The sequence below is a fragment of the Salvelinus namaycush genome, chromosome 20, assembly GCF_016432855.1.
Source record: "Salvelinus namaycush isolate Seneca chromosome 20, SaNama_1.0, whole genome shotgun sequence".
Lineage (NCBI taxonomy): Eukaryota > Metazoa > Chordata > Actinopteri > Salmoniformes > Salmonidae > Salvelinus > Salvelinus namaycush.
The window spans coordinates 8,406,065-8,511,661 of record NC_052326.1 but is presented as its reverse complement, the minus strand read 5'-3'; the positions used below and the strand labels follow the sequence as shown (position 1 = coordinate 8,511,661).

Below are 105,597 nucleotides of genomic sequence, written 5' to 3'. Positions count from 1 at the left end.
GACACGATTGCCCAGCAATGGCGTGCCATCCATCTTAGTAAATGGAATGAGACAAAGAACACACTGGGCTTCTGGAGTGACATTTGGAAGCTCAGGGATGCAGCTGATATCAACCCGTTTCAAGAACTTGCCATAGCTGCTGTGTCTGTTGTCCTTGCCACACTCGAATGCTGAAGTCGAGAGAGTATTCAGCCAGATGTGTGGTAAAAAGCAAACTTAGAAATCGTATGTCCTTGCAGACCCTTAACTCCACCCTGTACATTCGATATGGACTGAAGCTGTCTGGTGAGGCTTACTATGAGCACCAGCTGCCTGATAATGCTTTTTGGCACATCAGCTGCTTACTCATTTAAGTCAGCTCCCTCAGTTGCTGAACCTGCCATAGAGAGCCTTGACCAAAATGACGATGACACACTCTTCCTGTGAGCCAGCACAGCCTGTGTGTGTGTGGAGGGGGGTCTGGGAAAAAGAAACAATTGACCTGAATTAGGGCCAGACTAGTTACCATAATTCTCACATTGCCATTGACAGTTTTTTTTCTATTGTCTCTTTTTGGTCCATTTAGATTAATGTAGATTGTATACAAAAAAATGTATGGTTAAAAATGTTCATGTTTTACTGTGACTTGTTGTAGGCTCCTAAATGGACCATAAGGTTAAAAACCAAACAAATTAAGAAAACAAAAAAACAAAATACTAAGGAACTCCGCCAGAGGGTCACTTTTGCCAGTCCTAGCCCGGATAAAGGAGGAGGGTTGGAATTGTGACATAAAAAAAACAAGAATGACAGAAGAAAGTTCATTTGTAGTTCTAAACATATTTAGGGTGTTTTTTACTCACTTTTTGTTTCTCCCACAACGTTATTCCTCTCTCCTACAGTGTCCATCACAATTAAATGCACATTGCAAATTAGACATTTAGCGACTTTTAAGACAGCCAATAGCTACTTTCCTTACTGAGGAGTTGGCAACACTGCAAGACAGAACAACGATAGAGGTTCAACTCGTGATGTTAAATTGCAGGCACAGACGCTCCGATTTCAAAACAATTTAGGGCACAGTTGAAAAATGAACGTGCTGCCTATACAATGGACTAATTAGACAAATAAAAGCAGTACTTTTCAATGCGTGAGATATAAGAGGTGTGCCATGAGAGCGTGACAAGATGGTCAAATGCTTGTGTCTCACAGCCAATGCATGAGAGTTGGCAACTCTGAATAAAAATATGTTACCTGATAGCGGTTTGTCTGAAGGAGATCAAGATGTCACCAGCTGTCTACTACATCAGATACAGATAACGTGATTGGCAGATGTGATCAGCAGAGTACCATGGATAGTACATGAGTTTGCAGTTTAGTACTCGGTGGCGTTTTCCCTGTCCAGCTAGCGAATATAAAAGTTAGTATTTCGATTTTTTAAAATATATATAATTGACATTGCTAACAAACGGAAATGTGTTCAGAATAAATAAATATACACAATATGTAAAAACCATCTCCTCCCTGGAAGAGATTGATCATATCGAAAACTAAAGCAGATAGCACCTATTTACAAAACATTGCTTTTTTGTGTCAGTAATTCAAAATTCAAAAAGGCACTCGCACATCTGAGCAATCTTTTTGCAGGTGTATGGTAACAGCTGAACGAGATGAAGGAAAAGGGAAACCGCACACTGCTCTTGATAGTATCACTGATCATTAATAAGCTTACGTATCGGCCTCATGGCCTTCGTCAGAGCTTTTGAGTTAAAAAAAATAAATAATTAGCACCCTTATGTAAACCTAGCCCCACCCACATCCGTTCCACGCATCGAAAGGGGTTGGAGGCAAAGGAAAAACAAATAAGTGCTACCAAATATAACAATATACATTGCATAAATATTCGAATAAAGTGTGTAAATAAGACGTATTAAACACGTCTGTAAAACCACAATGAGGACATAGACCTACCGAGCAAGTTTTCATTAATCATTGGGTACATCATACGAAAAACATCAGAGTAATCTTAAATAGGGGCATAATTCATGTTCAAATTCACAACATAACATACATAGGCATTTCATCATTAAGACCTTTAAGAAATAATGTCTGGAGGGTGAAAATCCCAAAACATTCTCTTTTACTCAGAGTATTATTAACGTCACTTCCCCTGTCTGATATCTTAACTTTCTCTACGCCACAAAATATAAAGGTAGAAATGTCATGCTTTAGGTCATTAAAATGTACTGCGACTGGATAATCCCTGTCGTTTCTCCTGATTGAACTTTTATGTTCACTAATTCTCTCTTTGAGAGAACGAGAGGTTTTACCTACATAGCACAGCCCACATGGGCATTTAATCATGTAGATAACATGGGTGGTGGAACACGTAATAATGTAATTTATTTGGAACCGTTTTCCTGTGTGTGGGTGGCAGAAATATTCACACTTCATCATATTGTTGCACTGTGCGCATCCTCGGCATCTATAGCTACCATTTGGAAGAGGACGTAAGGCTATTCGCCACAATGTCTGGATGAAGCTCATCATTTGGCATTGGGGGACAAACGAGATGAACTGCTACAAAAAAAGACCCGCTAAAGCTAAAGAACAGTCCGTAATGTTCACAACCACATATACTTTGAACTCCCGAAAAGTGGGGGATGCGGTCAAGAAACACTGGCATATTTTACCATCGGACCCAGCTTTGCCGGCTGAATAAAAAAATACACCACTTATTGTGTATAGAAGAGGTCGCAATTTACGAGGTAAATTGGTTCATGCCAACTGCCAGCCACAAAAGAAAATCAGCCAGGCTCTTTTACGCCCTCTTCCAAATGGTAGCTCATATAAATGCAGAGGATGCGCACAATGTAACAATATGAAGTGTAAATATTTCTGCCAGCCACATACAGGAAAACGGTTCCAAATAAATTACATTATTACGTGTTCCACCACCCATGTTATTTACATTATTAAATGTCCATGTGGGCTGTGCTATGTAGGTAAAACCTCTCGTTCTCTCAAACAGAGAATCAGTGAACATAAATATTCAAATCATGAGAAACGACAGGGATTATCCAGTCGCAGTACATTTTAATGACCCTTCAGCGGCCACCCCCGCCCCGTGCTCTCCCCGGCAAGATGCCGCCGTAGGCGGCTGCCAATGTCGCCCGTACCTCTATGTTTAATATAACACACATACATTAATTATTAATTTCGGTTGCCTATCCTGACGTGAAGTTTGTTCTATAGAAAGTATTTGACTCTGATGTGTGCCACATAAGTATTTGACTCTAGCCACAAAATTAAGGAAATTAGAAGGGGGGGAGAATTCTGGTAGGAGGGAGATTTTCGGCACCTGTTATGCAACATATTGGATGCCACCCGTCGTTAACCCCAAAGAAGAAGAAGAAGAAGAAGAAGAACTCACACTCCAGTACAGTAGGTGGCGCTGTATGCAAATTTGAAGAAGCAGCATCTTTAACGTTAACTGGTAGCCAAAAACAAATTATATCAGTCGACATGATGACAAGTTGATTTTGTGACTGATCCAGGTTTAGTATTTTTACAACATATTTTGTAGCTAGTTAGCAATATATTTTCATGTTGCATCGCTGTCTAGATAGGTGCTGTAGACATGACTTGGCCTTCTAACGTTAGCTAGCCAGAGTAAAGGCAAAAACTGCTAATACAGATCAAATATTTGCTGCTAGCTGGGCAAAGAGCTGGAATAGCCAGCCGCTAGCTAGCTCACCACATTCATTATCTTTCACTCTGCCTTATTTAGTTAGCTAGCAGAGTAATGTGTATAGCTAACTAGTTATAAAAGCTACACTCGTATTTTGTTTGGCCAGCTGTCAGCAATCTAACGTTATCTAGCAAAACATCGACCAAATGCAGCTAGCTATATTAGCTAGCTGTGTAGCTAATGTTGATCATGTCAATAGTTATACCTAGCTAACTTTGGCTAGATAGATTGGTACTAGCTGCTGGCTAGGTGGGGTCATTTATGCCAGCCTTAGCAAAACGTTTTGATTGTTGTTCATTGCCACTCCGTGACTCATTAGAGAAACTCATTGACCATAGTTGATGCAGGTGAAGTGTCTCAACGACACAATTGAAACCATTTAACAACACCGCAGAACTGCACCGCTGTATTGAAATGAAAGTGATGAACTGCCAGTGAATCATATGATATGAATGTATCTTTTTACTTTCATTTCTTCCTCCTGACTCAGGTTGCAGATTTAGAGACGTTGGGACAGGGAGGAGAGGAGATGGGGGGATTGTGTAGGCCACTCCAGGCCTCTATGGTCTGGCTGGCCGTTCTCCTTCTGCTGCTGGGGGAGACGGTGAACACAGCCCAGGAGTTTGACCCCTACAGAGTCCTGGGGCTCACCAAGAGCGCCAGTCAAGCAGAGGTCAAGAAGGTGTACAAGAGGCTGGTCAGAGAATGGTGAGTTGGAAACACCCTGCTACTTTTTGTCTATCATACTATGAATAGGTTTGGGTAACGTGTGCGTGTGGTGCCTCTTAAGGATGGATGTGTGTTTGTCTCTAGTAATGTCTGTCAATAGGGTAGGGAGAACTTACCAGACCAATTGTCGGTCTGCCTAGTAGGGGCCATTAGCTTGCTTTCTGTCGGCACAGAGTATTATAGGGACCACTAAGTACTTTTGGCCGGCAGATGCACGACAATTCTACACAGACCTTTTTTACAAGCAGCGTGTGTGCGCCTAAGTTGGAAAAATGTATGCGCACACGAAGAAATGTAGGAACACAATGAAAAATATTGAAGGTAATAAAGCTGGAATCCTTAATTTTTCTAGGCACACTATTGTTCCTAAATTAAAATTCCAGGTCACACAGCAAAATATTTCGGCGCATATGCGACTAAAATGGTCGCACTGTAGAGCCCTGTCTTTCTTTCTCTTGAAATATAACATTTACATAAGTATTCAGACCCTTTAATCAGTACTTTTGTTGAATGACCTTTGGCAGCGATTACAGCCGTCTTGGGTTCAGTCTTCTTGGGTATGACGCTACAAGTTTGGCAAACCTGTATTTGGGGAGTTTCTTCCATTCTTCTCTGCAGATCCTCTCAAGCTCTGTCAGCTTGGATGGGGAGCGTCGCTGCACAGTTATTTTCGCGTCTCTCCAGAGATATTCGATCTGGTTCAAGTCTGGGCTCTGGCTGGGCCACTCAAGGACTGTTGGAGACTTGTCCCGAAGCCACTCCTGCATTGTCTTGGCTGTGTGCTTAGGGTCATTGTCCTGTTGGAAGGTCAACCTTCACCCCATTCTGAGGTTATGAGCACTCTGGAGCAGGTTTTCATCAAGGATGTCTCTTCCGTTCATCTTGCCCTCAATCCTGACCAGTCTCCCAGTTCCTGCCGTTGAAAAACATACCCACAGCATGATCCTACTACCACCATACTTCACCTTAGGGATGGTATTGGCATATTGATGAGCGGTGCCTGGTTTCCCCCAGACATGACACTTGGCATTCAGGCAGAGAGTTCAGTCTTGATTTCATCAGACCAGGGAATCTTGTTTCTCATGGTCTAGGAGTCCTTTAGGTGTCTTTTGGAAAACACCAAGCGGGCTGTCATGTGCCTTTTACTGAGGAGTGGCTACCATCTGGCTACTCTACCATAAAGGCCTGATTGGTGGAGTGCTGCAGAGATGGTTGTCCTTCTGGAAGTTTCTTCCATTTCCACAGAGGAACGCTGGAGCTCTGTCAGAGTGACGATCGGGTTCTTGGTCACCTCCCTTCTCTTCCGATTGCTCAGTTTGACCAGGCAGCCAGCTCTAGAAAGAGTCTTGGTGGTTACAAACTTCTTCCATTTAAGAATGATATAGGCCACTGTGTTCTTGGGGACCTCCAATGATGCAGACATTTTTTGGTACCCTTCTACAGATCTGTTCCTCGACACAATTCTGTCTGGGAGCTCTATTGACAATTCCTTCAAACTCTTGGGTTGGTTTCTGCTCTGACATGCACTGTCAACTGCGGGACCTTATATAGACAGGTATGTGCCTTTCCAAATCATGTCCAATCAATTTAATTTACCACAGTTGGACTCCAATCAAGTTGTAGGAACATGTTAAGGAGCATCAATGGAAACAGGATGCACCTGATATCAATTTCGAGTCTCATAGCAAAGGGTCTGAATTCTTATGTACATTTTTTTTGTTTTCACCTTTTATTTGGGCTAGTTGAGAACAAGTTCTCATTTACAACTGCTACCTGGCCAAAAAGCAAAGCAGTGTGACAAACAACACAGAGTTACACATGGAATAAACAAGCGTGCAGTCAATAACACAATAGGGAAAAAAGTGTGCAAATGGTGTGAGGAGGTAAGGCAATAAATAGGCCATAGTAGCAAAGTAATTACAATTTAGTAAATTAACACAAGTGATAGATGAGCAAGTAGAAATACTGGTGTGCAAAAGAGCAGAAAAGTAAATAAAAACTATATGGGGATGATGTAGGTAGATTGGGTGGGCTATTTACAGATGGGCTATGTACAGCTGCAGCGATCGGTTAGCTGCTCAGATAGCTGATGTTTAAAGTCAGTGAGGGAAATATAAGTCTCCAGCTTCAGCAATTTTTGCAATCCAATTTGTAAGTCGCTCTGGATAAGAGCGTCTGCTAAATGACTTAAATGTAAATGTAAAATTCGTTCCAGTCATTGGCAACAGAGAACTGGAAGGAAAGGCGGCCAAAGAGGTGTTGGTTTTGGGGGTGACCAGTGAGATATACCTGCTGGAGAGCGTGCTACGGGTGGGTGTTGTTATCGCGACCAGTGAGCTGAGATAAGGTGGAGCTTTACCTAGCATAGACTTATAGATGACCTGGAGCCAGCGGGTCTGGCGACGAATATGTAGCGAGGGCCAGCCGACTAGAGCATACAGGTCACAGTGGTGAGTGGTATAAGGGGCTTTGGTGACAAAACGGATGGCACTATGATAGACTGCACCCAGTTTGCTGAGTAGAGTATTGGAAGCTATTTTGTAAATGACATCGCCGAGGATCGGTATGATAGTCAGTTTTACGACGGTATGTTTGGCGGCGTGAGTGCAGGAGGCTTTTTTGCGAAATAGGAAGCCGATTCTAGATTTAATTTTGGATTGGAGATGTTTAATATGAGTCTGGAAGGCGAGTTTACAGTCTAGCCAGACACCTAGGTATTTGTAGTTGTCCACATATTCTAAGTCAGAACGTCCAGAGTAGTGATGCTAGTCGGGTGGGCGGGTGCGGGCAGCGAATGGTTGAAGAGCATGCATTTGGTTTTACTAGCGTTTAAGAGCAGTTGGAGGCCACGGAAGGAGTGTTGTATGGTATTGAAGCTCGTTTGGAGGTTTGTTAACACAGTGTCCAAAGAAGGGCCAGATGTATACAGAATGGTGTCATCTGCGTAGAGGTGGATCAGGGAATCACCAGCAGCAAGAGCGATATTGTTGATATATATACAGAGAAAAGAGTCGGCCTGAGAATTGAACCCTGTGTTACCCCCACAGACTGCCAGAGGTCCGGACAACAGGCCCTCTGATTTGACACACTGAACTCTGTCTGAGAAGTAGTTGGTGAACCAGGCGAGGCAGTCATTTGAGAAACCAAGGCTGTTGAGTCTGCCGATAAGAATACGGTGATTGACAGAGTTGAAAGCCTTGGCCAGGTCGATGAAGACGGCTGCGCAGTACTATATTTTATCGATGGCGGTTGTGATATCGTTTAGTACCTTGAGCGTGGCTGAGGTGCACCTGTGACCAGCTCGAAAACCGGATTGCACAGCGGAGAAGGTACGGTGGGATTCGAAATGGTCAGTGATCTGTTGATTATCTTGGCTTTCGAAGACTTTAGAAAGGCAGGGCAGGATGGATATAGTTCTATAACAGTTTGGGTCTAGATTGTCACCCCCTTTGAAGAGGGGGATGACCGCGTCAGCTTTACGATCTTTAGGGATCTCGGACGATATGAGAGGTTGAACACTGGTAATAGGGGGTGCAACAATGGCGGCGGATAATTTTAGAAAGAGAGGGTCCAGATTGTCTAGCCCAGCTGATTTGTACGGGTCCAGGTTTTGCAGATCTTTCAGGACATCTGCTATCTGGATTTGGGTGAAGGAGAAGCTGGGGAGGCTTGGGCAAGTAGCTGCAGGGGGTGCGGAGCTGTTGGCCCGGGGTTGGGGTAGCCAGGAGGAAAGCATGGCCAGCCGTAGAGAAATGCTTATTGAAATTCTCGATTATCGTGGATTTATCGGTGGTGACAGTGTTACCTAGCCTCAGTGCAGTGGGCAGCTGGGAGGAGGTGCTCTTATTCTCCATGGACTTTAGTGTCCCAAAACGTTTTGGAGTTAGAGCTACAGGATGCAAATTTCTGTTTGAAAAAGCTAGCCTTTGCTTTCCTGACTGACTGCGTGTATTGGTTCCTGACTTCCCTGAAAAGTTGCATATCGATTCTAGTGCAGTCCGTCACAGGATGTTTTTGTGCTGGTCGAGGGCAGTCAGGTCTGAAGTGAACCAAGGGCTATATCTGTTCTTAGTTCTACATTTTTTGAACGGGACATGCTTATTTAAGATGGTGAGGGAATTACATTTAAAGAACGACCAGGCATCCTCGACTGAAGGGATGAGGTCAATATCCTTCCAGGATACCCGGGCCAGGTCGATTAGAAAGGCCTGCTCGCAGAAGTGTTTTAGGGAGGGTTTGGCAGTGATGAGGGCTGGTTGTTTGACCACGGACCCATAGCGGATGCATGCAATGAGGCAGTGATCGCTGAGACCCTGATTTGAAAACAGCAGAAGTGTATTTGGAGGACAATTTGGTCAGGATAATATTTATGAGGGTGCCCATGTTTACGGATTTAGGGTTGTACCTGGTGGGTTCCTTGATCATTTGTGTGAGATTTGAGGGCATCTAGTTTAGATTGTAGGACTGCCGGGGTGTTAAGCATATCCCAGTTTAGGTCACCTAGCAGAACGAACTCTGAAGATAGATGGGGGGCAATCAATTCACATATGGTGTCCAGGGCACATCTGGGAGCTGAGGGGGGTCTATAACAGGCGACAGTGAAAGACTTATTTCTGGAGAGATTAATTTTTTTAATTAGAAGCTCGAACTGTTTGGGCATAGACCTGGAAAGTATGACAGAACTTTGCAGGCTATCTCTGGAGTAGATTGCAACTCCCCCTTTGGCAGTTCTATCTTGACGGAAAACGTTGTAGTTGGGTATGGAAATCTCTGATTTTTTTGGTGGCCTTTCTAAGCCAGGATTCAGACACAGCAAGGACATAAGGTATTTATGTTTTTTTATTTTTAATGCATTTGCCAAATTGTAAACTTTTTTTTTGCTTTTTCATTATGGGGAATTGTGTGTAGATTGAGATTTTTTAAAAATCTAATACATTTCAGAATAAGGCTGTAATGTAACAACGTGGGAAAAGTGAAAGGGTCTGAATACTTTCCGAATGCACTGTATATACAGTACCAGTGAAAGTTTGGACACACCTATTCATTCAAGAGTTTTTCTTTATTTTGACTATTTCCGACATTGTATAATAATAGTGAAGACATCAAAACTATGAAATAACACATATGGAATCATGTAGTAACCAAAAAACGGTTAAATTAATCAAAATATATTTTAGATTTTACGTTCTTCAAAGTAGCCACCCTTTGCCTTACATTTACATTTAAGTCATTTAACAGACGCTCTTATCCAGAGCGACTTACAAATTGGTGCATTCACCTTATGATATCCAGTGGAACAACCACTTTACAATAGTGCATCTAAATCTTTTAAGGGGGGGGGGGGGGGGGGGGTTAGGAGGATTACTTTATCCTATCCTAGGTATTCCTTAAAGAGGTGGGGTTTCAGGTGTCTCCGGAAGGTGGTGATTGACTCCGCTGACCTGGCGTCGTGAGGGAGTTTGTTCCACCATTGGGGTGCCAGAGCAGCGAACAGTTTTGACTGGGCTGAGCGGGAACTGTACTTCCTCAGAGGTAGGGAGGCGAGCAGGCCAGAGGTGGATGAACGCAGTGCCCTTGTTTGGGTGTAGGGCCTGATCAGAGCCTGAAGGTACGGAGGTGCCGTTCCCCTCACAGCTCCGTAGGCAAGCACCATGGTCTTGTAGCGGATGCGAGCTTCAACTGGAAGCCAGTGGAGAGAGCGGAGGAGCGGGGTGACGTGAGAGAACTTGGGAAGGTTGAACACCAGACGGGCTGCGGCGTTCTGGATGAGTTGTAGGGGTTTAATGGCACAGGCAGGGAGCCCAGCCAACAGCGAGTTGCAGTAATCCAGACGAGAGATGACAAGTGCCTGGATTAGGACCTGCGCCGCTTCCTGTGTGAGGCAGGGTCGTACTCTGCGAATGTTGTAGTGCATGAACCTACAGGAACGGGTCACCGCCTTGATGTTAGTTGAGAACGACAGGGTGTTGTCCAGGATCACGCCAAGGTTCTTAGCACTCTGGGAGGAGGACACAATGGAGTTGTCAACCGTGATGGCGAGATCATGGAACGGGCAGTCCTTCCCCGGGAGGAAGAGCAGCTCCGTCTTGCCGAGGTTCAGCTTGAGGTGGTGATCCGTCATCCACACTGATATGTCTGCCAGACATGCAGAGATGCGATTCGCCACCTGGTTATCAGAAGGGGGAAAGGAGAAGATTAATTGTGTGTCGTCTGCATAGCAATGATAGGAGAGACCATGTGAGGATATGACAGAGCCAAGTGACTTGGTGTATAGCGAGAATAGGAGAGGGCCTAGAACAGAGCCCTGGGGGACACCAGTGGTGAGAGCACGTGGTGCGGAGACAGATTCTCGCCACGCCACCTGGTAGGAGCGACCTGTCAGGTAGGACGCAATCCAAGCGTGGGCCGCGCCGGAGATGCCCAACTCGGAGAGGGTGGAGAGGAGGATCTGATGGTTCACAGTATCAAAGGCAGCCGATAGGTCTAGAAGGATGAGAGCAGAGGAGAGAGAGTTAGCTTTAGCAGTGCGGAGCGCCTCCGTGACACAGAGAAGAGCCTTGATGACAGCTTTGCACACTGTTGGCATTCTCTCAACCAGCTTCACCTGGAATGCTTTTCCAACAGTCTTGAAGGAGTTCACACATATGCTGAGCACTTGTTGGCTTCTTTTCCTAACCTCTGCAGTCTAACTCATCCCAAACCATCTCAATTGGGTTGAGGTCGGGTGATTGTGGTGGTCGGGTCATCTGATGCAGCACTCCATCACTCTCCTTCTTGGTCAAATATCCCTTACACAGCCTGGAGGTGTGTTCTTGGGAAAAAAAACAAATTATATCCCACTAAGCGCAAACCAGATGGGATGGCGTATCGCTGCAGAATGCTGTGGTAGCCATGCTGGTTAACTTCACTAGGGTAGGAGGCAGCATTCGGAATTTTGGATGAAATGCATGCCCAAATTAAACTGCCTGCTTCTCGGGCCAAGAAGATATGATATGCATATAACTGGTAGATTTGGATAGAAAACACTCTAAAGTTTCCAAAACGGTAAAAATAGTGTCTGTGAGTATAACAGAACTGATTTGGCATGCGAAAACCTGAGAAAAATCCATTCAAGAAGTAGTTTTTTTTGTTGGTTTTGTAGTTTTCTATTCAATGCCATTACAGTATCCATTGACTTAGGACTCAAATTGCAGTTTCTATGCCTTCCACTAGATCTCAACAGTCTTTAGAAATTGTTTCAGGCTTGTATTCTGAAAAATTATGAAGTAAGAGCAGTCGGAATGAGTGGACCCTAAAGTGTCACAGAGCTTTTTCATGCGTGAGACCGAGAGAGTGCCTTTCTTGTTTACCTTTTAAATTTACGACGTTATTGTCCGGTTGAAATATTACCGATTTATTTAGGCTAAAAACAACCTGAGGTTTGAATGTAAACATCGTTTGACATGTTTCTATGAACTTTACGGATACAATTTGGATTTTTTTTGTCTTCCTGTTTTGACTGCGTTTGAGCCTGTGGATTACTGAAGAAAATGCGCGAACAAAACTGAAGTTTTTGGATATAAAGAGACTTTATCGAACAAAAGGAACATTTATTGAGTAAATGAATATCTGCTGAGTGCAACCATATGAAGATCATCAAAGGTAAGGGATTAATTTTATCTCTATTTCCGACTTTTGTAACTGTTCTACTTGGCTGGCTACTGTTTGTAATGATTTGTCTAGTGGGCTATGTTCTCAAATAATCGTATGGTATGCTTTCGCCGTAAAGCATTTTTTAAATCTGACACCGTGGTTGGATTCACAAGAAGTTCATCTTTAAACCTATGTAAAATATGTTTTGTTTTCTGAATTTTTATAATGAGTATTTCTGTATTTGAATTTGGCGCCCAGCAGTTTCACTGGCTGTTGAAGAGGTGGGACGCTACCGTCTCACGTGCCCAAGACTGGTTAAGTGTGCCTTGAATTCTAAATAAATCACTGACAGTGTCACTAGAAAATCACCATCGCACCTCCTCCTCCATGCTTCACGGTGGGAACTACACATGCGGCAATCATCCGTTCAGCTAATGTGCATCTCACAAAGACATGGAGGTTGGAACCAAAAATTTGGACACATCAGACCAAAGGAGAGATTTCCACTGGTCTAATGTCCATTGCTCTTGTTTCTTGGCCCAAGCAAGTCTCTTCTTATTGGTGTCCTTTAGTAGTGGTTTCTTTGCAGCAATTTGACCATGAAGGCCTGATTCACGCAGTCTCTTCTGAACAGTTGTTGAGATGTGTCTGTTACTTGAACTCTGAAGTATTTATTTGGGCTGTAATTTCTGAGGCTGGTAACTATACTGAACTTATCCTCTGCAGCAGAGGTAACTCCTTTTCTTTCCTGTGGCAGTCCTCATGAGAGTCAGTTTCATCATAGTGCTTGATGGTTTTTGCGAATGCACTTTAAAAAACGTTCAATGTTCTTGAAGTGTTCCTGGTTGACTGATCTTCATGTCTTAAGGTAATGGACTGTCATTTCTCTTTGCTTATTTGAGCTGTTCTTGCCGTTGTATGGACTTGGTATTTTACCAAATAGGGCTATCTTCTGTATACTACCCTTACTTTGTCACAGCACAACTGATTGGCTCAAACACATTAGGAAGGAAAGAAATTCCACAAATTAATTTAACAAGGCACACCTGTTAATTAAAATGCATTCCAGATGACTACCTCATGAAGCTGGTTGAGAGAATGCCAAGAGTGTGCAAAGCTGTCAAGGCAATGGGTGTTTTACTTTGAAGAATCTCAAATATAAAATATTTTAATTCGTTTAACACTTTTTTGCTTACTACATGATTCTATATGTGTTATTTCATAGTTTTGATGTCTTCACTATTATTATACAATGTCGAAAATAGTAAAATAAACACTTGAATGAGTAGATGTGTTCGAAATCCACTGGTATGGGCGTTTTTAAGTGTCCCTCTGCTATATGTGTCTCTTTGCTCTGTGTTCAAGGCACCCAGACAAGAACAATGATCCTGGGGCTGAAGATATGTTCATCAAGATCACTAAATCTTATGAGGTAAACTAGTTTCACTTACCAGACACACATGCAGGCAAAAATCTTAAATGTTTAGATTCATGTTTATTCAACTAACATGGCTACATCGCATGCACTGGGTGTGTGCACTACAGATTTTGACACAGCGCAAATCTAACACCTGGCTCAACTAATCAAGAGCTTGACGATTCTGGTGCTGAATTGTTGTGTAAATGCTGGGCTTGTACAAAAGCCTGCACATCCTGACCCTGTGGGTCTCCCAAGGATCTGAATTGTATTTAAACTCTACAGTCAGGAGGAGGAGAGGAGTTCATAGTAAAGTTTGATTGGATCCCCTCCCTCAGATCCTGGGGAATGTGGAGCGTCGTGCTAACTATGACCGCTACGGTCAGATGGAGGAGAACAAGCATGGTCAGCACCAGCAGGGCTTCAACCGACACTTCCACAGCAGCTTCCATTTCGACGAGTCGTTCTTCAATTTCCCTAGGTCAGTGCAAAGGAAAAGCTACCACGCAACTCATTTGCCAATCATAGCATGTTGTCCCGTGTCCCTTGCATTGACTGTGATATGTGTTGGTTTTACATACCTTAATTGCACTGTCGCTCCGGGTAAGAGCATCTGCTGAGTGATCAATACGTAAATATATTCCCACTTTGACGGGTCCCTGAATTGATTGGTCCCTGAGGCCATTTTGAAAGATACAGTATCAAAGCCTCCTTTATTTTTCTGTCTAGGGTAACCCTGACGAAGGCTACATGCTAAAAACGCATTGGGTTTAGTAGTAAAGAAGCATCTTTAATCAACTTCCATTGTCCTCCCAAGAGTGGCTAAATCTTCTCTTCCCCCAGGTCAGGCCGGGACTTCTCAGACAGCAAGTACCTGCTCGACCACGCAGGGTTCAACAGCAAGGTGCTGCCCGACAGCTTCAAGCGGCCCTACCTGATCAAGATCACCTCCGAGTGGTGCTTCGCCTGCGTTCACATCGAGCCCGTCTGGAGGGAGACGGTACAGGAGCTAGAGCCACTGGGTACGAAGTCGGCTGACTTCCAGGAAGTCCATGGCTGTGTCCCAAATGGCACCGTATTCCCTATATACTGCACTACTTTTGACCAGGTACAATAGGGCTATGGTCATAAGTAGTGGACTCTGTAGGAAATGGGTGCCACTAAGAATCCGTTGGGGTCGAATCCTGATTTGAAGATTGTTAAATTCATTCACTGATGTGTGGTTTGTGACATAGGTGGAGAAACTAACCGTTGACAAGAGAACAACAGGGGAAATGGGCTCAAACCTATTAGTCAGTGGTGACTCAAATGAATCAAAACATACAGTACATTGTAATCCGTTTAATACAGCTGTCTCTTTGCTTCCCTCTACTGTCCACTGGTATGTAACAACCTAACGAATGATCTCCATCACTCAGGTGTGGGTATCGGCATTGTTGACATTGGTTACGAGCGTCACCTAGCCAACCAGCTGGGTGTCCATCGCACGCCATCCATCCTGGGTGTGGTCAATGGTAGAGTGACCGTGTTCCACTACTCCGTGGTCAGAGAACACCTGCGACAGTTTGTAGAAGACCTGCTGCCTCAGAGGCTGGTGGAAAAGGTAGGCCTGCTGTTAACAATATTGCAACGTATCCAGTATGATTTCTAGTAATAATAATGGGTGCTAGCGAGCGTGCTAGGTATCAACAGCCAATCCAGTAGAGACTGGAAGCTATAGTAGGCTTTGATTGGTCAATCTTGATGCGATATCGCTGAGAATTCAGCTTTCCCCAACTTTGGGCCCTATTCACACACTCTCTCACCCATGTTCGGATCTCCCAACAGTCTCCTGCCCATTTCACTTCCCTCCATTGAAAATGAATGGCTTTCGGTGTTTTATTGCCACCTGTCCTGTTCAGTTAATCCGCATCATTATAATAAATAGTCAGGAACACCTCAGACAGTTTGTAGTGGACCTGCTGCCTCCGAGGCAAACACAGGTCCAAAATAATAGCTTGTAGGGCAACTCCGCCACTTTTCAACCTCACTCATTATCTTCAGCACCAAACCAATGTCTACGTATATGTTTCTATGATCTGTGTTAAAAGAGAAGGTCCTAAAAAATGCTTCTCTGTGACATCACAGGGTAAGGTTAAAAGTAAGGAATATTTTCAGAACCTGCAATGAGTTTTTCTAGTAAGAGGGATGTTTTTTTCCTTGCTCCCCACGTCACTGTGAATCTCATAGTGTTTGAAAATAATTATTTGAATGTAACTTTTGATGTCATCGAGTAACTTTTTAACATTTTTTTTCTACAAAGCACATACACTACCGTTCAAAAGTTTGGGGTCACTTAGAAATGTTGTTTTTGAAAGAAAAGCTAAAAAAAATTGTCCATTTAAAATGGCATAAAATTGATCAGAAATACAGTGTAGACATTGTTAATGCTGTAAATGACTATTGTAGCTGGAAACGGCTGATTTATAAAGAAAAATGGAATGGAATAGGTGTACATAGAAAGCCAGCATCCCGGAGTCGCCTCTTCACTCTTGACGTTGAGACTGGTGTTTTGCGGGTACTATTTAATGAAGCTGCCAGTTGAGGACTTGTGAGGTGTCCGTTTCTCAATTAGTCACTCTAATGTACTTGTCCTCTTGCTCAGTTGTGCACCGGGGTCTCCCACTCCTCTTTCTATTCTGGTTAGAGCCAGTTTGCGCTGTTCTGTGAAGGGAGTAGTACACAGCGTTGTACGAGATCTTCAGTTTTTTGGCAATTTCTCGCATGGAATAGCCTTCATTTCTCAGAACAAGAATAGACTGACAAGTTTCAGAAGAAAGTGCTTTGTTTCTGGCCATTTTTGAGCCTGTAATCGAACCCACAAATGCTGATGCTCCAGATACTCAACTAGTCTAAGGAAGGCCAGTGTTAATGCTTCTTTAATCAGCACTGCAGTTTTCAGCTGTGCTAACATAGCTGACGGTTTTCTAATGGTCAATTAGCCTTTTATAATAAACTTGGATTGGCTAACACAATGTGCCATTGGAACACAAAAGTGATGGTTGCTGATAATGGACCTCTGTATGCCTATGTAGATATTCCATATATCAGCCGTTTCCAGCTACAGTAGTCATTTACAACATTAACAATATCTACACTGTATTTCTGATCAATTTGATGTTATTTTAATGGACAAAATTGTATTTTCTTTCAAAAACAAGGACATTTCTACGTGACACCCAAACTTTTGAACGGTAGTGTATATGTGCCATCTTGACATATGTAGACACTGCATTGGTGCTGGAGGTGATGAATATGAGGTTGAAAAGTGGCGCAGTTGCTCTTTAATAAGCTACAGTGCTTTTCATTCCAAAGTGATGCAAAGGGATATGTGAATACTTTACTCATATATTGTGTATAATTGCTGCAATTACGCAGTATCTGTAATACGTATTGTAGGTTTCCTTTTTTGCACTGCATGTCATAAAATACAGTGCATTATCAAAGTATTCAGACCCTTTGACTTTTTCCACAATTTGTTACGTTACAGCCTTATTCTAAAATGGATTAAATCGTTTTTTCCCCCTTCGTCAATCTACACACAATACACGATAATGACAAAGTTAAAACAGGTTTTTAGACATTTTTCTAAATGTATTAAACATTTAAAACTGATATGACATTTACATAAGTATTCAGACCCTTTACTCAGTACTTTGTTGAAGCACCTTTGGCAGCGATTACAGCCTCAAGGCTTCTTGGGTATAACGCTACAGGCTTGGCACACCTGTATTTGGGGAGTTTCTCCCAATTTTCTCTGCAGATCCTCTCAAGGTCTGTTAGGTTGGATGGGGAGCGTTGCTGCACAGCTATTTTCAGGTCTCTCCAGAGATGTTCGATCGGGTTCAAGTCCGGGCTCTGGCTGGGCCACTCAAGGACATTCAGAGACTTGTCCCGAAGCCACTCCTGCGTTGTCTTGGCTGTGTGCGTAGGGTCGTTGTCCTGTTGGAAGGTGAACTTTTGCTCCAATCTGAGGTTCTGAGCGTTCTGGAACAGGTTTTCATCAAGGATGTTTGTACTTTGCTCTGTTCTTTCCCTCGATTCTGACTAGTCTCACAGTCCCTGACTCTGGAAAAACATCCCCACAGTATGATGCTGACACCACTGTGCTTCACCGTAGGGATGGTGCCAGGTTTCCTCAAGACGTGACGCTTGGCATCTTGTTTCTGATGGTCTGCGAGTCTTTAGGTGCCTTTTAGCAAACTCTAAGCGGGCTGTCATGTGCCTTTTACTGAGGAGTGGCTTCTGTCTGGCCATTCTACCATAAAGGCCTGATTGGTGGAGTGCTGCAGAGATGGTTGTCCTTCTTGAAGGTTCTCACATCTCCACAGAGGAACCTTGGAGCTCTGTCAGAGTCACCTCCCTTCTCCCCTGATTGCTCAGTTTGGCCGTGTGGCCAGCTCTAGGAAGAGTCTTGGTGGTGCCAAACTTCTTCCATTTAAGAATGATGGAGGCCAATGTGTTCCTGTGGACCGTCAATGCTGCAGAAATGTTTTGGTACCCTTCCCCAGATCTGTGCCTCGACATAGTCCTGTCTCGGAGCTCTACGGACAATTCCTTCGACCTCATGGCTTAGTTTTTGCTCAGACATGGACTGCCAACTGTGGGACCTTATATAGACAGGTCTGTGCCTTTTGCAAATCATGTCCAGTCAATTGAATTTACCACAGGTGGACTCCAATCAAGTTGTAGAAACATCTCAAGGATGATCAATGGAAACAGGATGCACCTGGGCTCAATTTCTAGTCTCATAGCAAAGGGTCTGAATACTTATGTAAATACATTTTTTTAGTTTCTCACTTTGTTGTTATGGGGTATTGTCTGTAGATTGAGAATTTTTATTTATTTAATCCATTTTTAACAAGGCTGCAACGTAACAAAATGTGGAAAAAATCAAGGGGTCTGAATAGTTTCCGAAGGCACTGTATGAATATATAAAGCATTTTAATCTCTCCTGTACTGAATCAGTTGTTCCATTGATGTTGTTTTATTTTTCTTTGTCAGGTAACAGATAAGAACTATGTGTCCTTCCTAGGCAGCTGGCACGTTGAGAACAATCCCAGCGTGTTGCTGTTTGACCAAGTGCCTGCAGTGCCCCTGCTCTACAAGGTAACACACACACGAGTGTGTCTGTGAGAAATGGTTATCTATCTGGGCATCAGTCCAACAGCTTACCCTTCTCTCTCCCTCTCTCCAGCTCACAGCGTTTGCCTTTAAGGACTATGTGCGGTTTGGTTACGTGGACCAGGGACTGACGGAGACGTCCAGACTACTGCATCAGTTCAACATCAACAGCTATGCTCCCACAATGCTGCTGTTCAAGGAGAACACTGAGCAACCTGCTGATATTATACAGGTAAACTCATGGACCAGTATTAAGATGGTTGCATGCGCTGGATCTAGAGGACTTATTCTGTTTTGGTGTCAGTGATGAAGGGGTCAGAACCACAAGACTGCCAGTTGAATACCTGATCATTGCTCTCTCTCTCTCTACCCGCCCCTTCAGGCTAAAGGGATGAAGAGACAGATCATGGAGGAGTTTGTGTCCAACAACAAGTACCTGTGTGTCCCTCGGTTGGTCAACCAGCATCTGTTCGATGAGCTCTGCCCCATCAAGCAGTTCCACCGACGCAGGAAGTAAGAACCAACTAAATCTGGCCTCTGATCTTAAAGGTCCAATGCTGCCGTTTCTATCGCCACATCAAAAATAATTTCTGGATAACAATTTAGTACCTTACTTTGATTTCTATTAAAATGGTCAAAAATAAACAAAAATATAGCTTCTTAGCAAAGTGCAATTTCTCAACCAAGAATTTTGATAGGACTATCTGGGAGTAGTCTGAGTGGGGAGGGGGAAACTGAAAACTAGCTGTTATTGGCGGAGAGGTTTGGAACTCTCTTTCTTATTGGTCTATTAATTAACTTACCGCCTGGTCAGGCTGGCCCAAAACGCCATCCCTTCAAAACAGAGTGAAATTTCAGGATGTCTTTTCAAACAGCTCTCACACTGAAAGGGTATTATCATTTTTTTTTTTTTAATTTCACAGTATTATTCCAACCTCACTGTGGAAATATACAATACAATATTGTTAAGGGAATTATGTTCCCAAGGTTCATAAACTGAACTTCAATTAAACACTCTGTCTGTAGCCAAGAGTTTGTAAGGTTCTGGTTGAAATGAAACAGACAGAGGACAGTCACAATAGTCAGAATGTTTATTCTCCGAGAGCTCTGCCAATCATACCATGCACATAGGTATATATACCTCACATTTCGTCATAAATGTCCCTGCTCTCTGACAATGCTGTTTTACAAGTTTATTCCAACACATATATTGCTTATCTTATGCTGCAACATGTTACACAATCTACTGCAAGCCCAACGGCTTCTCCCCTCCCCGGGTGGGGACGAGACATCTTTCCTGTTTTTAGTTTCACTGTGGTCACAAGTTGTCTGTTAACACTTCCTCTTTGCCTATGTACAAACATTCTTCATCAGACAGGGTAGAATTCTGTTAGTTACGGTCCTATCATAACTTTTAAATGTATACATCATTTAGTCATTATACATCAAATTCATAACAAATATACAGTTTATTTGGTACATCACCCTGTTCACAAATGGTTCCCTCCTAGAAACAGTGAGTCACATGGCCGTGGCTTGCTATATAAAGCAGGCAGACTGGCATCGAGGCATTCAGTTACTGTTCGATTGAATGTTAGAATGGGCAAAAGGAGTGCCCTAAGAGACTTTGAGCGTGTATGATCGTCGGTGCCAGGCGCGCCGGATGTAGTATCTCGGTAACGGCCGGCCTCCTGGGCTTTTCACGCACGACAGTGTCCAGGGTTTACCAAGAATGACGCAACAACAAAAAAATAAACACGCAGTCCTGTGGGTGAAAACAGCTTGTTGATGAGAGGTCAAAGGAGAATGGCAAGAATTGTGCAAGCTAACAGGAAAATAACTGCGTAGTAAAGCAGTGACGTGCAGAACGGCATCTATTGCAGCAGACGACCATACCGGGTTCCACTCCTATCAGCTAAAAACAAGAAGTGTCTCCAGTGGGCATGCAATCACCAACACTGGTCAATTGATGGGGCCATGGCCCCATCCAGCCTGGTGTCAATGATGTAATGTGGGGAATATTTCCGTGGCACACGTTCGGTCCCTTGATTAACAATTGAGCAACGTTTGAATGCCACACCATGTAGAATCCATGCCCCGAATAATTCAGGTTGTTCTGGAGGAAAAGATAGGTCCTACCCGGTAGTGTATGAGTGTACCTAATAAACTTAAGAAAGAAAATCCGATTTTTGACTGCACTAGGCTTTAATATCCACACTAGTACCACTTAGAACAGGCCTGGGCAAATATTTTCCATGGAGGGCCACATTAGAATATATTTTTGCCATCGTGGGCCAGAATCATATAACAGGATTATACATCATGTGTATGACTTTGTTGATAGATATCTCTTCTGTAAATCACGTCCAGATATGCCACTTATTTAACTTTAACATGCACAGAAATAAATCACGTCCATATTTTCCTTTTGGTAGGTATTTTCATTATTAATCATGCAATGAACTACACGGAGGGGAAAGTCTGATGGGCATTGACTAGAGCAGTAAAGTCAGGTATAGTTTCGTCGCTCTGCGCAGGATTGGTGAGAGTCAGTAAGAGAGGATCTGTGCCTTGACTTGTTATATTTCATCACTGAAGATGTCTGTTCACAATACATAGATTGACCCAAACAGTACAAACATGTTCTGAGCATGAATCCTAATCTTTGGAAAGTTTTGTTCATCGAGAGATGCATTGAACCTCGCCAGTGACATTGTTTTGAATAGTTCTCCAATCACTGCATCAGACTGAAGATCGATAAGCTCAAGTTGCAGGTCAGTGGGAGCGTTATCCACATTGAAGGTGAAAGGAGGGGAAACCAACAGCATGTCATTTTCCATTACTTGAAATCCTCAATACGACAGGAAAACTGACCTTTCAAAGCACCAAGCAGCGATGTATACTTCTCCCGCTGGTCATTTTGATAGGGAACAGACTAGTAGTGTCGGAAGGTGGATGAGATTGTTGGCTTCTACTTGGCGGGTCAGGAGGAGTCATTTTCCCTTGAAGGCTTTGACAAGGCTGTATATCTGATGTGGAAAAAGGCTCTTCTGTTGTGGTTTGGAATTCAGTTCATTCATGAGGGCCATGATGTCCACGGTGAAGGCAAAATCAGCCAACCATTCTTTATCTTGCAGTTGAGGGGAATCCACATATTTTCCTTTCATTTGCAAAAACCTCAGCAATCTCCGACTTCAGGTCCCACACCCTTTTTAAGCACCTTTCCCAAACTCAGCCATCTCACGTTTGTGTGGTAGGGGAGATCTGCATGACCCGACTCTCTTCCAACAGTGTGACAAACTGCCTGTGGTTTAAAGATTTTGCTCTTATGAAGTTGACCACTTTAGTGACTGTATCCACATGGCTCATTTTCAGAATGCATTTACAGAGCAACTCCTGATGAATAATGCAATGCAGGAAATACTTTTCTGATCTGGGTTCAGCTCTGGTACTTGATCTTGTAGCCTTTTCAAAAGGCCAACGTTTTTTCCTGTCGTTCTCTCACCCATCAGTGGTCACACTGGATAACTTTTCAAAACTCAGTCCCAGCTTTGCCACACACGTATTAACCACCTGCAATAAATCTTCCCCTGTGGTTGTGCTCTTCATTGACTACACTGAAGCAAGCTCCTCTGTAATTTCAAAGTCTGGGGTTATGCCTCGTAAGAATATCAACAACTGAGCCATGTCACGTGCCTCACTGCTCTCGTCCAGGGCCAAGGAGAAATAGGTCAAATCCTTTACCTTGTCTTTCAACTGTTCAAATCAAGTTTTATTAGTCACTTGTGCCGAATACAACAGGTGTAGACCTTGCAGTGAAATGCTTACTTATGAGCACCTAACCAACAATGCAGTACAAATAAGAAATGAAGGTAACAAATAATTAAAGAGCAGCAGTAAAATAACAACAGCGAGACTATATACAGGGGGGTACCGGTACAGAGTCGATGTGCGGGGGCACCGGTTAGTCGAGGTACATGTAGGTAGCGTTATTAAAGTGACTATGCATAGATAACAGAGTAGCAGTGGTGTAAGAGGGTGGGGCAATGCAAATAGTCTGGGTAGCCATTTGATTAGATGCTCAGGAGTCTTATGGCTTGGGGGTAGAAGCTGTTTAGAAGCCTCTTGGACCTAGACTAGGCGCTCCGGTACTGCTTGCTGTGCGGTAGCAGAGAGAACAGTCTATGACTAGGGTGGCTGGAGTCTTTGACAATTTTTAGATCCTTCCTCTGACACCGCCTGGTATAGAGGTCTTGGATGGCAGGAAGCTTTGCCCCAGTAATGTACGTTGCCGTACGCACTACCCTCTGTAGTGCTTTGCGGTCGGGGGCCGAGCAGTTGTCATACCAGGCAGTGATGCAACCAGTCAGGATGTTTTCAATGGTGCAGTTGTAGAACCTTTTGAGGATCTGAGGACCCATGCCAAATCTTTTCAGTCTCCTGGGGGGGGAATAGGTTTTGTCGTGCCCTCTTCACGACTGTCTTGGTGTGCTTGGTTTGTTGGTGATGTGGACACCAAGGAACTTGAAGCGCTCAACCTGCTCCACTTCAGCCCGTTGATGAGAATTGGGGTGTGCTCAGTATTTTTCCTGTAGTCCACAATCATCTCCTTTGTCTTGATCACGTTGAGGGAGAGGTTGTTGTTGTTGTCTTGGCACCACACGGCCAGGTCTCTGACCTCCTCATTATAGGCTGTCTCGTCATTGTCTGTGATCAGGCCTACCGCTGTTGACATCGGCAAACTTAATGATGGTGTTGGATTCATGCCTAGCCTTGCAGTCATGAGTGAACAGGGAGTACAGGAGGAGACTGAGCACGCACCCCTGAGGGGCCCCTGTGTTGAGGATCAGCGTGGCGGATATGTTCTTACATACCCTTACCACCTGGGGGCGGCCTGTCAGGAAATCCAGGATCCAGTTGCAGAGGGAGGTGTTTCATCCCAGGGTCCTTTAGCTTATTGATGAGCTTTTGGAACTGTTGTTCCATATTCTCTGTGACGTCCTCAACAAGCCGTGTCACTGTTCGCCTTGACAGGGAAACATTTTCAAACAGCTCTTTCTTGTCGGGGCAAGGTATTGCTGCAGTCAATTAAACATTCTTTAATGAATTCACCCTCAGAATGGCTTGCAATATTTAGCAATTTTGTGGGAGAGTACATAGCTAGCTCTCGCAATTCTGTTTGCTGAATGCAGTTTTGTGAAAAGTCCTTGCTGCTTTTGCAAATGAGAAAGCAACTCTTTCGATGCTCTTGCCCTCTGCTCAGAAGACACATTCCTATATTTCTCTGCATGCTTCGTCTGGAAGTGTCGGGACAAGTTGTAGTCTTTCAAGACAGTGATGCTCTCTTTGCACACTAACCACACAGCTTTCCCTGATACCTCAATGAAGAAATATGTCAATGTCCACTCTTGCTGGAACACCCTACATTCATTGTCTACTTTCCTTTTCTTTGAAAAAGTTCATTTTTGCGCAATTTCTAGCTAGCTACTATTTGTAACTGTGACGTGTGTGTCAGCCTGTCAGTCACTGACGGTCCTCGTGCAGTTGTTATTTATACGTGCCTTCAAAATAAATGTCCCACAAGCCATGGGAGTTAAATCATTACACAAAGGCGAGTATTCATTGGGCTTTTAATTTGAATGACAAATACTTCTTTCAAAACTTTACTATCGCAAATTCTTTGATCTGAGCAGGATTCTACGGGATGCATTGAATCAGGTCGCGGGCCGCATATGGCCATCCTTTGCCCAGGCCTGACTTAGAATGAACTCATGTTTTGGGCATGTGTTCTTAATTCTAAGTGGTATGCTAATGTGGACAGAGCTCGCCTCTGTCTTAGGTCGCTTTTATTGCAGTCTCACTGTGCACTGCACATATCAGATGATTTCTATGTAACTTTTTTGTGGTTCCTGAGATGTTCAACACTTCTATACGTGTTGTGAGATCTTATCTTTGCAGTGTGACTGCAATAAAGACTCTGATATACTGTATATCTGCGTCGGGATAATCCTAAGGATGACGTATTGTATTGGCATGCATTCTGAGTTATAAGTGTTATGTTTGTGTGGTTATTGGAACAAAGCAGAAAGACACGTTTCTGATCCTTAAGGAAAATACAGTTAATCTTCTTCCTTATTTTCTCTCTCACTCACTCAGGTACTGTGTGCTGCTGATCACTGGTGAGGAGCCAGGGTTTGTCCCTGGTAACCAGGCCTTCCTGACCTTCGCCTCGTCCAACACTAAAGACGTCCTGCGCTTCACATATGTCTACCAGAGACAGCAACAACCACTGTGTCAGGCCTTGCTCCACAACCAGGCCCCACTGTTCGCACAGGTTAGTAATAAACACATGCTTTGCTTACAATACACACCCACACAAATGGGCAATAATGTATATCGTATCGTACAGTACGCACACATTATGCGCTCGTGTTTGATTGCACCATGACAGGTGGTGATACTGGAGAGGCGGAGCCCGGGAGGTAAGGCTGTGTACCGGTCTGTGATTGGTGGATGGAACGGCAGTGACGATGATAAGACCCGCCTCCACGAGCAGCTGGAGCTCCTGCAGAGAGACCCCTCCTACCTGAGCTATGACGCCACGCTACCTGAACTAAACAACGAATTGGCTCCCGTGAGTCTCACACTCACTCACACACCTGGTACACACACACACCTGCCTACTTGAGCTACAGGTAACTGCCAAAATAAAGGAAACACCAACATAGTGTCTTAATAGGGCGTTGGGCCACTACGAGCCAGAACAGCTTTAATGCACCTTGGCATAGACGCTACAAGTGTCTGGAACTTTATTGGAGGGATGCGATACCCATTCTTCCACGAGAAGTTTGATAATTTGGTGTTTTTGTTGATCGAGGTAGAAAACGCTGTCTCGGGCGCCCCTCCAGAATCTCCCATTAATGTTCAATTGGGTTGAGATCTGGTGACTGAGACGGCCATGGCACATGGTTTACATAGTTTCATGCTCATCAAACCATTCAGTGACCTTGTGCCCCGTGGATGGGCGCATTGTCATCCTATGGGGGCATAGCTATGGTAGCCAAAATAATGGTTTGCCCAGAATTTGTATACATGATGGGATATAATTGCTTAATTAACTCAGGAACCACACGTGTGAAAGCACCTGCTTTCAGTATACTTTGTATCCCTCATTTACTCAAGTGTTTCCATTATTTTGGCAGTTACCTGTATGATGCTACACTGCCTGAACTAAACAACGAACTGACCCATGTGAGACATGCACACCTGGTACACACACACCTACCTACCTGAACTACGACGGCACTCTACCTGAACTAAACAGCAATTTCTCTCTTCTTCCCCAACTCTAGATGTTTCTGATTCAGTGGATCAATGCAGCTTACGATTATTTCCTTCAAATCTATGATGACCTTCTCTTCTCCAACTGGTAAGATAATTCTGTATTTGGTCCGTTTTCAATTGGGTTAGGTCAGCGGTTCCAAAAACGAGGGGATGTGACCCCATACGGGGTTGCCTGATATGAAAATGGGGTTCACGGGAAAATGACCAAAAGCCTGAAATTTTAAAATATATATATATTTAATATTGTCTTTGTATCTCAAAGTCATTGTAATGTGGTTAACCTTAGAAATTAAAATGATTAAAATCTAAAAGACATTCAACCACTGAGAGAGCACCCTTAGATTATGGGAAAAGGCGGCACATGAATCATCCCCACAGTGAATGGCTAGGCCCGCTACACTGCTGCAAAATGGACTGTTTTCTTATACCACCATCCTCAGTTCGGTGGCTACTACATTAATTTAAGCCGAGGCAACTCACCAGCACAAAAGCAGAAATCGTGCTCGAAAATATGATGAAACCTACCTCGAATAAACCTACCTCACTAGCATAATAATAGTAGAGAGAATGATTTATTTCAGCTTTTATTTCTTTCATCACATTCCCAGTGGATCAGAAGTTTACATACACTCAATTAGTATTTGGTAGCATTGCCTTTAAATTGTTTAACTTGGGTCAAACGTTTCGGGTAGCCTTCCACAAGCTTCCCACAATAAGTTGGGTGAATTTTGGCCCATTCCTCCTAACAGAGCTGGTGTAACTTAGTAAGGTTTGTAGGCCTCCTTTCTCGCACACGTAATTTCAGTTCTGCCCACATTGTCTATAGGATTGAGGTCAGGGCTTTGTGATGGCCACTCCAATACCTTGACTTTGTTGTCCCTAAGCCATTTTGCCACAACTTTGGAAGTGTGCTTGGGGTCATTGTCCATTTGGAAGACCCATTTGCGACCAAGCTTTAACTTCCTGACTGATGTCTTGAGATGTTGCTTCAATATATCCACATCATTTCCTTTCTCATGAAGCCATCTATTTTGTGAAGTGCACCAGTCCTTCCTGCAGCAAAGCACCCCCACAACATGATGCTGCCACCCCCGTGCTTCACGATTGGGATGGTGTTCTTCGGCTTGCAAGCTTTCCCCTTTTTCCTTTTATACTTGCATACTATTGTTTGTACAGATGAACGTGGTACCTTCAGGCGTTTGGATATTGCTCCCAAGGATGAACCAGACTTGTCGAGGTTTACAATTTCTTTTGAGGTCTTGGCTGATTTCTTTAGATTTTCCCATGATGTCAAGCAAAGAGGCACTGAGTTTGAAGGTAGGCCTTGAAATACATCCACAGGTACAGCTCCAATTTGACTCAAATGATGTCAATTAGCCTATCAGAAGCTTCTAAAGCCATGACATAATTTTCTGGAATTTTCCAAGCTGTTTAAAGGCACAGTCAACTTAGTGTATGTAACCTTCTGACGCACTGGAATTGTAATTAACTGAAATAATCTGTCTGTAAACAATTGTTGGAAAATATGACTTGTGTCATGCACAAAGTAGATGTTCTAACCGACTTGCCAAAACTAGAGTTTGTTAACAAGAAATTTGTGAAGTGGTTGAAAAACAAGTTTTAATGAATCCAACGTAAGTGTATGTAAACTTCCGACTTCAACTGTAGCCTACTGCATATTAGAACGTGTAGCCCTAGTCGATGCTGTTGGTTCATTGATTATGCAGGGCGGCTTACAGTTAGCTTACAATTGTAGTGAATTTGTATATGATTTTGAATAGCCTAGTAATCAGTTTTTGTAATATTTTCATAATCAATAGGCTGACATTACGTTTTAGCTACAGAATATCTCACCGCCATGCGTTTCCAACTCCTCTCTTTTATTCCTTTCTCAAACGGCGCAGAGGGTCTGTCAACAGTTTAGTGAAAGGTGCTTTGTTGTGCAAAACATGTTACTATCGATGTTCCCGAACAGATTTTTACTTGGTTTCCCAAATTAAGCACTGGGTAGCGGCAGGAACAAGGTTGGATAGCCCGTGGCATATGGCGTTTGGGCGGTAATATCACCTGTCGTACAGCGAGCGCGTGCTCCTCAAAGCGGTTGACGCATGGAGTGAAATAAATGGTCTATGTATTTCTCAGCTGCTCATATTATCCACAGCTCAGCTATAAAACCCAAGTAGCCCATCGAGCATCATTGGAAAACGGACAGTCAGAAAAGCCCGCGTCCTCCATTCGCTATTTGAGTGCATACAGATGACATGTATTTTGTTCCTGCCAATTTGATAACGGGCCATTTCTAAATCTAGACTAGTTTGACATATTAGTGAAGACGAAATTCAATTGAGAATAGTCTGATGGGTGAAAATATCATCACTTGATGAGAGAACTGCCGTGCAGCCTGAGGCGAGCAACCGAGCTCCCCCCCCCTGACTTTCTCAAATCATCAATAGCGTATAGTCGCATCATGCAGCTGCGGTGGAATATTCGAATCACGTGAGCGAGACTTTGTCATTTCTTCAAACAATCATCTTGATTTAATATAAATTATTGCAATAATGAAACCGGCGACCGCACACTCCGAAATGTTGTGTTGCCGAGTGCTTAAAATCATACATATAGTATACAGGGTCTTTTTATATAGCGGACCTCAAAATGCTTTAATCATGGCTGCACCCTACCCCCATGCAGATTGGGCACCATAAACCATTCTGGGTTCATCCTGTTGTTTATCTGCACGGGGGGGTGTGTGTTATTTTACTACTCTAAGTTTCCCATGAGCAACGATGAGAGCCAACACTGAAATGTGTGTTCTATTCCTTCAGGCTATCTCGGGTCACACACACCACATCTTATCTATGAACGAGAGCTTAGTCCGATCAGAGACATATGTCTCACATGCACCACTAATCACAGAATGGGATGTGGCTGTAAAGTTTATCACCAAGCCATCACTTAATCAGTTGCCAATCCAAGCTTCAAAGTCTCCTCTCAGTTCAATCAGAATGAAGAGAGAGAGTTCTATGAAAGCTACTCCATTGCATGAAAACAACCATGATTTAAAACGGTATCATAACATAATATTGTAATTTTGCTACCACACAGCCCATATGTGTTTTGATGTCGAAGACATTCTAAGGTTTGTATCATTCGCAGCCAATGTTCCCTCAAACAACCAATGTTCCCTCAAACAACCAATGTTCCCTCAAACAACCAATGTTCCCTCAAACAACCAATGTTCCCTCAAACAACCAATGCTGAGTACAAACTTGAACGTTGTGAAAATTCCAGCATGCATTTGCTGTCAACACTGAGGCTGTACCCACTTTAAGTTAGTTTTAACAGTGGCCAAGAAGGCTACTGTGGCTTTTTGATCATAATCTAGGCCTACCAGAGTGGCCTACCATCAAAAACAATGTAGAAAATGCATCCCATAATGTTTTAACATGGCTGTACTATCATTCAGCCTACAGCAGCAGCCAATGTGTGGTGTTCAATGTAGGCCTATATATTCCATGAGACTTTCGAAAACAACAAGCAGGACTTGACATTTATCTACTTGTCCTTCAGACAAGGTGACTGAAAATGTTGTTTGACGCAAGAAACCACTTTACAAAATAAAATGCAGAATTATTCCCATACCATTATTACAGAGAATCAGACAAATTATGCTACTCTCTGCCTATTGGCTACTATGCTTATTCAAGCCTGTCTCAAAATACAACACTGCCCCTTTAAGACAAAAAAAAGCTCTCTACCTCTCTTGCTTTTCAAAGATGTCTCTAAAATCTACACCTTTTGTGCTCATCGTAAGCAATCACTCCACTATTGCTGACTACAAATGATCTATAACTTGGATAATAACTCTTAGCTGGCAAAGGATATGAACAAAATGTGCACACGTGGCTACATTTAGCTCTTGCTTTGATCTCAAAACAAGTGCATCTATTCATGACCACAGCTGTAAACACAGTCCAGTTCAAAGTAAATGACACAGATCCATATATGCCTATTGCTTATTTGCATATAGGCAAATGGATTGGTTATGAAAAAAAATGTGTTATGCCACACTGGTCTGTGTAGAGTACGGCCTGAGTCGTGTCCAATAGAATCCTACTCTGATGCGTTCTGCCAACAACAAAATATCTTGCGTAGTTCGTTTTGTTTTGGTATGTTGCATTGAAACTGGCTAATAATGCGTTCAATCGATAACATTTATATTAACTGACAGGGAAAACTCTACAAAGTTGAGTTCAATCTCGTGCTTCTCTCCATGGGCTGATATTTCTTCTGCACTCTGCTCTGTAGTCCCTGGGAGCTGCGCTGCAGTCTCGGGGATCCTGCGTGTCCGCGCAAGTGCGCAGCTTAGAGGGAACATTGTTCAGAACTAAGTTGCCAAATAACTCTAAATCTAGCTTACAGGTCCTGTTTTTCAAATTATCACTTTTACACTCAACATAGTCACTTCATATGTGGTCTTGCTCCAGAATGGGGGGAAATATCCTTTCTATTTTATTCAACTAAGTTCAATGATATTCTTCTTATTAAAAAATCATATGAAATAATGGCACGGGACTTATAAGCATACAGTGCATTTGAAAAGTGTTCAGACCCCTTGACTTTTCAGTTTTCCCACATTTTGTTACGTTAGACTTTTTCTAAAATTGATGAAATAGTTTTTTTCCCCTCGTCAATCTACACACAATATCCCATAATGACAAAGCAAATACTTTTTTGTCATTTTTGAAAATTTATAAAAAAATAACCTGAAATCACATTTACATAAGTATTCAGACCCTTTACTCAGTACTTTGTTGAAGCACCTTTGGCAGCGATTACAGCCTCGAGTCTTCTTGGGTATGACGCTATAAGCTTGGCACACCTGTATTTGGGGACTTTCTCCCATTCTCTGCAGATCCTCTCAAGCTCTGTTAGGTTGGATGGGGAGCGTCGCTACACAGCTATTTTCAGGTCTCACCAGAGATGTTTGATCGGGTTCCAGTCCGGGCTCTGGCTGGACCACAAGGACATTCAGAGACTTGTCCCGGAGCCAATACTGTGTTGTCTTGGCTGTGTGCTTAGGGTCGTTGTCCTGTTAGAAGGTGAACCTTCGCCCCCAGTCTGAGATCCTGAGCGCTCTGGAGCAGGTTTTCATCTAGGATCTTTCTGTATTTTTTTCTCAGTTCATCTTTCCCTCGATCCTGACTAGTCCCCCAGTCCCTGCCGCTGAAAAACATCCCCACAGCATGATTCTGCCACTACCGTGTTTCACCGTAGGGATAGCGGGCTGTCATGTGCCTTTTACTGAGGAATGGCTTCCGCCTGGCCACTACCATAAAGGCCTGAATTGGTGGAGTGCTGCAGAGATGGTTGTCCTTCTGGAAGTTTCTCCCATCTCCACAAGGGAACTCTATAGCTCTGTCAGATTTACCACGGGGTTCTTGGTCACCTCCTTGACCAAGGCCTTTCTCCCCCGATTGCTCAGTTTGGCCGTGCGGCCAGTTTTACTAAGAGTCTTGGTGGTTCCAAACTTCTTCCATTTAAAAATGATTGAGGCCACTGTTCTAGGGGACCTGCAATGCTGCCGAAATGTTTTGGTACCCTTCCCCAGATCTGTGCTTCGACACAATCCTGTCTCGGAGCTCTACGGACAATTTCTTCAACCTCATGGCTTGGTTATTGCTCTGACATGCACTGTCGACTGTGGGACCTTGTATAGACAGGTGTGTGTGCCTTTCCAAATCATGTCCAATCAATTGAATTTACCACAGGTGGACTCCAATCAAGTTGTAGAAACATCTCAAGGATGATCAATGGAAACAGGATGCACAAGAGCTCAATTTCGAGTCTCATAACAGGGTCTGAATTATTATGTAAATAAGTGATTTAAATAGTTTTATTTTTATACGTTTGAAAAAATATATAACCTGTTTTTGCTCCATCATTATGGGGTATTGTGTAGATTGATGAGGGAAAAAAGTAAGGCTGTTAGGTAACAATGTGGAAAAAGTCAAGGGGTCTGAGTACTTTCCAAGTGCACTGGTATCTTGTTAGCTAAATGAACAAACGTACAGCCTATGGCATGGAGTTTAGCCAGATAATATACAGTAGGCCAACTCCATATTCTGTTCTTCTGAAATACATTTTCTTCATATCATATTGTTTCTTTAGACCTGGCTAAAAATAAATAATGGATTTATTGTGATGGTGTACAGTATATTAAATTGATTTGAGGCTTTTTAAATGTAGATGTTCCAAAGGCGCACATCAGCTTGTATGCAGCTTGTATGCAGCTTGTATGCAGCTTGTATGCAGCTTGTATGCGTGGAGTCCTCGATATGCTCAACATTTTTTATGTTAATTAACGGCCCATTACAGTGAGACCGGCAGACTTTTGCATGACAGTAACTGGCTGACACACTTTTATGACCTCCACAGCCCTAGTCATAGCCGCAAATGAAAAGTATGAGAGTGAGTGAGTTGAGACAGTCAGAAATACTGATAATGTCATGCAGTTGACTGCCATAGCCCAAAAGAAAAAAAAGTTAACATTGGCTGTTGATTATAGTTTTTTTTCACATGGTTGGTGTTGTGGGCCAAAAAAAGTTTATCTACCCCTGGGTTAGATGGTGATTGACATAATTCTGCAACACATTTATTAAACCTTTTGTTGGTGTTTTATGGTAGAAAAAAATTGACAACGGAAGTATCATAGAATTATAGTATATCATCTAAACGTGTTGATGTTTATCTTCTAGGCGAGAGATGATGCCCATCCTGTCTCTCATCTTTTCTGCTCTGTTCATCCTCTTTGGTACTGTCATCATCCAGGCCTTCAGGTGAGCATGGGAGCCTCCGCCTCTGGGGCTGGGACTCAAAGTTAGTTTACATACCGTAGGCCTGCTAACTTGCCTAAATATGTAAATATATATATGAAAAATAAGCTTGAAATAGTCATGGTCTAATTGACTCAACCAAAAACACATATACAGTACCAGTCAAAAGTTTGGACACACCTGCTTATTCCAGGGCTTTTCTTTATTTTTTACTATTTTCTACATTGTAGAATAATAGTGAAGACATAAAAACGATGAAATAACACATGGAATCATGTAGTAACCAAAAAAAGTGTTCAACAAATCAAAATATATTTGAGATTCTTCAAAGTAGCTACCCTTGCCTTGAGGACAGCTTTGCACACTCTTGGCATTCTCTCAACCAGCTCCATGAGGTAGTCACCTGGAATGCATTTCAATTAACAGGCGTGCCTTAAGTTTATTTGTGGAATTTCTTTCCTTAATGCGTTTGAGCCAATCAGTGTTGTGATAAGGTTGGGTGGTATACAGAAGACTGGCTTACTTGGTAAATGACCAAGTCCATATTATGGCAAGAACCAAGAACAGGTCAAATAATCAAAGAAACGACAGTCCATCATTACTTTAAGACATGAATGGCAGTCAATCCGGAAAATTTCAAGAACTTTGAAAGTTTCTTGAAGTGCAGTCGCAAAAACCATCAAGCTTTATCTATGATGAAACTATCTCATGAGGACCGCCACAGGAAAGGAAGACCCAGAGTTACTTCTGCTGCAGAGGATAAGTTCATTAGAGTTAACTGCACATCAGATTGCAGCCCAAATAAATGCTTCACAGAGTTCAAGTAACACACACATCTCAACATCAACTGTTCAGAGGAGACTGTGAATCAGGCCTTCATGGTTGAATTGCTGCAAAGAAACCACTATTAAAGGACACCAGTAAGAAGATAATTGCTTGGGCCAGGAAACACGAGCGATGGACGTTAGACCAGTGGAAATCTGTCCTTTGGTCTGATGAGTCCAAATTTGAGATTTTTGGTTTCAACCGCCGTGTCTTTGTGAGACGCAGGTGAACGGATGATCTCCGCATGTGTGGTTTCCACCGTGAAGCATGGAGGAGGAGGTGTGATGGTGTGGGGTGCTTTGCTGGTGACACTGTCTGGGATTTATTTCGAATTCAAGGCACACGTAACCAATATGGCTAAAACAGCATTCTGAAGCGATACGCCATCCCATCTGGTTTGCGCTTAGTGGGACTATCATTTGTATTTCAACAGGACAATGACCCAAAACACACCTCCAGGTTGTGTAAGGGCTATTTGACCAGGAAGGAGAGTGATGCATCAGATGACCTAGCCTCCACAATCACCCGACCTCAACCCAATTGAGATGGTTTGGGATGAGTTAGACCGCAGAGGTAAGGAAACAAGTGCTCATGATATGTGGGAACTCCTTCAAGACTGTTGGAAAAGCATTCTTCATGAAGCTCGTTGAGGGAATGCCAAGCCTGTGCCAAGCTGTCCTCAAGGCAAAAGGTGGCTCCTTTGAAGAATCTCACATATAAAATATGTTTTGATTTATCTGACACCTTTTTGATTACTACATGATTCTGTATGTGTTATTTCATAGTTTTGATGTCTTCATTGTTATTCTACAATGTAGAAAATAGCAAAAATAAAAACCCTCGAATGAGTAGGTGTGTCCAAACTTGACTGTAACTATATCTAAGTTTAGCTTTTTTTGTGAACCAGAAAATCTATAGCCAACTCATTAATTCTTCTTTGTAGTATACCCCTCTGGTGTTTGCTTCCACAAAAGGCTCCACAAGCCCGGCATATATTCTGTTATCAGGATTTGTTGAGACAGTATTTACAATAGAAACATGTAGAATCACATTTGTCTTTCTGAAATATACTTGGAAAGCCCATGATGCTGCATATTTTTATGTTAGGAGAGTTAACTCAACCTTAAACATTGACTTTTCAGTCAGTGTCTGTAGTCGAATGATAAGTCATACGTCTTCTGATAGCAGACAGACATACAGCTGTTCTCTCACCGTTTCTTCATCACTAGTGACTCGGGTGAAGAGAAGCCTCCCCAAAAACCAAAGCCAAAGAACCCACCAAAGACTGACGACTCACCTGGTAGAGCCAATACTTCCAGGTAACAATAAAATAAGTGTGTGAAAATGTGGGAAGGCGTGCGTGGCATGCATGCGCAAGGATATTGCTCTTCAGTATCATGAGTATTCACACTCTTCTCTCCTCTCTCTCCCCACCCTACCAGTCGTCCTCCTAAGAAGGACTTTGTGGAGGTGACGGAGCTGACAAACATCACCTACATCAGTAACTTGGTCAAGCTGAGACCTGGTCACATCAACGTGGTCCTAGTCCTCACTGACACTTCCAAGAATGCTCTGCTCAGGAAGTACGCCAAAGAGGTCTTCTCCTTCTCCGGGTAAGATGCAATACACTGCTTAGCCTCTCTTGCAAAATATATATTTTTTGTAATATATAAATGAGTGAGACAAACATGTATAAATAAAGGTTACAGAAAATGTACTGCGTTAGAAAATAACCTCAACACTTTATATTGTGTCAGAAATGAAATGCATTCTGTGTTATATTGTATTATGCTACACTTGCGCTAGTAATTAGTGTATTTATGTGCTACACTCACTCTGTCTCTCTGTCTGTGATTGTGTCTGTCTCTCTATGCCCACCCTCAGGACCCAGACCCTACACTTCTCCTTCCTGAATGCAGACAAACACAGCCAGTGGATGCCATCTCTCCTGGAGTCTTGTCCTACTGCAGCCCGGGCCCTGACCCACGGAGAGGAGGAGGAGGAGGGGGGAGGAGGAGAGGGGGATGAATACTCCTCTCCCTTCTCAGGTCGTCCCAGAGACTTCACAGGCCATGTTCTGGCCCTCAATGGACACAAGAAGTACTTCTGTCTCTTCAGACCTGTCTTCACCGGGGACACGGACACTGGCGGAGAGAGCTCGAGCTCATCGTCTTCATCGTTTGACGAAGGCTCCAGGAGAAAGTCTCGGTCAAGGTCGCGATCCCAGTCGAGCTCACGTTCAAGGTCCAGGGAGGAGGGGGGTTCGTCAGGTAGGGGAGGGAGGGGTGGTGGGCGGTCCTCCAGGGCTACCAGTCTGGAGGTGCACCATAAGCTAGACAGGCTGGGGCTGTGGATGGAGAGGCTGATGGAGGGGACTCTGCCCAGGCACAGTGTCCCTGGCTGGCCTGGGCTGGACACCACCTCCCCAAGCTCCAGCCCCGCTCCCCAGAACTGAGGAACCACACTGGACTGGACCCGACCGGACCCCTATGAAGTGTAAATGACATTTCTGCAGCTTAAACGTAGCCAGTAGTCATTATGCAAAGCCAATGAATAATACAGAAGATTTAATATAACCCTATAAAGGATACTAACCTGGTCCCAGATCTGTTTGTGCTTTCTTGCGAATGCCAACTTCAGGTGTGACAATGGTCATAGGAGTTGGCCAGACGGCACAAACTGATCCGGGAGCAGGCAAGAAACTGAAGCTCCATTTACCCTATCACAACAATCATTTTTTACTTTAGCTTTAGGGACTGTAGGTGAAGCTTCAAATGCACTGATCTTGCCATTGTCTTTCATAGGAAGCTGTTAACCCAGAATTAGGGCTTGAGACAATTGACGTGTTGCACTGACTACTGTATGTTTGGATATTTTGTTGTAAATAAACACCAAGGGCCCTATTCAATAACCACTGGCTCTTACGATTTAAAGAAAAGGGGGGGGGGGGGGTATATTATGTGCAATTCAGAGGCGGCTGGTGGGGTGAGCTATAGGAGGACAGGCTCATTGTGATGGTTGGGATGGAATCGATGGAATGGAGTCAAAAGTTGTTTCCATGTGTTTGGTACCATTCCGTTGATTCCATTCCAGCATTACAATGAGCCCTTCCTCCTATAGCTCCTCTCACCAGCTGCCTCTGGTTCAATTATGGGGGGGGGGGGGGGGGGGGGGGGGGGGAGTACGTAGGTTAGGATCCATGTACTGAACAAAATAATGTGAAGCAAAAAAAATCTAATGTACAGTTTTAAACTAGGGTCATGTTCATAGGAATACATGTTTGAAACAGGATAAACAAGCTCGTTTTTGTAGCACAAATTCAGGTATTACCTCCCTTTTCACTACATTTTCTCCTATTTCATGCTTACTGAACTTTACCACAGTAACACTGGACTAAGGTCAGTTGTGCGTATTCTTTCCTAGGGGTTAGGACTTGGGGTTGCTTGTTCCTAGCTGGTTGAATAGAGCCCTTGGTGTTCTGTGCTGCTGCTCAGGGCCAGATCCCCAAGCTGGAGATCTCAGTACAACTCTTTTTATAAATATTTCTTCCCCTTTGCAGATCAGGCGGAAAGGTTGAATCATCCTTCTGTCTCGTTTCTTTTCTTTTACTTTCGTTTCGAGTCCGTGCCCTTAAATATACCGCTCTGGGTTTTATTGCATGTCACTGTCAGAAGAATATTCTGTGTTGTCACACGAGATTTGCAAAGCGACATCAACTTTATTCCACAACTCTTTCCTTCCTGTACCTCATGATGTGCTTGTGAACCATTGCTTGTGTGATGATGAGCGACCTTGCCTGAGACCTGAAGACTTTGGTTAAGGCTTTAGCTTAGCGAGCTAAACAGTCTGTGGTTGAAACCGTATATAGTCCGTGGTTCAAACCCAGTCGGTCACACTTGCACCATGTTTGCGTAAGATGTCCTTTACTTGCGTTCTTGCGACAGAATGATTTCCCGCTTCACTAAAGTTATAGATATAAACTACGTAGATATTTCACTTTGCCTGCCTTTTTCATTTTAATGTGTTTCTCGTGTTCAATATTGGTGCTGATGAGAGATTTGACAAAAAAACGTAAATTTGAGATGTTGAACTGTTTAGGAGAATCGGTAGTACTGTCGTCCATTTTTAAACGATTGGTATGAAATGATGTGAATATAGAATTATTTGATGTGCTGTTATTTATTTGATGTAGCCTATATGCTTCCTAACATGAATAAACATTTTCTAAATCTATCACTCACAGGAATAGATTGATGTGGAATAAAGTTACCAGCTAAGTGTGGCAAAATATTATACACATATTGAATACAAATTGATCAATGTACTGTCAGTAACATATTTAAATCTCGATATACATCAACAATGAAAATGCATAAATATCCATCTTTGACATAGCACTACTATCCAGTCCACACATGCTACATAAAATGTCATTTTTCTGGATTAGAATTCTACATTCCGTTACCCCCAATCTACCTTATATCAAAGATTTGTGTAAAAGATATCGATAATTTACAACTTAAGTGTATTTATCTACCCCCCGCCCCATCCAGGTGTTGTTATAACGGGTTAATACTCGTTGGGGATCTTGACGACTTTCTTCATGGACATGTCTTCGGGACCGAAGGAGACAGGAAGCAGCTCGCTGACTTTCATCTCTCTGTATGAGCCGTCTGGCTTGGTCAGGTACACGTCCCAGCTGGCCCCAAACTGGAGAAAAACACGTTGTATATGGAGCATCAGCAAAACTTTATATTTAAGTTTCCTGCTCTATAACTACTTTGGTAATCAGAATGTAGGCATTGTAAAAGAAATAGACCTACTACACCTACAGTGTAGATGAATGACAGACCATTTCTCTTCCTCCTAGGATGCAAGGCTTGAATGATGCTTTACCTCTCTCATGAACTGTCTGCAGCCCCCGCATGGTGAGATGAACTGGTCATGTAAGTCACTGCAAACAAATTGATATAAAGACATTTTACAACACTGTCAATGAGAAGAATACTGTTGTCCTTGCGCTGAGGACAAACTGGAGTCTTCTCTCTTCTGTATCTGGCGCTGAGGACGCACTATGCAACACGCAGGTTGGCATTTATTTGGATAACTCATACTGGAGGCAGCTCTGCAGAGTGGTCACTAGCTGGCACAACCACAAAGTCATATATAATCTCATTTTAAACCTAACTGTAACATTAACCACACTGTTAACCCTAAATGTAAACCAATTATTTATTTTTTCTTAAATAAATATTTACAATATAGCCAATTTTTACTTTGCAGCTGGCCCATCTTGCGGAAACTGCTCAGTTCTGCCTCCAGGGCGAGACTCGTGACGATAAACGTCAACCTGCCTCGAACACATTTGTGTAAGAACATTGATAGTTATCAAGATGTTATAACACTTCCCTGACACTAGGAGTCAGCATTAGACTTGAATTATTGAGATGAGGAATGTACACATATCTAAATGTATTTATCACATACGCCGCATACAACAGTCGTTGACTTTACAGTGAAATGCTGGCTAATGAACCTTTACCAATGTTGGAGAGTTTTACTTTTTTTTTTTTAAATCAAAAATAATAACTAACACAAGGAATAAAATACTCAAGAATGGAGCTACATACAGGGAGTACCAGTATCAGGTCAATGTGCAGAGGTACTCGAGGGAGATGCATGATACAGTGCATTCGGAAAGTATGTAGACCCCTTGAATTTATCCACATTTGGTGACGTTACAGCCTTACTCTAAAATGGATTAAACACATTTTTTTCCTCATCAATCTACACAATACCCCATAATGACAAAGCAAAAAAACGTTAAAAAAAATTGTTGCACATTTTTAACTAAATGGAAATATCACATTTACATAAGTATTCAGACCCTTCACTCAGTACTTTGTTGAAGCGCCTTTGGCAGCGATTACAGCCTTTGGTCTTCTTGGGTATGACGCTACAAGCTTGGCACACCTGTGTTTGGGGAGTTTCTCATATTCTTCTCTGCAGATCCTCTCAAGCTCTGTCAGGTTGGATGGGGAGCGTCGCTGCACAGCTATTTTCAGGTCTCCAGAGATGTTTGATCGGGTTCAAGTCCGGGCTCTGGCTGGGCCACTCAAGGACATTCAGAGACTTGTCCCGAAGCCACTCCTGTGTTGTCTTGGCTGTGTGCTTAGGGTCGTTGTCCTGTTGGAAGGTGAACCTTCGCCTCCAGTCTGAGGTCCTGAGCGCTCTGGAGCAGGTTTTCATCAAGGATCTCTCTGTACTTTTTCCCATTCATCTTTCCCTCCATCCTGAATAGTCTCCCAGTCGCTGCTGCTGAAAAACATCCCCACAGCATGATGCTGCCACCACCATGCTTCACTGTAGTGATGGTGCCAGGTTTCCTCCAGACGTGACGCTTGGCATTTAGGCTAAAGAGTTCAATCTTGATTTCATCAGACCAGAGAATCTTGTTTCTCATGTTCTGAGAGTCCTTTAGGTGCCTTTTTGGCAAACTCCAAGCGGGCTGTCATGTTCCTTTTACTGAGGAGTGGCTTCCGTCTTGCCACTCTACCATAAAGGCCTGATTGGTGAGTGCTTCAGAGATGGTTGTCTTTCTGAAAGTTTCTCCCATTTCAAAGAACTCTGGAGCTCTGTTAGAGACCATCAGGTTCTTGGTCACCTCCTTGACCAAGGCCCTTCTCCCCCGATTGCTCACTTTGGTCGGTCGGCGAGCTCTAGGGAGAGACTCAGTGGTTCTAAACTTCTTCCATTTTGAGAATGATGGATGTCACTGTGTTCTTGGGGACCTTCAATGCTACAGAAATGTTTTGGTACCCTTCCCCAGATCTGTGCCTTGACACAATCCTGTCTCGGAGCTCTACGGACAATTGCTTCGAACTCATTGCTTGGTTTTTGCTCTGACGTGTACTGTCAACTGTGGGACCTTATATAGACCTTTCCAAATCATGTCCAATCAATTGAATTTAAGTGGACTCCAAGTTGTAGAAACATCTCAAGGACAATCAATGGAAACCGGATGCACCTGAGCTCAATTTCGAGTCTCATAGCAAAGGGTCTGAATAGTTACGTTAATAGTTAGTTTCTATTTCTGTTTTTTGCTTTGTCATTATGAGGTATTGTGTGTAGATTGATGAGGAATTATTTTTTAAATCCATTTTAGAATAAGGCTGTAACGTAATATCTGGAAAAAGTCTAGGGGTCTATATACTTTCCGAATGCACTGTATATACACAGGTATGTGGACACCCCTTCAAATTAGTGGATTTGTCTGTTTCAGCCACACCCATTGCTGACAGGTGTATAAAACCGAGCACACAGCCATGCAATCTCCATTGATAAACATTGGCCTTACTGAAGAGCTTACTGAAGACTTTCAACATGGCACCATCATAGGAGGCCACTTTTTTAACAAGTCAATTTGTCAAATTTCTGCCCTGCTAGAAGCCCCCGCGGTAACCTGTAAGTGCTGTTATTGTGAAGTGGAATCGTCTAGGAGCAACACCGGCACAGCCGCGAAGTGGTAGGTCATACAAGCTCATAGAACAGGACCGCCGAGTGCAGTGTTGCGTAAAAATCTTCTCAATTGCAACACTCACTACCGAGTTCCAAACTGCCTCTGGAAACAACGTCAGCACAATAACTGTTCGTCGGGAGCTTCATGAAATAGGTTTCCATGGCTGAGCAGCTGCACACAAGCCTAAGATCACAATGTCAAACGTCGGCTGGAGTGGTGTAAAGCTCGCCACCATTGGACTCTGGAGCAGTGGAAACGCTTCATATGGAGTGATGAGTCACGCTTCAGCATCTGGCAGTCTGACGGACGAATCTGGGTTTGGTGGATGCCAGGAGAACGCTACCTGCCCCAATGCAGAGCGCTAACTGTAAAGTTTGGTGGATGAGGAATAATGGTCTGGGGCTGTTTTTCAAGGTTCGGGCTAGGCCCCTTAGTTCCAGTGAAGGGAAATATTTACGCTACAATGACATTGTAAATGATTCTGGGCTTCCAACTTTGTGGCAACAGTTTGGGGAAGGCCCTTTTCTGTTTCAGCATGACAGTGCCCCTCTGCGCAAAGCGAGGTCCTTACAGAAATGGATTGTCGAGATTGGCTGTAGAAGAACTTGACTGGCCTGCACATAGCCCTGACCTCAACCCCATTGAACGCCTTTGGGATGAATTGGAACGCCAACGGAGAGCCAGGCCTAATTGCCCAACATCAGTGCCCGACCTCACTAATGCTCTTGTGGCTGAATGAAAGCATGTCCCCGTAGCCTTGTTAGTGGTAGCTCTAGGCTTGAGCTCAGAGCGGATGTTGCCTTTAATCCATGCTTTTTGGTTGGGATACGTTCTTACCGTCACTGTGGGGACGACATCGTCTGTCCACTTACTGGTGAAGCCTGTGACTGTTGTGGTAAATGGCTCAATGTTATCGGATGAATTCCAAAACATATCCCAGTCTGTACTAGCAAACAGTCTTGTAGCCTCGCGTCTGCTTCGTCTGACCACTTCCGTATTGAGTCTATCACTGCTACTTCCTGTTTGAGCTTTTGCTTGTAATGAGGAAGCAGGAGAATGGAGTCATGGTCAGATTTGACAAAGGTAGGACAAGGGAGGGCCTTGTATGCGTTTCTGTGGGAGAATAAAAGTGGTGTAGAGTTTTAACTCCCCTAATGGCACGGGATAAGTGAGGTAGGATTGGTTTTAAGTCTCCCCGTGTTAGTCACCACCCACCAGAAACGCTGGGGCGAGCGGTTTCTTGTTTGTTTATTGCCCCATACAGTTCGTTGAGTGCCAGAGTGGTGTTGGCTTGTGGAGGAATGTTAGACAGCCGTGTAATTATGGATGAGATCTCTCTTGGTAGATAAGAGTCTGCAGTTTACCATGAGAAATTCTTTATCAGGTGACAAAAGCTTGAGACCAGTTGTTATTTATGAAAAAACACATACCGTCTCCTTTCGTTTTCTAGTAAGTCTATGTCATGGGAAAGAGCAGGTGTTCTATAATACTTTGTACACTCGGTGTAGAACTACCTGGCGATAGCGATGGCCTTGAAGCTACGGCATCCCTCTGACACTGCTTTAGCGATGGCGTTCCTCTCTGCACACACACCCAGGTTGTTGCACGCGTTCTCCACATTGCAACCTGAAGAGATGACAGATCACATTTGCTGTCATGTACAGCGCTTTTCACTTGGTTTCAAAGGGCTTAAAACAAAGGTAAAGCAGACAGAGCTGAAGACCTCTCCCCTGTTCTAAAGATCTTATATGATTGATCAATTGATGGATTGGTTGATTGAAAACACCAAACATCCTCTTGCAAAAAAATGTGTCTTTAGGCCAAGGAGATTACTTGGTTTAGATAGTTTTCCCCTAGTTAATCATTAACGGGTTATGCAAAACCAGTCAGTCGAGAACACAATGTACTCAACAAAGTTATTGAAATCCTTTGAATTTACTGACTGTTCATGTATTGTTAAATAACCTAGTTATGCTTGTGCACAAAAAGGCTTCTTGCCCACTTGAGCTAAATTCCTTACTGACTAAATTCTAACTGACTAACTGATTTAATTTCTGACTGAGTAAATTCCAATGCTGAGGGAACAAGTGTGAATAATCTACAGAACTGTAGAACACAGACAGTTACATCATTCTGAACATCACAGGCCTGCTTCATATGTGGTTATTCATTTTGGTAGTTAGTCATGACTCATGAAACAGCTTCGGGAATATTGAGAAACATTGGATTTTACACACTTACATATTCCTGCTCGTGATTAGAAGCAATCTTTATCACAAATTTTGCAGTATAAACGTTACAGGGTAATATTGTATTTTTCAGATTATGCCTATTTCCTGGTTATCTATCTATTCTAAAGTTATCGATTTAAAATGTAGACATTCTGTACATTTTTACTTTACTGTAACACATGCATCTAATGTCGGATCCTTCTCCACTAAGTCTTCCCAGTTCAATATTGTAGCTAAACGACACTGTGTTCCCAGTCAACTTACCTGGTCAAATAAACATAACTAAACATAAACTCAATCAATAGATTGAAGTGATGGATGATATCTCACCTGTGAACACTCTGTTGTCGTGGGCCAGGAGGGCAGCCCCGACCCTGAAGTTGCTGTAGGGACAGTAGGAAAACTCCCTGGCCTCCAGGGACTGATGGATAAGCCCTTCTACCGTTACCCTGTCTGGGTGGTGGAGGAGCTGCGACCCCTGGTCCTTACCATGGAGCATCTCGATCTGCAGGTCTCCCATGCTGGCTCTGAGTCTGTCTGTCTGGTGTGAATCTGTGGTGTGAATCTGTGGCTGTACCTGTTGAGTTTCTCTGACTTTCTGTGGAGGTATGAGTATGTCTTGTACTGTAATATATCGGGGGGGGGGGGGGGGGTAGCGGGGGGGCGGTTTGTTTTTTTATAGCCAATCGCCAATCCCTGGTACTTGTATATCCTCCCCCTCTCTGATGGGTCTGGGTGGGTAGGGTGTGTGTGTAGCGGGAAGGGGGTGTGTCAGCTGCATGCTGAGCTGAGTGAACTCTGTTGCGTAACCAGTAGGATGTTGCATATTGTTGCCTTAGCTTACTGTAAATGTTTTCTTTGTGGCAGTGTATAAAGTTCACAGAATGAGGTTTGTGTGCTGGTGAATTTTTTATTTTTTTTTGTAGATGAGTAGCTACTGATTAGTAAAGAGACCGCTTGGTAAAAATAATTATCTTTATTTTTCTGCCCCGTAGTAGGGACATGGGAAAGCACAGAGAAAAACCAAAATAACCTTACAAATGTTATAACAGATGAAATGGATAAGAAGTATGTGTTTGCTAAGACATACAAAATAACATATGAATCGAAATATGATATAGAGGGAAATATGTCAACTAACAGTGCAGACACAGAAGCTTTAGTGTGTCTTAAACGCTCTTTCTGTTTGGTGACCAGACAAAAGAAACCAATCCTTGTGTATTTTCCCGATGTTTTTCAATGGCTGTAAAGTGTACGTAGCTTTTTCTTATTCAACAAAGGATTACATGGGCTGTAGGTTTATCACATTTATACAGTAGATCAGTCTGTCTGCTGTTAACACTATTACCCAGATGCTTTCTAGCAGCAGAAAGACAATATCACTCACTATTGACATATTCAGTACAGCATTCAGTAGCCATAACAGAGAAAATAGACCTGAGTGTATTTTATCCTGTTTTCTAGTAAAAAAAACTGGTGGTAATGGTTTACAGTGGGTAAGTTCAGTATCTATGTCCCATATCGATACACTGTCAGTTTCTGTACATGGTATCCCATTGTGTTCCTTACAAAGGAGAAGACCGGCGTCGCTAGCTGTCGTTCTGAATGATCCACTTGATCCAGCTGATGTACTTCCTGACCTTGGTGTAAACACCAGGGAAGTAGGGGTTGGCACAGCTGATGCCCCAGGACACGATGCCCTCAAAGTGCCCGTTACAGATCAGAGGGCCGCCTGAGTCGCCCTGATAGAATTGATTTGCTTTAATTATCCGCATCAAGAAATTTGCTTGCCATACAGATATACTGGGCATACGCATATCACAACATATGTTCAGACCTGGGTTCAAATACATGCGTGGTTTTTATATAATTATTTATGGTCACACTTTATTTGGATAGTCTAGATTTTCGTCTGTAGATGCTCTACAGATAGTTTATTGATGGTTATTCTATCTGTTGATAAGCAACTGCTTGCTAAGGTTAGGGTTAGCTTTAGAATAAGGGTTAAGGTTCAGATGAGGGTAAGGGTTAGAATAAGGGCAAGGGTTAAAGTTAGGGGTAGAGCTAGGGTTAGTGGATAGTGGCGGTCGGTGCCGTTTAATATGAGGGAGGAACATGAGCATGGCCTTATTTCTATAACAGTATATTGGATGACTATCATTCATATTCCATTCACCCAGCTCAATGTAACATCGATAGGTTCAGGCTACTACATGATACTCGTATTTTCCCTCTATCCATCACGAGGTTGCTACAACCTAGCCGATGAATGAAAGTTTACGTGGGTGCACAGGTTGAGAGGATTTTGAGTAATCAAGGTGACAGACAGTGACACATTCAGTACAACTTTGCACACTCTTACCTGCGTCTAGCTCGTCAAGGGTGTAACCATTAGTCATCTCATAGTCAACATAGCTACTAGAACTAACACGTTAGTAAACCCTCTACAGTCAGAAAGCAGTTTAGCAGTTACTCTGGCGCATCCCAGTATCAAGAAATTGATCAAACCAAAAGCTGACTCGGAAGAGTTCCAGTGTTGTATAGCCAGCTAGTTAACATAGCATCCCTCTCTGTTTAAGCTCTCTTTGAGTAGGCTAAACTAGCTAGCTGAATTGATGCTAGCTAAGTGAAGGTGGAAAACAAATATACTACGAAATACAGCTGGCATTCTCTCTATCTTGCTTCTTTATAATTTTGGAAGAAATCAACTTGTTCAAAGCTGTTCAACTATTGTCTTTCTCTTTGATTCAACTAAACTCAGCAAAAAGAGAAACGACCTCTCACTGTCAACTGGGTTCATTTTCAGCAAACTTAACATGTGTAAATATTTGTATGAACATAAGATTCAACAACTGAGACAGAAACTGAACAAGTTCCACAGACATGTGACTAACAGAAATGGAATAATGTGTCCCTGAACAAAGGTGGGGTCAACATCAAAAGTAACAGTCAGTATCTGGTGTGGCCACCAGCTGCATAAAGTACTGCAGTGCATCTCCTCCTCATGGACTGCACCAGATTTGCCAGTTCTGTGAGATATTACCCCCCACTTCCACCAAGGCACCTGCGAGTTCCCAGACATTTCTGGGGGGAATGGCCCTAGCCCTCACCCTCAGAACCAACAGGTCCCAGACGTGCTCAATGGGATTGAGATCCGGGCACTTCGCTGGCCATGGCAGAACACTGACATTCCTGTCTTGCAGGAAATCACGCACAGAACGAGCAGTATGGCTGGTGGCATTGTCATGCTGGAGGGTCATATCAGGATGAGCCTGCAGGAAGGGTACCACATGAGGGAGGAGGATGTCTTCCCTGTAACGCACAGCGTTGAGATTGCCTGCAATGACGACAAGCTCAGTCCGATGATGCTGTGACACACTGCCCCAGACCATGACGGACCCTCGACCTCCAAATCGATCCCGCACCAGAGTACACGCCTCGGTGTAACGCTCATTCCTTCGATTATAAACGCGTATCCAACTATCACCCCTGGTGAGACAAAACCGTGACCCGTCAGTGAAGAGCACTTTTTGCCAGTCCTGTCTGGTCCAGCGATGGTGGGTTTGTGCCCATAGGCGATGTTGTTGCCGGTGATGTCTGGTGAGGACCTGCCTTACAACAGGCCTACAAGCCCTCAGTCCAGCCTCTCTCAGCCTATTGCGGACAGTCTGAGCACTGATGGAGGGATTGTGCGTTCCTGGTGTAACTCGGGCAGTTGTTGTTGCCATCCTGTACCTGTCCCGCAGGTGTGCTGTTCGGATGTACCAATACTGTGCAGGTGTTGTTACATGTGGTCTGCCACTGCGAGGACGATCAGCTGTCCGTCCAGTCTCCCTGTAGCGCTGTCTTAGGCGTCTCACCGTATGGACATTGCAATTTATTGCCCTGGCCACATCTGCAGTCCTCATGCCTCCTTGCAGCATGCCTAAGGTACGTTCACGCAGATGAGCAGGGACCCTGGGCATCTTTCTTTTGGTGTTTTTCAGAGTCAGCAGAAAGGCCTCTTTTTAGTGTCCTAAGTTTTCATAACTGTGACCTTAATTGCCTACCGTCTGTAAGCTGTTAGTGTCTTAACGACCGTTCCACAGGTGCATGCTCACTGTTTATGGTTCATTGGACAAGCATGGGAACAGTGTTTAAACCCTTTACAAAGGTCTGAAGTTATTTGGATTTTTACGAATTATCTTTGGAAGTGCTAGCTAGCTGTAACTTGCTTTCAGTACTACATTAATTCTCTGATCCTTTGATTGGGTGGACAACATGTCAGTTCATGCTTCAAGAGATAGGTTGTCATAATTACTGTGTAAGTCTATGGAAGGGGGTGAGAACCGTGAGAACCATGAGCCTCCTAGGTTTTCTATTAAAGTCAATGTACCCGGAGGAGGACAGACGCCAGCTGTCCTCTGGCTACACCATGGTGCTACCCTACAGAGTGCTGCTAAGGGTACTGTAGACCTTCATTGCAAAACAGTGTGTTTTAATAAATTATTTGGTCACGTGAAAATATTTAGTATAGTTTTATCTAAAAAGGTAACTTTTAAAGTTTTTTAATACTATTTTCAAATACCTGTTAATTGCATGGGAGTGTATTTGTGTATTTTCAAATACATTCCAATATTCAACTATTTAATAATTGAAATACCTTATAGTATTTGAACCCAGGTCTGCATACGTCATGACAAAAAGTAACTTACAGTCTGAAATTCAGACACAGGCTCCACATTCCTGTCTCCATTCTAGCATTCTACTTAGAATGTACAGTATGCCCGAGACGACATTACTTAATTCCAAGTAGTATGGTAGTGTGAATCATGGACACTGAAATAGAGCCACAGATCTCTTCTCTCTCACCTGACAGGAGTCCTTCCCTCCGAAGGGAGAGCCGGCACAGAGCATGTTGTCTGTGATGCTGAAGTAGTAGTAGTTCTGGCAGTTGGTGATAACGTCAACATCCACAGCTTGGAGCACGGGGGACAGGTAGTAGCTGAAGATATTGGTGACCCCCCAGCCGCTTACCGTACAGGTCATTCCCCGTTGCAACGGGGGCGTGTCCACTCTGGGCAGGATGGCGGGCTGGATGTTGGCGTTGAGATTCACTGGCCTCTCTAGCTGATGGAGGGATGGAGAGGGAGAGAGAATTGATTCACTTGTTCATTAATTTATCCATCAATTAATCAGACCAATCGATAATATACAGCGAGGGAGTACAGGGAAGCCAAAGCTACTGTCCATCGTATCAGCTTACTTTGAGCAGCATGATGTCGTTGTCGAACGTCCTGTAGTTATACATGTAGTAGACCAGCACATTGGAGACGTTGAACTCCTGCTCAAAGCCTTCCACTCTGGATAGACTGTGTTCACTGAGTACCACTTTGATCAGGTATGCCCTGTGGATCGAGAGGAGCGGAAGTTAGGACTCCAATCTGGCAACTAGCATGAATCATTCCACTTAATTCTAAAAACACACTATGGAAGATGTCCGCTGTTCAATGGTTATTTCAATAAATAGTATATCTATTGATTCTTGAAGAATATACATTAGAAATGCCCTACTATGTCCCATCATAACCCCAAATCTAGTGGGTGTAGTACAAGAGGTAGTCTCACTTGGCAGAAGACTCTAACCCCGTCCCCAGGCTCAATTGCTACCGCATAGGTTCGGAGAGAGTGCCAGCTGGTGGACAAGATTAGCCAGACTCATAGAGCTCCAGACACAGTGGCTGTGGGAAGCTACTGTCCATCAAAGAAACTGTACAAGGTGAAATAGAAGTTGAATTACTCACGGTCTCCAGCAGTGGGCAGCAGACACCACCCACTGAGGGTGTATGAGGGTCCCTCCACAGTAGTGGTATTTGTTGTACTGGATGGAGGCTTGGTATGTTATAGAGTAGGGTGTTACCTCCAGACCCCCAATGATCCTCTGGCCCAGTACTCCTAAAAGGAGAGGAGGGACAAAGGAAAGGGGGCAAGAGAGAGTGGTGGGGAGGGAGGGGGGAGAGAGGTAGTGAGGGAGGGGTAGGTGGTCGGGAAGGAGAGGTGGGGGGAGGGAGGAAGAGAGGGTAGGGGGTGAGGAGAGGGGGAGAGAGAGGAGGTACTTAAAGGTAAGATTGACATCTGCCGAATCATTTCTATGCCCAGTATCATACATTGGTTCTATACCTCTGATTGTGAGGATGACCAGTAGGATCAGTGATACTTGACATGATTCTGCCATGGTAATCTGGTCTGATCTGGCTTGGTCTGGTCTATTTGGACTGGATTGGTCGGTTCTAAAGCAGACAGAAAAGCACACTGGGAAATATTTTACTCCATATTTTTACTGCCATTAGACATTCAGGAACATGCCACATTAAAGACTTTAGATTTATAAATGTACCACTAATGTAGACATAACATATTTGTGCAATTCGGTAGCACTTAATAAAAACTCCACGTAATACAGCATTTATATTTGATTAGTAAGTAGTTTATTTATTTATGGACCATTTAATTGTAAATGTTAGTAACCTTATTCACACATTTATAGTATAAACAGCTTTTAAAGTATTTAATAATGATTCACAAGTTCATTCATAAGTTTAATATAGGTCCTTATGAAACATTTACGAATCATTAGTAAAGTAATTTTATAATGTAATTTCTTACAAAAAGATGGACATTCCATTGCTAAACATTCCAGCAGTACTTGATGCTCCTAGAACATATCAATGGTTAAACAATAAGCACACAATACAGAGGATGTTTTAAGAAAATAGTCACACTGTTGTAATAGTGTGATGTGCATCTTCAGACACCCTCTTTGCTAAGTAAAATAGCGTTTTTTTGCGTCCCAAAACGCTAACATAAGCAAGTCACTCCTTAGAGCAGTGTAATCTTGGTTAACCCAGAACTAAAATCGTGTGTAAAGTTCAGAGTCCATAAGTGAAATCATAGTTTATCAAACTACCAATTACTTCACACTAGAAGAAGTTAAGATACACCAAAGCTACCCTTAGGAAAAATATATTTAGAGCTACTTTAAAAAAAAAAAGTAGTACACTACATCCTAGCTACTAAGGGAAAAATTCAGTGGAGGCTGCTGAAGGGAGGACGGCTCGTAATAATGACTGGAACTGAGCGAACAGAATGGCATCAAAACACATGTAAACCATGTGTTTGATGTATTTGATACCATTCCACCTATTCCGCTCTAGCCATTACCACACGCCAGTCCTCCCCAATTAAGGTGCCACCAACCTCCTGTGAAAAATGTATCATATCTTAATCAGAAATGTCAGACTGCATATTGCATTAACAGATCACTCTGGAGTCAGATGTAAAGAGAATGTGTCTATTAAACACAAAAACGATGTTCCAGTGAGGATTAGGCAGGTCTGATGCTGAAAAAGAAAGGAAATTCTTGCCTATTTCACCCTGTTCTTAGTGTGTAGTTCCAGTAGTTAGCTACCCTGCTACATGGCACAAAAAAAAGCTATTAACTACTGAAAACTCTACCAAGATTTGAATTAAGTTCAACTACCACCAAGCTTCTGCAAAATAAAGTTGAATTGCTAGTTGAACAGCATGTAGTTCACTACTTCACAACACTGGGTGGGAGTTGGCGTCTCCACCCTCGCAAAAGGAAACTCTGTCAAAGCCGCCTCCCACTTTCGCTAATTTCACCACACATGCGAAGCAGTCAAAGTTTAAGCACCTCCCTCGCCAAATTAATATATCCAAATAATCAGTGACGAAAACCCAGGTTTGGGGTTAATGAAGAGATGGCTGGATGTAGGTTCCGTGTTTTCCGATGAAGCTAGCAGTAATGAGGGAGAGGTGGGCGTCGAGGAAGATTGACGTCAAGTACAAACAGAATGAGCTTTACTCCAGTAGCTCTGGAGGTGAATTAGAAGAGAATGAGGATGAAATACTTGGTGTTGTGAGGAATCTGGTCCAGCAAGAGTTATTTTTTATTTTTTTAAGTGGACCCCTGCCTTTTGGCTGACCCATATGTGGTTTCAGGTTGGGTGAAAAAGGACTTGGGTACTGTTGAATCGGTGAAGGTAACCCGAAGTGATACATTTCTGTTTCTTCCACCCAGAGGAAGCAGGTGCTCTGCGCCACGTAAATTGTGAAAATACCTGTTACTTGCTTTACTTTCAGCAAAGGGTGCTATTGGAAGGAGTGATTACTGGGGTGTGGGTGGAGGTTGATCAACTGAAGTTGAAGATTGCCGGTGTCAGTGACGCCTGCCATTTGGTGCGATGCAGGCCCGGTGGCGAGCGTGTTTAATGAAATATGCTTCAGTAAGGTTGGCTTTTTAGTGTTCGTTGCCATGGTTATCAACTGTACTGCAGAAATGGAACGTAAATCACAGGAAATAGGTGTGGTGGTGGCGGCAGCTGTGAGAAGTACTTGGGATTACGAGATTTTACTGCAGAGGAGTTACATGGAGTGTTGAATTGTAGTATCCCGTCCTCCCAGGCTGTTGGCCTGGTGTAGGATCAGAAAGGGTCAAACTAGTGGAATGGGGTGGTGGGTTTTATTTAGTTTATTTAATACGTGAGAGGTTAGTTGGCAGGGTAATTGTTTTTCCATTTATTTGTTTTTTTGTATCACAAAGTGGAATAGATTTACACTCCCGTCCAGTTGGTGGCAGTAATGCAAATTTTGGTTGCCAACCTGCATTTAAAAAAACAAAAGCAAAGAAGAATAAGAGGAGAATATTCTGTTTATGCACATAATCTGTCCACAAGACATTAAGAGCAGTCCATATACTGCTTACCAGGTATGTTTAAAGAGTTTATACATTTTTAAAGGTCCAGTAACTGACAAAGCCACGTGTGAAAATAGTCTGTGGTTAAAAGACTGAAGCACTGGAAGCATCTAGATGTTATACATGGAACATTTCTACCAGCAGTTTCGTGTAGGCTACATCTTCCTTTTTTATGATTAGTTTGCCTTCGAGGTTCACAACATTATCATGACTGTTCTGAGACCTTAAGGAGCGTCAGCTACTGCTGGAATGTCTACCAAAGGCATGTCCATCTTTTTGTGAGAAATTACACTGGTCACAAACATTTCTGAAGCATAAATATCCCACACTTTAGATGACGCCATGCAACAAGACTTAATGATTAGTCAATTGTTCATAAGGACGTATATTAAACATATATTATGAATGGAGTAATGATCAATAAAGTATTTACGTTATAAATGCTTTATTACATGGAGTTATTGTAAAGTGGTACCTGCAATTCTCATCCATAAAACCATACGACCATATCCATAAAAAAGTATAATCTTGTCCACTATTATCACATTTTGATAATAGAACATTCTATGCATGCTCAGACTCTGTGCATCTAGAAAATACACTAATTGGGATCTATCTATAGTGCATTCAATATTATATCTATCATGTATTCTACAATTCTGTAATATTTCACCCAAGACCAAACAACAGAAGTTATATTGTCTTCAAGCCTACTCACCTTAACGAGAGTAAGCCGAGCACTGCAGACAGGTTCGTGCACACTCCTCTCACACCCCAGACACAACACCTGAAAAACCTCCACCGCCTTTTATATTGTAACCACACCTGCTCCCCCCTATTGTTAGTGCTTTTGTCCACCTTACACCATATCTACCTACCTTACACCGTATCTACCTGTCCTGTTCATCAGGGTACACAGTAGCAAAAAGTTTTGCAACGATAAACAAACATTTTTGTTTCCTATTACACAAGTGCAGGTAGGTCCTCCCTGTTTCAGTCTGTTTTCTCCCGTTTGGTGCCTCATGAAAATGCCCCTGGGTCTGAGATGGTTATGTGACAGGCACAAAACGGAGACTGACCTAGTACATCACAAAGACAGCCATATTCTCCTTTATTATTTCTCCCTGGCCTTTCTAGGGACTCGCCTTTGATTATTTGTGTTCTGTCATTCATTGTCTGCTATTAGTGTGGAGGAAAAGAGATTCTTTAGAGAGGTGGAACTGAATACGTCGTCTCAGTCTCCAGGCTTGTTTGTTATTGTGTTGTTTGGTTGGATGTATGAGTGTCAGTGAGCGAGAGGAGGGGAAAAGGACAGTGGCGTTATTGGATTAATTAATTGCTGTTATTTATCACGTTTGCACGCCCCTAATTTTGATCCAAGATGGAGGTTGAGTTGTCACAAACCTGAAAGAGGTGGAGAGTGACCACCTGGACTATTTGTATCTTCTACAAATGTATTTAACATCTCAATCTTCTGTCTTTTAGTCCCTCCTTCGCTCAATCCATTCCACCCTCTGTATTGTCTTCTTTTCATTCTTCCTTAGATTGCCTATGATCTGAAAGTGATGGTGTTACGGTTGAAATTGTATACAAATGCCACACACGTGACTTATGTGACATTTGTCTCTCTCCATTTTTAAAGTGAAAGCATTAAACTTGGTGCATTTGTAAAGTTTTTATGCAGAAGTAACATCCTTCCTGTGGTTTTGTTTTGTGTCTGTGCTCTGTGGGTCCCCATGTTTCTCTCCCGTGTCCTGTTCCCATCATGGATCAATACAATACAAACTCGCTGGCTGTGTGGGTTGACGCGATCCATAGTGTGCAAGCCGTGTCGTGTCTCCCTTACAGTGAAGGTGAAAGGTGATAGTGTGTTCCCCTCTCCTCAGAGAACTTTGCTACAGGCAAAAACAGGGTGTGTGTATGTGTCACGTGCTACCCTCCCTTGTTTTTCCCCCAATTGGAAACGAGCCCCCTTTTTGTGTGTATTTATTACTTATTTTGAGTTTGCAGTGATCTTTTATTATGTCTACCTTATTCTAATTTGCATGAATTTCTATGGTTTGCTGTGGCTCTCCCTCCTTTTGTGTTTTCTAATTGATTTATTGTAGACTCCTCCGTCTTGGCTTGGAGACGGGAGTTGGCCCAGGTCTGCCTGAGATCCTTAAAATGGAGCGTCCAGTTCAATCTTGGCCTACGAAGCTGAACTAGCGAGAGATCATGGCGGAGGTTGATGTCGAGGGTGAAATGAGTCTAGTAGAGTTGTGGGGGTGCTTTGGTCCAATCTATCACATTTGGTTCCTTGGATGTTGTGGTAATATATGTTTTTGGTTTCCCATTAGATCTGGGAACAAAGCCATAAGTTTCCTGACCGGTAAAACAGAATGTTTTTTTAGTTTTCTGAGAACAGAAGTGAACATTTCGCCTGTTCTGGGAAAGTACATTTTTAGGTTGCAGGGAGGTTCCTTTTACTACAGTTCCCTGAAAGATTTCCTGCAACGTTTTATTAGCGTTCTGAGAACGAAAATGTTAGGTTATTTGAAGGTAATTTAAATAACTTTCTGAAACCATGTTTCTATAAGACTGTCTAGTACGCTGTTAGCTTAGTTTAACAGTTGTGAACTCCAAGCACAGATAGGACACATGGAAACGAATTTGCATCGACATTAACCATGCAAATATTTATTTTTTTATTGTGGCATGGCATAAATGAGATTTAGAATAAAGGATCTTCTGTTCTCTATCCATGGAATTTGTCCATTGCGCCACCAGGATGGAGCTAGCTATGTTTGTATTACTTGTACAAAGCTGTTTATCATCTCCAGCACCATCCCCAACATCAACATACATTTGAAGTTGGAAATTTACATACACTTAGGTTGGAGTCATTAACTCGTTTTTTTCGGTTAGGACATCTACTTTGTGCATGACACAAGTCATTTTTCCGACAATTGTTTACAGACAGATTATTTAACTTATAATTCACTCTATCACAATTCCAGTGGGACAGAAGTTTACATACACTAAGTTGACTGTGCCTTTAAACAGCTTGGAAAATTCCAGAAAATGATGTCATGGCTTTAGAAGCTTCTGACAGGCTAATTGACATCATTTGAGTCAATTGGAGGTGTACCTGTGGATGTATTCCAAGGCCTACCTTCAAACTTTGCTTGACATCATGGGAAAATCAAAAGAAATCAGCCAAGACCTCAGAATAAATTGTAGACCTCCACAAGTCTGGTTCATCCTTGGGAGCAATTTCCAAACGCCTCAATTTCCAAACGCCTCAATCCCAGAACAACAGCAAAGGACCTTGTGAAGATGCTGGAGGAAACAGGTACAAAAGTATCTATATCCACAGTAAAACAAGTCCTATATTGACATAACCTGAATGGCCGCTCAGCAAGGAAGAAGCCACTGTTCCAAAATCGCCATTAAAAACTTGGACTACGGTTAGCAACTGCACATGGGGACAAAGATCGTACTTTTTGGAGAAATGTCCTCTGGTCAACAATTGAACCATTTGGCCATAATGACCGAAGAACACCATCCCAACTGTGAAGCACGGGGGTGGCAGCATCATGTTGTGGGGGTGCTTTGCTGCAGGAGGGACTGGTGCACTTCACAAAATAGATGGCATCATGAGGGAGGACAATTATGTGGATATATTGAAGCAACATCTCAAGACATCAGTCAGGAAGTTAAAGCTTGTCGCAAATGGGTCTTCCAAATGGACAATGACCCCAAGCACACTTCCAAAGTTGTGGCAAAAATGGCTTAAGGACAACAAAGTCAAGGTATTGGAGTGGACATCACAAAGCCCTGACCTCAATCCTATAGAAAATTTGTGGGCAGATCTGAAAAAGCGTGGGCGAGCAAGGAGGCCTACAAACCTGACTCAGTTACACCAGCTCTGTCAGGAGGAATGCGCCAAAATTCACCCAACTTATTGTGGGAAGCTTGTGGAAGGCTACCTGAAACGTTTGACCCAAGTTAAACAATTTAAAGGCAATGCTACCAAATACTAATTGAGTGTATGTAAACTTCTGACCCACTGGGAATGTGATGAAAGTAATAAAAACTGAAATATATGATTCTCTCTACCATTATTCTGACATTTCACATTCTTAAAATAAAGTGGTGATCCTAACTGACCTAAGAGAGAGAATTTTTACTAGGATTAAATGTCAGGAATTGTGAAAAACTGAGTTTAAATGTATTTGGCTAAGGTGTATGTAAACTTCCGACTTCAACTGTATGTATCATGATATTCATGATGACGATATTCATCATGATAATATTGTAAAGTTTGCTGAAGTCCTGAAATTCCCGCAGAAGAACATTGTTTCTTAACGTTCTCTGAACAATTTGAGAACATAACTTTCAAAAGAACCACGAGGAAACCTGTAGGAAACGTTATGCTGAAGTACTGAAATTCCCACCTAAGAAACATATGGTTCCCAGAACGTTATGTGCTGACTGGGTATCCTGCACCATTCCCAGAATGTTTGCAAAATGACCATAGGACAACCACGTTCTCACCAAGCTCTAGGAAACATATGGTTCTCTGAACATTATGTGCTAGTTGGGTGTGATGCCTGTCAAAATGTCAGCTGGGCTACAGTTCTGTAGTGGTACACTACCTGGCCACTGGCCACACTATCCCCTCTGATTCCTATAGCAGGAAGGAGGACATTTCATCGGACAGCGACTGTCCTCAGTTCTGATTTCAGTTACCATGGCCACACTGTCCAGATACAATATAGGATTGAGAGACACAGAGAGAGAGAAGAGAAAAAGAGGGAAACAAAGTGCACTTTCATAAACTGACCCCTCTGACCCCCTGACTTCAGAGGCCCTTATATTATGGTGTCTCCATAGCAACACACTGTACTCATCTCAAAGGTCAAATAGGGGTGCTTATATTTGTCCTGTTTCACTGCATGTAGAAGTGGCTACTCTGTGTGAAATGGAAATGTGTTTTTTGCATATCCCAACTCCTCCTGACATTTTATAAGTCCTGTGTCATCAGTTGTGTGGACGGTGTCAATAGACCACTGTGTCAGAGGAGGCTGCTGAGGGGAGGATGGCTCATCATAATGGTCGGAACGGAGTAAATGGATACCAGTCCACATATTCCGCTCCATTACCACGTGCTAATGAGCAGACTGGAGACAGGCGAGGTGCGGTAGTGTGTATTCATGGAGGCCAAGGGAAGCCAAGCTGTTGTGGAAATTCTACACAGGGACACTCGATGTCAATCTTAAATGAATCATTCTTTATTATCAGAGCACTGGAGAGGTTCCAACCAACTCAATACACCATGTACACGTAGATCAGGAGCTCCACTCGGGGCAGTCCCGTTAGATCCTTATATACTGGTTACAGACACATCACATAAGCATAGTTCATAGGGTTTGTTCCGGCATGTATCTGGCACCATCTCCTATCTTAAGGATTCGCCCCTTTTTTTCAAATTTTTGCCTTAAATGACATACCTAAATCTAACTGCCTGTAGCTCAGGCCCTGAAGCAAGGATATGCATATTCTTGGCACCATTTGAAACGGAACACTTTGAAGTTGATCTAAATGTGAAAGGAATGTAGTAGAATATAACAATAGATCTGGTAAAAGATAATACAAAGAAAAAAACAACCATTCTTTTGTATTTTTTTGTACTATCATCTTTGAAATGCAAGAGAAAGGTCATAATGTATTATTCCAGCCAAGGTGTATTTTAGATTTTGGCCACAGATGGCAGCAGTGTATGTGCAAAGTTTTAGACTGATCCAATGAACCATTGTATTTCTGTTCAAAATTTTGTATCAAGACTGCCCAAATGTGCCTAACATTTTTATTAGTAACTTTTCATGTTCAAAATTGTGCACTCTCCTCAAACAATAGCATGGTATGTTAGCTCAACCGTCCCGTGGAAGGGACACCGATCCCTTACAGAATATATTCTGGGCATTCTGCCAGATGGACCTTATCTTTACCAAGCACAGGCAGGAACCAAGGATTATTTATGACACTAAAACAAGAAGAACATTTTCAAGGCTGTCTTTTCACAAGATAAACATGTCAATCATATTCCATCCTCTTATCACTTGTGTGATAGTAATCATTACATTTTAATGCAAGCATTTAGATTTTAGCTCCTATATCATGTTAAAAAACCTGGCTCAAGATTGTACCAATGGGAAACCACACACTGAGTAAAGGAATAACCAAATTAATTTATTACATAAATAAAGTAAACATTCACAACAATAATCAGATGAGGCATGAAGGTCAGTAACTTAGGTCCCAACTGCCAAAGCCACAACGAAACAACCAAAGGTATGCATGAAGAGAGGAATCTCTTGCTGAATGGGGAATGCCACAGCTGAGCTTTCACAGGTGTGCCCCATCAGCACTGACGACCCTCACAGCTCTACCCACCTCTCCTACTCCACCCACCAATCTCCTGCGGGAAGTAAGCACAGCAAAACCCAATAGATAGAGCAGGGACGGGCAGTCACAATCAAAATACATCATTATAATAAATCATAATAAAGGTTATACTTAATCAACACATAAAATCAAAGACACTTTCAAACCCTTCATTCTGGGTTGTACAATCATTCTGGGTTGTACTTGTAATACCATTGCAGTAGAATGTTTTAACTTAAGACCTTCGCTTCATACAGTTACACATATGCTTCATTACACAATTGAATTTATGGATTCTGGCAATGACATTTCAGATGGAGCTTTTGTTGCGAGTGGCAAGGTAATGACAGATCGGTATCGCAATGCATTTCTAGTCTAAAGTACTATAAATGTTCCAGTGTGCACACCTCCAAAATCAACTTGATACCCCAAATATATAATTTTGGATAAGCGTAAATTAATTACAGGCACGGTTGAGCACCCCCCTCCCTCCTGGCACTCATTCTTCTGACGTTTCAGTTTGTCCTCCCAATGGCACATGTTCAAATTGGATGGCCCTCACCTGAGCCCCCAATGTCCTTTACAGTCCATTATGTCTTGTCCATTTTCCTACCAGTACATCACCAGCATGAGAGAAGTTTGGACGGGATCTCTCCATGCTCACTCCACGTGGACTCATGTCACAATCCTGTGAGAAAAGGCATGAGAGAAAAAGCAGTTCATAGCTTCGACTGAATGCTGTGTACAGGTTGCTGGCTCGGACTCAGGTCTCACGGTAGAAGTGGTGAAGGACAGGGCCATAGTGAATGCCATTTTCTTCAGCCAGTTAGAGGGGGTGAGGTTTACACTGTTCTTGTTCAAATGATCCCTTCCATGCATCTAGATACCATCTGTGGTCACCTTCACCATAACCTTGAGAAAGGACAGACCAGAACAACAGTTTAGTTTAGGGCATTTCTGATTCAGGAAATCCAGACAAATTATTCCCTGTATGACAAATTATTACTACTACCAATATTGTTAATAAAGATTGTCAAATGGCAAAGAGAATAGCAACACACAATTTACATTTTTTTTAAATGATTGGCTTTTACTCCCCTATCAACTTGGCGATCTCGCTGCAGAGTTACAGGGTCAGGGAGTTAGAGGACTAATCCTTAAGGGGAAATCCCGATCATCCAGCAAACCCAATCTGGTGAGATTTGTTATTGAAGCAAGACAAAAACAAAGAAAAATGTAATTAAACAACAAGAGCAATACACAAATTTGTGTGAATTCGTGCGTGCCAAAAAAACAACAACACTGCCTGTTAAATAAAAATTACAAATACAATTACAACACTTGATAACTCCATTAGGAAATAATTGTATCCCATAAGGTAATGGTAAAATAGACTAGAGACAGGTGTCCCTCATTCAGGGGCAGCACAGTACATAGTTCATTTAAATCTCACTCAATGTCTCTAGTCTTTCTAGTGAGGGTGATCAGGCCTCACCAGAAAGTCAGAGGTCAGTCAGCCCTATTAATTTATTTGGGACAGGGGGGCAGTATTGAGTAGCTTGGATAAAAAGGTGCCCAGAGTAAACTGCCTGCTACTCTGTCCTAAAAGCTAGAATATGCATATAATTAGTAGATTTGGATAGAAAACAGTCTGGAGTTTCTAAAACTGTTTGAATGCTGTCTGTGAGTATAACATAACTCATATGGAAGGCAAAAACCTGAGAAAAAATCCAACCAGAAAGTGGGAAATCTGAGGTTTGTAGTGTTTCAACTCTTCGCCTATCCAAGATACAGTGGAAATGGGGTCATGTTGCACTTCCTAAGGCTTCCACTAGATGTCAACAGTATTTAGAACCTTGTTTGATGCTTCTACTATAAAGGAGGGGGGAATGAGAGGGGATTGAGTCAGAGGTCTGGCAGAGTGCCACGAGCTGGCCACGCGCATTCACATGAGGTAGCTTAAGTTCCATAGCATTTCTGAAGACAAAGGAATTCTACGGTTGGAACATTATTGAAGATTTATGATAAAAACATCCTAAAGATTGATTCTATACTTAGTTTGACATGTTTCTACGGACTGTAATATGACTTTTCGTCTGAACTTTCGCCTGGACCTGCCAGCGCGTCGTCAGTTTGGATTGTGTACTAAACGCGCGAACAAAAGGAGTTATTTGAACACAAATTATAGACTTTATCGAACAAATCAAACATTTATTGTGGAACTGGGATTCCTGGGAGTGCATTCTGTTGAAGATCATCAAAGGTAAGGGAATATTTATAATGCTATTTCTAACTTTGTTGACTCCACAACATGGCGGATATCTCTTTGGCTTGTTTAGGCTCTGAGCGCTGTACTCAGATTATTGCGTGGTGTGCTTTTTCGGTAAAGCTTTTTTGAAATCTGACACAGCGGTTGCATTAAGGAGAAGTTTATCTAAAGTTCCATGCATAACACATGTATTTTCATCAACATTTATAATGAGTATTTCTGTAAATTGATGTGGCTCTCTGCAAAATCCCCGGATGTTTTGGAAGCAAAACATTACTGAACATAAAGCGCCAATGTAAACTGAGATTTTTGGATATAAATATGAACTTTATCGAACAAAACATACATGTATTGTGTAACATGAAGTCCTATGAGTGTCATCTGATGAAGATCATCAAAGGTTAGGGATTAATTTTATCTCTATTTATGCTTTTTGTGACTCCTCTCTTTGGCTGGAAAAATGGCTGTGTTTTTCTGTGGCTATGTACTGACCTAACATAATCGTTTGATGTGCTTTCGTCGTAAAGCCTTTTTTAAATCTGACATGTTGGCTGGATTTACAACAAGTGTAGCTTTAATTTGGTGTATTGCATGTGTGATTTCATGAAAGTTAGATTTTTATAGTAATTTATTTGAATTTGGCGCTCTGCATTTTCACTGGATGTTGGCCATGCGGGACGCTAGCGTCCCACATATCCCAGAGAGGTTTTAACCTCTAATTCCTCCCAAACCCGGATCCGGGAGCACCCCCATCAGTAAAAAAGCTGACTAGCATAGCCTAGCATAGCGTCACAAGTAAATACTAGCATCTAAATATCATTAAATCACAAGTCCAAGACACCAGATGAAAGATACACATCTTGTGAATCCAGCCATCATTTCTGATTTTTAAAATGTTTTACAGGGAAGACACTATGTAAATATATTAGCTAACCACGTTAGCAAAAGACACTTTTTTTACTCCACCAGTTTTTTACTCCATCAGTAGCTATCACAAAATCGACCAAATAAATATATAAATAGCCACTAACCAAGAAACAACTTCATCAGATGACAGTCTGATAACATATTTATTGTATAGCATATGTTTTGTTAGAAAAATTTGCATATTTCAGGTATAAATCATAGTTTACCATTGCAGCCACCATCACAACTCTCACCAAAGCGACTAGAATAACTACAGAGACCATCGTGTATTACCTAATTACTCATCATAAAACATTTCTTAAAAATACACAGCGTACAGCAAATGAAAGACACAGATCTTGTGAATTCAGACAATATTTCAGATTTTCTAAGTGTTTTACAGCGAAAACACAATATAGCGTTATATTAGCTTACCACAATAGCAAACATCACAACAGCATTGATTCAAGCCAAACATAGCGATAACGTATAAACCACCAAAATATATTAATTTTTTCACTAACCTTCTCAGAATTCTTCAGATGACAGTCCTATAACATCATATTACACAATGCATATAGAGTTTGTTCGAAAATGTGCATATTTAGCGGCACAAATCGTGGTTATACAATGTGATTAGTGGCCAAAACTTCAAGCAATCTGTCCGGCGCCATCTTGGAGAGGCACCTAATCTAATTGAAAACTATTCATAAACTTGACTAAAAAATACAGATTGGACAGCAAATGAAAGATAAATTAGTTCTTAATGCAATCGCTGTGTTATATCTTTTAAATTAACGTTACTGCGCAATACAGCGTGCGCTAAAGCGAGACCGCACTGAAATTCATGGCGGAATTATTATTTGACATTTGTCAACATAAATGCGAATTAACAGCATAAAGACTGCTTACTATTTGCTGAGCTTCCATCAGAATCTTGGGCAAGGTGTCCTTTCTCCAGAACAATCGTCTTTTGGTTGAAAGATGTCCTCTTCTCCTGTCGAAATAGCAGCTAACGATAGCCACCCACTGGAGAGGTGTCCAACTCGTGAAAGCGCATGACAAAAAAATCCCAGAAAATCGCAATAAACTGATATAAACTGCTATAAGTCGGTTTAAATTAACTACCTTATGATGTCTTTAACAACTATAACGAATAAAAACATGACCGGAGATACAGAACTGCTAAAACGAAAGCTTTGCAGGAGGCCATTGTGATGTCCCTGATGCGCCAGGCGCCCCGTTGAAAAGAACGGTACTTCCGTTCCACGGTCTTATATAGGGTCCCAGATTGCGCAATCCACTCCATTCAAATTCTCCCCGCTTACTGACATCTAGAGGAAGACGTATGCAGTGCATGTAGCCCGATGGCTTACATGGGGACTTATAAACTGGCCTCAGAACAGGGACCTCGATTTCTGAAATCTCACTCCCTGACAGGAAATGTGCTGCAGAATGAGTTCTGTTTCACTCAGAGAAATAATTCAAACGGTTTTAGAAACTAGAGAGTGTTTTCTATCCAATAGTAATAATAATATACATATTGTACGAGCAAGAATTGAGTACGAGGGAGTTTAATTTGGGAACGAATTTTTACAAAGTCGAAATGGCGCCCCCCTAGTGTCAAGAGGTTTTAAGTGAGTGTTTCTTTCCCTGTACCTCAGACATTATTTAAAGATATTTCAAACATTTCGTGTATCAGGTTTACATTGGGTTTTTCAGTACATTTCTTATCACGAGAATGTATATATGTGCAACCAAACTCTGACAAACTTCAGAGAATTTCATTTGTGTACCCTTTAAGTTGCATCCTTTCTAAACTGTGAAAAACCCACTAAAACGAAAATGAAAAGATGCCACACAATAAATAAAACAGAGTATTAACCACTAACAAATATTCATTAACAGGTGGGTTGTGTGTGGGTGCTGGCATGTGTGTGGTAAAAACGTATAAAACGGCCAGGCCTTACCCGTCAAGCTGAATATGCACCTTCTAAAGTAAACAAACCGAAACTCTCTTGTAATCATTGTCATTTTGACCTGTTGCATTGACATAGTTCTGTACAAACTGTCCCGGGGACATAAACTAGTCAAAATATGAAACATGTTGTTTAACAAATCTGCTAGGACCTTCAAAGAGTTGGTGCTGGCTTATCAACTCAATATTCTGTACTAAAACATTTACTTGGATGTACTTATTCTGGACACAGTTCCATGTATTGGAAACAGATCATTTTTTTAGATGACATTACATTCTTACTTAAATCACTGGTGCTACCCAAACTATAGAATTGAGTAGTAAATTGTCAAAAACGTGTCTTTTTCAATTATTCATACCTCTTGTCCCAAATTTCCCCACAGCCTGTTTGAGTTTAGTGTGTACTGGCGGCTATCTATTGTTACCGGAAGCTTATCTCTGACCGAAACACCAGATGGCGGCCTCCTTTAATATCAGTCCCAATGCTCAATCTCTCTGTTAAGCATGTGACCTAGTATTGAAACATTTCATTCTTCAAATTACTAAGAAATTGTGTAGCAGTTGTTAAAGTACTGTGTGAATTTCACCAGGTTCATATACACTGCTCAAAAAAATAAAGGGAACACTTAAACAACACAATGTAACTCCAAGTCAATCACACTTCTGTGAAATCAAACTGTCCACTTAGGAAGCAACACTGATTGACAATAAATTTCACATGCTGTTGTGCAAATGGAATAGACAACAGGTGGAAATTATAGGCAATTAGCAAGACACCCCCAATAAAGGAGTGGTTCTGCAGGTGGTGACCACAGACCACTTCTCAGTTCCTATGCTTCCTGGCTGATGTTTTGGTCACTTTTGAATGCTGGCGGTGCTTTCACTCTAGTGGTAGCATGAGACGGAGTCTACAACCCACACAAGTGGCTCAGGTAGTGCAGCTCATCCAGGATGGCACATCAATGCGAGCTGTGGCAAGAAGGTTTGCTGTGTCTGTCAGCGTAGTGTCCAGAGCATGGAGGCGCTACCAGGAGACAGGCCAGTACATCAGGAGACGTGGAGGAGGCCGTAGGAGGGCAACAACCCAGCAGCAGAACCGCTACCTCCGCCTTTGTGCAAGGAGGTGCAGGAGGAGCACTGCCAGAGCCCTGCAAAATGACCTCCAGCAGGCCACAAATGTGCATGTGTCTGCTCAAAGGGTCAGAAACAGACTCCATGAGGGTGGTATGAGGGCCCGACGTCCACAGGTGGGGGTTGTGCTTACAGCCCAACACCGTGCAGGAAGTTTGGCATTTGCCAGAGAACACCAAGATTGGCAAATTCGCCACTGGCACCCTGTGCTCTTCACAGATGAAAGCAGGTTCACACTGAGCACATGTGACAGACGTGACAGAGTCTGGAGACGCCGTGGAGAATATTCTGCTGCCTGCAACATCCTCCAGCATGACCGGTTTGGCGGTGGGTCAGTCATGGTGTGGGGTGGCATTTCTTTGGGGGGCCGCACAGCCCTTCATGTGCTCGCCAGAGGTAGCCTGACTGCCATTAGGTACCGAGATGAGATCCTCAGACCCCTTGTGAGACCATATGCTGGTGCGGTTGGCCCTGGGTTCCTCCTAATGCAAGACAATGCTAGACCTCATGTGGCTGGAGTGTGTCAGCAGTTCCTGCAAAGGGAAGGCATTGATGCTATGGACTGGCCCGCCCGTTCCCCAGACCTGAATCCAATTGAGCACATCTGGGACAACATGTCTCGTTCCATCCACCAACGTCACGTTGCACCACAGACTGTCCAGGAGTTGGCGGATGCTTTAGTCCAGGTCTGGGAGGAGATCCCTCAGGAGACCATCCGCCACCTCATCAGGAGCATGCCCAGGCGTTGTAGGGAGGTCATACAGGCACGTGGAGGCCACACACACTACTGAGCCTCATTTTGACTTGTTTTAAGGACATTACATCAAAGTTGGATCAGCCTGTAGTGTGGTTTTCCACTTTAATTTTGACTCCAAATCCAGACCTCCATGGGTTGATAAATTTGATTTCCATTGATAATTGTTGTGTGATTTTGTTGTCAGCACATTCAACTATGTGAAGAAAGTATTTAATAAGAATATTTCATTCATTCAGATCTAGGATGTGTTATTTTAGTGTTCCCTTTATTTTTTTGAGCAGTGTATTAATATGTCATGTTGATCTGTTATTATGCATGCCTGCATCCTGGAAGTAGGGGAGTGTGTACTTACGTTATGCCCTGCGTGCTCGTGCTCAAATCATTTTGATGCACTATGAGAGGTAGGCCCGCTTTTTTCTTTTAAGCACAAAGTCATACACACAGTGTTTTGTTCATGAATAATGTTGTATATTTAGAGGTTACTCATAACTGGATGGTATTGTTAAGATGCACTTGTAATTGTACTTTTTAGGATGATATCAACATTCTGAATTCAACATGTGGTTAATAGCTAGCTAAGGTATTAGCATGTGTATGTGTGAACGATGGCTAGCTCCCCAAATGATCCCAGTCCCTTGTATTGTGCATCTGTTGTAGAAAGAGGCAACGATTCGCAGAACATATGTGCTCTACAAATGTTTTATTTTCTTTTAGATGCAGGTATGTGGTTTTATCTATGTAAAATATGTTATGTATAATAAGGAGAGTCTGTACTAATTTTTGTATTAAAAAATCATTTTGATGCACTATGAAAGAAAGAGGCAACGATTCGCAGAACATTTATGCTCTACAAATGTTTTATTTTCTTTTGAATGCAGATGCAGGATGCAGAGAGAGATTTCTGCTTGATTAAAACTATCTGATCTCCAAAGTCCACGTCTATAGTCTCAATCAACCACACACAACGCAGAGTTACAGCGGTGCAGTACAGCACCGGTTACAATTGCATTATTAGAGTGCTATCTGAAAGGCAATTACCATTCATTTTGTTACTTCACACTTATTAAATGTCTATTATTCATATGTAATGCTTTGGAGGGATCAATATGTATTAACTGGGCTGGCACTGTCTATCAGTCCCCTGTAGATGGCATGGTGCTCTGTCTATAATTAGTCTACCTAGAAAGTTAAACAGTTGAGTAGGTGAACACAGAAAATCATTGCGGCTTTTTAACAGGGTATGTGGTTTATTTCAAAATGTATTAACAGGGTGGATGAAATCTCATAAGCATTTATAGTTTTATTGGTTAGGGGTAAGTCAAGTCCCGTACAATGCTTTAACCTTGTCTTTATCAAATGATTCATAAAGGGACCACTCTGAACATTTCTCAGAATTCTTTTTTACACCACTTACGTACATCTAAGTGTGGGTGTGCACGTTGTATATTATTATACTTTTTTATATTGTTACTTCATCAGATCTCTAGTAACCGATTATACTCAACTTCATGTTACTTTATCTCTAGTAACCCATTATGCGTAATACTTCATATCCACATTTCAATCAATCAACTTATCAAGCTGACTTAAATTTGGATAATATGTCATATCACACAACTTTCACATACAGTACCAGTCAAAAGTTTGGACACACCTACACATTCAAGGGTTGTATTTTTTTTTTTTAAATAGAGTGAAAACTCTAAAAACACACAAACACACATTGTAACCAAAAAAGTGTTAAACAAATCAAAATATATTTTACATTTGAGATTCTTAAAAATTAGCCACCTTTGCCTTGATGACTGCGTTGCACACGCTTGGCATTCTCTCAACCAGATTCACCTGGAATGCTTTTCCAACAGTCTTGAAGGAGTTCCCACATATGCTGAGCACCTGTTGGCTGCTTTTCCTTCACTCTGCAGTCCAACTCATCCCAAACCATCTCAATTGGGTTGAGGTCGGGTGATTGTGGAGGCCAGGTCATCTGATGCAGCACTCCATCACTCTCCTTCTTGGTCAAATAGCCCTTACACAGCCAGGTGGTGTGTTGGGTCAAAAACAAATGATAGTCCCACTAAGTGCAAACCAGATGGGATGGTGTATAGCTGCAGAATGCTGTGGTAGCGATGCTGGTTAAGTGTGCCTTGAATTCAAAATAATTCCCTGACAGTGTCACCAGCAAAGCACCCCGAACACCATCACACCTCCTCCTCCATGCTTCACGGTGGGAACCACACATGCAGAGATCATCCATTCACCTACTCTTTGTCTCACAAAGACACGGCGGTTGAAATCAAAAATCTCAAATTTGGACTCATCAGACCAAAGGACAGATTTCCACTGGTCTAGTGTCCATTGCTCGTGTTTCTTGGCCTAAGCAAGTCTCTTCTTCTTATTGGTGTCCTTTAGTAGTGGTTTCTTTGCAGCAATTCACCCATGAAGGCCTGATTCACACAGTCTCCTCTGAACAGTTGATGTTGAGATGTGTCTGTTACTTACATCTGCTATCTGGATTTGGCCAACAGCTCCGCCCCCCCCGCTGCTACTCGCCCAAGCCTCCCCAGCTTCTCCTTTACCCAAATCCAGATAGCAGATGTTCTGAAAGAGCTGCAAAACCTGGACCCATACAATTCAGCTGGGCTTGACAATCTGTACCCCCTATTTCTGAAACTGTCCGCCGCCATTGTCGCACCCCCTATTACCAGCCTGTTCAACCTCTCCTTCGTATCATCTGAGATCCCCAAGGATTGGAAAGCTGCCGTGGTCATCCATCCTGCCCTGCCTATCTAAGGTTTTCGAAAGCCAAGTCAACAAACAGATCACTGACCATCTTGAATCCCACCGTACCTTCTCCACTGTGCAATCCGGTTTCCGAGCCGGTCACGGGTGCACCTCAGCCACGCTCAAGGTACTAAACGATATCATAACCGCCATCGATAAAAGACAGTACTGTGCAGCCGTCTTCATCGACCTGGCCAAGGCTTTCGACTCTGTCAATCACCATATTCTTATTGGCAGACTCAGTAGCCTCGGTTTTTCTAATGACTGCCTTGCCTGGTTCACCAACTACTTTGCAGACAGAGTTCAGTGTGTCAAATCGGAGGGCATGTTGTCCGGTCCTCTGGCAGTCTGTGGGGGTAACACAGGGTTCAATTCTTGGGCCGACTCTTTTCTCTGTATATATATCAATGATGTTGCTCTTGCTGCGGGCGATTCCCTGATCCACCTCTACGCAGACGACACCATTCTGTATACTTCTGGCCCTTCCTTGGACACTGTGCTATCTAACCTCCAAACGAGCTTCAATGCCATACAACACTCCTTCCGTGGCCTCCAACTGCTCTTAAACGCTAGTAAAACCAAATGCATGCTTTTCAACCGTTCGCTGCCTGCACCCGCACGCCCGACTAGCATCACCACCCTGGACGGTTCCGACCTAGAATATGTGGACATCTATAAGTACCTAGGTGTCTGGCTAGACTGCAAACTCTCCTTCCAGACTCATATCAAACATCTCCAATCCAAAATCAAATCTAGAGTCGGCTTTCTATTTCGCAACAAAGCCTCCTTCACTCACGCCGCCAAACTTACCCTAGTAAAACTGACTATCCTACCGATCCTCGACTTCGGCGATGTCATCTACAAAATAGCTTCCAATACTCTACTCAGCAAACTGGATGCAGTTTATCACAGTGCCATCCGTTTTGTTACTAAAGCACCTTATACGACCCACCACTGCGACCTGTATGCCCTAGTCGGCTGGCCCTCGCTACATGTTCGTCGTCAGACCCACTGGCTCCAGGTCATCTACAAGACTATGCTAGGTAAAGTGCCGCCTTATCTCAGTTCACTGGTCACGATGGCTACACCCACCCGTAGCACGCGCTCCAGCAGGTGTATCTCACTGATCATCCCTAAAGCTAAAACCTCATTTGGCCGCCTTTCCTTCCAGTTCTCTGCTGCCTGCGACTGGAACGAATTGCAAAAATCTCTGAAGTTGGAGACTTTTATCTCCCTCAACAACTTTAAACATCTGCTATCTGAGCAGCTAACCGATCGCTGCAGCTGTACATAGTCCATCGGTATATAGCCCGCCCAATTTACCTACCTCACCCCTATACTGCTTTTATTTATTTACTTTTCTGCTCTTTTGCACACCAGTATCTCTACTTGCACATGATCATCTGATGATTTATCACTCCAGTGTTAATCTGCTAAATTGTAATTATTCGATTTATTGCCTACCTCCTCATGCCTTTTGCACACATTGTATATAGATTTTCTTTTTTCTACCATGTTATTGACTTGTTTATTGTTTACTCCATGTGTAATTCTGTGTTGTTGTCTGTTCACACTGCTATGCTTTATCTTGGCCAGGTCGCAGTTGCAAATGAGAACTTGTTCTCAACTAGCCTACCTGGTTAAATAAAGGTGAATTAAAAAAAACTTGAACTCTGTGAAGCATTTATTTGGGTTGCAATTTCTGAGGCTGGTAACTCAAATTAACTTATCCTCTGCAGCAAAGGTAACTCTGAGTCTTCCTTTCCTGTGGCGGTCCTCATGAGAGCCAGTTTCATCATAGCGCCTGATGGTTTTTGCGACTGCACTTGACATTTTCCGAATCGACTGACCTTCATGTCTTAAAGTAATAATGGACTGTCGTATCTCTTTCCTTATTTGAGCTGTTCATGCCATAATATGGACTTGGTCTTTTACCAAATAGGGCTATCTTCTCTATACCACCCCTACCTTGTCACAACACAACTGATTGGCTCAAACGCATTAAGAAGAAAAGAAACTCCACAAATAAACTTTTAACAAGGCACACCTGTTAATTGAAATGCATTCCAGGTGACTACCTCATGGAGATGGTTGAGAGAATGACAAAAGTGTGCAAAGCTGTCATCGAGGCAAAGGGTGGCTACTTTGAAGAATCTCAAATGTAAAATATATTTTGATTTGTTTAACTCTTTTTTGCTTACTACATGATTCCATATGTGTTATTTCATAGTTTTGATGTCTTCACTATTATTCTACAATGTAAAAAATAGTAAAAATTAAGAAAAAGCCTTGAATGAGTAGGTGTGTTCAAACTTTTGACTGCTACCATACACATTCACTTAGTACTATTCCCAAACACACTCTGTAATCTCCCTTATTACCCATGTGCATCTTCAATGATCCTCTTGTCGTTACTTCCTATACACCATATGAATCTCCTATACATATACACTAACACTGTTATTGTTAGTGGCTGCAGACCATGTAGACACTTCTTATAAATGCCTACAGACAGCTGTCAGCGGTGCTTTACATGGTACCATTACACCCTGACTCTAGTCTTCTCATAAGACTAGTGAATAGCCTTCTCTCTATAAGACTATGGGTACCTTTTAAGTGTTTCTCGCCTTCATTTTATTGGTTTTATCCTTTTTTAAATACTTTTTACAAATTCATTTAAATTGACTTACTGAAATCAGTTGCCAATACTCAATTGTTTGTAGATTATGTGTCTCCTCCTGGCCAGCTCACAGTAAGGGTCTGGGCGGGTCTCGTCGTCTTTTGGTCAAATGAGAATTTCCCTCAAATTTCATAAAATGCGCCACTTGTTTTCCTCACAAACCCCCACTGGAAAGCTCCGCAATTAATTATCCAGTTCGTGACCCCAAATTGCTGTGGAAATTCTACACAGGGACACTCGAAGTCAATCTTAATTTAATCATTCTTTATTGTCAGCGCGCCTGAGAGGTTCCAACGAACTCAATGCACCAAGTACACATGTCGATCAGGAGCTCTACCTGGTAACAGACACGTTACATAGGCATAGTTTATAGGGTTGGTTCCGGCATGTGTCTGGCACCATCTCCTATCTTCATTTATCGAACATATTCTGGGTTTTCTGCCAGATGGTCCTAAGGAGGAGGTCATGTCACCCCCCTCATACCTCATATCTTTACCAAGCACCGGCAGGAACCAAGGATTATTTATGACACAAAAACAAGATTTACATTTTCAAGGCTGTCTTTTCACAAGATAAAAATGTCCATCACAATGCTTCCCATTTTCTTTTACCAAACCCCCCCCCCCCCCAAAAAAAATAACATCTAAAATAATTTATCCTTCGTCTCTATCATGACACAAGGCGAGACCCAGATGCAGATGGTTGGAGTCTTACAATGTTTAATAATCCAAAAGGAGTAGGCAAGAGAATAGTCATGGACAGGCAAAAGGTGAAAACCAGATCAGAGTCCAGGAGGTACAGAATAGCAGAAAGGCTCGTGGTCAAGGCAGGCAGAATGGTCAGGCAGGTGGGTACAGAGTCCAGAACAGGCAAGGATCAAAACCGGGAGGACTAGGAAAAAAGAGAATAGTAAAGGCAGGAGTACGGGAAAACTGCTGGTAGACTTGGAACATAACAGACGAACTGGCACAGAGAGACAGGAAACACAGGGATAAATACACTGGGGAAAACAAGCGACACCTGGAGGGGGTGGAGACAATAACGAGGACAAGTGAAACAGATCAGGGTGTGACAGTCTCTCTATCTTCCATAATGTTCCTTCAATTCGCAAGGGGCTGAATGTATCTCACTGAGAAAGCATCAGAGCGAGCGAAACAGCACCCCTCTGCCTCTGTATGTGTAGCCCATTACTCTGATGCTGTCTGGTCAAAAAGAGTACGATATTGTTGCCGCCCGTAGCATTGAATGCAAGAGAAGCCAGCAAGCATTTGGCCTCCCTTGATAAAACAAATATCAAATAATAGCCAATCAGTGTTGAGCTAAACTGAGTGAGCTCAACTGTGAATGGTCCTGGCGCACCCATGAAAAGTGCTACGGGGTGTCAGTTTGGATTTGATTTCCAATCACATCAAACACCAAATGTCATGGACAGAACAAACTTGAATTACTTCATCTCGTTGTGTTGTTGTTCTCTGCTGGCTAGCTAGATAGCTAACATTAGCCCTTTCCAAAATGAACCACGGAAGGAGATATGGATTTTAACTTTACTTAATTCTTCGTACTGGCCAATGATTATAACGGTGATTCTGATCCAACCATAAATTCATACATTGTGCCGCTGGCCTGAGAGGAGGGAAGTTCAATATGTAGCTAGATGTAGTAGGTTAATGTTAACTAGCTGGCTCATCGTTGCCCATGAAATGCGAACAAGCATTTTAGCCAGCTAGCCTAGGACAACAAAACCTAAAAGCATGCAGCTAGTGTATGGCAGTCATAGACCGTTTGAGCAACATGAAGGAGAGAAGGATGGCATTGGCGTTTCTCTGCAAGTAGGGTGAGTCAACATGTTTTTCTACTTATGCACACACACAGATCAATCAGTACCATGGACAGCCACATCATATTTAGCTGATGTTGATTGGACTAAGTTATTTTTGGTATCTTTTAGTTGTCACTGATTGGATGATGTTGAAATGGTGAAGTTGAAGTGGTGCTGTAATAGTGGAGGCAGCTCCTGTTTTCTTTGCGACTTGCAGTAACTCTCCGGTGTTCTAAAACCGATAGTTGTTTAGCAGTCCGAAAATGTCGTAAACATTAGCTTGATTATTCATGCTGTAGATCATGGAACTGTTTGTTACATGCAATATGCTTTGTGGACTCCACCGCCACCTGACAGATGTTGCTCTCCGGTTTTGTGATGAAACACAGGTGTGGTTGAATTCTGCCACTGTGTCTTTTTATGGTCTTTGCCTTCTTAGGCCTATACTGTATGTCGCAGTGGCAAGGCATATGAACTAACAGGTTAAAGAGTAAACAACACAACTATCACAACACACAGGTTGTAATATGGCTTTTTTTCCTGACTTGGCATCCCCAGTGCTGTTACCTACGCACCGCTACTGGTGAGGTGAGTGGAAAGGAAGTGGCGAGGCCAGAATAGAGGGAAAACTTGAGGTGCGTTCAGGTCGCTTGAACGCTTGCTACGTTGCGGAACGGTTTGTACTGAACGACACATTTACCCAAAATGTTATTGTACGTTCCTGAACAGACTTTGAGGTACGTTTGCTCCCATTTGGCGGGTGTGGCAAGGTGTGGCTTGAAGAAATTAGTGGCGTATTTAAAGGGCAGTGGCCATAACGACAGCTTTCCTAAACCCACAACCCAACCCCTCCACATTTTTTAACTGGTTGTTCAGTACAGCGGCGTTTCCATTCAATTTAACGTTGCAGAATGCAAAAACATACTAAACGCAGCCCTGGTTTCTGCCAGGGTGTGTTTCTGTGTGTGCGTGTGTCCACAACTAAGGATTAATCCTTACAAAGGATTTACAGTTGAAGTTGGAAGTTTACATACACCTTAGCCAAATACATTTAAACTCAGTTTTTCACAATTCCTGACATTTAATCCTTGTAAAAATTACTTGTCTTAGGTCAGTTAGGATCACCACTTTATTTTAAGAATGTGAAATGTCAGATTTATTTCAGCATTTCTTTCTTTCATCACATTCCCAGTGGGTCATAAGTTTACATACACTCAATTAGTATTTGGTAGCATTGCCTTTAAATTGTTTAACTTGGGTCAAACGTTTTGGGTAGCCATCGACAAGCTTCCCACAATAAGTAGGGTGAATTTTGGCCCATTCCTCCTGACAGAGCTGGTGTAACTGAGTCAGGTTTGTAGGCCTCCTTGCTCGCACACGCTTTTTCAGTTCTGCCCACAAATGTTCTATAGGATTGAGGTCAGGGCTTTGTGATGGCCACTCCAATACCTTGACTTTGTTGTTCTTAAGCCATTTTGCCGCAACTATGGAAGTATGCTTGGGGTGATTGTCCATTTGAAAGACCCATTTGCGACAAGCTTTAACTTCCTGACTGATGTCTTGAGATGTTGCTTCAATATATCCACATAATTGTCCTCCCTCATGATGCAATCTATTTTGTGAAGTGCACCAGTCCCTCCTGCAGCAAAGCACCCCTACAACATGATGCTGCCACCCCCGTGCTTCACGGTTGGGATGGTGTTCTTCGGCTTGCAAGCGTCCCCCTTTTCCCTCCAAACATAATGATGGTCATTATGGCCAAACAGTTCTATTTTTGACCAGAGGACATTTCTCCAAAAAGTACGATCTTTTTCCTCATGTGCAGTTGCAAACCGTAGTCTGAGTTTTTTATGGCGGTTTTGGAACAGTGGCTTCTTCCTTGCTGAGCGGCCTTTCAGGTTATGTCGATATAGAACTCGTTTTACTGTGGAAACAGATAGTTTTGTACCCGTATCCTCCAGCATCTTCACAAGATCCTTTGCTGTTGTTCTGGGATTGATTTGCACTTTTCGCACCAAAGTACGTTCATCTCAAGGAGACAGAACAGTATGATGGCTGCGTGGTCCCATTGTGTTTATACTTGCGTACTATTGTTTGTACAGATGAACATGGTACCTTTGGAAATTGCTCCCAAGGATGAGCCAGACTTGTGGAGGTCTACAATTTTTTTTCTGAGGTCTTGACTAATTTCTTTTGATTTTCCCATGATGTCAAGCAAAGAGGCACTGAGTTTGAAGGTAGGCCTTTAAATACATCCACAGGTACACCTCCAATTGACTCAAATTAAGTAAATTAGCCTATCAGAACCTTCTAAAGCCATGACATAATTTTCTGGAATTTTCCAAGCTGTTTAAAGGCACAGTCAACTTAGTGTATGTGAACTTCTGAACCACAGAAATTGTGATACAGTGAATTATAAGTGAAATAATAATGTGTCTGTAAACAATTGTTGGAAAAATGACTTGTGTCATGCACAAAGTAGATGTCCTAACCGACTTGCCAAAACTACAGTTTGTTAACAAGAAATTTGTGGATTGGTATGGTACTTAAGTGTATGTAAACTTCCAACTTCATCTGTATATGCATGATTAGCATTGTGTTGCATTGCATTGTTTTCAGATAAATATACTTTAGATAACATTGAAGATCTTGAGATCTACTTGCTATAAGCGTATTGGTGGCACGATTCTTTGAACTGGAATAGGATTTAGAATTTTCTCAATATCGAATATAAACATTTTTGATTATGAAATCTGCCATCCTGAGATTAAGTCATAGGGCCTATTTATTGGACTCAATCAAATACTGCCCGTGCAGTGTTAATAATTATGACAATATTTACGCCACCATTCTTTTTATGCGAGGAAAGTACATGTGGGAATAACAGGCCTAAAGGACACAGCAAACTTGTCAGTAAACTTTCCAAATGTCGACAAAACAAAATAACCTAGAGAAAGGAGAAGCATCTAGCTGCTGATTATGCGCGCTGAGGCCGCTGTGTGTACAACAAGTAGACATTTGTTGGTCACGTGTATTGCATGAGTCCGTATCATTGTTCCAGGGCATCAGTTTGCTACGCACATACCAGTCGACGCAATAGCTCTGGTCCAAGACGTTATTTTATTCACTGTTGCATGCGCAGCTAGCCAGTACACACTATCTAACTAGTATGCATTACCCACTGGCCAAACTCTGGTTGAATCAACACGTCATTTCAATGAAATGATGTTGAACCAATGTGGAATAGACGTTGAATTGACGTTTGTGTCCAGTGGGTAGCTAGCTAGTATGTACTACTCTAGCTAACTAGCTAATACACACTAGCTAGTATCCAGCTTCTAATTCTAATTTCACTACCCATGCTGGTGTTGGCGGTAATGCACCATCTGCTCTTAGACCTGTCTGAACTCGTATGTCCCACGGTGTCTGTGTACTGAGAAGGTACAGTATCTTCTGGAGACAGACCCTATTAAGAAATAGGTTGGATGTTTTAGTGTTGGTAAAATGTATTATGAGAGAAATGGCGGTGGATACGCCTTTATGCACAAATATTGATATAATAACCATCATATCGAAGTAAACTTGGAGTCACGTGATGATATGTTGTGTGGTCCTCCCACCACGACTCAAGAAACCATGCAGTTTGATGCTCCTTTCCAATAAATATCGAGGGTCTTATTCTGGTGACATGATGATCGATGCTTGGCTGCCATTTGACATAATGATCTCATGCAGGTAGGGTGTTGTATCTGCGAACTGTTGGCTAGAGCACACCAAAGTGGGCACATTTGCTATATAAAAAATAAAAAAATGTGACTCAACTATCAGTTGAATTGAAAATGCAATGGAAACCCATTTTTATTCAGCACATGGGAATTTAACCACAAAAGAAATGTAGCCTAGTTGAGTGTTGCATAACTTGTTTAAAGCAAGGCAAGCCCTTGCTCTCGAGAACCCAAGGAGGAATTCTGCATTATCCCTAGGATTCTCAGCAGTAAGTATCGCCCACAGCTGGGACCATGAGAACTACAATCCCAATGCTCTTTTAATTTAGAAATGTTAATCATCCTCGATTGCGATAAGGTTTTGGAAAAATAAAGCACTTTCACACTACTTTGACATTACATGAAATTCAAAACATTTTCAAAAGTCCATTAGTTTTACCAGTAAGATAGCCTCCCTTTGCAACCCTAATAGCAATGGCTTTCATATCCTGATTATGCATTGTTTACGTTTTTTGCCGCTAGTCTGTGAATCCGGCGTACAGTATGTGGCCAGTAGACTGTTTGAAATTGAGAATGTGCAGATTGAGAATACGCAGGATGCACATTTCCAAATTGTCATATGGGGTTTTTCTGGTCATGAAAAGTCATGGAATTTCAAAATTGTGTTTTACAGGCCTGGATAAGTTTTGGGAAACAATACAATCTGTAAAAGTGTTGGAAAAGTCATAGACATCAGTTTCATAATTTTTGTTCATGTTAGTCATAAAGGCACACTTTATTAGGCTATTAATCATGTAAAAATCTACATATCATAGCCATGATCAGAATGACCCTTCAGCATGTCTCTGTGTGTGTAACACCTGCGTGTTTGCCAGTGCGAATGGTCCATTGCCCTAGAAGAGAGAGAGAGAGAGAGAGAGAGAGAGAGACATTGCAACAGCAGGTAGACTATTCCTGGCCTATAATGATAGGCTACAAACTAACTAGATAGCCAATTTAAAATATATATTGTAGACTGTCTAGTTATCAATAGTTAACTATTTAGCTATTATTAGCATTAAGGTCGTTGTCACCTTTCCACCGGCACTCGTTAATAACTGCAAATGCCTGACAAGCAGTTGATGAATGGGACTGTTAATAAACCAATGCTACATAGGCCTACTCTGGTTTTAAAAAAGCGTCTCAACGCTCAATATTAAATTAAGACACCGTTGGAAAGCTGTGATTCCCCTCATGTAATTCCGATAACAACAAAAAATCTTAGAATAGACAAATTGACAAATATCTTCCATGCTGTCAATAGATCTTCCCTGAAACATGAATATTGTTGCCTTAAAACGTTATAGATAAACGTGTCTATTGTCTTATTCATGGACTTTTCCTCAGCCTTTTCCTCAGTGCAACCTTTCCTGCTACTGAAATGCCTTAGTGACCTAAATGTCAACTCAGGCTTGGTGCTGTGGATCCAGGAAGTCCTGAGGGAGTGACCCCAGAGGGTCATTGCCCCGTAGAGTCGATTGATGCACCAGTGCAATATTAATTTTGAATACTTAATAGCTCGCAGTGTTTATGCTCGACTTACCGTTTGTTGCAGTGACTACAGCTCAATCTCCTCTTTCTGCCGATATTAAGTGTGCCCCTATTCCATAACATGGGGCTTGTAAAAATTGTGTTTTCTAGACATTAGAGGATCCAGGCAAGAAAATGATTGGATTATAATGACGGAAAAACTACGTGAGTTTGTATTTTGAATTTCGTGGTCGCACTTTCAGGTTTGCAACTGTGTCATTTAATTTTGCAACCTTGTATCGTGATTTGTGAAAGATTTAACAACGGTCGCAAACTTGTAACTTGACATTTTAATACATTCAATAATATTTGCAAGCATAATTTATTTTCAGAATTATTGGAAGTCCATTTACAACTATGAGTATTCTGCCGTGAATCAAAAATACACTTGTAGATTTTCCATCTGTGCGCGCTCGGAGTTCTGTCACTAAGTTTTGTAAATTTGTATGATGGGCTTCCTGGCTTTCACTGTTAAAGAGTTTGTCCCACCTCCATTAAGGTGTTTTTCATGCCAAAGAATGGGACATGTAGCGGCTCTGTGCAAAGGAAGGAAAATATGTGCCAAGTGTGTAGGGGAACATGATTGTGGTGAATGTGGGAACAATGTCAAGGGTAAAAGTTGTAATCGTGGGGGGAACACAGTGCAGCATTTGGTGGATGCCAGGTGCAGCAAGAGGCTAGAGAGGCCCAAAGATATAAAATCACTCATAATGTCTCTTATGCAGAGGCTACAAGGCAGATTGGTGGAACTATTAGGCAGAATGATGGAGATAACAGGATTACTCCTGGAATAAGTGGATCTACTGTTGGAAAAGTTGTTTATGCTAGTCCTGACATGGTTACGAGACCTGTTCAGAAATCTTGCTCTCACAAATGTGTTGTTTCAGAGACACCTTAATAGTTAATCAGATTGACTTTATAGCCTTCATTGGGAAGGTTAGCAACCGGACTGCGTTTGTGGGTGGAAAGAACAACTGCCTAGTTGAAGATCACTGTGAAAGCAGCAACAGAGTTTTTAAGAGTAACAGATGTTACTGTCGCCATGATTGTTGGTATGTCGACTCCTAATAATACTAATGATGGAATGTCTCAGTATGACAATTAGAGTCATGCTTTTTGTTATCCTTCAGTGGAACGCCAAAGGCCTTATTGCTAACGGTCAGGAGTTTAAGAAATATGTGATAGATTTACAGTTCAAACCTGATGTGATATGTGTTCAAGAACCGTGGCTTAGACCACATCTTGATGTTATTATTCCTGTTTGTTGTTCAATCAGATCTGATAGATCAATTGGACAGGGTGGTGGTTGGGCTACATTCATAAGAGAAGATGAATGTGTGATGGTGGAAATCTACAGCGCAGGAGGTAATATTCAGTTACACAATTTGTACAACCCTTGTCGTCAACTATCTGTAGAGATGTTTGATGAAATATCAGGAGAATTGGGCTCTCTTGCTGCGACTTTAATGTACATAGTAGTTTATGGGGAAGCACACATACAGATGCTAATGGTACTATTGTGGAAGATATGATGGAAACGAGCATTAGCGTGTCTTAACGATGGATGTGGTACAAGAGTTGATGTTGTTATAGGGGTTAGATCATGCCTGGACCTCACAATGGCTTCTAACTCTATTGTGAATGCAATGGAATGAATGATTCTACTGTTGGAAGTGATCATTTCCTGATTTCGTGTACCATGAGCTTTGGTGTACTATTCCAGATAGAGTACCGTTCAGAAGATGGGGCTTTCATAAAGCAGACTGGGAAAAGTCTGGTGGTCATTGCTTAAAGTCTGTTGGACAGTTGTCTTCCGAGAGATTGGTTGATGTCTGTGCTGCCTCTGTGACCTCTCTGATTTTGAGTGCTGCAAGTGTATATGTACCAGTGAGTGAAGTGGGTGAGAAAGGGAAGGTGGTTCCTTGGTGGACTGAAGAGTGCAATGCAGCTATCACTCCTGAGAATCTAGTTGATTTCCAAAGGAAGAGAGCTTTAGTACGTTGGGTCATTAAGTCAAGAGAAATGCATGGAGACAGTTCTGCTCTACAATAGGCAGGGGTACTGAGCTGGGGGATGTATGGCATACACTGCCATTCAAACGTTTGGGGTCACATAGAAGTGTCCTTGTTTTTGAAAGAAAAGCAAATGTTTTGTCCATTTAAAATAACATCAAGTTGATCAGAAATACAGTGTAGACATTGTCTAATATCTACATAGGCGTACAGAGGCCCTTTATCAGCAACCATCACTCCTGTGTCACAATTGCACGTTGTGTTAGCTAATCCAAGTTGATCATTTTAAAAGGCTAATTGATCATTAGAAAACCCTTTTGCAATTATGTTAGCACAGCTGAAAACTGTTGTTCTGATTAAAGAAGCAATTAAACTGGCCTTAGACTAGTTGAGTATCTGGAGCATCAGCATTTGTGGGTTCGATTACAGGCTTGAAATGGCCAGAAACAAAGGACTTCTGAAACTCATCAGTCTATTCTTGTTCTGAGAAATGAAGGCTACTCCATGCGAGAAATTGCCAAGAAACGAAAGATCTCGTACAACGCTGTGTACTACTCCCTTCACAGAACAGCGCAAACTGGCTTTTAAAATTATCAACTTGGATTAGCTAACACAACGTGCCATTGGAACACAGGAGTGATGGTTGATGATAATGGGCCTCTGTACGCCTATGTAGATATTCAATTTAAAAAATCTGCCGTTTCCAGCTACAGTAGTCATTTAAAACATTAACAATGTCTACACTGTATTTCTGATCAATTTTAATGGGCACAAAAATGAGCTTTTCTTTCAAAAACAAGGACATTTCTAAGTGACCCCAAATTTTTGAACGGTAGTGTACCTGTGTAGTGATGGTTACTGACTTCTAAACTTGAAATATGAAATATCCTTATTCATGTTACTGAGGGAGAGAGGGGAATGCAGAAAGTGTACGTTCTGTCAGAACATGTCATTGTTAAATCTCAAGTATCCTATAGAGAGCAGAACGGCCACAGTCTGGTACAAGTCAACAGGACAGCCGTGAGTTGAGGAGGAGTGAGGAATTTGTGACGAGGTCAGGTCAGATGAAGTGAGAAAGAACAGGCATCACTGAAGTCCTGTCTAGCAACAGAGATGTATTGGCTGTCCAGATGTGTAAGGGTGAGACTTAGCATGGGAGGAAGGTATAAATACCAGTGCTTGTGTAAACATGTATTTTGTCTTATGCAGCTGTGTGACCCAGTGGGTGAATAAACTTGGTTTGAGCTTTACTAGTCATCATGAGTTTGACTGTTTATTTAGAACAGTAACAGCAGTAAACTTGTAATTACCTTGTAATAACTTAGTAAGTACATGCATTTCAGGTCAGTTCAATTAAATTAAGTGAAGATTCATTCAAGTCAACTCAACAAAACTTAACTCAACTAATTCAACTCCCCACTCTATCTCTTTTCTCCTTCCCTGTCCAGCTGAGGATTCCCAATGACGAGCTACTTGTCCCTGGCCCCCATCCCTCGACAGGGTACAGGGTGATGGCAGGGCGGGTGTCGGGGTGGGGGTAACCCTTTCTCGGAGATCCCCCCTACTCTGCGGATGGTCAAACTGTCCATAGAGTCGTCGGCCAGGTGCGACAGCAGCAAGTCGCTCAACGGGAACATCAACTTCAACATGATCTGTGCTGACTACAATGCTGGGGGGTACTGGACCTGATAGAGCTGACACCATGTTTTATGAAAGAGAACTACAGTAAGTTATTGAACTGGTAGGGGTGCATGGAAGGGGCTAGTAGGGTTTGAAATGGAACTTGGCCTATATATGATGGGCCTCTCCTCAGATGTTTCACAGTTTTGTTTTTGTTGTAGCACTGAACTACACTGAACAAAACTATAAACGCAACATGTAAAGTGTTGGCCCCATGTTTCATGAGCTGGGAAAAAAAGTCCCCCAAATTTTTCATACGCAGAAAACGCTTATTTCTTGCAAATTTTGTGGACAAATTTGTTTACGTTCCTGTTAGTGAGCATTTCTCCATTGCCAAGATAATCCATACATCTGAGAGGTGTGGCATATCAAGAAGCTGATTGAACGGCATGATCATTACACAGGTGCACCTTGTGCTGGGGACAATAAAAGGCCACTTTTTAAAAATGTCATTCAATTGATTGAGTTCCTTTTTATATGAACTGTAACTCAGTATAATCTTTGACATTTTTGCATGTTGCATTTATTTTTTTGTTCAGTATAGCTCACCTAGTCAAGGGCTTGATAATTAGTTCAGGTTCAGGTGTGCTAGTTCTAGAGTAGTTCAAATGCAGTATACTGAACAAAAATATAAACAAACATGCATCAATTTCAAAGATATTACTGAGTTCCAGTTCATATAAGGGGATGAGCCAATTTAAATTAATTAATTAGGCCCTAATCTATGGATTTCACATTATTGGGAGTACAGACATGCATATATTGGTCACAGATACCTTTAAAAAAAGGTAAAGGCATGGATCAGAAAACCAGTCAGTATCTGGTGTGACCCCCATTTGTCTTATGCAACACGACACATCTCCTTCGCATAGAGTTGATCAGGCTGTGGATCGTGGCCTGTGGAATGTTTTCCCACTCCTCTTCAATGTCTGTGCTCAATCGGTGACATGTCTGGTGAGTATGCAGGCCATGGGAGAACTGGGACATTTTCAGCTTCCAAGAATTGTGTACAGATCCTTGCGACATGGTGCTGTGCTTTATTATGCTGAAACATGAGGTGATGGCATGACAATGGGCCTCAGGATCTTGTCACGGTATCTCTGTGCATTCAATTTGCCATAGATAAAATGCAATTGTGTTCGTTGCCTGTCCATACCATAACCCCACCACCACCATGGGGTACTCTGTTCACAACGTTGACATCAGCAAACCACTCGCCCACACGACGCCATACACATGGTCTGCGATTGTGAGGACGGTTGGATGTACTGCCAAATTCTCTAAAATGACATTGCTTATGGTACAGAAATGTAATATTAAATTCTCTGGCAACAGCTCTGGTGGACATTCCTGCAGTCAGCATGCCAATTGCACACTCCCTCAAAACTTAAGACATCTGTGGCATTTTGTTGTGTGACAAAGCTGCACCTTTTAGAGTGGCCTTTTATTGTCCACAGCACAAGGTACACCTGTGTAATTACACTGTTTAATCAGCTTCTTTGTATGTTACACCTGTCAGGTGGACGGATTATCTTGGCAAAGGAGAAATTCTCACTGACAGGGATGTAAACATATTTTTTGCACAAAATGAAAGAGAAATAAGCTTTTTGTATGGAACATTTTGGGGATCTTTTATTTAAGCTCATGAAACATGGCACCAATACTTTACAAGTTGCATTTATATTTTGGTTCAGTGTACATGGAACGGCTGGGAGTCCCCAAGGAGAGGTTTGAAAACCACTGCCTTATCCAACCTGATGAAACCAAACAATTACTTTTGAATGTAAAATGTCCTATTTTCTCCAAATGATTTCAGTGTATACAATAGTTTACATTGTGGTGGCCCCAAAGATAGAGACATGATGTCATGGAGTGAGGGAGTGGTTCCAGGGGCATTCCGGCGGCCCGCTGGTGTGTGAGGGGCGTGTCTATGGCGTGGTATCCCGGGGTTACGGCTGTGGAGACACCGATTTTCCCGGCGTTTACGTGGCAGTGTCAAAGTTCATGGGAGTTTCAATGAAAATATTCCACATTATTCTTCTCATTGAGAAGACGTGTATAATGACTATTATACAAGGTGTTGATGGTACTAGAGACAACTCAGGCAAGTCCTTGTATAATCATGATTAATTAAATGAGGTAGTGATTATGGTACTTGAGAAAGGCTCCAGTCAGAAGTGCCTGTGTGACTGTATCTATTGATGAATAGATTTTTTTGAATGATTGAAATGGGACCTTGTGGATTCTTCACTATTTTGTTTTTATTACTTTTATTTATGTATATCGTCGTCATTTTAAACAAACAAATGAACACATCGAAAAATGTTTTCTTTTCTTTTTAATTTCACTTTTCGAAATAGTTTTTACTTGTTTGTGAATGAATTAACTGCAGTTAGCCTACAGGTACAGTGTAGTCCCAATGGTATCATGGATGGTGGTGGTATTGTACAGTACATATTCAATGTATAAAGTGTACGGTCCCGTGTGGCTCAGTTGGTAGAGCATGGCGCTTGCAACGCCAGGGTTGTGGGTTCGATTCCCACGGGGGGCCAGTACAAAAAAGTATGAATGTATGTACTTGTAAGTCGCTCTGGATAAGAGCGTCTGCTAAATGACTTAAATGTAAATGTAAATGTATAAAACCATGAATTAACCACATGAATCCTTAATAAGACATGTACTAAGTTATGTACTAACTATTATAATACATTACGAAATGCTATAATTTAGAACACATGAATAATCCACTCATACATTAATATTGGATGATACACAATATGACCACCATGATACTCACATGACCCTTCCTTTTAGTATAGTAGGCTATAAAACAGACATCAGATACAGTAGCCATCTCTCCAATCTCTGGGCTCTCAACTGACTCCTGTGGATCCTAGGGGACTAGGTGTGACGGGGCTGGGCCTCTCCTATGAATAGTTGACGGCGTATTGAAGGTGTCTGGTTTTTAGTGTGTGTGGTTTCATCACCTCTCTCACTCCATAAGGTCTGTAAAACGATACCTGTGTGTAATAGAGACACAATGAGAGGGGAATTGTACTGGAACTCTGGAGGGAGAAATGATATTCTGTGATTTACTCACCATCACACCTCTCTCTCTCATTCTCTGTCTAAATTCTCCCTCTCGCTCGCCATCTCAAGGTTTCATAACTGCGTGCATGCATTCAATCAAATCATATGTTATTTGTCATATGTTTCGTAAACAACAGGTGTAGACAAACAGCGAAAGGCCTCCTTATGGGTGCTTTTCCAACAATGCAGATTTAAAATAAAGAATAAAAAGAAAATATAGAAATAGTGACGAGGAATAATTATACAGTGAATAACAATAATGAGTAAAAGTAACATGGCTATATCCAGGGGGTACCAGTACCGAGTTGATGTGCAGAGGTATGAGGTAACTCTTACGCCAACCTAATCAGTATTTCATCTAGAAATACCTTTCATATAAAGTAATTGCCTTTCACAATGCAATGCACCCAATACTTTCATATGATTCTCTTCTCATTTGTTTAAATACATTTGACCATCACTTAATTCCACTTAATGGTTAATCGCTAAACCGTTTGGTAAACCTATAGATTTTGAACTGGTTTGTCTACTATATATGGATTTTGAGAACTACAAAAATTAAATGTGTGTGTGTGTAAATATAGAAAGTATAAACATCTACATGACATGTATGATACATGATAACCATACATCAATCAATCAATCAAGTTTATTTTATATAGCCCTTCGTACATCAGCTAATATCTCGAAGTGCTGTACAGAAACCCAGCCTAAAACCCCAAACAGCTAGTAATGCAGGTGTAGAAGCACGGTGGCTAGGAAAAACTCCCTAGAAAGGCCAAAACCTAGGAAGAAACCTAGAGAGGAACCAGGCTATGAGGGGTGGCCAGTCCTCTTCTGGCTGTGCCGGGTGGAGATTATAACAGAACTATGCCAAGATGTTCAAAAATGTTCATAAGTGACAAGCATGGTCAAATAATAATCATGAATAATTTTCAGTTGGCTTTTCATAGCCGATCATTAAGAGTTGAAAAACAACAGGTCTGGGACAGGTGGCGGTTCCATAACCACAGGCAGAACAGTTGAAACTGGAATAGCAGCAAGGCCAGGCGGACTGGGGACAGCAAGGAGTCACCACGCCCGGTAGTCCCGACGTATGGTCCTAGGGCTCAGGTCCTCCGAGAGAAAGAAAGAGAGAAGGAGCGTCTTGTGACCGTAGCGTACGTATTGGTATGTACGGCAGGACCAACTCGGAAAGATAGGTAGGAGCAAGCCCATGTAACGCTTTATAGGTTAACAGTAAAACCTTGAAATCAGCCCTTGCCTTAACAGGAAGCCAGTGTAGGGAAGCTAGCACTGGAGTAATATGATCAAATTTCTTGGTTCTAGTCAGGATTCTAGCAGCCGTATTTAGCACTAACTGAAGTTTATTTAGTGCTTTATCCGGGTAGCCGGAAAGTAGAGCATTGCAGTAGTCTAACCTAGAAGTAACAAATGCATGGATTAATTTTTCTGCATCATTTTTGGACAGAAAATTTCTGATTTTTGCAATATTACGTAGATGGAAAAAAGCTGTCCTTGAAACAGTCTTGATATGTTCGTCAAAAGAGAGATCAGGGTCAAGAGTAACGCCGAGGTCCTTCACAGTTTTATTTGAGACGACTTTACAACCATCAAGATGAATTGTCAGATTTAACAGAAGATCTCTTTGTTTCTTGGGACCTAGAACAAGCATCTCTGTTTTGTCCGAGTTTAAAAGTAGAAAGTTTTCAGCCATCCACTTCCTTATGTCTGAAACACAGGCTTCTAGCGAGGGCAATTTTGGGGCTTCACCATGTTTCATTGAAATGTACAGCTGTGTGTCATCCGCATAGCAGTGAAAGTTAACATTATGTTTTCGAATAACATCCCCAAGAGGTAAAATATATAGTGAAAACAATAGTGGTCCTAAAACGGAACCTTGAGGAACACCGAAATGTACAGTTGATTTGTCAGAGGACAAACCATTCACAGAGACAAACTGATATCTTTCCGACAGGTAAGATCTAAACCAGGCCAGAACTTGTCCGTGTAGACCAATTTGGGTTTCCAGTCTCTCCAAAAGAATGTGGTGATCGATGGTGTCAAAGGCAGCACTAAGGTCTAGTAGCACGAGGACAGATGCAGAGCCTCGGTCTGACGCCATTAAAAGGTCATTTACCACCTTCACAAGTGCAGTCTCAGTGCTATGATGGGGTCTAAAACCAGACTGAAGCATTTCGTATACATTGTTTGTCTTCAGAAAGGCAGTGAGTTGCTGCGCAACAGCTTTTTCTAAAATTTTTGAGAGGAATGGAAGATTCGATATAGGCCGATAGTTTTTTATATTTTCCGGGTCAAGGTTTGGCTTTTTCAAGAGAGGCTTTATCACTGCCACTTTTAGTGAGTTTGGTACACATCCGGTGGATAGAGAGCTGTTTATTATGTTCAACATAGGAGGGCCAAGCACAGGAAGCAGCTCTTTCAGTAGTTTAGTAGGAATAGGATCCAGTATGCAGCTTGAAGGTTTAGAGGCCATGATCATTTTCATCATTGTGTCAAGAGATATAGTACTAAAACACTTAAGTGTCTCTCCCGATCCCAGGCCCTGGCAGAGCTGTGCAGATCCAGGACAGCTAAGCCCTGGAGGAATACGCAGATTCAAAGAGGAGTCCGTAATTTGCTTTCTAATGGTCATGATCTTTTCCTCAAAGAAGTTCATGAATTTATTACTGCTGAAGTGAAAGCCATCCTCTCTTGGGGAATGCTGCTTTTTAGTTAGCTTTGCAACAGTATCAAAAAGAAATTTTGGATTGTTCTTATTTTCCTCGATTAAGTTGGAAAAGTAGGATGATCGAGCAGCAGTGAGGGCTCTTCGGTACTGCACGGTACTGTCTTTCCAAGCTAGTCGGAAGACTTCCAGTTTGGTGTGGCGCCATTTCCGTTCCAATTTCCTGGAAGCTTGCTTCAAAGCTCTCAAAGCTCTCTACATAATGACTATACATTATTGCTAATTGATTCCATAAAGTGGTAAGCGCAATTGGTCACCATATAAAAGGGGGTTGTGAACACTTGCAATTTATTTCAACATGGAGCAGAATAGACAGCAAGTGAGAGGAAGAAATCAAAGTATTTGTGGACAAGGGGCCCATCAGAGAGGTGGGCATCAGAGAGAGGGAGGCAGACGGCAGGGGACTGTTGTGTCTAATGAAGTCCGGGCCATCGTCGTTGACCATGTGGTAAACAGAGGATTTACCATGGCAGAGACTGCCAGATTAATTCACCCCAATCTGAAAAAAATCTAAATCTTTGATTACACATTGGATAGATATTATTGAAATTATAGATTTTCTGTCCATTTTGTTGGGTAATGTAAGTGTATTGCCTAATGTAAAAACTGTTTAATCTACTGTAATTGACAGTATTGTAGCATATTAGTTTCAGCACTTCTAAGGGCGAAACATATATTCTATTGTTTGCTATTGGATTAACTGGTAGTTAAAACAACCAAATTGAAAAGATATCATTAAGTTGTGTTTTGGTGATTAAACCAATGTTTTCATTACATTTCACAATAAACATATATTTTGAATCAGTGGTTGTGTGGTGAGTGTGGTTTACAATCCAAATGTATGCCCAATGACAGGTATTGAATGAAAGACTGGCTGTGTTTGTCGTGGAAAATCTAATCAGATGGAAGAGAGACTGCAGATTCTTCAAAACAACAACTTTTTATTATAAGATTTACAAATCAGGAGCTGGTTTACAATAACTCAAAAGGTGCAAAGTTAGGAGCCCAATGACAAAAGTTGTGTCTCAGATTTTATAACATTTGTCTACGTGGTAGTTTAGCAGGTGTGCGAGAGCATGGTGGGAACATAGCGCACAAACAAGTCATAACACCAGTTTTGTTACTCCTTTCTGCTGATAGAATTCTCACTGCTACTCAAGCTATGACCAAAGGATGGACCAAAAACTGTGGACACTATGAGGCTCTTTGTCTTTGGCCATGTGACTAAGTTGAACAGAGGCAGAGTGGGAAAATACCAGCTTCTTCTTACAAGACCTTCAAACAGACAGTGGAAATGTACAGGTTTAAGGCTCGTACAGCTTATGTGCATAACAGAGTTTGTCATTTTCCATGATATTCCTCCCTTTTGAGACTAATCTCAACCTAATACAAAATTACAAGTAAGTAATAATTCATCATGTTAGAAAATTATGTCAATAATATAAGCCACACCTCAACCAAGCAAAATGTAAAACATTGTAGGAGAGGGCTTTCTTACACCAGTACATTATCTTTGTAAATAGCTTCCGTTGATCCACTGGGCTTTCAAACATCTCATAGTGCAAAACATTCTTAAGGGAATCATGTAAACAGTTACAAATAATTTAAATAGTTACAAGGAGTACACTCTTCATCTGTACAAAGAGGACAATCCTCACATTGACACTGTCTACACTGGTAAGGCTCAGCATGGTGAAAATGACCCTCATTAAGCTCCTTAGAAGACCACTTACAGAATCCTTGCTGTGGGCATGGCCTACAGACCAGGTGTGCCATCAGTTCGACATTGTCATTCCGATGCTCTTGATTAGCATCATCTTCATCAGACATGTAATCAGACATGGGAAACAAGTCTGGGTGGTAAGGCTCTGATACCTCATCTTCAGTGATAAGTAATGGCATAGTGAGGACATTGTCAACCGCTTTGCTACATACTTTCTTAACACAAGCAATGATGAGTAGTATGGCAAAAAGGATAACTAGGCCATAGATTAGCAAATGGAAAACTTTTGCTCCCTAAACCCCCAACAGGGAAGTCAGCCATGCAAAAAGCCAGCTACCTTCTCCAGCATCTCCTTCAATTAAGCCGCCCCTTAGCTTGTCTAATTGTTCTATAGCAGTGGAGATATTTCCAGGAGAGTATAACGAAAATACATGAAGTTCCCACTAGAGCACATACACCCACCTGTGCTGCCAACAGATAATCTAAGGCCGCCCTATTTTGCAAAGTCAATAACCTATTCTGTTTCATTTCCGCAGAGGTAGCTCTAAACCCAAACATGCTTGCATTAAGATATCCTTCAAGCACATAACCCAGCCTGTCAATTTCATTAACATTCTCAGTTAATCTCAAATCCTCTCCAGAATGTTTCCCAATGGGTTGATTGTCTATGGCCTAGGGGAACTGAGTTGGGTTTGCTCCAACTTCTTCTTCTCCTCTGAGACCGGTTTGTTTGCTGCATATTATAAGGGAGGTGTTAAGTCTCACTAGGGTGCAGCATCCTGACCAACCAGGAGGAAGACTAGGCCACACATTTGTTCCACAGAGCCAATATGTGTTCATTAAGGAAATGTAACCTAATGGACCCGGCACTAATGGGGAAGGACTTAACCTGCCCATTTCTCATGGTGGTATGAGAAACGACTACCGCCCCGTAGCACTCACTTCCATCATCATGAAGTGCTTTGAGAGACTAGTCAAGGACCATATCACCTCCACCCTACCGGACACCCTAGACCCACTCCAATTTGCTTACCGACCCAATAGGTCCACAGACGACGCAATCGCAACCACACTGCACACTGCCCTAACCCATCTGGACAAGAGGAATACCTATGTGAGAATGCTGTTCATCGACTACAGCTCAGCATTTAACACCATAGTACCCTCCAAACTCGTCATCAAGCTCGAGACCCTGGGTCTCGACCCCGCCCTGTGCAACTGGGTCCTGGACTTCCTGACGGGCCGCGCCCAGGTGGTGAGGGTAGGTAACAACATCTCCACCCCGCTGATCCTCAACACTGGGGCCTCACAAGGGTGCGTTCTGAGCCCTCTCCTGTACTCCCTGTTCACCCACGACTGCGTGGCCATGCACGCCTCCAACTCAATCATCAAGTTTGCGGATGACACTACAGTGGTAGGCTTGATTACCAACAACGACGAGACGGCCTACAGGGAGGAGGTGAGGGCCCTCGGAGTATGGTGTCAGGAAAATAACCTCACACTCAACGTCAACAAAACAAAGGAGATGATTGTGGACTTCAGGAAACAGCAGAGGGAGCACCCCCCTATCCACATCGACGGGTCAGTAGTGGAGAAGGTGGAAAGTTTTAAGTTCCTCGGTGTACACATCACGGACAAACTGAATTGGTCCACCCACACAGACAGCGTTGTGAAGAAGGCGCAGCAGCGCCTCTTCAACCTCAGGAGGTTGAAGAAATTCGGCTTGTCACCAAAAGCACTCACAAACTTCTACAGATGCACAATCGAGAGCATCCTGTCGGGCTGTATCACCGCCTGGTACGGCAACTGCTCCGCCCACAACCGTAAGGCTCTCCAGAGGGTAGTGAGGTCTGCACAACGCATCACCGGGGGCAAACTACCTGCCCTCCAGGACACCTACACCACCCGATGTCACAGGAAGGCCATAAAGATCATCAAGGACAACAACCACCCAAGCCACTGCCTGTTCACCCCCCTATCATCCAGAAGGCGAGGTCAGTACAGGTGCATCAAAGCAGGGACCGAGAGACTGAAAAACAGCTTCTATCTCAAGGCCATCAGACTGTTAAACAGCCACCACTAACATTTAGCGGCCGCTGCCAACATACTGACTCAACTCCAGCCACTTTAATAATGGGAATTGATGGAAATTATTTAAAAATGTACCACTAGCCACTTTAAACAATGCCACTTAATATAATGTTTACATACCCTACATTACTCATCTCATATGTATATGTATATACTGTACTCTATATCATCTACTGCATCTTGCCATCTTTATGTAATACATGTATCACTAGCCACTTTTGTGACGACCCTCCCACTCTGTCTGCCGTATTCTCTCTTTGTTCTTGTTTCCTTATTAGGATGCCGGTGGGCGGAGTTGGGAGGGTCATCAGCTACATGGGAAACACCTGGGCCCACTGTCATAGGATAAATGCACCACTTCCCCATTCATGGAGGAGACTCTCTCCAGGCAGACACCTTGATAGATTTGTTTGTGTTTCTTGGTGGTTTTTTGGTTGTTTGTTTTAGCATCTTTCAACACCCTGCAATATCACATTCATGCATGCAAAACACTCACTTACACTACTGATTACTGATTACACACACCATTGTATATTATACTTAGTTACTTTAGTTAATAAATATATATTTTGTTACTCCTTTTCTCCACGTTGTCTCCCTTTTGTTACGGGCTTTGAGCCGGTTCGTGACAAGTGGGGGCTCATCCGGGATAATTGAACGTATTGGTTTGGGAGAACGTGGAGGTACGTGTTTGGTTTGCATATTTTGTTTGAGTTTGATAGGCCCAGTATTGGTTGCCTTTGTTGTTTGGTTTGTGTGCTGCTTTGGAGAGAGTACATTGGTTAGTTTCCAGGGCCCTGCCCAGCCTGGAAACTCTTGTTCTACTTTCTGTTGGGACATCAGTCTGAGGTGAGTAATCGGCTGTGTACCTCAGTGGGAGATTTGGGTAGGGTAGTGGAACTTGCTACCTGGAGCTATAGCCTTTTACCCCTGATAGGCTTAGCGACGTGTTTCCTTTTTGGAATATGTTGGGCATGGTTAATGTTTGTTATTTTTGTGTGGTGTCTGTGGACTGAGCAGTTGTCTCGGGGGCACATCCGTGGCTTGGTGGAATCTGCCAGCGTGCTGGGGGATTTATTTCCTTGCCAGCGGGCTACAGTGCGTAAATACCCACCGCAAATCCGCACAAAGACTAGGGTTGAGTTAATGTAGGTGTTGGGGAAGCTCCGTATCTCATCTCTCTTCTGTGGTACTCAGGGTGATTGTCATTTCTTGGGGTTGTGGTCTGGTGTGCTCAGCAGAGGGGAAGAGTGAATTTTTTTTTTGTAACTATGGCGTCTTTTGTAGATGAGTTCATTCGCTTTCCATCAGAGGAATTGTTAGAATTAGGTACTAAAGAACAGCTGTTGAAAATCGCCGAATACTACAAGGTTGAAATTAGTGATAAACGTCTAAAGAATTCTATTAGGTTGATATTGAAGGCCAATCTGATGGAGAGTGGTATTCTTGAAGTTACCACTGGGCCAGCCTCTGCTGAGGAGTCATCTCCCCGTAACGTTACAATGGCCATTCCATCGGTTAGTCCTAGTAGTCTTCTTTTTGAACAGCAGAAAGAACTGCTTCTGTTACAGCAGCAGCATGATCGTGAGAAGCTAGAGTATGATCGGCAGCATGATCGTGAGAAGCTAGAGTATGATCGGCAGCATGATCGTGAGAAGATAGAGCATGATCGTGAGAAGATAGAGCATGATCGTGAGAAGATAGAGCATGATCGTGAGAAGATAGAGCATGATCGTGAGAAGATAGAGTATGATCGTGAGAAGCTAGAGTATGATCGTGTAAAGTATGAAAAGGAATTAGATATGGAGCATGCTAAAATCAAGTTGCAACAAGAACGGATAGAGTTGGTTAGGGAAGGAAAGATTAGAGGGGAGAGTTTGTTCTGGGAAGGTGACCCAGATTTACCTAGGGGTCGTTCCTCTTTTGGTCGTGCCCCGGACACAGTTGATATTGTTGGGAACTTACGGTTATTGCCTCAGTTTAATGAAAAGGACCCTGAGACATTCTTTTCGTTGTTTGAGCGTGTTGCTGACGCTAGGAGTTGGCCTGATTCTGACCGCACCTTAATGTTGCAGTGTGTGCTGACTGGTAAAGCGCAGGAAGCATATTCAGCTCTTAGTGTACACGATAGTACCAGTTATGATAAGGTTAAAACGGCTGTGTTACAAATTTATGAATTGGTCCCTGAGGCTTACCGCCAACGATTTAGAACTTTAAAAAAGGATGATAAACAGACTCATGTTGAGTTTGCGCGACAATTATCTTTACAGTTTAATCGCTGGTGTTCCGCCTCTGAAGTTGTGACTCTCCAAGGGCTGTGTGATCTGATTATGTTAGAGCAATTTAAGGACACAATCCCTGATCGTATTGCCACATATATTAACGAACGAAAAGTAAAGAATGTCGCTGAAGCTGCGGTGTTGGCGGATGAGTATGTGTTGACTCACAAAAGTGTCTTTGCAGAGCCCCGTATTCGGAATGAGTGGGGGCGTTCGGATAGATTTGGGCTTCGCTCACCGAGACACTTTGGTTCACGGACAGAGTTCAATTCAACTAGGGTTGAGCCTGACTCCCGTGGAAAAGCTGACTTTGGGCAAGAGTGTCATTACTGTCATGATTCAGGTCATTGGAAAAACGAATGTCCGGTTCTCAGGGAAAAGGACAAATTCAGTACGCGTGATTACGTTAAATCTAAGCCTACGGCGTTAGCTGCGCCTGTTCCACATCAGTTCACTCATGACACATGGTCTCAGGCGCAGGCGCAGGTGAAAGTCCATATTCACCCAGGCTATTTACCTTTCATTACGGAAGGTTTTGTGTCTATATTAGGGAGTAAGGAATTGGTGCCTGTGAAGATCTTGAGAGACACAGGTGCCTCCGAATCGTTTGTGTTGGAGTCTGTGTTACCCTTTTCAGCTGAGACTGATTCGGGGAAGAGTGTTCTAATTAGGGGAATAGGTTTGAACACTCTTTCAGTTCCATTGCATAAACTGATGTTGGATTGTGGGCTGGTAAAAGGTGAGGTTGTTGTGGGGGTGCGTCCTTCGTTGCCTATTGAGGGTATTGACGTTATTCTTGGGAATAACTTGGCTGGTGATCGTGTATGGCCTGTCGAGGTTCCATCTCTAGTTGTTTCCATAAAGCCGTCAGTTGTTGAGATTCCTGATGAGAGTGTACAGAGCTTCCCAGAGATGTTCAGTGCGTGTGCAGTGACGCGTTCTATGAGTCGTGGCGAACTGGTCACTGTGCCGACTAATGAGAATACCACAAAGAAGTATGCCACTGCTTTCCCTGTTATTCCGTTATCTGTTACCCACACAGATCTAATCAATGCGCAACGGACTGACCCCAACTTAGAAGAGTTGCGTGACCAAATTGTGCCTGTGGAACAGTTGGGAGATGTCGCCCATGGCTATTTTCTCCAAGAGGATGTCCTGATGAGAAAGTGGGTGTCTCATGGTAGTTGTTTTCTGGGGGAGGCGATTAGTCAGGTTGTGGTACCAGTAAAGCTTCGTGAGTTGGTGTTGACAACTTCTCACAATGGTGTTGCTGGACATATGGGTGTGAGGAAAACATACCATCGCATATTAAGACATTTCTTTTGGCCTAGGTTAAAGAGGGATGTCTCTGATTTCATCAACTTGTCACACCTGTCAATTAACTGGTAAACCTAATCAAGCTATTAAGCCGGTACCACTGTTTCCTATTCCTGTACTCAGCCAACCTTTTGAGTATTTGATCATTGACTGTGTGGGTCCTTTGCCTCGTGCTAAAAAGGGTAGTAGTGGTGAAATGGCTAAAGAGAAGTTATCATCTTCACAGGAGAGGATGAAGGGCATATTTGACCGCCGAACTGAGCCTCGTCAGTTTATTCCGGGTGACCAGGTTCTTGCTCTGCTGCCAATTGTTGGTTCTCCTTTTCGGGCCAAGTTTCAAGGTCCATATACAGTGGTGCGTCAGTACACTGAGCAAAATTACCTAGTTGCCACTCCTGAACGGAGAAAAGCACACCAGCTGTGCCATGTAAATTTGTTAAAACCCTATTATGCACGTTCCTCTGAGACTGAACAGTGGGAGTCTACAGAGGACGGTAAACCTGTTCTTTTGGCTGATACCGTTGTTTCCTTGGGTTCTTATCATGCTAGATCTGTGCATGAGGAGGAAGATGGGCCTGGTCCTGACGATTGTATATTGCAGGGTAGATTGAAATGAGTAGTCTGTTACGTTGGGAAGTGGCTATGAATCGTTGGGAGTTAAAAAATGAAGGACCTTGTTCTTTTCGTTGGAGTTTGTAGCTGATGTGGTCTCGTGCGCCCTGTTCTTGAATGGTTGTATTGTCTGGTTCTGTCTTTCCTGTCTGTTCCCTCCTGGTCTTGTATTCTTCTTTCCTCTTAAAAGTTGCTTCCTATGCATTAAGGTTGCTGAGGTGTGGGGAGTCTTTCCTCTTAAATGTAGCTTCCTATGCACTAAGGTTGCTGAGGTCTGGGGAGTCTTTCCTCTTAAATGTTGCTTCCTATGCACTAATGTTGCTGAGGTCTGGGGAGTCTTTCCTCTTAAATATTGCTTCCTGTGCGCAAAGGTTGCTGAGGTCTGGGGAGGAGGAGGTTGGCTGGGGCAAATTGGAAGTGTGCACGTAACCCTTCATCAATTTGGGACGCAGAGGCTGGTATGTTGTTCCGGGGTCCTTGTTGGTCCCTGGTTTTATGGGGGGGAATGTGACGACCCTCCCACGCTGTCTGCCGTATTCTCTCTTTGTTCTTGTTTCCTTATTAGGATGCCGGTGGGCGGAGTTGGGAGGGTCGTCAGCTACATGGGAAACACCTGGGCCCACTGTCATAGGATAAATGCACCACTTCCCCATTCATGGAGGAGACTCTCTCCAGGCAGACACCTTGATAGATTTGTTTGTGTTTCTTGGTGGTTTTTTGGTTGTTTGTTTTAGCATCTTTCAACACCCTGCATTATCACATTCATGCATGCAAAACACTCACTTACACTACTGATTACTGATTACACACACCATTGTATATTATACTTAGTTACTTTAGTTAATAAATATATATTTTGTTACTCCTTTTCTCCACGTTGTCTCCCTTTTGTTACGGGCTTTGAGCCGGTTCGTGACACTTTAAACTATGCCACTTTATGTTTACATACCCTACATTACTCATCTCATATGTATATACTGTACTCTATACCATCTACTGCATCTTGCCTATGCCGTTCTGTACCATCACTCATTCATATATCTTTATGTACATATTCTTTATCCCTTTACACTTGTGTGTATAAGGTAGTAGTTGTGGAATTGTTAGGTTAGATTACTTGTTGGTTATTACTGCATTGTCGGAACTAGAAGCACAAGCATTTCGCTACACTCGCATTAACATCTGCTAACCATGTGTATGTGACAAATAAAATTTGCTGATTTAGATTTAGTGGTGATATTATAGGGAATAACATCCGCAGGGTTAGACCAATGCGAATAATTTTGACAGTGAGACTTACCTAACCACCAAAGGTATGGTGTATCAGTAACATTACGACACACGCACTGTGCAAGAGGCGAGGATGGTTCTTCAATGGTTAGCAGTGCTGGGCGAGAGCCCTTTCGGGTGGTTACACCTGAAAACAGATTGTAACACATGGTTGTACAGTTTAAAGTTTCTCCCTTACTGCTTGTATAATTAGCTTCTATGCCGGTGTCCTGGAGGGCTTTGGTAGCATTCACACAACATTCAACAGTACTTGCACCATCACAATGCTTAGCCAAAACTCTTAATGCTATCATTCCACATGAAAGTTCCTCGTCGGGCAAGGCTACAGGAATAAAGGTATATTTGTGGATGCATGAGGAACTTCAGAACAAACAAAACATGACACAATCCTGTGAATACTATTGTCAAACATAAACTTGGTGAATTGATACCAGCTGTTTTCAGTGAGGCTACTTCTCCCAGTGTGCCCTGCTGTCCCATTACTGTTATGCCAGGGGCTGGATCGTCTACTTTGCCTTGCAGTGGAGCAAGGACTCCCGTCCTGAGCCTGCCGTTGGCTCAAGCTGTTAACAAGAATTTAAGCTTTCTGCCAATATCAGATATGTCCATGTCCAGGGAAATTTTCTTGTTTCTTACAACCTCATGCTAATTGCATTAGCCTACGTTAGCTCAACCATCCCGCAGGGGACCCACCAATCCTGAAGATCCCACCGTGGGACTATGCTGCCCTGTCTTTCAACTGGACTGGTTTCATTGACCCATGTAGACCTCTCTGCAACCTTCACCGCTGTCTGTGTTGTCAGGAGCACCTGAAATGGACCAGTCCATCGCTGTTGGTGCCAAGTCTTTCTACGGTGGTCCTTGATGACCACCCAATCGCCTGGCTGAAATTTGTGGAGCTGTCCTCCCTTTGGTTCAGGCAAGGCTGCTTTTACCCTGGGGAAAATGGACTTCAGAACATTGATAACTTCTCTGCGCTACAGATCCCTTTTCGGGATAATTTTCCTAAACAACCGCTGAATTGCAGGGCGCAAAATATTACTAAAAATATTTATAATCATGCAATCACAAGTGAAATATACCAAAACACAGCTTAGCTTGTTGTTAATCCACCTATCGTGTCATATTTTGAAAATATGCTTCACAGCGAAAGAAATCCAAGCTTTTGTGAGTGTATCAATCAATGCTAGAACAGCTAGCCCCAAATTAGCATGGTCACGAAAGTCAGAAAAGCAATACAATTAATCGCTTACCTTTGATAATCTTCGGACGTTTGCACTCACGTGACTCCCAGTTACACAACAAATGTTCTTTTTGTTCGATAAATATGACTTTTATAACAAAAAAACGCCATTTGGGTTGCGCGTTATGTTCAGAAAACCAAAGCCTCGTTCCGTTCGACGAAAATTCCAAAAAGTATCCGTAATGGTCGTAGAAACATGTCAAATGTTTTTTATAATCAATTCTCTTGTTGTTTTTAACAAACATAATCGATAATATTTCAACCGGACCGTAACCTATTCAATAAGAGAGAAAAGGAAAATGGAGAGCTACCCTCTCGCGCGCAGGAACTAATCAGAGGACACCTGACTAGTTTTGAAAGATCTCGCTCATTTTTCAAAATAAAAGCCTGAAACTATGTCTAAAGCCTGGTCACAGCCTGAGGAAGCCATTGGAAAAGGAATCTGGTTGATACCCCTTTAAATATAAGAAAGACGGGCCAGGAAACACAGATAAAAAATTAAAGAAATCACTTCCGGGTTAGATTTTCTCAGGTTTTTGCCTGCAGAATCAGTGTTGTTATACTCACAGACAATATTTTGACAGTTTTGGAAACTTTGGAGTTTCTATCCTAATCTGTAAATTATATGCATATTCTACGATCTGGACCTGAGATAGTCCGTTTACCTTGGGGACGTTATTTTAAAAAATCTGACCCCTAGCATCAATAGGTTAAATTTCTTATGGCTGCAATCCCGGTAACGGGATGATATGACAACAGCCAGTGAAAGTGCAGGGCGCCAAATTCAAAACAACAGAAATCTCATAATTAAAATTCCTCAGACATACATGTGTCTTATACCGTTTTAAAGGTAATCTTGTTGTTAATCCCACCAAAGTGTCCGATTTCAAATATGCTTTTCAGCGAAAGCACTACAAACGATTATGTTAGGTCACACCAAACCACAATAAGCACATTTTTCCAGCGAAAGATAGCAGTCACAAAAAGCACAAATAGAGATAAAATTAATCACTAACCTTTGATTATCTTCATCAGATGACACTCATAGGACTTCATGTTACACAATACATGTATGTTTTGTTTGATAAAGTTCATATTTATATAAAAAAATCTGAGTTTACATTGGCACGTTACATTCACTAGTTCCAAAAACATCCAGTGATTTTGTATAGCCACATCGTTTCAACAGAAATACTCATCATAAATGTAGATGATAATACAAGTTATACACATGGAATTATAAATATACCTCTCCTTAATGCAACCGCTGTGTTAGATTTCAAAAAAACTTTACGGAAAAAGCAAACCATGCAATAATCTGAGAAGGGGATCAGAACAATAGTCAAATTAACCGCCATGTTGGAGTCAACAGAAACCAGAAATTACATGATAAATATTCCCTTACCTTTGATGATCTTCATCAGAATGCACTCCCAGGAATCCCAGGTCCACAATAAATGCTTGATTTGTTCGATAATGTCTGTTATTTATGTCCAATTAGCTACTTTGGTTAGCGCGTTTGGTAAACAATTCCAAAGTCACGAAGCGCGTTCACTAAAACCTGACGAAATGTCCAAAAGTTCCGTAACAGTCAGTAGAAACATGTCAAACGATGTATTGAATCAATCTTTAGAATGTTGTTAAAATAAATCTTGAATGGGCCTCCCGGGTGGCGCAGTGGTCTAGGGCACTGCATTGCAGCGCTAGCTGTGCCACCAGAGTCTCTGGGTTCGCACCCAGGCTCTGTCGCAGCCGGCCGCGACCGGGAGGTCCCCGGGGGGCGACGCACAATTGGCCTAGCGTCGTCCGGGTTAGGGAGGGTTTGGCCGGTAGGGATATCCTTGTCTCGTCGCGCTCCAGCGACTCCTGTGGCGGGCCGGGCGCAGTGCGCGCTAACCAAGGGGGCCAGGTGCACGGTGTTTCCTCCGACACATTGGTGCGGCTGGCTTCCGGGTTGGAGGCGCGCTGTGTTAAGAAGCAGTGCGGCTTGGTTGGGTTGTGCTTCGGAGGACGCATGGCTTTCGACCTTCGTCTCTCCCGAGCCCGTACGGGAGTTGTAGCGATGAGACAAGATAGTAATTACTAGCGATTGGATACCATGAAAATTGGGGAGAAAAGGGGGTAATTTATTTTAAATAATAAATAATAATAATTAAAAAAAAAAAAAAATACAAAAATTCTTGAATAACGTTCCAACCGGAGAATTACATTGACTTCAGATGAGCGATGGAACGGAGCTGCCTCTCATGTGAACGCGCGTGATCAAAGAATGTTCAACTCATGGCAGTGGTGACTAATTCTCCTCTCATTCGGCTCCCCTTCACAGTAGAGTCATTAGACAAAGTTCTACAGACTGTTGACATCTAGTGGAAGCCGTAGGAAGTGAATACTCATTCATATCTCGCTGTGATTTCAATGGGATCTTGGTTGAAACTCGACCAGCCTCAATGAACTCATATGGCAGGCGAAAACCTGAGACAAATCCAACCAGGTAGTGGGAAATCTGAGGTTTGTAGTTTCATTTAAGTGATTGCCTATCCAATATGCTGTGTCTATGGGGCCAGATTGCACTTCCCAAGGCTTCCAGCATTTGTCAACAGTCTTTAGAAAGTTGTTTGAGGTTTCTATTGTGGAAGGGGGTCGAATAAGAGCTGTTTCAACAAGTGGACTAGGCTGAGGCCAGTGAGTTGTTTACTGCGCAGTCACGCGGGCGCGCCGTGCCTTCTTTTTCCTCTGTAATGAATACGCTATTGTCCGGTTGGAATATTATTTAAGATGTATTATAAAAAGACCCTAAGGATTGATTGTAAACATCATTTGACATGTTTCTACAAACTGTAATGGAACTCTTTGGACTTTTCGTCTGGATTTTGCGCTCGCGCATTGTGCCTTTGGAATAGTGAACTAAACGCGCAAACAAAACGGAGGTATTTGGACATAAATATGGATGTAATCGAACAAAACAAACATTTCTTGTGGGAGTCCTGGGAGTGCATTCCGACGAAGATCAGCAAAGGTAAGTGAAGATTTATAATGCTATTTCTGACTTTTGTTGATTCCACAACTTGGCGGGTAACTGTATGGCTTGCTTTGGTGGCTGAATGCTGTACTCAGATTATGAATAATGTGCTTTTGCCGTAAAGCTTTTTTGAAATCTGACACAGCGGTTGCATTAAGAACAAGTTTATCTTTAATTCTATGTAAAACATAAATCTTTCATCAACGTTTATGATGAGTATTTCTGTTATTTGATGTGGCTCTCTGCAATTTCTCCGGATGTTTTGGAGGCATTTCTGAAAATGGCGCCAATGTAAACTGAGGTTTTTGGATATAAATATGAACTTTATCGAACAAAACATACATGTATTGTGTAACATTGAGTCCTGGGAGTGTCATCTGATGAAGATCGTCAAAGGTTAGTGATTCATTTTATCTCTATTTCTACTTTTTGTGACACCTCTCTTTGGTTGGAAAATGGCTGAATGCTTTCTGTGTCTAGGCGCTGTCCTAACATAATGATATGTTGTGCTTTAGCCGGAAAGTATTTTTGAAATCGTACACTGTGGCTGGATTAACGAGAAGTGTATCTTTAAAATGGTGTAAAATACTTGTATGTTTGAGGAATTTTAATTATGATATTTCTGTTGTTTGAATTTGGCGCCCTGCAATTTCACTGGCTGTTGGAGAGGTGGGACGCTAGCGTCCCGAACGATCCCAGAGAGGTTAATACAGTATGTCGACAATCTGTTACTGTGTTCTGAAACCCAACAAGCATGCGGAGTCGACACCAGAGCTCTGTTAGTAATTCTTGCTGAAAAGGGCCACAAAGTCTCAAAGAAAAAAACTGCAGCTTGTCTCTCAATCAGTTAAATATCTGGGATATGACATTACACCAAATGGTAGAAATTTGGGTCTAGAACGTGTGGCTGCAATTCTATCTGTAACACAGCCGGTTACAAAACAACACATGTTGACACCCCAGGAATGGCAGGCTATTGTAGAGCCTGGCTGCCAGTCTATGCTGAAGTTGTACAGCCACTCTCTGATCTCATCCATGGCCACAAGATGGTGATGAATGATAAGATAAAGTGGACACCAGAGGGTCTGGAGGAACTTGACAAATTGAAACAATTACTAATCTCTTCCCCTTGTTTACATTTGCGGGACCACTCTAAACCATTTAATTTGTTTGTTTGCCGTCCAAATTAATGTCAGACAATAGCTCGCATTTTGTAAATTGTGTTATTCAGAACATCTCTGGAAGTTTACAGATTGACCTGCGAACACATTGTAGTTATCATCCGTTCAGTGGAGGTCTCTTAAAGAGAGCCAACCAAGCGCTGAAAATTAAATTAACAGTTTTGGAAACTTTAGAGTGTTTTCTATCCAAACCTACTACTTATATGGATATCATAGCTTCTGGGCCTGGGTAACAAACAGTTTACTCTGGGCACCTTATTCATCCAAGCTACTCAATACTGCCCCCCTTTCCCAAAGAAGTTAATGTACTCCCAATGAAACCCTCTAAATTTTGCACCAAAGCGTCCGAAAACACCACAGGCGATTCCGTTTAAACAGTCCAAGTCCAATGCCTGTTTAACAATGTAAACGCGAACCAGAACTGTGATTCTGGTGCAATGAAAATGCTGAAAAAGGCATTTGCCAAATCGATAACTGCGAAAACCATTTTGCCGATGCTGGCAGAGCAGATAGAATCGTAATGGGGTTTGGCACAACAGGAGCCCTTGCATAAACTGCATCGTCAACAGGTCTAAGATCTTGAATAAAACGCCAATCACCTGAGGCCTTCCGGACGGGAAGGATGGGGGTGTTACAAAGAGAGTCTGGACAAGGCACAATAACTCCTCTTTTTACCAATGAAGCATGAGCAGGGGTAATTCCCCTGACAGCCACCTGACTCAGTGGATATTGGGCGTGGCTGGGTCTGTGTGTGTCTTTTGGTATGACTGTGAGCGGTTCCACCCCTTTCATTCGCCCAATGTCATACTTATCTTTAGCCCACAAGGAGTCTGGGAGACCAGCCAACAATGGTGACTCAGTCTCAACAAAAACCATCTGTTAGTTGGTTTCACATCAAGGCCATGGATGCCTCGTTGAACAGGTGCATTCCAAAAGAAGTATGTATGTGTGCTTGGGGAGAATTTAGACCCAACGGCCCCAATCTCCCAGTCAGTAACCTGCAGCACAGACTTCAACCAAACACCAGTATCCTCCCAGGCAACATCATCTGTCTAAGCTATCGAAACATGTAGTACTCTGTCACTAAAAATAAAAAATCTTTACACTAATAGTGCAAAATTGGGGCCCACTATACATTTCACTGCATAATAAGATTTCTTGGGGTGTCGTTCATTTTAGACAATTTTGTTCAAAGTGTAAATCTCTCATCAATGGTGAGAAATGGGTTGTGCAATGTAAGTCAGTCTGTGGCATAAAACTGCCTTTCTGTTTCCAACAGCTACGGGTCGTTGTGAAAATCTCTTCAATTAGGTCACAATGTGATCCATCAATGTCCTGTATGTCCCATGCATAGTACCAGTTGCATGTTTGAATCATGTTAGACAGCGTCATGAGATGGCATGTCTCCTTAGGCTGTATAAAAGTGAGGCCTTTTTCTTCACAAACAATATTAATTCCCAATTTACAGAGAAGATCTCTTCCTGACAACTTTACAGGACAACATGCGGAAGAAAGGAGTTGATGTTTTATGCACGTCTCATCAATCTTAATAGGTAGGGGCATCATGAGCAACTCTTTCATAGTCACTCCTGAGGCTCCAACAGTGCTGACTTGGACATTCATTGGACATGGGAGGTTTAATTTAGAATTTATGACAGACATTGCAGCACCAGTATTTACTAGAAATTCACCAAACCATTGACTCCTCACTGGGGCTTGAAAAAATCTTTAAATGCTGTCCAAGGGTGTCAACTGTCTCTACCTCGCGTCAGTCCATATGTGGGTTATATAGGGTAATTTTCAGCGGTGGTCCGGTTTTCCAACCTCCCCCCACTGCCTCTTGCGGACCTTTGCCGTCCAGACATTTTCTGGCAAAGTGTCCCTCTTTTCCACAATTGTAGCATGTGAAGCCCCTACCCTGTGTTGTTTGGTGTCCAGCCCGTCCGTCAGCGTTGGTTCTCCTTCCTCCTCTCCCTCTACCTTGCCCTCTTCCCCTTTGACCATTTCCCCTTTGTTCATCGCTTGGGGGACCTCCTCGCTGTTGTTGGACCTGCCCTTGGTAGAATGCCAATTGTGCAGCCTGCAATTTCACACCGTATTTCTCCTGTTTCTGCTTTGTCTTGTCTTCCTGAGACAGTTGTTGCATCTCTTCCTGAGACAGTTGTTGCATCTCATGTTTGCTGTGTTGAACAACGGTTTGCAGATCGGTAGTTTTAACTTGCTTACCATGGGCTGGCAAATGTCCATTCAGGAGGGCAGCCTTCAAGATGCTGTCGTATTCATCATTGCGTTGGCCGTTGGTCATTGGTTTGAGGCCATTGTGCTGGCGGAAGCAGGTATCCAGCCGATGTTGGTAGTCCTCCAATGACTCTTTAGCTGTCTGCGTGCAGCTATGAACAGCTGCCCAGTCAGTCATGGGTGGGTAAGGTTTAGAGGTCGACCGATTATGATTTTTCAACGCTGATACCGATTATTGGAGGACCAAAAAAAGCCAATGCCGATTAATCGGCCGATTTTTATTTTATTTATTTGTAATAATAACAATTACAACAATACTGAATGAACACTTATTTTAACTTAATATAATACATCAATAAAATCAATTTACCCTCAAATAAAATGAAACATGTTCAATTTGGTTTAAATAATGCAAAAACAAAGTGTTGGAGAAGAAAGTAAAAGTGCAATATGTGCCATGTGAAAAAAGCTAACGTTTAAGTTCCTTGCTCAGAACATGAGAACATATGAAAGCTGGTGGTTCCTTTTAACATGAGTCTTCAATATTCCCAGGTAAGAAGTTTTAGGTTGTAGTTATTATAGGAATTATAGGAAAATTTCTCTCTATACGATTTGTATTTCATATACCTTTGACTATTGGATGTTCTTATAGGCACTTTAGTATTGCCAGTGTAACAGTATAGCTTCCGTCCCTCTCCTCGCCCCTACCTGGGCTCGAACCAGGAACACATCGACAACAGCCACCCTCGAAGCAGCGTTACCCATCGCTCCACAAAAGCCGCGGCCCTTGCAGAGCAAGGGGAACAACCACTCCAAGTCTCAGAGCGAGTGACGTTTGAAACGCTATT

General features: G+C 42.5%; 3 protein-coding genes across 3 annotated transcripts; 1 reads left to right on the top strand and 2 right to left on the bottom strand.

Annotated features, from left to right (window-relative positions):
- Nucleotides 1-3,436: 3,436 nt before the first annotated feature.
- Nucleotides 3,437-36,271, top strand: LOC120065005 (dnaJ homolog subfamily C member 16-like). Its single transcript, XM_039015639.1, has 16 exons — nucleotides 3,437-3,533; nucleotides 4,218-4,435; nucleotides 13,454-13,520; nucleotides 13,844-13,986; nucleotides 14,349-14,527; nucleotides 14,924-15,108; nucleotides 18,549-18,653; nucleotides 18,742-18,900; nucleotides 19,051-19,181; nucleotides 24,825-25,002; nucleotides 25,120-25,302; nucleotides 26,021-26,097; nucleotides 32,771-32,851; nucleotides 34,903-34,992; nucleotides 35,116-35,286; nucleotides 35,558-36,271. Exons 2-16 carry the CDS (start codon nucleotides 4,257-4,259, stop codon nucleotides 36,126-36,128), a joined length of 2,499 nt encoding a protein of 832 aa, XP_038871567.1. The 5' UTR covers nucleotides 3,437-3,533; nucleotides 4,218-4,256; the 3' UTR covers nucleotides 36,129-36,271.
- A 1,565-nt stretch (nucleotides 36,272-37,836) lies between these two features.
- On the bottom strand, nucleotides 37,837-44,040 carry LOC120065004 (cytidine deaminase-like). The gene is made up of 4 exons (XM_039015638.1): nucleotides 43,754-44,040; nucleotides 42,707-42,818; nucleotides 38,570-38,627; nucleotides 37,837-38,383 (listed from the first exon to the last, which is right to left on the bottom strand). The coding sequence occupies exons 1-4, from the start codon at nucleotides 43,941-43,943 to the stop codon at nucleotides 38,243-38,245; spliced, it is 501 nt and encodes a 166-aa protein (XP_038871566.1). The 5' UTR covers nucleotides 43,944-44,040; the 3' UTR covers nucleotides 37,837-38,242.
- Nucleotides 44,041-44,534: 494 nt separating this feature from the next.
- LOC120065570 (trypsin-like) lies at nucleotides 44,535-50,082 on the bottom strand. Its single transcript, XM_039016634.1, has 6 exons — nucleotides 50,069-50,082; nucleotides 49,583-49,692; nucleotides 49,207-49,357; nucleotides 48,669-48,810; nucleotides 48,275-48,532; nucleotides 44,535-45,165 (listed from the first exon to the last, which is right to left on the bottom strand). The coding sequence occupies exons 1-6, from the start codon at nucleotides 50,080-50,082 to the stop codon at nucleotides 45,013-45,015; spliced, it is 828 nt and encodes a 275-aa protein (XP_038872562.1). The 3' UTR covers nucleotides 44,535-45,012.
- Between the last annotated feature and the right edge of the window lie 55,515 nt (nucleotides 50,083-105,597).

Bases quoted from the DNA above. Each gene is read 5' to 3' on its own strand.
- LOC120065005 (XM_039015639.1), top strand. From the start codon at position 4,257: ATGGGGGGATTGTGTAGGCCACTCCAGGCCTCTATGGTCTGGCTGGCC. The intron at 25,003-25,119 runs GTTAGTAATAAA...GCACCATGACAG, and splicing joins AGGCCCCACTGTTCGCACAG to GTGGTGATACTGGAGAGGCG. The intron at 32,852-34,902 runs GTGAGCATGGGA...CTTCATCACTAG, and splicing joins GTCATCATCCAGGCCTTCAG to TGACTCGGGTGAAGAGAAGC.
- LOC120065004 (XM_039015638.1), bottom strand. From the start codon at position 43,943: ATGGGAGACCTGCAGATCGAGATGCTCCATGGTAAGGACCAGGGGTCG. The intron at 38,628-42,706 runs GTAGTTCTACAC...ATTTGTTTGCAG, and splicing joins AAGGCCATCGCTATCGCCAG to TGACTTACATGACCAGTTCA. The intron at 38,384-38,569 runs GTAAAGCATCAT...GTTTTTCTCCAG, and splicing joins GCAGACAGTTCATGAGAGAG to TTTGGGGCCAGCTGGGACGT.
- LOC120065570 (XM_039016634.1), bottom strand. The intron at 48,811-49,206 runs GTGAGTAATTCA...CTCGATCCACAG, and splicing joins GCTGCCCACTGCTGGAGACC to GGCATACCTGATCAAAGTGG. The intron at 48,533-48,668 runs GTAAGCTGATAC...TCCCTCCATCAG, and splicing joins ACGACATCATGCTGCTCAAA to CTAGAGAGGCCAGTGAATCT.